The sequence below is a fragment of the Schistocerca piceifrons genome, chromosome 5, assembly GCF_021461385.2.
Source record: "Schistocerca piceifrons isolate TAMUIC-IGC-003096 chromosome 5, iqSchPice1.1, whole genome shotgun sequence".
In the NCBI taxonomy this organism is placed as follows: domain Eukaryota; kingdom Metazoa; phylum Arthropoda; class Insecta; order Orthoptera; family Acrididae; genus Schistocerca; species Schistocerca piceifrons.
This window is the reverse complement of record NC_060142.1, coordinates 381,861,953-382,006,131: the sequence shown is the minus strand read 5'-3', so window position 1 is coordinate 382,006,131 and position 144,179 is coordinate 381,861,953. Positions and strand designations below refer to the sequence as shown.

Genomic DNA, 144,179 nt, shown 5'->3' with positions numbered 1-144,179 from the left:
TGACACAGTGTTTGGTGTCTCTTTGTATCCAACAACAGATAAGGCCGGGAAAGGCCACTATCCAAAAATTAGATCCTATACTTTGGTCCTCAAAAATTAGTTGACATACGATTCACCAACTGCGACACAGTCGTGAATATAAACAGTGATCCAACACTGTCAAATGTTTTCCTTTGACAAATTTATATTGTGATCAAAGACTGGAATTAAAAAAAAAAAATTAAAAAAAAAAAAATTTGAAATGCGATTGTACAAATCCACCGTGGAACAATAAAAAGTTATGGAAGTGAGTGTTGAGAACTCATAGATGGAAATAAAAAGCGACTTAGAGCTTTAGAAATGGGCCACTTGATGAGAGTATGTAGACGTTCCCGACCTGGCCACATAAAGAATGGGGAAAAAAGAGAAAGGACGCGGACCCATTACAGTGTTACAGATAGAATAGAAGAAAGGCACCTAGGATGGTTAGGGCATATCAAGAGAATGAAAGGAGACAGAGGGTATCCTCCTCTAAGGAGAAGGGGAATACCACAAAATGGTCGACTAACAGGTGGCCAGAATACGATGGACAGTAGAGGGGTAGGAGAGGTTTAGGAAGAATGGCCAGATCGAGGCGCCTGGTGACAGAGATGCGGGAAGCGGCGGCAGCTGTAGGACCCCTGCGATAAGAAGGTACTTCTTAACTCAGATTATTTTCCTTCGATTCATACCTGAATAGGAGATAAAATCGCTAATATTATCGCGTAATAGCCACAAAAAGCCCACATCCAAAAGGAAGCTCATCAGTGGAGTAGAACGCCTTGCACTGAGAGTACAATTTTTATGCACATAAAAGTACAGACAGATAGAACCCCTCCTGGACCATATAATGGTTCCTTGCGCCGATGCCTAATTAATTAACTAATTAGGATGAGATATGGAATGTTCCTGCCGTGACATGTTACTGTGTCGGACACGCTGACATCGCAAGTTATTCTTTGCGAATTGCTGCATTCGGAGAATTACGTTGAGCAATTCGCAATGAAAGGGACTAGCAAGGTTTCTTCTTCTATGGCTGGACAGAAGAGAAGGTCTACTTATATCGTGTCTTCTAAAGTTGTCTCGACACCTCCCACTGGTTTCCTTCTCCACAGGCCAAATATTTTGGCATGCGATTAATGGGAAGAGAAATGGGAATATATCAACGCCACTACGTTGCAAGTTTCCAAATACAGGCGATACCAGCAGATTTTTATTTACCTCAATCTCAAATCAAGAAAATGAATCACAGAGGCAGTCTAATACCATTGTTGGCATCAAACAACACCGCTTCTAATCATCACTTATCGAGCAACATTAAATATCACAAAAATATCTCCACATCGTTTCGATGACAGTGCGAGGTAGTTCACAAACGTTTCCGTAGGCTAGCTCAACTTTAGTCCACTTTCCATAATACTTGTAATAACAACATATTTCCAGCTTGAAGACGCCAGCTAGACTGACTGATGAGCTAGCCGGTTTCATGGCTGTCCACTAGGAGCGCTCTCGTGGTAGGCTGGTTTTCTCCGCAAATGGTTTATAACGATCAAATATTTAACTCAGCTTGGAGTAAGAATTTAGTTATTGAAAGTAAAGTCGGAAAGGCGTGAGTGTGGATAACGTCATCAGCGTAGGTGAACCGCTCTCTCTATGCACTCCATCACGTACTGCTTCTACTCACACCGCCTTTCCCATGCTTCACAATCATGTGCCGCTTTGTTGGATGGATACGTCTGCCGATCTTAACTACTCAATAACTCACAGCAGTGTAGGCCTTCAGACACTGAATGATAAAACGTGATAAAATGTGGGCTGAATTATGGCATAAACGCCAAATGCTAAAGTGCTGTTATTTATACAGACATCGAATATTCCAGAATATCCTGATATTACAAACATAAGAAATTTCGAGAACCTTCTACAAATTATAAATAACAAATGGCAAGCATTTGGTGCCGATTGGATTTCAACGAACAACTCACAGCATGCCAGGCAACAACGCTAATCGCTAGTCTGTATTACATGCGGCACGGCTCCGGCCTTGGTCCTTCTCATGGGGAAACGGCGACCCACTATTTCAGAAGTTCTCCTTGGAGCCGACTACAGCATCCTACATCAGTGCTCCTCTGGATGGCAGTGCTGGAGGATCTCCGTGTTTGGAACATGTTGGCCCATTGTCTTCATTATGACACGCATCCTGTAAGACCGTCGCGATAATCGAGTGGGCCTTCAATTCCCTTGAACGAAAAGCTCAAACGTCGATCGGTACCTCAGGACTGCAGTGTGGCTCCACACAGAAGACACGGACGACATTTCTGCGCTTTTGTTTCCTTGATGATGTGTCGTAATCTTCGATTTCCTGTGTTATGTCTGACAAGTGACGTTCCCGAGTAGCGCTCTAGTAACTTTTCTCATAGCCCCACACTCTGCATAGGCCCAAAAATCCATAATAAGTCTCCTGGGCTGCATCTCACTAGCCAGTGCCTGGCGTTACAGCGTTCTCGGTCCCTCTCTTGGGCGTTTGGTCACCGCATAGGACCCATCTGTCTTGTTCCCTACGTCCTGGTGATGAAATGTTTCACATAGTCAGGTCAGTGTCGACCGACTAAATTGGGAACAGCGTAACCCATCATCGTTTCTGCCTCCCTCGTTTTCGAAGATATGTGAAGAACAGCTAAGCCACTTGTTAATGGCAATGGAGTCCGTCCCGATATAGAAAAAATAAGAGCAGTCATAGATGTTCTGACTCCTCGTCACATTCGTTACGTGAGTTTTTTTTTTTTTTTTAATGTGCTCGAACAGCTGCCAATGCTTTAAGTACTTTTATACCAAGGCACATCTCTTGCAGGGACTATTGCAGGGAGACTCCAAATTTTCCTGGAACCAGGGGCAAGAAACATACTTCCTTGTCCTTAAGGAGGCCTTAGCATCTTCTCAGGTATGACGAAAATGCTGAGATCGAATTTCACACCGACATTAGTGGCTGTGGGATAAATGCATTTCTAGTGCAAATTCAGTAACGGGTTGAAAACGTGATAGCTTATGCTTCCAGAGTGCTTCTCAAATAGAAGATGCTCCACAACTGAAAAAGAGTGCCTTGCAGTTGTCTGAGCCACTCTCATGCCCAAGCTATATTTATTTGGGAAATCATTCACCACTGTGAAAGACCAGCATTCTACATACTGGCTAACTAGTCTGCAGGATCCATCAGGTCGAATGGTCAGATGGACAGTGAAGTTTCAGGAGTGTGACATCACAGTGGTATACAAAAGTGAAGAAGGCAAACACAATGACGCCATCTGCCTTTAAAGAAGTCTTTTCGCAGAAGACGACTGTAATAAATGACATTGCTGCTGAACAGAGGGAAGTTCCAGCACTGCTGAAAGACATAAAGGCCTTGAAGGTGAAGGAAGTAACCAAAGGAGAATTTCAGTTAATAATTGGAACATGATCCAGTGGGGCGCAAAAGACTACTCGTCATCCCAGCTCATCCACAATCAGCTGCCCTGTAGTTTTTCCATAAGGCTCCAACATCTGCTCTCCTGCGATTTGCGAAGACTCTAGACAGTATCAGAAGCAGGTATCACTGGCCAGGTTTTTACCGATTCGCTAGACACTATTTGAGCCATTGTAAGCAAAATCAACGATGTAAATAAATGTCGCAGTTACCTTCAGTATATACGGTACCAGCGCCATTCCATCGAATTGGAATGAAGCTCTTGCTGAGGTTCCGATACTTGGTTAGCATCTCTATTGATGTTCAAGCATGCATTTCTCGCAATGTTTCCGTATCCCCCCGCCCCCTTACAACAAAGCTGACCTTGGGTTTCTAGAACTTAAGAGATTAAGCATAACCATACTTTATTCCCAAAGGCTCACGGCTGCTTCTACTTCGTTCCATTTGATTCTGCACCCGCTTGATTTGAGAAAAGTGGTCCCTCTTTTACTCCCTGGAAGTTTGATCTTGACCCAGTAATGCAGAAGGAGTCAAAATTTACGGTTTCTAAAGCCCCAAGAACCTAGTCAATAATTTATTGTGATCCTTTCAGCCACCTAACTGTTGTTGTCGTGGTCTTCAGTCCTGAGACTGGTTTGATGCAGCTCTCCATGCTACTCTATTCTGTGCAAGCTTCTTCATCTCCCAGTACCTACTGCAACCTACATCCTTCTGTTTCCACTTAGTGTATTCATCTCTTGGTCTCCCTCTACGACTTTTACCCTCCACGTTGCCCTCTAATACTAAATTGGTGATCCCTTGATGCCTCAGAACATGTCCTACCAACTGACTCCTTCTTCTAGTCAAGTTGTGCCACAAACTCCTCTTCTCCCCAGTTCTACTCAATAGCTCCTAATTATTTATGTGACTGCCCATCTAATCTTCAGCATTCTTCTGTAGCACCACATTTCGAAAGCTTCTATTCTCTTCTTGTCCAAACTATATGTCGCCCAAGTTTCACTTCCATACATGGCTACACTCCATGCAAATACTTTCAGAAACGACTTCCTGACACTTATATCTATACTCGATGTTAACAAATTTCCCATCTTCAGAAATGCTTTCCTTGCCATTGTCAGTCTACATTTTATATCCTCTTTACTTCGACCATCATCAGTAATTTTGCTCCCCCAATACCAAAACTCATTTACTACTCTAAGTGCCTCATTTCCTAATCTGATTCCCGCAGCATCATCCGACTTAATTCGACTACATTCCACAATACTCGTTTTGCTTTTGTTGACGTACATCTTATATCCTCATTTCAAGACACTTTCCATTCCGTTCAACTGCTCTTCCAAGTGCCGGCCACGGTGGCCGAGTGGTTCTAGGCGCTTCAGTCCAGAACCGCGCGACTGCTACGGTCGCACGTTCGAATCCTGCCTCGGGCATGGGTATGTGTGATGTCGTTAGGTTAGTTAGGTTTAAGTAGTTCTAAGTTCTAGGGGACTGATGACCTCAGATGTTAAGTCCCATAGTGCTCAGAGCCATTTGAACCATTTTTGCTCTTCCAAGTCCTTTCCTGTCTCTGACAGAATTACAATGTCATTGGCGAACCTCAAAGTTTTTATTTCTTCTCCATGGATTTCAATACTTACTCCGAATTTTTCTTTTGTTTCCTTTACTCCTTGTTCAGTATACAGATCGAATAACATCGGGGAGAGGCTACAACCCTGTCTCGCTCCCTTCCCAATCACTGCTTCCCTTTCATGTCCCTCGACTCTTATAACTGCCATCTGGTTTCTGCACAGATTGTAAATAGCCTTTCGCTCCTTGTATTTTACCCCTGCCACCTTCAGAATTTGAAAGAGTATTTCAGTCAACATTGTCAAAAGCTTTCTCTAAGTCTACAAATACTAGAAACGTAGGTTTGCCTTTCCTTAATCTATTTTCTAAGATAAGTCGTCAAACCCTACACTTTCCTCTTTCATTTCTTAGCCCCAATCCATATTAACCTACTATGTTTCCTTCTCTTCCTTTTCCTACTGTCGAATTCCAGTCACCCATGACTATTAAATTTTCATCTCCCTTCACTATCTGAATAATTTCTTTTATGTCATCATAGATTTCATCAACTTCATCATCTGCAGAGCTAGTTGGCGGCGTGGGCTTCGTGTGTATCTTGGCCACAATAATGCGTTCAGTATGCTGTTTGTAATAGCTTACCCGCACTCCTTTTTTTATTCATTATTAAACCTACTCCTGCATTACCCCTATTTGATTTTGTATTTATAACCCTGTATTCACCTGACCAAAAGTCTTGTTCCCTCTGCCTCCGAACTTCACTAATTCCCCCTGTATCTAACTTTAACCTATCCATTTCCCGTTTTAAATTTTCTAACGTACCTGCCCGATTAAGGGATCTGACATTCCACGCTCCGATCCGTAGAACGTCAGTTTTCTTTCTCCTGGTAACGATGTACTCCTGAGTAGTCCCCGCCCGGAGATCCGAATGGGGGACTATTTTACCTCCGGAATATTTTACCCAAGAGGATGCCATCACCACTTAATCATACTGTAAAGCTGCATGCCCTCGGGAAAAATTACGGCTGTAGTTTCCCCTTGCTTTCAGCCCTTCGCAGTACCAAAACAGCAAGGCCGTTTTGGTTAGTGTTACAGGGCCAGATCAGTCAATCATCCAGACTGTTGCCCCTGCAATTACTGAAAAAGCTGCTGCCCCTCTTCAGGAACCACACGTTTGTCTGGCCTCTCAACAGATACCCCTCCGTTATGGTTGCACCTACGGTAAGGCTATCTGTATCGTTGAGGCACGCAAGTCTTGGGTGCATAGATCCTGAGAAATCAGTACCCAGAACAACCACCTCTGGCCGTAATAACAGCCTTGACACGCCTGGGCATTGAGTCAAACAGAGCTTGGATGGCGTGTACAGGTACAGCTGCCCATGGATACCACAGTTCATCAAGAGTAGTAACTGGCGTATTGAGACGAGCCAGTTGCTCGGCCACCATTGACCAGACGTTTTCAGTTGGTGAGAGATCTGGAGGGACCGATGACCATAGCAGTCTGGTCCCTTTAACCCCACAAACCAACCAACCAAGAGATCTGGAGAATGTGCTGGCCAGGGCAGCAGTCGAACATTTTCTGTATCCAGAAAGGCCCGTACAGGACCTGCAACATGCGGTCGTGCATTATTCTGCTGAAATGTAGGATTTCGCAGGGATCGAATGAAGGGTAGAGCCATGGGTCGTAACACATCTGAAATGTAACGTCCACTGTTCAAAGTGCCGTCGATGCGAACAAGAGGTGATCGACACGTCTAACCAATGGCACCCCATACCATCACGCCGGGTGATACGCCAGTATGGCGATGACGAATACACGCTTCCAATGTGCGTTCACCGCGATCCCGCCAAACACGGATGTGACCATCATGATGCTGTAAACAGAACCTGGATTCATCTGAAAAAATGACGTTTTGCCATTCGTGCAACCAGGTTCGTCGTTGAGTACACCATCGCAGGCGCTACTGTCTGTAATGCAGCGTCAAGGGTAACCGTAGACATGGTGTCCGAGCTGATAGTCCATGCTGCTGCAAACGTCGTCGAACTGTTCGTGCAGATGCTTGTTGTCTTGCAAACGTCCCCATCTGTTGACTCAGGGATCGAGACGTAGCTGCACGATCCGCTACAGCCATGCAGATAAGATGCCTGTCATCTCGACTGCTAGTGATGCGAGGCCGTTGGGATCCAGCACGGCGTTCCGTATTACCCTCCTGAACCCACCGATTCCATATTCTGCTAACAGTCATTGGATCTCGACCAACGCTAGCAGCAATGTCGCGATACGATAAACCACAATCGCGATAGGCTACAATCCGACCTTTATCAAAGTCGGAAACGTTATGGTACGCATTTCTCCTCCTTACACGAGGCATCACAACAACGTTTCACCAGGCAACGCCGGTCAACTGCTGTCTGTGTATTAGAAATCGGCTGGAAACTTTCCTTACGTCAGCACGTTGTAGGCGTCGCCACCGGCGCCAACCTTGTGTGAATGCTCTGAAAAGCTATTCATTTGCATATCACAGCACCTTCTTCCTGTCAGTTAACTATCGCGTCTGTAGCACGTCATCTTCGTGGTGTAGCAATTTTAATGGCCAGTAGTGTATATGCAGACTGTGGGCACCGTCAATTCTAGGTAGATGCCGCGGTGCGCAATTCCTTTAACGGTTGTAAACAAACGAACTAACATATATCTTCTGAACAGGACTTGAACGTCTAACAATACCGACCGGTCGCCGTGTCATCCTCAGCTCTTAGGCGTCACCGGATGTTGATACGGAGGGGCATGTGGTCAGCACAACACTCTTCTGGCTGTTGTCAGTTTTCGTGACCGGTGTTGCTGCTTCTCAGTCAAGTAGCTCCTCAATTGGGTTCACTAGGGCTGAGAGCACCCTTCTTGTCAAGAGCACTCGGCAGTCTCGGACGGTGATCCATCCAAGTGCTAGCCCAGCCCAACAGCGCTAAACTCTGGTGATCTGACGGGAACCGATGTTACCGTTGCGGCAAGACCGTTGGGCCTCTGATGGTAGTACCTGCTGCATATTGGAACTGTGAGAGCAACCGATATAACTCATGCTCAAATGCGCGCCGCTTTGCATTTCATTTCCAATCACCCTTCCTCTCACGTCCCCAGCATAAGCCAACAATTCATTCTTCACCTTCGAAGTCTATGGACTTCCAAAAAATTCATCAGTCAACATCCTATTATTTCTTGCGTCTTCAGCAGCGTATTTATACTAGCATATTAGATCAATCGCCATATATTCCACATCATATCTCAAAGAAATTTCAATTGAATATCTCCCCAAAATCCTAAAACCCATCCTTAAATTTATCGTCCTACGAAATACATCACCCTTCACCCCTCCACATGAAAAACATTTTACCTTACAACCACACATAGCTATTCCCTCCTATCGTCTTTCACTTATTATCAAATCCCCATCCCAAGAAAAGGCCAATTCGATCCAACCACTACCACCAGTCATTCGACGACATAAAAAAAAAAAAAAAAAAAAAAAAGGATTTCTTGTACATGATTTCTTTTTCGTCTTTGAACTGCGTCTTCATTCTTTGACAGGTTTTCATTTGCTCTATCATCTTGGTAGCAGTGGATAAGAAAATTATGGGACGAGAACAACAATCAGTTGGAGCCTGTCGCAGCTATGAACTTCACTCCTAGTGGGTGAGAACCTCATATTGTACTGTTTGTAAGTAAAGATCGTGCTTTCTGTAATTTTATTGAATTCAAAAAGTAGTCCAGAATTGTATCTGTAAGTGGGTGAACTTAGAGCAGATCATTAAGAAACTCTCAAGCATTATACCTGTCCCCTTCATTGAAACGAAAGGACAGATAAAAAATAAAATTACGAAGAGATATGAAATGGGACGAACATCTGAAGTCAGTTGTAGAGAAGGCAAATGTTAGACAAACTTGCTGTCAGAAACCTGCAAAGCACGATGCATAATAAGCGAGCAAACCTCATACGAGAAGGTAGTGGGACCAATTGCAAAGTACTGATTCGGGGTTTAGAGTTATCATCAAGTAGATACGAAAGCAGATATTTAAGTAGCTTAATTTTGTGAACTGGTATTAGAGTGAGACTGTGCAACACCTCTACTATCTCCGTTGTATATCCCTCGTAGAGATCATAAGAATAAGATAAGAGAGAGAGGACGCATGCTTAGATATATGGATTTTTCCTCGCTCTGTATGCTATCGCTAGTACAATGCCAGAAAATAAATTAGTGCACCCCTTCAGAGATTTCTAGTTCACTCAAAATTTGTTGTTGCAGCAGTGCATAAGGAGCATTACATTTGCAGATCAATAACACTAGTGGTTCTCGGATACCAGATCTCGACCCATGCTGAAATACCCGTATTAGTACATAGTGTAGCCTCCGTGGGCGGCAGTGCAAGCACTGACATTGACATCCAGTCGATCGTACAGATGGCGAGTACGATACGTAGTTCTGTAAGAATTGTTGGCTGACGAGTCGCACAAGTCACTTCTCGTCCCACCACACCCCACATGTGCTCGACTGGAGATAAGTTCGGAGATCGGGTCGCCAGGTAAGGTGCTTCACTTCTTGCAGAGCACGTTGAGTTTCACAGGCAGTGTGTGGGAGAGCATTAGCCTGTCTGAACAACACATCATCTTCCTGTTGCAAGAACCAGAAAAGAATGGGCCTAACAACATTCTGCATGTACGGAGCGATGGTTATCCTCCTCTCCAGAAGCACAAAATACGTACGAGAGTTGTAGCTTATCGCACTCCAGATCATAAGGCGTGGGGTGGTTCCAGTGCGTCTCGGACGAATGCACTCTACGAGAGTTCGCTGGATCTACATCGTTCTCGCAAACGACCATTACTTGAATACATGCAGAATCTGCTTTCATCGCTGAAGACCACGCCGCACCATTCCGTCTTCCAAATGATCCTCTGACGGCACCAGTCGAGACATCCACGTTGATGCTGAGGTGCGAATGGAAGACGGGCTACAGGTGGGAGTGCCGATAGTCCCACTGCTAATAATCGGTTCTCAACAGTTCGTGTTAGCTCATAAGCACTCTCATCTGTGCTGTGGTAGGTGTACAATCTGCCACTGCTGCCGTTACAACACGACGATCCTGGCGGGCGTCTGAGCTGGATGGACGCCCAGTTCACGTGACCGCTGATAGCAGCATCGTTGCACAAGTGACGCAGCACGCCCAACTAGTGTGGCAATTCTCCGACAGTTCTATCCCACCACTCGGAAGGCGACGATTTGACCCCTTTCAAACTCTCATTTGAACTAACTTCACACGTTTGCACCACGCTGTGAGCATTCCTCATTAAAGGGTAGACACAGATGGCGCCCTGGTGGCTATACCACTACGCCATCTGTTGGCTGACGACGTTGAAACCATTATCAGTACATCTGCCATCCCCCAAGTGGCATATCCTTTCAGCATATCAAAATCGACGTCACCTTTCCAGGTCTACTAATTTTTTTCTGGTAGCGTATTAACGCAAGGTATTTGCAGTCAAACATAGATACACGTATACTGATTATTCCTCACTTTGGACTGACCTTCCACACGTAACACACTCCCAGATCTAGTCAAAATAGATGTTCATTTATTCTCACCAGCCGAAGTCACTGAAAAACCACTCTTCCGTTGCATCGAACCCCTTTACTTTTAATAATTCGAACACTTATTTCTTCGATACGATACTAGCTTTCTTAACACCGACTAAACATCTGACTTGTTTCGAAACACACAAACCGCAGAACAATGTGAAAGCCAATACGCAAGTTTAGTACAACTTAATAGATAGTACTGTTATTAGTTCTTTAGATCTGGAGACGGCCAGACATAAAACATAAGTGACCCGAACTCCTGTTGCAACTCTAGAGATCCTAATTATCTAGAAAAGTTCGACAAACTGTAGTAAAGAAAATCCCATTGAAAATTAATTCTTTGCAGTCATGTGTAATTTACTTAATATTACTCACCAATCAGTTTTACTGTTGCAACCAATAAAGTTTGTTATCTGCTGTACTGGGAAATTATCGTATTCAAAATACATGGAGAGGCGTGGGTTCAGCACTCTGCCTTCCCTGCCGCTGTCAGGCTTAATGAATTTGAAGCCCCCATTTCTCATTCAAGTACGGGTGAGTACATGCCTTTCCAGTCCTCCTACCAAAAAAAAATCTGGATCTGAACACAGTTGTATTGCTTAGCAGTCAACCACATTGTCCACTTTCTTTTTCATTCTTATCTATCTTCTTATTCGTTAACAGTTTTGCGTGGATGTCGCATGACACCTCTTTCATTGATGGAAACTTCACTCAGTTTTTTTTATTACAGGTGATGGTCAGTCTCCTGACTACCGTGTCGGCACAGCTCATCGCCAAGGTTACAAACAGAACAAAATATAAAGAATGAGTATACGGGTAATCCTAGATGCCGCGCGGGATTAGCCGAGCTGTCTAGGGCGCTGCAGTCATTAACAGTGCGGTTGGTCCCGGCAGAGGTTCGAGTCCTCCCTCGGGCATGGGTGTGTGTGTTTGTCCTTAGGATAATTTAGGTTAAGTAGTGTGTAAGCTTAGCGACTCATGACCTTAGCAGTTAAGTCCCATAAGATTACACACATTTAATCCTAGATGACGGGGAAGCTTCAGCATTTAGGTGAAGATAAGTCAGATTATCAGAAGTTAATAATTTTAAATGTAATAATTTTCAGTTGACTGTAAGGACCATAGTCCTCAATAAGCACAAAAGGCATTGGTACATTTGGATAAAACCAGCAAATAGCCCGCATCTCGTGGTCGTGCGGTAGCGTTCTCGCTTCCCACGCCCGGGTTCCCGGGTTCGATTCCCGGCGGGGTCAGGGATTTTCTCTGCCTCGTGATGGCTGGGTGTTGTGTGCTGTCCTTAGGTTAGTTAGGTTTAAGTAGTTCTAAGTTCTGGGGGACTGATGACCATAGATGTTAAGTCCCATAGTGCTCAGAGCCATTTGAACCAGAAGGTACTGACAATAATACTTAACTGTTGAACGATGTAGATGTGGGGAACACTTATGTCTTTCTGAACGAACAGTTACACTTCGGAACTCGCTTATATCACAGCAATGATGAGATATAGACTGAAATTAAGAAAACTAAGAAATTTATGATCACATACTGGAAAAATGAGACAGAAGAAATACAGAGAGCATCAGATTAAATTTGTCATATGCCATGACTACTAAAGATAAAAATGGTGTTTCGGTAGAAGAGATGTGAAGTTAATAAAAAAGTAAATAAATAATTCTGGAGAAAGGATTACAGATTTAGAAAGTTGGAAGGAACAAAACTGTGCCTCGAAACGTCAAGAAGGATGTATTTTTCGTTGTTTTCTCAACTTCTAATGCAGACATATGGAATATGGTACGAATATTATCTAGGGAAAATTCTGATTGTTAATGTAGACCATTTGACAATGATTTTAAGGCCTCTAGAGTATCTTCAAACAGGACTAAAGTCCGTGCCCATTAGAGCTGCAAGATCTACTTGATTTCTTTCCCCGCTGTAGTTCATCAGAAAGAGCCCGGAAAAACACATACTCCTAAACGGGAGGAGAACGTCAACAATGTAAGTCGCTTACAATGGAAATTAACGTCTTACACCTGAGGGCCTTCAAGACATCAGCTTGTTCTTGATGGTGGTGACAGTTGAGTCACGAGAAGGGGCGTCTTGCGGAAATTAGGCGGTACAAATGAGGGCCTTGTTCCCAGATCGGCGGTTCCCCTGGCTCCATCCCGCAGACAAATCGCTCGTTGCTGTGTGTGGTTTCCGGTAGCTCGGCAATCCCACCGCCGACATCTGCCTTTGCGTGACTACTACGCCTTTGTTCTGGAGGAAGAACTGCCAGTTGTTGACCTGGCGTGACTGCAATACAGGCGGCTGCTCCTCGTATCGCTTCCTCTGATGTGAATCAGAGACAAGGACGGAAATATTTCAATGGAATGTATCTCTAATTCCCTGCCAAAAATGACGCCGTTGTTTTGTCTGTTACAGACGTCCCCTCACTAGTAGTTTGGTAACGGTATTGTGCGTCACATTGTGTAAGGGTGCTGCACGTAGGGTACCGTAAACAAAAGGAGAAATTTAAACATGAAGTAACTTAACTCAAAATTGTCATCTAATCAGTAATAGAATTTTCCAGTGTGTTTTACTTTTAGACAAGTGCATCTAAAGTTGTACTGTATATGTCGCCAAAATCATCTTCATAATCATATTTATCAGGTGACCACGCATTAGACAATACTGTCTGTTCAGGTCCATCTGTTCATCTTCTCCTGGGTCTATGACCTTCATTCGTAGGGTGAACGCACCAGATAAAATATTAGTAGCCTGCATAGGATATCATGTGACCTCCGCCACAAGCCTTGGTAAAAGAGAAACAGAGTTAAAAAGTTTCTTCAGGTATGCTACATCCAGCTTAAGCCTCCCATTGATGATTACATCAGAGTCCAAGACAATGAGTCACCAAACTCCCACCATTTGTCGGTAACTTCACTACGCAGCGTCGGCAAGCGGCTGGCATTTATAAACATATTGCGAAACGATTGTGTATATAAACTGGAGAAGCACATTCAGAATGTAGATAACGTCATATTTTTGAGCTCGCTGTCGCGCTATGAATATGAAAAGACATTTATGATGTAGGCTGAAGTAAGATGTTTTTTGTTTTCTAGGCAGTGTGGTATCGATATCAGCCAGAGATTCAAACAAACTCTGTTTATTCAAAGCGTGTCAAAAGAGTCGAAGTCAAAACCAGATAAAGTGCAAGGCAAGTTCAGTGTCAACCCTGTTGCTCATTTGTTCACTGAAAAGAGAAGGAGGAAATTAAAAAACTTGTACTTTGTCATGTCAAGGACAGAAAATTAGGTCAAAACGATTCACTGACGAGGCAGCAGTGGTAGTCGGAACTGAAAAGGAACTGGGTTTTGTGGTAATTGTAATGGGACGTGTGCTAGGTGTATGTTAAGATAACTGCATGAAGAAGAAGAAAGCGTTACAGGGGGACAGGATGGAGGACTTGAGAGAATGTGGAGGGGACATATATATTTTCATGCCTGGGAAGCAGCACCAATAAACATAATAAGCCCACGTAAGGCACAGATGCGAAGACAAGCCCAAAAGGTCTTTTGTAAAAATAAACAACGGTTAGTGTCCAAGAAAGTAAAAAATTGTGCCTAGTTTCAAATGGGTTAAAATGAGTCCGGAATCCGAAAAGAAACTCACAAAACGAGCTACAATCAACTCAAAGCATTAGAACGCACGTGGCTAGCAACACGTGGCTGATACAGTAATCAGTTATTTTCTAACTTCGACACGTCAGGTCACAATCCATTTTTCTTGTTAAAGGGTGTATTACGTTGCACTCAGATTTTTTTACTGTGTGTTTACATAGGTAAGGAGTGGTATATTAGTTTAATTACATTTTCCTTTTCGTATACCGCCCCGTTTAGTGACTGAGAAATACTCAAGTAAATGCATTGGAAATAGCAGTTTCCTACTAGACATCATGGCATTCTTCTGTTACAACATGCTAGCTGCCAGAATCACTGCAGCTGTCAAAAGGTTGCATTTTTTTGCCCTGTAGAGTTCCACGACTGTTGCTCATGTGATTATATCCTATGGAATTACCAAATTGGGAGGCTGTTGACGGTTACGTTTCATCGGCTGTTCCGAATAATCCCAGGCATTTTATATGGGATTAAGATCAGGTGATATAACGGACCGTCCGTCTCCGAAGCTGAGTGGTAAGCACGGCTGTCTACATCTACATCTACGTAGATATGCCGCAAGCCACCGTTCGGTGCGTGGTGGAGGGTACCCTGTGTCACTACTAGTCGTTTCTTTTCCTGTTCTACTCGCAAACAGGGCGAGGAAGAAACGACTATCTACGGGCCCCCGTATGAGCCCTATTTCTCGCAGCTTATCTTCGCGGTCCTCAAGCGCACTGTATGTTGGGGGCAGGAGAAACGTTCGGCAGTCAACTTAAAATGCCGGTTCTCTAAATTTTCTCATTAGCGTTTCTCGAAAAGAACGTCGCCTTCGCTCCAGGGATTTCCATTTGAGTTCCCGAAGCAGCTCGGTAAAATTTCGTGTTGTTCGAACCGACCGATAGCAAATCTAGCAGCCCGCCTCTGAACTGCTTCGATTTCTTCCTTCAGTCCGACCTGGTACGGATCCCAAACACTCGAGCAGTACTCAAGAACAGGTCGCACCAGCGTCCTGTTTGCGATCTCCTTTACAGGTGAACTTCCCTTTCCTAAAATTCTCGCAATAAACCGAAGTCGACCATTCGCCTTCCCTATCACAATTCTCACATGCTCGTTCCATTTCATATCGGTTTGCAACGTTACGCCCAGATATTTAAGCGACTTGACTGTGTGAAGCAGGACATTAGTAATACTGCATCCCAACGTTACAAGTTTGTTCTTCCTACTCATCCGCATCAACTAACATTTTTCCACATTTAGAGCTAGATGCCATTCATCACACCAACTAGAAATTTGGTCTAAATCGTCTCGTATCTTCCTACAGTCACTCAGCTTTGACACCTTACCGTACACCACGGCATCATAACAAACAACCGCGGTTTGCTGCCCAGCCTGTCCGCCAAATAATTTATATATATAGAGAACGACATCGGTCCTACCACACTTCCCTGCGGCACTCCTCACGGTACCCTTGTCTTTGATTAACACTCGCAGTCGAGCACAACGTACTGGGTTTTGTACCTAAGAAGTTTTTGAACCACTCACATATCTGCGAACTTATTCCATATGCTCGAACCTTCGTTAACAGCCTGCAATGGGACAACGTGTCAAACGCCTTCCGGAAACCTAGAAATATGGAATCTGCCCGTGAGTCTTCCTCAATAGTTCGCAGTATATCACGTGAGAAAAGGGCAAGCTGAGTTTGTGCCAGGCAGAGGACCCAGGTTCGATTCGCAGTATTGCCAGGGATTTTTCCTTGGTGGGAGGACTGGAACGGCGTGCACTCAGCCTCGTGTGACCAACTGAGATGTGTTTGATTGCGAAACAGCAGCTCCAGGTCACGAAAATTGACCCCAGCCAGGAAAGCCCACTCCACTACATAACGCATCCAATGACGCCATTGGCTGAGTGTGACACGGAGGTTGGTCGGTAACAATGAATCCTCGCGTTTGGACGGAGTTTACGGAATAGCGAGTCAGTCCAGGTGTGACAGGGTGCGTGAGTGTTCGTTCAAACCAGCAGAGTATGTGTGCATCCCTGTGAACACGGCTGTTGTTGTCCATAAAGACAGATAACTCATCATGATGATAAAGAAAGGGCAGCCCTTGGTCACCGATAATGCTGAAATAAGCATCTCGGTTCACGTTCGTTGTAACTCATTGAGTGCACGCAAACCGTCTCACAAAAAATCCGTATTAATGCGAGTAGGCCTCGCGCACCGGACATTCCGTACAAACTTAATTATGCACGCAGATATTTCATCTGTCCCAGGACACTCACTTCGTCATGGGCGATTTTAACAACCACAGTAACGTATGGGGCTACAAGGATCATGATGTAAACGTGGAGGAGGTACTGGAGTAGACTGACTGTAGAAGATTAACTCTCTTACATGACAGCAGGCTACCACCTGAATCTAATAGCAACCGCTGGAAAAGGGGATATAATCCCGACCTGCTCTCCGTCAGCGACACAGTCTCCCACCACTGTGTGAAGTTTGTATCATTACCTGCTCCTGGCACCCAACATAGGCCAATCTGCTGTCAGATGTTTGCAGCCACAGGTGACCCGGTTCCATAGGCGGTTCAGTTTTAAGGACGCCAACTGAAGGAGTTATGCGAGAGGCTCTGGATGAGGCAATACTAAGTATCGAAGCCATGCCAGACTCGTACTACCGTTTTGTAGACGCTGTGAAGAGGTGCTCTCACGCTTCGATCCCCAGAGGCTGCCATACAACACAGGCTACATTAAGGGTATGAATAAATAATTAATGTCAAAACTGGAGGAATACTTTAGACTGTTTGATGAAGACCCGTTCAACGCGGATGCATTAAAAAATAAGACAGACACTATCCCAGAAATTCGCGAAAGCCAAACGAAATCGATGGATTGAAACGGTAGAATGTATTGATATGTCTAAGGGCAGCTTGGTAACTGCTCAAACGACTCAGTAATGACCCTACCGTCCCCAAAGTAAAACCTAAAGTTACTCTAAATGAAGTCGCCCACCAATTGCTGCTGAACGGGAAAACTGAAGGAACAAAGAAAAAAAAAAAGGGATTACCCGTCAACATGCAGAAACAAAATTGCTATCCGCTTAGCTTTCTTTGGAAGAACTGAAAGCTGCTATCAAAAAGTGTTAACCCGGCAAGGCGCCAGGACTTCACGAGGCAGATAAAGCATTTTGGGCCTACGACTATGAGATGGCTACTGAAGTTCTATAACAATTGTCTAACACGAAGGCATACGCCTAAAATCCAGAGAAGGACAAAGATCAAACAAGGCAAGCGAGCTTGCGATGCCAAGAACTTCCGCCCTGTATCTCTTTTGTGCTATCTTTATAAAATCCTCGAAAGAATGTTGCTCAGTCGTCTCAGCGCTGTCACCGAGTCACACCTGATTCCACAACAAGCTGGATGTAGACCAAATAAAAATTCTGCAGCACAAATACTGAATCTGACACAGAATATCGAGGATGGTTTAGAGCGGGTCTGGTCACAGCAGCAGTATTCGTCGATCCCTCCGCAGCTTATGATACTGTACAGCACAATATCATTTTGTACAAACTATGTCAACTAACGAGAGATTATGAATTTACCAGCTTCATGGGAGCCATCTTCAGAACCGTAGATTCTACGTCGAGCTAGACGGCAGGTAAGGAAGATGGAGAATACAGAAAAAACGGTCTGCCTCAAGATAGCGTCCTAGCACCAGCCTTGTTTAATATCTACACTAACGATCAGCCACAACCCCTTAACACGAAAGGCTTCATCTATGCTGACGATCTGGCGCTAATATCTCAAGCCAAAGACTTGGAAAGAGTAGAGAGACATCAAACAAATGGACTTCACACTCTCGCGGAGTATTACCAAAATAACTATCTGAAGCCGAATCCGGCTAAGACTCAAGTATGCGTATTTCATCTGCGAAACAAAGACGCCAACAGAAACTTAAAAGTCGTATGGATTGGCATGAGGCTGGAGCACTGTCACATTCCGAAATACCAATCTTTGTCCTTCTCTGGATTTTAGGCGTATGCCTTCGTGTTAGACAATTGTTACAGAACTTCAGTAGCCATCTCATAGTCGTAGGCCCAAAATGCTTTATCTGCCTCGTGAAGTCCTGGCGCCTTGCCGGGTTAACACTTTTTGATAGCAGCTTTCAGTTCTTCCAAAGTAAGCTGAGCGGATAGCAATTTTGTTTCTGCATGTTGACGGGTAATCCCTGTTTTTTCTTTGTTCCTTTAGTTTTCCCGTTCAGCAGCAATTGGTGGGTGACTTCATTTAGATTAACTTTAGGTTTTACTTTGGGGACAGTAGGGTCATTACTGAGTCGTTTGAGCAGTTACCAAGCTGCCCTTAGACATATCAATACATTCTACTGTTTCAATCCATCGATTTCGTTTGGCTTTCGCTTCTGCCTGGGGGTCGCGCTGGACTGTGCGCTGACGTTTAGGAAGAACCACCTAAACACAAAACAAAAAATATCCACCCGCAATAACATCTTCAGTAAGCTCACAAGTAGAGGATGAGGTGGTCAACCGCAAGTACTCAGAACATCGGCACTTGCATTATGTTATTGTGCCGCTGAATACGCCTACCCGGTTTGGTACAGTTCTGTATATCGAGGCATGTGGATGTTGCCCTCAATGAGGCATACAGAATAACATAGTATGCCTGAGAGCAACGCCTACCTACACTATGTGACCGAAAGTTTTCGAACATCTGGCTGAAAATGACTCACAAGTTCGTGGCGCCCTAAATCTGTAATGGTGGAATTCAGTATGGTGTTGGCCCAGCCTTAGCTTCGATGACAACTTCCACTCTCGCAGGCATACGTTCAATCAAGTGCTGGGAGGTTTCTTATGGAATGGCAGCCCATTCTTCGAGGAGTGCTGCACTGAGGAGAGGTATCGATGTCGGTCGGTGAGGCCTGGCACGAAGTCGGCATTCCAAAACATACCAAAGGTATTCTATTGGATTCAGGTCAGGACTCTGTGCAGGTCAGTCCATTACAGGGATGTTAAAGTCGTGTAACTACTCCGCCACAGACCGTGCATTATGAACAGGTGCTCGGCCGTGTTTAAAGATACAGTCGGCATCCCCAATTGCTCTTCAACAGTGGGAAGCAAGAAGGTGCTTAAAACATCATTGTAGGCCTGTGCTGTGATAGTGCCACGTAAAACAACAAGGGGTGCAAGCCCCCTCCATAAAAAAAACATGACCACGCCATAACACCATCGCCTCCGAATTTTACTGTTGGCATTACACACGCCGGCAGATGACGTTCACCGGGCATTCGCCATACCCACGCCATCCATCGGATCGCCATATTGTGTACCGTGATTCGTCACTCCACACAACGTTTTTCCACTGTTCAATCGTCCAATGTTTACGCTCCTTACACCATGTGAGGAGTCGTTTGGAATTTACCGGCGTGACGTGTAGCTTATGAGCATCCGCTCGACCATGAAATCCAAGTTTTCTCACCTCCCGCCTCACTGTCATTGTACTTGCAGTCGATCCTGATGCAGTTTGGAATTCCTGTGTGGCGGTCTGGATACATGTCTGCCTGTTATACATTACGACTCTCTTCAACTATCGGCGGTCTCTGTCAGTCAACAGACGAGGTCGGCCTGTGCGCTTTTGTGCTGTACGTGTCCCTTCACGTTTCCACTTCACTATCACATCGGAAACAGTGGACCTAAGGATGTATACGATGTGGAAATCTCGCGTACAGGCGCATGACACAAGTGACACCCAATCACCTGACCACGTTCGAAGTCCGTGAGTTCCGCGGAGCGCCCCATTCTGCTCTCTCACGATGTCTAATGACTACTGAGTCGCTGATATGGAGTACCAGGCAGTAAGTGGCAGCACAATGCATCTAATATGGAAAACGTATGTTTTTGGGGGTGTCTGGATACTTTTGATCACAGTGTACAAACTCTACAGCCTGGCCGGGATAGCTCTAACAGATATAAGACGGGAAGTTACCGCTAACAAAGAGAGAAACAGAGCAGAACTAAACGCTGCTGATCCGCTTCATGGACGCCAACCTCCACCAAGCAGGCTCAGATCTAGGAAGAGCTTTCTAAAAATTTCCGTCAAAGACGTTACATCACCTTCAATGGAACGACAAAAGCTGTGGACAACAGAAATGCAGATATCACATCATGGATCCCATCTTCGGAGGCCCTCACCTCAGACGAAAACCTGTAGTGGAAAACGTGGAAGTCTTTCAACAGTCCAAGAAGTGATGTGAGTACACAAATGATAACATCGCGAAATGGAACTATCTTGGGGACCTACCAACTGTATGGGAATGTGGAGCCCAACAAACCACCAAGCACCTGTACAATTGTCCTCAGTGCCCAGTTTCCTGCACACTGGAGGACCTGCTGTGGGCTAGGAACAACGCAGTAGAGGCCGCTAATCCTTGGTCTGATTATATTTAGTGTTTGTAATCAGTTTATATATAACTATTATTATATGGCTCTATTTGCCTCAGATTGCATCCATATTTCCTTTATATGTCTGCTTTTCTCCTTTTGTCTTTTTTTATGCAACGCTTTCGATACGAATAAATAAAACAAATAATCCGTCGCAGGAATCGAGAATCTCGACGACGTTTGCCTGTTATCGATATACGTCTTCCCACTCCTGAGAAAAAGAGGTCTTAACAGGACAGACAATTAGATAAATGACAAAACATTTTTTCATGTAATATAATTACGAATTAACAGCTTCGGATTTTTTCCCTTGTCTGTACTGTGAAACGTTGCTTCCTTCCAAATTCCCTCTAGAGCAAAGGGAAATACCCTGTAGGTTTTGATGAGTAAGTCTGCGAACATCAAAATATGTGACGTAAATGGCTGTATCTTTTGAGTCCACTGACTTACAGGCTTTAATTTCTTAAACCGACAAGGGACCGTAGACCTTAATAAGTGATGTAAATCTCTGCTTGATATGTCTACCGATTTTGAGAAAAGTTGCATCACTTGGAAAGAGACAAAATCGTGACTCGTCGAACTAGATCACACGCCCGCTATAAACTGCTGTCCAGAATCTGTGATGTTTCGCTCGCTGAACACGTGCAACTTTGTGAGCAGCTGAGAGTAAAGGGTCTTCTGGGAGGTACCCGACACCAAATACCCGCTGCATTCCGTTCCGTTTGCAATATTGGCTGGGGATCTGAGTGAGATAGACCTGTGTTCACTGACAGCAGCAGTCCCCGTCTGGTCTGAAACCGATTGTCACTGACAAGGTGTGACACTTGTCTTCAGTACCTGTCGGTTAGGACCTTCCTACGACCACTGTTCCTGCGTCGTGTTGTCAGGTTGCGAGCGGTGCACCACTTGATGTAGAATCGTTGGGCAGTCCGCATTGATGTACCAAAATATTGAGTAACTTTATTCACGGTGTGCCCACGGGTACATCCAAACACGATGGCTCCTTTCTGACCCCTCTACAACGTGTCCACCTTACTGCACTAAAAAATCTCGTGTGGCACTACGATCTGTTGCAAGTCTTCCAATTGGACACCACTTCGTCGACTTGCGACTGACTCCATACAACCAACTGATACACACACGTCACCTCACTGCCATGACTTGCGTCAGGTGTGGAGAGTCATATGACCGTCTGGTACCAGTTCTATACCATGTACCAGCGCTGCTAAGTGACCTTCGTACTCCTTTACGAGTGTGGCTTATATTTCGTCCAGCAGGCCTACAAAACGGCCGTTATCGGGCGTAAAAATGTTCAGTGGAAGAAGAAGACCAAGCCAAAGGCAAGATTAATATCACGAATCGAGTAAGACTGACTGGAAACATTTTGGACAAGTACAAACGAATAATCCTTTGATCTTTTGTTTCAATTCTTCGAGTCCTAACAATATGCAAAAATATGTAATTTTAAAAATTTATCATATAATTAATTTTTATTTCCGTGATAAGCAACGAACACAAGATGTTGGTAAAAAGTAAACAATCAATTGTTTTAATGGGGTGGTTGCACTTTGCAATATAAATTTAAAATTTTTCACAAAATTAATCGCTATTAGCATAGCGAACCAACGAATATATAAGAAGAAATTAGCAAAAGGTAAACAATCAGTTGTTTTAAGGAGGTGGTTCCACCTTGGAACCACTAGGACATACAGTTTTCAATCACCTGTAATTTCAGGTCATTTATCTGAAGGTAAATTTGCATTTTTCCTGGACAAAATCCTACATCTCGAAACTTCCACGAACTCATAACGCCTAAAACAAATTATAGTCCTAAATAACAAGCAAAAATTGGACTATTATGTAATAAATTTCCTATCAAAATTACATACTGCCTCAGTGGTTTCATTTCGATAACACTCGCATAAGCGGTAGTACGAACTCAGATCTACGTTACAATAAAACTAGGTATACTTACTCTCACAGTTGATGATCTCCTCAGTATTGCCACTATAAAAAAAACTCAGCGCAGACTGTTGCTTTGAACGCTATAAGTGACTCCTCCGAGTCACTACATTCGTAGAAGTGCATCAGTGTACCACTACAAACTCCCTGTTTCTTGCAAAAGGCGCTGATATTTAAATAAAATAGTGGAGTTCAAAAGGTTAAAACAGATCAAGTACATTAAAAGCTCGTAAGTTCCGTAGCTAGCACGAGATTAAATCACGGATAATTTCCCACTCAACATCGAATATACGTACGACATAATCATTAATGTGAACTTTATGCTGTAACAATGGTTGATAGACATCAAATTTTCTTCGCATCCGCGCGGTGTAGTCGCGCGGTCTAGGGCGCCTTGCACGGATAGCACGGCTCCCCTCCTCGGAGATTCGAGTCCTCCCTCGGGCTTAGGTGAGTGCGTTGTCCTTAGCGTAAGTTAGTTTAAGTAGTTTGTAAGCTTAGGGACCGATGACCTCAGCAGTTTGGTTCCATGGAACTTACCACAAATTTCCAAAAATTTTCTTCGCATGTGGGCTGCATGTAAACAAGTTAATGGAATTGTTAAAATAGATTACTGTAATTAAATTTTTCTCACTAATTATTCTCCCATTATAATTATATATTTATATTAAAACAACAATGACAGATTTAGAAACACGTAACGTTGGCCTGTACCGTACCAGAAAATCTCAGAAACGTTGGGAGCCCTAAGTCCTAAGGCTAGATTAAAAAATGTTCTCAGTGATACCTCTAAGCACTACCCGAAAGCACTGAAAATGGCGTCTATATATACTACACATCAGACCCTTTCTTTTACACCAAATGCATTGGCTAAATATGATCTACTATTCATTTATTTATACACATACTGTGTTCCGTCAATCGCATCACGAACAATAGCTTTCAGGGATGTTGAACGAACTATGGCAGAAGCAGCCACTGCAGACTACATGGTAGTAGTACTAACAGTAGTTTTATTTGTCCACAGATCTCTTTTACGAGGACACTGGACATATCTTAGTACTACAATTTAAGGACAACAAAAATAAAGTAATTCACATACATAGACATTTACGGACTTACACATATTGTGTGACAACGATGGGATTCGTAGTCGGCTGTGGCTTAATGGTAGGAACTATCCCGGCATTTGCCTGAAGTAATTCAGGGAAACTATGGAAAACCTAAATTAGGATGACTGGATGAAGACTGGAGTTTCAAACCTCCTGAATACAACGCCAATCTTTTTAAAACAGTGCTGCCTCTTTCTGTTTATTCCAAGTGTACAATACTGTTTTGCAAATAAGTTACTTAATAACGTTAAAGGGTAATGCTACAATGTCCATTCATTTCTCTCTCACAGTCACTACACACACACACACACACACACACACACACACACACACACACACACACTATACACATATTGTTTCATAACAGTGCACACGCTATCAGCTGACGCCAGGATCATTTTGTGAATTGCAGCCTCGCATTGATCGCCTGAAAAACTGAGTCAGCATCATTCTATAACGACTAAGATACTGAGCTCAGAAAGAGGGTGAGTTGTTAATAGTATACACTGTGTAGCTTCGGAAGTAAGTTTTCCATTGTAGAAAAAAGAAGAAATAATATCGTCTGTAAGTGGTGTGTCGAATTATAGGTGTTTTATTATTGTTATTGATTTGTGCAACATTTTTTACCAAACCCCTATCTAAGTCATCCTTTAGGGTATAGAACGTATCGCCTAACAAGTGTTTTTAACTGCCTTTTTAAATAAGTTTAAGCAATTGCTTTGATACTCTTTGGCAATTTATTGCATAGTTTTATTCCTTGGTAGAAATACTGTTTTGAGCTTTATAATAATTCCTTCTTGGCAAATGTAACTCAAATCTAGATCTTGTTCTATGGTCATGGACAGAGCCGTTTGTGCAATAACTATCAACGTTAATTTTGATGTGTACAACTGATTCGTAAACATGCACAGTGCAGTTAAAATCCCCAGTGTTTCGGATAGACCGTAACAATGAGCTCAACTACTGCTTTTTATTATTATTCTTATGGCTCTTTTCTGCTGTTTGAAAATTGGGTTCATATTTTGAGCATTTTTTCCCAGAAAAGAATGCCGTAGCTAAGACTTAAATGTGCATATGAATAGTACGTAATGAATAGTATGTAACTAAAGGACCCTGGCTGTTGCACACTGATGACAGGACTCCAAGGGTATAACACAATGCTGATATTCGGTTTGTAAATATCTTTGTGCCTTCAAACCACTTCAGCTCAGGATCAATATATATTCCTAGAAATTTTGCTTCGTTACACAGTCAGCAGAGGTGCCATCTATATTTAATTTAACAGCATCATTTTCCCTCTTCAAACTGAAATTCACGCCACTAGCTTTGTTTATGTTCAAGGTAACTTTACTGCTTATTGAACAATTATAAACTTCTTTGAGGGATGAATTTGCTTTCTCTATAAGGATTTCCCTTGTTTTCTCAGTGAAACTTCTGTCATCAGCAAACACTTTTTTCCCCTCATGACTAACAGTAGCGGGAAGGTCATCGACGTACTTCAGGAACAGGAACAGTATATGCTAACCTGACGCATGCCTAGAGTAAAGCGCCAAAGAAACTGGTATAGGCATGCATACTCAAACACGGAGATATGTAAACAAGCAGAACACGGCGCTGCGGTCGGCAACGCTTATATAAGAGAACAAGTGTCTGGCACAGTTCTTAGATCTGTTACTGCTGCTACAATGGTAGGTAACAAAGATTTAAGTGAGTTTGGACGTGGTGTATACGTCGCACGAGCGATGGGACACATCATCTCCGAAGTAGCGATGAAGCGGGGATTTTCCCACCTTGAATATTAGGAATCCGGTAAAATGTCAAATCTCCTACATCGCAGCGGCCGGAAACAGATGCTGCAAGAACGGTACCAACGACGACTGAAGAGAATTGTTCAACCTGACAAAAGTGCAACCCTTCCGCAAATTGCTGCAGATTTCAGTGCTATGCCATTAACAAGGGTCAGCGTTCGAACCATTCAACGAAACATAATCGATATGAGCTTTCGAAGCCGAATGCCCATTCGTGTACCCTCGATAACTACACGACTAAAAAGCCTGGCTTGGGCCCGTCACCACCGACATTGCACTGTTGATGACTGGATACATGTTGGCTGGTCGGACGAGTCTCGTTTCTAATTGTATCGAGCGGATGGACGTGTACAGGTATGGACACAACCTCATGTATCCATGGATCCTGCATGTCAGCAAGGGACTATTTAAGCTGGTGGAGGCTTTGTAATGGTGTGCGTGCGCGGTTGTAGTGAAATGGGACCCCTGATACGTCTAGATACGACTCTGACAGGTGACACGTACGTAAGCATTTTGTCTGATCACCTGCATCCATTCATCTCCATTGTGCATTCCGACGGACTTGGGCAATTCCAGCAGAACACGTGTAGAATTGCTACAGAGTGGCTCCAGGAACACTCTTCGGAGTTTAAACACTTCTTCTGACCACCAGACTCCCAGACATGAACATTATTCAGCATATCTGGGATGCCTTGCAACGTGCTGTTCAGGAGACATCTCCACCCCCTCGTACTCTTATGGATTTATGGAGAGCCCTGCAGAATTCATGGTGTCAGTTCCCTCAAGCACTATTTCAGACATTAGTTGAGTCCATGCCACGTCGTATTGCGGTACTTCTACTTGCTCGCGGGGGCCCTACACGATATTAGGTAGGTGTACCAGTTTCTTTGGCTCTTCGGTGTACGTTAATGTGTTTTGGTCCTGATAAATGTTTAAGTAAAAGTTTAGACTTATTTGAGGTATGTGTTATCTCCCCTCTTTGTATCCTATGTGCCAGGTATGATCGGAACCAGTCATAAGCTACCCCTGTTATTCCTAGTGCTTCTAGCTGATCTAATGCAATCTCATGGTCAGCAGTATCAGAGGCATTAGACATATCTAGAAACATGCCTGTGACACACCTGTCTTCGTCAAGAGCATGAAGTACCACATCTGTGAATTCTCCTTCTACTACTTTGGAAACCGAACTGTGATTCACTTAAAAGGTCATATTTATTCAAGTAATTCATTAATCTGTCTTGCATATGTCAATAAAGGTTGCTGACAACAAATTATGATTAACACTAATCTACTCAGACTGATGGTTTTGAGAACCATTTCACAATTACTTTATATTTGTGTCTGTTTGTTGGAAGAAAAAGAGCTAGTTTGAAAAAATCCATTGCTCCTCATCTTCTACTACTGAGCTAATGTTGTCATTTATTACTCCAAACCAAGAATTTATGAAACTTTACACAGCCTGCTATCAGTTATCTATACAGAGTAGTCAGAAACAATCTGAAAAGCTTGTAAGGGTTTTGCATGGTAAGTTATACCGAAAAAAAATCATTAGGAACGAGGTTACATATGTTGCGTGATTTCCAAGTTAATTACCATTAAAGTTACCCAGTCAGGACGTTGTGCACACAATTCCAAATGCCCACCAGTGATTGTGTCGCCAAAAGTGTTCTTCATGTGGTTTCCTAAAACCGAACAAGAGAGTGATACAAAAATTGGTCATGGGATGGTAGTAATCACTTCAATGCTAACTAACTCGGTAATGGCACCATGTATCAAATTTTTTCTTTAACAGTTATTTCTCAGCACAACCTACCCTGCAACACCCTGATTGTCAGTAACATGAATAAAATATTCTTGAGCTTCTAGTTGTCTCAAGTGGTTATAACACTATGAGCTTTTGTTCAAGTGCTCCTTGGACATTGTCAAGTAGAATGACTGCTACTGAATTTTTTCTTTATTCTTGTTCCAGTTCACAATGAGGAGGCGGACTGGCAGTGGATGAAACCAGTCTTTGACCAAAAAAAGGCTGAACAGCAAAGTTTACCCAGGGCACAGCTATAGCAAGCCATACTTGCCCAGCATTAACTTCTACATCAAGCAAGGCAAAATCACTATGACCACCACAAAACACATTTTGCCCATGAAGCAAATTAATGTAGAAGTACCAACATTCATATAATAGTCAACAATAACAACAGTCTTGTGTACAGCAGGGCGTCAGTGGTAAATATGATGAACACAACAGTAAGGCATCTCGGCGAATGAGAAAACCACAATTTGCAGTCACTTATTTAGCAACAAACCAACTAGATGACCCGAGAGCAGAGTAACAGACTTAAAAATTTCAGCCACCACAAAACATTGCTGTCCTGAGCGCCTGCTTAGCAATACTAGTGTGTACATGAGCGCAGCTGATCCTCATTATCTCAGCAGCATCACGGAGCATTGACACAGCTTACACAATCAAAACCAACTGTACATGCTCTATGACGAATGTGTTCCATGGCGGTCATATTGACTTTGTTTGAATAATGTAGAAGTCAGTGTTGGATAAGTATGACTTACTGTAACTATTGTTCATGGTTCAAATGGCTCTGAGCACTATGGGACTTAACATCTATGGTCATCAGTCCCCTAGAACTTAGAACTACTTAAACCTAACTAACCTAAGGACAGCACACAACACCCAGCCATCACGAGGCAGAGAAAATCCCTGACCCCGCCGGGAATCGAACCCGGGAACCCGGGCGTGGGAAGCGAGAACGCTACCGCACGACCACGAGATGCGGGTCACTATTGTTCATGTTGACTCTTCTTTACGTTCATTAGCTGTCAGTTTGGAGAGCTTCGCACCTCGTGATGTACTGGCATATAGGAAGTTATGGTTACACAACCCGAATTCGCAGCATGAACCGATACTCTGGTAATTTTTTTTTTTTTTTTTGTTGACAAACAGTGGGTGTCCACATCTGCTGTAGATGTAAACTTACTAAAGACAATATTGTTAACAAAATAAAATATATTAAAAAAAACAGATCAGAATGGGCTACTTATGAATGAACAAACTGTATGATTCTTAAAATTTGTTAGATGATTTTACACACAGTTAAAATATAATCAGTGATGATGTTGATGTTACTATGATATAATGGTGGTGCTCTCATGCATGAAAATGATCTCATTCATGATGGAGATGGAAAGATGCATACGACATTGTGACTCAGTGGAACTGCAGGAGGAAACTAACAGTTATTGAGCGAGAGGGTAGGGGAAGGAGGGAGAGAGAAGGATAGGAAGAGGTGGAACCTTCTTGACTCTGAGCAGGGCTAGATGGAAGGGGAATGGATTTCAAGTTATGGAGGGAGAGGATGGATAAGAAATGGAGGTGCATGGAATGTGGGAAGTGTTTGTTGTGGTGTAGCAGGGTACGTTGAATAATGGTTAGCATATTTAATACTGGAATTGGGTTTTCTGATTAGTGTATTGTATCCAAAGGCGTACCAAGAAGAGAAGGTGTGCTAAGTTGAAGTGGGATGCGATTTGGGGAAGATAGGCGACTGCAAAGGCGAGATTGAATGGATCTCCTTCTACACAGTCCCGTCACGTTAATGTGGCCATCCTGTACAATCAACGTCCATGTGCAATAAACACTCACAGACGGCAGGTGGCAGCACCAGTTGTGGGCGGTATATAATACATGTTAGCAGATGCAGAAAACAGCACAGTCGTTGTCCAGAGAAGGATAACAACATCCACGCATGGATTTTTTCAACTTCTGGAACAAGTCGAAGTCTAGAGGAATCATGTCTGGGCTGTAGGGAGGATGTGGCAACACTTTCCATCCGTATTCAAGCAGTTTTTGGGCTACAACATTGCCGACACGCGAGCGAACATTGTTGTAAAGAATTAGTGGCCCAGCCTCAAGCAACTGAGGACAGATTTTGTACATTTTTCTGCGCAGGTTTTGCATGAAGTTATCGTAGTACACTGTTCTTTAACAGTCACAGACGCGAGAACCCTGTAGGGTCCATTTTTATCTCTAGCCAATTTTGTGTTAGAGTACACAGCTAAAAAACAAAAACATGTGCTTCTTCCTCAAGCTTCCAACTATATCTGACGTGATTTTCATTGTTGTTGCATCAAATGATGCGCAGTAATACCAACCTGTACATTATTTAGGAAATGTCTCTCATAAAAGGGCATGATCATTGGCTTTTAGTCCAGGGCTGGAAGCGCTTCCAAAATGGTTCTGTTCACATGCTGCCATGGTCAACGTATACTGTGCATGACAAAATGGAGCTATCTCAAACTGGCGATGAGGCAACTGTGGTGCACCAATTGCTATAGATGACAGGGGTAAGTGACGGTTGCAGAGATGAGTATGGGTGAATCGATGTGCAACTGTTGAGCAACTGGAAGCCCACATGAACCAAGGAGCTGGCAACACTGTCTCCATAACGACCGTCAGTGAACATTTCTACATATGGGCCTCCGCTGCAGGTGTCTGGTTCATAAATCAATGCTGACTGCTGTTCATCGGTGACGAAGGCTGGAATTTGCACACCAGAACTGCAATAGGAGGTCCACTGGGAGGTGACAGATGGCTTTTGCAGATGAATCATGATTTATGCTCCATTGATCAGACAGCCATTAGTGTATACTGTGCGAAACGTCTGAAAACAAACACCTTGCAATGATAATCAGAAGGGTCCTGGCCAGAGGAGGGAGCATAATGGTATGGGGAAAGTTTTGGTTGTGGCATTCCTTGGGTGACCTCATCATTCCAAGCGGCAAAATGTTTCAACACAAGTATGAATCTGTCCTTGGGGACCATTTCCACCCCTACGCACAGTTTGTTTTTCCTTGGCGCAATGGCATCTACCAGCAGGACAATGCAATGTATCACATAGCTCACAGTGTGTGTGTGTATGTGTGTGTGTGTGTGTGTGTGTGTGTGAGTGTGTGACAAGCACCAGGATGAAACTTCCTGGCAGACGAAAATTGTATGGCGGACTGAGATGCGAACTTAGGACCTCTGCCTTCCATGGGCAAGTACTCTAGCAAATGAACTACCTAAGCACAAATCACGACCTGTTCTCACAGGTTGATTTCCACCAGTACCTCGTCCCCCATCTTCCAAACTTCACATAAGTTCTTCTCTGAAGTTTGGAAGGTAGGAGACTATGTACTGTCAGAAGTAAAGCTGTGAGGACAGGTTGTGAGTTGTGCTTGGGTAACTCAGTTGATAGAGCACTTACCCACAAAATGCAGAGGTTCCAAGTTTCTCAATCTGGCACACAGTTTTAATCTGCTGAGAAGTTTCCTATCAGCACACACTCCACTGCAGAGTGGAAATTTCATTCAGCACCAGAATAAGTTTACTATACTCCCCAGGTTACTAAACTGACCCAACTTCTGAGATTTAAATCCAACCAAGAATCTGTCAGACCACATCCGTTGGGCTGACTGTGCCATGCATCCTCAACTGAGAAACTAGCACAGCTGGCTATGGTACTCGAGCTGACATGGCTCCACATCCCTGTCAGTTATGTACCAGAACCTCATTGGCTCTCTTCCTGCATGCCTTGCAGTTGCATGCACTGCAAAGATGGCTACTCATGCTTTAGACATGCAGTCACATTAATGAGACTAGACAGTGTATAATGGCTGCTGTTAAAATTATTGGCGAAACGAACCACTTGTGACTGTGGTGTGTCCACAGTGGTACCCCATGCCATCATGCCAGGAACTGGGCCCATATGACGATGACAAATGCAATATGGCAGATTAAGTTCTCTTTCAGGCATCTACACATGGATTCGTCCTTCGTTACACTATACCCAGAACAGTGACTTGTTTTAATGGATGACTTGGTGCCATTTCGCATCCAGTGGTTTCATTAAACACGCTACTGCCAGCCTTTTCCTTAGTGATCCAAGGAAGATCATTTTTTACCGTGTCATACTCCTGATTCTCATCACCAAGTAAGGTGTTGCAGAAGTTAAGACACTGAATTCAAATTCAAAAGAATGGCAGTTCAAAACACCACACACTCATACCTATTTCAAATCTATATGTTCCCCTAAGTAGCTTAAAACAAATTCTGGGATGATTTCTTTACATAGAATGCAGCCAATAACTTTTTCATTCCTACCCAATTCGATCTTATGATCTGTCTCTCATGACCTCATTGACAAAGGAGAGTTAAACTGTAATGTTCTTTGAGTCTCAAAGAAATTTTTGGATGAAAATGGCGTGCTTTTAAGAGACGAATTCTAACAGCAGTTCAGGGAGCTTGATATCATTCATATGAATTACGTTCTTCTCTTCCTTTCAAATAAATCTCGTTTACTATGCACGCTGTTGTAATGCTTTGTAGTCGATTCTAGTTGCAGTCAACATTGTTTCTTTTTGGCCAATAGCCAGCGTGAAAGTCCAGTGAATCTGATCATTATGTCCAACATAATTAACATGCAGACAGACTCTAAATTGGAAAATGTTTATTGACACTATTATGTTGAATGTGCACAGTTCTGTGTCTTTAGCTAAATATTAACTACAACAAAAGAATTCTTCTTGTAGTGTCTTCCAAAACTAACCATCATCATCATCAACATCTTGGACAGTTTCCATCCTCTGGTCCGGTCTGTATAGAACATAGGCCTCTTCTTCAACTTCTGTCTTGCCACCATCTCTCTGTGTTCACCTTGGTCCAGTCTTCTCCTTTCTTCTGGATGTATTCCTCTACTCCTTTCAGCCATCTCTCTCTCAGTCTTCCTCTTGGTCTCTTTCCTTCCAGTTTCATCCCGTGTATCCTACTGGGTATCCTCTCCTCCTCCATTCTCTTAATGTGTACATACCATCTCAGCCTTGATTTCTCTATCTCCTCTTGTAATGGTTCCACCTTCATTAACTCCCTGATCCTCTCCTTTCTTAACCTATCTTTGTCACTCCAATACTGTTTCTCAAGAATTTCATTTCACTAGCTTGTACTTTGTTTTGCTTTTCTCTCTGCCTTTCATAAGCCAGGTTTCTGATGCATATGTCAGGATCAGGACATCGTATGAGTGGTACATAACTTTTTTTACTGATTTGGGGTACATCCTTGCTCCATATCAGGCTTCTGACACACTTCTGAAATGCTTCTACTTTTCTCCCCTCCCCCCCCCCCCCCTCTTTTATTTCTCTGTCGTTTTTCCATCTTCCTGTAAAAGGCTTCCTAGGTACTTGAAACTCTACACTCTCCTCAAACGTTCCCCACTAATTGTTATTCCCGTTGTTCCTCTCTCCTTCTTCCTTGTTGTGATAATCATCTCACTCTTACTTATACTAAATTCATCCCATATTCCTGTACTGTTCATTCTCATATGTCCAACTGCTCTTGTACTTCCTCCTCCTTATTTTCCCAAATCATCAGATCATCTGCAAACACCATAGCTTTCATCTTCCTTTCACCAATTACTTGTGCTACTGTACTCATTATATCATCCATCACTATAATGAAGAATAATGGTGAAAGTGCATTTCCCTGTCTCAAGCCATTCCCCTGTTCAATTCATACTGATCTCTCTCCTCCCACTTTCACGCAGCTCACACTTCCACAGTACATTTCCCTTATCCTCCAAATAATCTGTTTTGCTGCTCCTCTGTTCTCCAGGGCTTTCCACACTTTACTTCTACGTACACTATCACATGTTTTTTCAGTGTCCAGTAAGGTCTATTCCATATTCATAGTGCTGCTCCTGCAGTTGTCTTACAGCAAAAATTAGATCCACTGTGGACCTTCCTGTTCTGAAGCCATAGAATGGGCCTCCAAAACTAATCAATTAGCATTATAAAAGTTAAATACTTCTTCAGAAAATTCACTGTGGCAATAAGAGCCGTAGTAAGCAACACAGTCTTACAAATGACAATAATTGGAAAACAGATAATCATGTTCCTTGCTGGATGATGTAACTGGTAGACCAAAAGTTAAAATTCTGAGAAGTCTGTCACTGTAAACGCTATGTCTGTGTCAAATAGGGGTACTGAAAAACTAAATTTTCCTGACTACAACTACTGAAATGATGACAAAATCCAAACATGCCAAGCTGGCTGAGTTCAGTCCCCAGAGGCCTAACATCTTGCTCAAATAGCAGCAGTAGATGGCGAACTGGATAGTACAGCTGCGGTTGCTCTGGTGAAGTTCATTGGTTCCAGGCTGGCAATGTCACTGCCTTCTACTGCCCTATTGCGAGCTTCAGTCCTTGATATGTACAGTACTATATCTTTCTGTTTGGCTGGATCACAGAAGCAGAACATAGTCCTGATCATCACATGCCAATGCTAGCTGCAAGTGACGATTGAGTTTTTGATGCAGTGTCTGGTGTCGCCTTGTGATGGTCTACTTGCTAACTTGTTGGCCATGCTGCAGTTCAAGTGGAGCCAAGGTTATTTGAATTGTGCAGCCAGCAGACATTCAGCCACTAGCGCTTCACAGTAGATGCACCACAGCACTGAGCAGCTCTCATGAGCTCCTGGTGCTTCCTAAGTATTTTTGAGCCAAGAGAGAAACCCTCAGTCAGGGTTTAATGCTGTATCACATCCCATGAACGTTTCCGAAGCAAGACTGAAGGGACAAGCAGCCTATTAGTGGCACCAACCTTTCCGCTACATGTCAGCAAAACTCTTGAAACCATCCTAAGTCGTGAATGTATTAGGATCTTGGAGCACACCTGCCCAGCCACAGCACCCAATGTGACTTCTCTTCCAACTACTTCACTGATGACCGATTTCTTTACCTTATCTCTAATCCACCATATTTATCTCCCTCAGTACTAAAAAACACTTTTGACTGTGTATAGCATTCTGGACATCTTCAAACAAAAAATCTATCCACTTCCAGTGAACTATGTATGACTTAATGCATCTGTCCTCCAAATATGTTACAATAACCATATCTACACCAACAACTTCTCCTGCTACCAGTGTAGCTCTAGGTTCCGGCCCCTCCCCTTCTCCTCATTTACATCCCATACAATGCAGACATCCTCAAACCATCAACCTTTCCTACTAAAAATACTTACTACTTCTCAATACATGTTTTTGCTTGAGTGTTTCATTAGTAGAAATACTAAGTTACACAAAAGAAATAGTATCATACATAAAACACATGGAGGAAGTACAATTTCCACAGTGACTGCAAAAATCTGACAATGGTGGTGAAGGGTATGCAGTACACTTGCACAGGAATTTGATAACAAGTCCATATTAGTAGAGCCTCAGAGTCAACTTCTTCTGGAAGGGTCATTTTACAGTTTGGAACAGTTTCTTAGTCAGAAAAAGTCTCGTAGAACTATCAAATCTGTACATCTACATCCATACTCCGCAAGCCACCTGATGGTGTGTGGCGGTAATGAGGTAATGTAATATAAGATTTTACAATTGTGCAGATACTCGCATAAAAGACATAGTTCTTTTCTGTAGCTTCCTCTTTATTTTTTCACTTGTTATGTCTACTATATGGTGTCATCAGCCATCTTATAACTCATGTTCAATATAAACACAATCTATTACTACTTTTGTCTCATTTGTAACATTATTACCTATGCACCATTTGTTTAAAAGGATGACACATCCTCATATGAAATGTAAATAATTATTTAAATAAAAACCAATTTTTCGTACATCACATTTAGTAGAAAAAGCCCCTTATAGATTTTTAACACCATGAAGAAAGTCCTGAAATTTTGTGATTTTGAATTTTTAATAGCTATGAAAACATTTGTAAAATTCAAAATGAAAAACGTGGAGTCCATGCAGTAGATGACAGTAAGGAGTTAAATTACTAATGTATTAATTATGTATTGCATGAACCCCACATATTTCGCTTTAAATCCTACTACAAGTATTTTCAAAGCTATTAAAAGTTCAAAACAGCCAACTATCTGATGGAGTTAGGAATCTGTAAGGGCTGGTAGACCTTTTTTCTACTTTTTAGTCCAGCTTACAAAACACAGTATATACAAAATTTATTTTTATTCAAATGATTATTTTCTGATTTTATGTCTTGTGGGCATTAAATTTTTCACTCGATTTCAAACATTTTGATGAGATTCCAGCAGAATCATATGGTAAATTTCAGAGTTATTTGAATTTTTCTTTATGTGAATTAACTATTAGATTGCTTCTTCCGACATATATCTCGCAAAAAGACTGTGAAGGTCAAAATGAGCTACATTAAAGCTCATACAGAGGCTTACACGCAATATTTACACCATGAACAATTCACGACTAGAACAGGAAAAAGTGAAAATGGCAGTGGTACACAAAATAGACTCCTACAAGAAAGCATATTAATATTGCATTATCATACAGTTCGGAACTATTTTGAAAGTTTCCTGTCTCTAGCTAATCAGGAAACGACAGTGCTAAACAAAGTACAGTCTGCCATAAACCAGACAAGAAAGCAAATCAATACTGCATCCAGCTGCATACGTTGAAAGTTTCGAGTCTCTAGCTCATTGGGAAGATAGTTTAAAATCAACTGCAAAATTTGTGCCAAACAGGCAGACAGACAGACAAGAAAGCGACCTCATAAAAACGTGTTAAAGTGAACTGGCACAATCTCTATCCTTACGAGCTTACTACAGACGGATAGATGGATTAAGAAACAATAAATAACAAAAAAATTGGAGCCACTACACCTCAGCAAGGCCCATGGTTCATCGGAGTGGATTCACAAATATTATGTGTGCAAATATTTGTGCAACCAAATTGTACTGTGTGGACCAGTGTAAACCTTCGTAAATACCTACTAAATTTATACGTGAGCCCGAAAATTAGACGAATTTATTGGAAAGGAAGTGATATGGTATGGAACTAAGTTTGGACCTGTAAGTTACAGTTCCCAATTAAACAAAGCCCACAACTTACAGGCAGTTTATTTATAGAATTACAAAAATTACTGGTAACAACATTTTCCAGAGGTCTATAAAAGGCACAAACAGTTCTTTATATGCTGTAATTGGCAGCCAAATTATTTCTTTATTAATATGTATTATTGTAAATTTAAGTAATTTGGAGACACTAATCTAAAGCTCACTCTCCTTTAAAAAATAACAGGAAGTAATGAAATCACATAGTATTACTGAGTTAACAATGAGAAACCAATGTTGTGCACTTGTAGCTCTTAATGCTGACCGGCATGTGAGATAATTACTCATAGGTCACAAATAATTTCAGGCCCTTTAAAAAAACTTACAAGTACATAAAACTTAAGTGCAAGTACCGTTTCGTTACGACAAAGCAGCAGAATTATCATACAGAACATGGGAGTGATGGCAGCACTAACATATAGTACAAACTGAGTTTAATCTTTAGGCACTGCTGCAGAAGACCACACAGATTTTCACTAAACTCTGGGCAGTTAGTTACTGATAGTATTCTTCAAGTAATCCCACCTCAGTTTGTGCCTTAACACTTAAGCATTATAGTGACAAGAATTTAAACACTCGTAGACATATTAGTTCAACTTGAAGCAATCACTCACAGCTTCCCCAGTTAACCAGTCTTATATTTTTGTAGAAATTTTAATTTCTACAACCAAGAGTCGAATCTCAACAGCTACCCAAAGTCTAAATGAAGCCAACCAAAACCAGTGAAGCAGTTACTTTTATTATATATAGCGCAACCTTTCATGAACAATGGACAATAAAATGCTTCTGTCCTCTGCCTGTCTCACTCAAATTTGCAACAGCATCGACAAATCCAAAAAGTAACAGTAGCATTTACAGCACCCATGTCAGCTGGATCATAAACATTAATTCAGTAAACATATGTACCAGTACCTTACTGCACCATGGATGTTCTCATCCAGATACAAGCATTTAATGTTTGCAGTATATCAATAGTACCAAATGTGTTGCCATCTTTGTCGGTAAGCGTCAGGGCCAGAAAGAACCTCAATGCTCTCGTCAGTCATGTACACTGGTTTCAGACATAATGAGAAATTACTCCACAACTTAATTATTAAGAAAATCAAAACACACATCTATGATTCTGAAGCTACAAAAATGGACAAGCAGATGTGGGCTTTCTCACCCACAGGAAATTCTCAATTTTTAATTAAGTAGACACTGTCATGGTTAATCCACCCTAATCAGCCAATTCCTTAAATAAATGTCTGCAGGATGATCTTGGGTGGACTCCAGCTATTATTCTGATTACACGCTTTTGTGCAATAAATACTTTATTCCTCAGTGATGAATTACCCCAAAATATGATGCCATATGAAAGCAATGAGTGAAAATAGGAGTAGTAAGTTAATTTACTAAGATGTTTATCATCAAAATTTGCAATGACCCTTATTGCATAAGTAGCTGAACTCAAACGTTTCAGCAGATCATCAATGTGTTTCTTCCAATTTAATCTCTCATCAATGGACACACCTAAAAATTTGGAATATTCTACCTTAGCTATATGCTTCTGATTAAGGTCTATATTTATTAATGACGTCATACCATTCGCTGTACGGAACTGTGTGTACTGTGTCTTATCAAAATTCAGTGAGAGTTCGTTTACAAGGAACCACTTAGTAATTTTCTGAAAGACAGTATTGACAATTTCATCAGTTAATTCTTGTTTGTCAGGTGTGATCACTATACTTGTATCATCAGCAAAGAGAACTAACTTTGCCTCTTCATGAATATAGAATTGCAAGTCATTAATATATATTAAGACCAACAAAGGACCCAAGACTGACCCTTGTGGAACCCCATTCTTGATAGTTCCCCAGTTTGAGGAATGTGCTGATCTTTGCATATTATGAGAACTGCTTATTTCAACTTTCTGCACTCTTCCAGTTAGGTACGAATTAAACCATTTGTGCACTGTCCCACTCATGCCACAATACTTGAGCTTGTCTAGCAGAATGTCATGATTTACACAATCAAAAGCCTTTGAGAGATCACAAGAAATCCCAATGGGTGGTGTTCGGTTATTCAGATCATTCAAAATTTGATTGGTGAAAGCGTATATGGCATTTTCTGTTGAAAAACCTTTCTGGAAACCAAACTGACATTTTGTTAGTACTTCATTTTTACAGATATGTGAAGCTACTCTTGAATACATTACTTTCTCAAAATTTTTGGATAAAGCTGTTAGAAGGGAGATTGGACGGTAATTGTTGACATCAGATCCATCCCCCTTTTTATGCAAAGGTATAACAATAGCATATTTCAGTCTATCAGGGAAAATGCCCTGTTCCAGAGAGCTATTACACAGGTGGCTGAGAATCTTACTTATCTGTTGAGAACAAGCTTTAAGTATTTTGCTGGAAATGCCATCAATTCCATGTGAGTTTTTGCTTTTAAGCAAGTTTATTATTTTCCTAATTTCAGAGGAAGAAGTGGGTGAGATTTCAATTGTATCAAATTGCATAGGTATGGCCTCTTCCATTAACAGCCTAGCATCTTCTAACGAACACCTGGATCCTACTATATCCACAACATTTAGAAAATGATTATTAAAAATGTTATCAACTTCTGACTTTTTGTTCGTAAAGTTTTCATTCAATTTGATGGCAATACTGTCTTCCTGTGCTCTTGGTTGACCTGTTTCTCTTTTAATAATATTCCAAATTGTTTTAATTTTATTATCAGAGTTGCTGATTTCAGACATGATACACATACTTCTGGATTTTTTTAAAGACTTTTCTTAATATAACACAGTAGTTTTTATAATGTTTGATAGTTTCTGGGTCACTACTCTTTCTTGCTGTCAGATACATTTCCCTTTTCTGGTTACAAGATATTTTTATACCCTTAGTAAGCCATGGTTTGTTACACGGTTTCTTGTGAGTATATTTAACTATTTTCTTGGGGAAGCAGTTTTCAAATGCATTTACAAGAGTGTCATGAAATAAATTATATTTTAAATTGGCATCAGGTTCACGGTACGCTTCATCCCAGTCTAACTGCTGTAGGCTTTCCCTGAAATTTGCAATTGTTAAATCGTTGACTGAACGTACTACTTTTGAGGACTGTTTAGTATTGCTGAATGGAGCTATGTCATATATTGTAACTAGCTGTGCACCATGATCAGAAAGACCATTCTCAACAGGCTGAGCATTTATCTGGATAAACTTATCTTGGTCTATAAAGAAGTTATCTATCAGTGAGCTGCTATCCTTTACCACCCGAGTAGGAAAATCAATAACGGGTGTCAAATTGAAAGAACCGAGTAATACTTCAAGGTCATTTTTCCTATTACCCTCTTTCAGAGAATCTACATTGAAGTCCCCACAAATCATAATTTGCTTCCCCCTGTCTGACAGATAGCACAACAAGGAGTCCAAATTTTTCAGAAATAGATGAAAATTTCCTGATAGGGACCTATATACAGTTACAATTATAAATATGCCTTTATTTAATTTAAGCTCACAGGCACATGCTTCTATATGTTTTTCTACACAAAACTTTTTTGTTTCTATACTTTTTGCACAATGATAACTTTTGACATATATGGCAACTCCTCCTTTCTCCATATTTTCTCTCATTACATGTGCAGAGAGCTTATATCCACTTACATTTACCTTATCCATATCAGTAACAATGTGATGCTCAGACAGGCATAGTATATCTATTTCATCCTCAGCTTCTAAATCTTCTAAACAAACCAGAAGCTCATCTATTTTATTCTTTAAACTCCCAATATTTTGATGAAATATACTTACATTATTTTTAATTATACTTTTATGAGAACCTTTCCTTATTCAAACATTTGCAGTACTCTCCTGTCAGTTTCTCATTGTGCTTAGGCCTAGTTCCTATACCAGTGGTCACATGGTGTTCAGAGAGGCAGATTATGTCAACTGGGTTGGGTGACTTTAATTCATAAATGCAATTACCTAGGACTGAGATACAACTTGGTGGAGATAAAATTTCTGGTGATTGGCGAAAATTTATAATTGACAGCTGTGATTGGTGATCCAACGTGCTACAATTGTGCTGTTTACTTACTTTCCTAAACTCAAGATTTGATTCAGTCCTACCTCTCGTAGAACTTGACATCTTTCTGTCTTACCTATCCTAAAAAAGGTGCTGCTCCAACACCTGTAACCACTGGTATTTTACCATTCATGGCAGTGCCTCCCCCCTTTAAATTTCCAGCTATTATCCCAGCCAGTTTCCCCTTCCCTTTCCTGTTGAGATGTAGGCCGTGCCTGGTATAGTCCCACCTACTGAGAGAATCAACACGAACCACACCAATATGAGCCCCAGAACCCGACCCAAGCAGCCGTTCCAACTCCAAATTAACTCTCCCAACAGAAGAGTTCAAATGAGGCCAGTCATGGCGTCTCAGGACAGATACAAATTCAACATTAGTGTGTCTCGATGCCGACGCAATCTTTACCAGGTCACACTCTATACTGTACCCAGGATCTCTGTCAATGCTGTTCCCTGGCCCTCCCACAATAACCACAGTGTCTTCCCTGGTAAATTCTTTACAGAGTGAACCTAAATCCTCAGTCACCTGATCCAGACTAGCACTTGGTTTGGAAAAATTTGTGACCTGGTATTCTGGTCCTAATTCCTCCTACAGAAGTTGGCCTACACCTCTGGCATGGGAACTGCCTAACAACAAAACTTTCTTCCTTTTCGATTACTTTCCTACATTCTTTTTCAATTTCCTATTGAAAGTTTGTTGTGTCCTGTCTACACCTACCTCTGCTTGAGGCTCATCAGTTTCTAACTGAAGCAACAGGTCAAACTTATTTTGACATTCACCACAAAACTGTCAGACTTAGTTCTAGGCCTGTTCCTTCTGTTACCTGTTGCCACTTCCCACCTCTCTTTGCCCTTCTCCCTCCTTAACCTGTCCAGATCTTCCCTAGCCTGGTCTAGCTCAGCCTGAAGGGCAGCAATTTTCCCCTCCTATTCCACTATCTTCCTATATCTGCTGCAAATCCTACATAACCACTGATGAGCCTGATCCACTTTCCCGACACCCACGCCACTGCAGTCCCCCAGTGAAAAAAACTACTGCATCCATCACACCAAACTGTCACAACGACACAGCAGTAATAGAAAAACTATGAAGTACAGAACAGTAACTCATTAATTATTTACACAGGCTACCACTGCAACATACGCAGAACGGAACATTACCCCATAAGCCATGAAACACAAAACTTTTGGACCATACTGATCTAAATGCTCGAGAGAGTACAATGATTCCAAATGTGGGCTCGCTTTACCAGCCAATCAAGCCTCATGCGGAGACAAAAATATCACGCTTGTCCCTAACACAGTAAAAAAAATGTAAATCACAAGTCTGAAATGTCTTAGCTAATTATTAATAGTTGGTACTAGGTCAGGAAAGCACAATAGCCAAATTTTAGGACACGAAAGTTTGTGGCCATGAATGGGGGATATTCTCACCGAAGAAACAAGTTGATCGCCTTCCTCTGACCGGCTCAATCTTTCCACAATTACAACGGCTGCACACATCCCTTCCGTGTTGTATCTACAGTGCCCAACAGCTTCTTCTTCATGGAGCCCGCCCCTCAAGACTGTGTTCGGCTTTTAACTGCAGCCCGCCATCAGGCCCCACACAATGTACCTTCAGCAACTCACACTAGCAGAGTAAACAACCCTCTCGAGTACGGTGCTCGCTTCTCAACCGCCTGTCAATAGCCTTTTTTTACGGTCTAGCCTGACCTCTGGTGTCGCCTGTCAGTTTGCCTCTGCCGAAGTTGTAACCGGGAAGCCTAACAGACACATCATTGTGGTCCATAACCAGTCGGAAGTGACGTCAAAATTACGTATACGCAAACGCGCTGCACACTTGTCGAGTATCGAGATCCCTGGTCGAGTCGAGTTAGGTGTAAGTTTTCGGACCACTTGTGCAATTATGCACTGGAGCTGATACTGCAATTAGAAAGAACTACGTAAAATTCCTGGGAAAATGCAGGATACTTTTATGTGGAATGCAGAGCCCACGCTCTGGCTGCAAATATACTGCGGAGGAGGAGATTAGTGTTTAACGTCCCATCGACAACGAGGTCATTAGAGACGGAGCACAAGCTCGGGTTAGGGAAGGATGGGGAAGGAAATCGGCCGTGCCCTTTCAAAGGAACCATCCCGGCATTTGCCTGAAGTGATATAGGGAAATCACGGAAAACCTAAATCAGGATGGCCGGACGCGGGATTGAACCGTCGTCCTTCCGAACGCAAGTCCAGTGTGCTAACCACTGCGCCACCTCGCTCGGTGCAAATATACTGCTTTTTATTTTCCTTTTGCATGGCTGTTCCCAGGCCCTGAGTCCCATTTTCATGTGTGTGTCTTCTAAATTATGCCATCTACTCGAGACGACGTTTGCGCTTGGGCTGCTGCAATGTTCAGTTTCTCTTACTGTAATACATAGATGACGAACTCATAAACGGCGAATTTTGAAACAAAGTTGCCATTAACTTCCTAAACAGCGATCATTAATTACAATATTCCACGTGTATATGTTACAGTAAAGGTAATGTAACAATGCAGCACCTCACAACGAAAACAAAGGAAAAACTGCATAATACATAAAAAACTCACATAAAAATTGGAATCAGATCGCGGAAAGCGACATGTAAAATTAATTAAAATGAAATCTTAACTGGCAGCAGAAAGAAGTTATTTTCTAGAGTTCCTAATGTCTTTAAAGGCGCATATTTTTGCCAGCCAATTCTAACATAAAATTATTATCACCTCCTCCAACGAATTACAATAGCCTGAAATCAGGCCATCCTCTGAAATCTTTCAGAGCGTCACGAAAGATGTTTTCATACACCTGAGACATTTTGCTCGATAGCGAAAACACAACCACTCAAGATCACGGTCAGTAATTCAGTGTGACAGTGAAGAACAAAGCAGACGCTTTTCCCACTAACTCGATTCGACCACAGATTTCGATCAGTCGACAAGTGTGCAGCGCGTTTGTGTATACGTCATTTTGACGTCACTTCCGAGTGGTTTTGGACCACAATGATGTGTCTGTTAAGCCGCGTACACACTGCCACTGGAAACATGTTTCTGCCGGAAACATTGTTTTCTGCGATGTTTCGCAAATGTTTCCGACTTCGTTTCTGGTCTCTGTTTCCGTCCACACTGGCGGCAAACATTTCTCGTGTGTTCACGCCGTCTGCAGTGCCCCTTGTGTTATTGTGTTCGTATCGTCTGCTGCTGCGTTATGTCTGGTGTCGAAGAAACAATAATGATATGTGGAGCTGCATTATTAATGCTAGAAGGTTTACACAAACAAAATGAAAGGCGTCCTCGTCGTTGGTGAGAAAAACATTCTATAGAAGAACTGGCGGAAATAACCTGCTACGTGAGCTGAGTATGGAAGACGGCTCTGGCTTCCGCAACTTCACTCGGATCTCACCTACCGATTTTGAATATCTGGCAAATATGATATCACCATTTGTTTCAAAAAAAGACACGAATTTCAGGAAAGCTATTTCAGTCAACCAAAGGCTTGCAGTTACTCTTCGTTTCCTGGCAACAGGAGATTCATTTCAGAGCCTTGCGTATTTATTTCGCATTTCGAAACAAGCAATATCTAAAATAGTACCCGAAGTATGTGGAGCTCTGGTGGAAGTACTGAAGGATTATGTAAAGGTAAGTAAATGAAAAACATCGTTAAATAAGCACATTTTCGAAGTGTTATTATTTCTCAATTACGTTACATAATTCGTCAAACACAACTTCTTCAACTGCGTTGTCATTGTCTACATAGCTTGTAAATGTAACAGGGGAATTGCTGCTTAATGATGATGGCCCTGCTACATTCATACCCCTTTTCGACTGCTCACTTTCTAAATACGCTACATGTTGTTTCATTAGTACATTATTAAGCAAAGTCATTGTTTTTGCTCGTTGTAACTCGGGCAATTTCCTTAAAACTGAGGCCACATACTGCCCATAGCACTGCATTCATCGTCCTTGTCTTCTTGATTTTGCAGCACTTTAGTTAGCAATTGAGACGCAATCTTGAAGGGTTGCTGCATGTCTTTTTTCTCGCCCATCATCCTTCTCATTTTTGGTGGTGGAGGACTGGAAGGTCCAGCTGCAACCTCTTCATCTTCATTTGTGCCCTCTGGCGAATGTACGAAAACCTGAAAATCAAATTTCTTTCTTTCAGATACCTGCGACTGAAAACGACTGGAGTGAAACAGCATGTTTATTCTCACAGATTCTTCAGTTCCCCCATTGTGACGGAGCAATTGACCGGAAACATATCGTGCTACAGTGCCCTGTTGGTAGTGGAAGTGAATATTATAATTATAAAGGTTCATTCAGCATTGTGCTGCTTGCTGTCGTCGATGCCAGCTACAACTTTTTGTACGCAGATATCGGCTGCCAAGGCAGAATATCAGATGGTGGTGTGTTCAAAAACGCGAGCATAAATGAGTTAATTAACAAAAAGAAACTTAAACTTGCCACATGCCGAATGCTTACCAGGTGGCACCAAGGCCCTACCATATGTTTTTGTAGCAGACGATGCTTTTCCCTTACAGGAAAACATTATGAAACCCTACCCGGGAAAACATGTTAAAGGTTCAAAAGAGAGAGTTTTTAATTACAGACTTTCAAGGGCCAGAATGGTTGTTGAGAACACTTTCGGCATTATGGCTTCAGTTTTTCGTGTGTTTAGAAAACCTATGTTGCTACAACCGGAAAAGGCAAAAACTGTCACACTTACAGCTGTATGTCTCCACAATTTTTTAAGGCGAAATGCTGCGGCAAGGAACCAGTACACCCCACATGGAAGCTTCGATTCCTACGATTTACAAACAGGTGAAATGATTCCAGGCACATGGAGACGAGATGACACTGCATCAGTTTTCATTTCAGCACAGAACATACCAAGGAAAGCTGCTTCCACGAATAAACAAATTCGAGACGAATTTGCTAATTTTTTTTTAAGCCCACAAGGAAGTGTACCGTGGCAAAATAACTATGGGTGAATGTGACTGTGTACTATAAAATACAAATAAAGACAAACAAGCATAATTTTCGTACCTCATTTTCCACAGTATCTGTTGTCTCCTTTGGCTCATGTACATCGTCCAAGACTGCAGCAGCCGATAGCCGAACCAGTTCGAGTCATATGCAGTGTCTGCATCACTACCAGATGGTCTGCTGGCAATAATTTTTCTTTTCTCGCGCCTGTACGCAACCACGAGCGATCGAATTTTCTTCTCAACACTTCCCTTGTCCGTGCCAAAAGCTGCTGCAATTTTTGCAAGTGCATCGTGTTTTTTAACGGTATTTTTGTAATCCTTGCTCCGGACATTCCATAAACAATCCTCCCCCTGGTACATTGCAGTTAAATCGACAATTTGTTGCCTTGACCACTCCATTATTCTACAAAAATAAAGCGAAAACGAAAACGACAGTAAACAGAACACCGCTAAAAAGTTGACGACACACACACACATACGCTAGCGCCCTGCAGCGGTGACAAGTGGTAGCTAGCCGGAAACATTGTTTCCTTTGATCTGTACCGAGACTGCTACGGATAGATGTTTCTGTGTTTCCAAACATGTTTCGAAACATGTTTCCAAATGGTGTCCACATCAAGCTACCGGAAACATGTTTTGAAAACATGTTTCAGTCTCAGTGTGTACGCGGCTTTAGGCTTCCCAGTTGTAACCAGGGCGAGAGCAGAGTAGATAGCGTGCAGCACACCAGAAACACTGGCGCCCACAACACAGAAAAGTAGAGTGTTATCACGGAAAATAACTCGATAATACCTAAATTCCTCAGTATCCGTATCTTGCAATTGTTGTTGTTGAACGATATAATTTAATTGGAATCTCTAGTCGATATCTCGATCTGACAGCATCGAGCATCGGTGATAGTAGGCTGGAGGGAGTATGAAAATGTTTTCAAATGTAGATGTGTTATGTGCTGTAGTTTTCGAATGTATATTGTAACAAATGTGTAATGCTGGCGAAACCATGGAACGTGCTAATAATTATGCGTGTTATCTCGAGAATAGATTTGTATCTCTTGGAGAGTTTACGACAGCAGAGCTATAATGCATCTTCCGAGGGTTAACCACACACGGTGTTCTCACTGTAAATCAACAAAAACAGTGCTTTAGCTGGAGACAAGAGAAGAGATAAAATGAGATCATTCGTACAAGTATGTTAAGGTGCTGTGTCTCATTCTGTGTAATTTTAAGCATAAGTATTGTATGTATTTGAAGTTAAATTATATGGTTGTCATTTAAATGCCTTCAACACAAAGCGAAGCAGGGTTCCAGTCTTTTGTTAAAGATATAGCGATTAGTAATGATAGTCACTAACAAATGTAAAACTAGACCGTTATTTTCCATTACGTATATTGTTTTATTCAAAAATGCTTTTTCGACAGAAGAAAGTTCGGTAGCCGACTACCCGTTGCTAATGGATCAGAGGGAACTGTTAAGACTGAAGTCCCAAATATAAGTAGGCCCTACACGACATTGACGAAAGGTACAAGAGTTATAGGCAACAAACTGCCTACACTGAAGTTGAAGGTCCTGTTGATTCTGTATAGTATGCAGCGACCATCATATGCAATTTACTCGTGGAAAAGAGATGGGGAGGAGTTGAAATGTTGCAGAAAATTTAATTGGTTGTGTCTCATACATATACGCGCGCAAAATTGATGATTGTATGTGGACCACCCTATTCAGATTCAGTTTTCGTTCCATAGGCCCAAAAAAAGAGATGATGCTCGTGGATGTGGAACATGTCAGAAAGTATAATATAAAAAATTTCAATATAGTACTACCATGATCATTTGTTAGGAGATTGTTGAAATAGATAAATATGATGGGGTAAACTGGAACAGCTAATATTTACAGAATGAACACGCTGTCAGAATGAAACATTGTTATGCACTATTAATAAATTTGTCATACACAAAATACCTAATTTTGACTGTTGTGACCAAGTGCTGTCAAAACTGAAATCTAATGAACATTTTTACTTAAATTGGCGTAACAGTCTCTGTTGAGATATTCATCTAGAGAAGGAGTTGTCTATCAAAAAGTCTTTCAAACTCTGTTTAAACCATGCTTCATCTGAAACCAAGTTGAGGAATGGCCCTTGTTCTGTTCAGGTTCGTACCTGACATGCTCCTTATAAAAATATGGTAACAGCTTGAATGTCTTTCAATCTTAGCAACAGAAAAGTTAGTAGCGTGGTAAAGTGTAGGCCTACATGTTTTTATCCACATCCTATAATTTTCTTTTTCAGTTTTCCTAATGTCCCAATGCTTTTGTTCACATTGTTCCCATTGTCAAACAGGAATGTCAGTTTGAGGCTTCGAGCTAGATTGATTTGAACTCATATTTACTGTTAGACTATGCAGAATGTTATTTTATTGTAAGCCAAGTCCTCTCATTGAATGTACCAGCTATCTAATATCTGCATTTGTGTGCTGAAATTACCTGAATGTGTTCATAGAGCAGAAGATTTAACTTCATACATGCCTACAGTGAGCAAATGATAATATATTAGTTTTAGGACCCTTCCAGCAGTATCTGATCCCTAGTCTCCATGATTCTTTATAGTGCCATTGATCTCTTAAATTGGTGGAGACTTTTATATTGATTGGGCATGGCCACAGTATATTAATTGTTTAGATTCTATATCATGTTTGAAAGACCCTTCTGCATCCATCCATAACCGAACTCTTCATTACGTATTTTCTTGGTTCTGGATATTCCCAGTGATCGTACGAACACATCTATTTCAGTGGCCTCCGAATTAATCGCCACTTTCTAGATGTAACTCTTCATGTCTGTGCACCATGTAACAAGCAACTTTTAATTATAGTTCAGTGGATAATGTGTTTCTGTTTCTTTCCTGTTTTGCTACTCCAGAAGATTCTGTTTAAACAAGAAATCAGTGTTCTAGCTTGAGTTATTTGTTTTGTGATTTCATCATTTTTAAAGGTGGTATCAAATTCTGTTTCTAGATATGTGTAACTACTGTGAGCCGCATTTTCCTCCGTATCTTGTTTTCATGCTGGATAGTTCTGCCTCTGTTGGAAGATATTTTGTTCTCTTGATGTTAAGCTACAAGCTCCATTGTTTATACTCTACCTCTAGTTGTAGTTTTCATGCTATAATTCTTGATGACCTTTTTGTCAAGCATGACTTGATTGTCTGTGCATTTCAGTGTATACCAGCAGGTTTCACACATACCTGTAATGATTTCTCTGCATTACTTCATTGATTTTTACTGTTTATATTCTAAACAGGATATGTGGCACATGATAGCCTTGATACAAACCCTTAGTGACAGGAAACTTTAGAGATAGTTCTATGAATAGGTTTTATTCTTGATGTTGAACCATTATACAAATTTTGGAGAGCACATGTTAAAGTTTGATTGATATTTGAATCCTGTAGCCCTTTGGAAATACGGAAGCGTCTGATTCCACCCGTCTGCTTTGACCCATGATGTCACAGATATGGCGGAAACGACCATCCACTACGACTCCAATATGGCGCATATGACATCATCTACATCTACACGATTACTCGGCAATTCACATTTAAGTGCTTGGCAGAGGGTTCATCGAACCACAATCATACTATCTCTCTACCATTCCACTCCCGAATAGCACGCAGGAAAAACGAACACCTAAACCTTTCTGTTCGAGCTCTGATTTCTCTTATTTTATTTTGATGATCATTCCTACCTATGTAGGTTGGGCTCAACAAAATATTTTCGCATTCGGAAGAGAAAGTTGGTGATTGAAATTTCGTAAATAGATCTCGCCGCAACGAAAAATGTCTTTGCTTTAATGACTTCCATCTGCCACACTCTCTCCCCTATTATGTGATAATACAAAACGAGCTGCCCTTTTTTGCACCCTTTCGATGTCCTCCGTCAATCCCACCTGGTAAGGATCCCACACCGCGCAGCAATATTCTAACAGAGGACGAATGAGTGTAGTGTAAGTTGTCTCTTTAGTGAACATGTTGCATCTTCTAAGCGTCCTGCCAATGAAACACAACCTTTGGCTCCCCTTCCCCACAATATTATCTATGTGGTCTTTCCAACTGAAGTTGTTCGTAATTTTAACACCCAGGTACTTAGTTGAATTGACAGCCTTGAGAATTGTACTATTTATCGAGTAATCGAATTCCAACGGATTTCTTTTGGAACTCGTGGATCACCTCACACTTTTCGTTATTTAGCGTCAACTGCCACCTGCCACACCATACAGCAATCTTTTTCTAAATCACTTTGCAACTGATACTGGTCTCTGGATGACCTTACTAGACAGTAAATTACAGCATCATCTGTGAAAAACCTAAGAGAACTGCTCAGATTGTCACCTAGGTCATTTATATAGATCAGGAACAGCAGAAGTCCCAGGACGCTTCCCTGGGGAACACCTGATATCATTTCAGTTTTACTCGATGATTTGCCATCTATTACTATGAACTGCGACCTTCCTGACGAAATCACGAATCCAGTCGCATAAATGAGACTATATCCCATAGGCCCGCAGCTTGATTAGAAGTCGCTTGTGAGGAACGGTGTCAAAAGCTTTCCGGGAATCTAGAAATAGGCAATCAACTTGAGATCCCCTGTCGATAGCGGCCATTACTTCGTGCGAATAAAGAGCTAGCTGCGTTGCACAAGAGCGATGTTTTCTGAAACCATGCTGATTACATATCAATAGATCGTTCCCTTCGAGGTGATTCATAATGTTTGAATACAGTGTATGCTCCAAAACCCTACTGCAAACCGACGTCAATGATATAGGTCTGTAGTTCGATGGATTACTCCTACTACCCTTCTTAAACACTGGTGCGACCTGCGCAATTTTCCAATCTGTAGGTACAGATCTGTCGGTGAGCGAGCGGTTGTATATGATTGCTAAGTAGGGAGCTATTATATCAGCGTAATCTGAAAGGAACCTAATCGGTATACAATCTGGACCTGAAGACATGCCCATATCAAGCGATTTGAGTTGCTTCGCAACCCCTAAGGTATCTACTTCTAAGAAACTCATGCTAGCAGCTGTTCGTGTTTCAAATTCTGGAATATTCCATTCGTCTTCCCTGATGAAGGAATTTCGGAAAACTGCGTTCAATTACTCCGCTTTAGCGGCATAGTCGTCAGTAACGGCTTCATCGGCACTGCGCAGCAGAGGTATTGACTGCGTCTTGCCGCTTGTGTACTTTACATACGACCAGAATTTCTTCGGATTTTCTACCAAATTTCGAGACAATGTTTCATTGTGGAGCCTATTAAAGGCATCTCGCTTTGAAGTCCGTGCCTAATTTCGCACGTCTTTAAATTTTAGCCAATCTTCAGGATTTCGCGTTCTTCTGAACTTCACGTGCTTTTTCCGTTGCCTCTGCAACCGTGTTCGGGCCTGTTTTGTGTACCATGAGGGATCAGTTCCATCTCTTACCAATTTATGAGGTATGAATCTCACAATTGCTGTTGCTACTATATCTTTGAATTTGAGCCACATCTCGCCTACATTTGCATAGTCAGTTCGGAGGAATGGAGATTGTCTCTTAAGAAGGCTTCTATTGACACTTTATCCGCTTTTTTAAATAAAATTATTTTGTGTTTGTTTCTGGTGGATTTGGAAGAAACGGTATTGAGCCTAGTTTCAATGACCTTGTGATCACTAATCCCTGTATCAATCATTATGCTCTCTACTAGCTCTGGATTGTTTGTGGCTAAGAGGTCAAGTGTGTTTTCGCAACCATTTACAATTCGCGTGGGTTCTTGGACTAACTGCTCGAAATAATTTTCGGAGAAAGCATTTACGACAGTCTCGGAAGATGTTTTCTGCCTACCAGCGGTTTTGAACAAGTATTTTTGGCAACATAATGAGGGAAGGTTGAAGTTCCCACCAACTATAACCGTACGAGTGGGGTATTTATTTGTTACGAGACTCAAATTTTCTCTGAACTGTTCAGCAACTATATCATCGGGGTCTGGGGGTCGGTAGAAGGAGCCAATTATTAACTTAGTTCGGCTGTTAAGTATAACCTCCACCCATACCAATTCACGCGGAGTACCTACTTCGACTACACTACAAGATAAACCACTACTGACAGACACAAACACTCCACCACCAATTCTTCCTAATCTATCTTTCCTGAACACCGTCTGAGACTTCGTAAAAATTTCTGCAGAACTTATTTCAGGCTTAACCAGCTTTCTGTACCTATAACGATTTCAGCTTCTGTGCTTTCTATTAGCGCTTGAAGCTCAGGGACTTTCCTAGCACAACTACAACAATTTACAACTACAATTCCGACTGTTCCTTGATCCAAGCACGTCCTGTATTTGCCATGCACCCTTTGAGATTGCAGCCCACCCCGTACTTTCCTGAGTCCTTCTAACCTAAAAAAACTGCCCAGTCCATGCCACACAGCCTCCGCTACCCGTGTAGCTGCCAGCTGAGTGTAGTGAACTCCTGACCTATTCAGCGGAACCCGAAACCCCACCACCCTATGGCGCAAGTCAAGGAATCTGCAGTCAACACGGTCGCAAAACTGTCTGAGCCTCTGATTCAGACCCTCCAACTGGCTCTGCACCAAAGGTCCGCAGTCGGTTCTGTCAACGATGCTGCAGATGGTGAGCTCTGCCTTCATCTCGTAAGCAAGACCAGCAGCCTTCATCAAATCAGATAGCCGCTGGAATGCAGAGAGAATTTCCTCAGATCCAAAGTGACACACGTCATTAGTGCCTACATGTGCCACCACCTGCAGCTGGCTGCACCCTGTGCTCTTCATGGCATCCGGAAGGACCCTATCCACATCAGGAATGACTCCACCCGGAATCCACACGGAGTGCACACTGGATTTCTTCCCCTCCTTAGCCGCCATATCCCTAAGGGGCCCCATTACACGCATGACATTGGAGCTCCCAACTACCAATAAGCCCACCCTCTGCGATTGCCTGGACCTTGAAGGCTGAGAACCATCCTCTGAAACAGGGCAGGCAGCTGCATCTGGCTCACCAGAGACAGTACCTGAAACCTGTTTGTCAGACGCACTGGGGAGGCTTTCTGATCAGCCTCCGGGGATGTCTTTCGCTGCCTGCCACACCTTGGAACGACCTGCCAATCAACCACAGGCAAGGGCTCAGCCCCACTGCGGGCAGCAACCGGGGCAACCACAGCGGCAGACCGATCTGGGGACAGACGGGACGAGGTTGACATCCCCGTGATACCCAAGTCCGGCTCCCCACAGTGGTGCCCATTGGCAACAGCCTCAAGCTGCGTGACCGAAGTCAGCGCCGCCTGCAGCTGTGAGCGATGGGATACCAACTCAGCCCTCATCCGAACACAGCAATCACAGTTCCTGTCCATTCTAATTGATGTTGAACAACAGTTACTCAAACACGAGTCCGTGCCTAGATAACGCAAGGGAAACACGCAAAGAATGTATGAACTAACATGTACAAATGCCTAACAACTGCGCTACAATCTGCCTGAATTTACAATTTCAGTAACTAAAACTCGAAATTACACCTCCTATACGAAACTCACAAGCAATTTAAGTAAGAATCTACGAAGTAAACACAGAAAAGAAGCTATATACGTATCTTTCTGTGCTGTCTATGTGCACCAACTGGGAGCTCAGGCCACACTATACAGAAAATCCACTGGCATCGATCACTTCCCTTGACCTACATAGGTCAACAGCAACTATCGATACCACACTACTCAAAACTTTCACCACCACCACACTTAATCCCACTGGAGGGGGGGGGGGGGGGAGGAGACCATAGAAAATCAAAATTGCAATTGAACACTTCCGTTGACCTTCATTACGACATCTCCACATATAGCTGTCCCTGGTCAGAGACGCCAGAAGTTTAGTAAGCCTCATTTCTTCACGACACACTGAACACTTCACGTCTTCTGCCAACAGGACGAATAGCTGAAGAAATTTTTCTAGAGACAACGCACTGTCCCCCATCATCCCAGACAGCCAAAAACTGTTGCCCTTGTCAGTCATATCCATACCTACTAAAGGAATAAACAAAGCAATTTACCAAAATTCACTCACGTTGAACAGAAAAAAAACTACAATAACGTCGACATAACAAAACCGAAATCATTAACTCACTGAAAAATATTCCACTGAAAGCACAGTCACTACCAATACTACACATGTGCAATGCTACCACACAAGTGAACCCCATACGCCACATAACACACTGCCCATAAACACAGCACCAGAGAGAACCACCAACTGCAACAATACACCACCTATTAGACACGCCACACACGCAAACTAAACCAAAAACATCACACAGCACATAAACACACCACGAGAGAGCACCACCGATCACATCAAAACGGCACCCACAAACATGCCACTCTCACGAACTAAACTCCGCGCTGTCGTGACATCACACATCACAACAGCCTTACGTCATGGGTCAAAGCCAATGGGTGGAATCGGACGCTTCAGTTGACCTGCCCTTTGCAGAGTATTTGGTTAGGTACAGTATGAAGATCTACAAACAAAAGATGGCTTTCTTGGTTGGTGTTTGATCTTTCCTGTCTTGCTTGCTTCAATTGAAACACAGTATCTAAACCCTGATTGCTCTTCTTTCTCTTGATCTTTGTGTTCTGACTCCGCTATATCTCTAAGAATCGTTGAACAACGCAAATGACTCATTGCACTGATTGCTGAAATACCGAATACAAGTGTCCTGCTCATTACTCAGTAGGCTACCACCCTAAACTACAATACGTAATTACTTAGTGGGGTTAGCATGTGCTTTTATAACTCAGGTCTTAACGTAAGACTGACGCTATTCAAAATCTGTTTGTTATTTCGAAGATCAGCTCCTGCCTTCCACTGTACTGTATTGTCTCATGCGTTTCTTTAATAGATTGGTATGCTGCCATCCACCATTTCTTCTTGTCCTCTATCAGTGTTTCCATATTAGCATACCTGTCATAGTCACCATCTGGCAAAACTTAAAATAGTGAATACACATGTCTATTTTGACCCATGATGTCATCAGGATGGTGTCCGCCCCCGGTAGCTGAATGGTTAACATGACAGAATGTCAATCCTAAGGGCCCAGGTTCGATTCCTGGCTTGGTCGGAGATTTTCTCCACTCAGGGACTGTGTGTTGTGTTGTCCTAATCATCGTCTTTTCACCCTCATCTACGCGATCGATAGTCGCTGAAGAGGCGTCAAATCAAAAGACTTGCACCCGGCAAACGGTCTACCCAACGAGAGGCCCTACTCACACAACATTTACATCAGGATTGTGGACGCCCGTATTTCAAGCATAAATAATATGACAACCATGATGTCACTCATTACGATTGCGAACAATCATAAATAATGCGCACAATATTTAACTCCAGCAATAAAATGAAACTTTAATGAGAACCACACTAAGTAGGATCTTTTGGGCCAAGACAGGCTGAATATATGACAACATTCAGTAGCTCAAAAGAAACCCTCAGTAGTAATAATTCCAACACAACTCAAAAACCTGGTGCTACAAAATTCATTTGATCTATTTGGTAATGAGAAAGAAGCCTGCAGTACTAAAAAGCAACACACCCAAACCGTCAAATCTATTACACAAACGTTCACTTGCCCTAGCTGTCTAAGACAAGGCCCACAGTACAACAAACCAAAACTCACATAACGTGTACAAAAAAACTAACCAAACCAACAATGGTAAACTGTATCTGCAATACCTGTTAACCACAGTTCAACACAGTTACCAAACATCAACAAGAAAAACAGCGAAATTGGTGACAATGTGCATCAGCACCCAATTTCAAAGTACCTCACATTTGAACGACCACAAACTCTTCCAGTACAAACCTGACAGACACTATCCACAATATCAAATGACTCACAAGGGATCACCAACAAATTCTGCAGCATGCCATCACAAATACGATCTGCCACCATGACATCACACAACACAGTTAAGTCATGGATCAAAGCAGACTGTTTGAATCACACCCTTCAGTTGGCCTCAACATCCTCTGAAATGTCATTTGCACATTCTAATCTATGTCCAAGCCTGCAGTTTATCCCCTCTACTTCCCTTTTCAGTGCAAGCTATTCCTAGATACCTTGGCATATCTTCACTAATCAATCCTTATTACTATCAAATCTGAATTACTACTAAGTTGATCTATACAGAATTAGCAAAACTTTTATTTACCTTGGGTTAAATGTAGTTAAAACTGAGACTAATTATGGATTGTTCTGTAACATCTTTGTAGGACAGTTCCACATTTAAGGTTGAATAACAAAAACACTGTTTTTGTTTATCTCAAACTAGTTTACATATTACTTGGCCATCTTCAGGAAACAACTGACTAACATCTGGAAGGGGCACTAGTTCTTAGGTAACCAAACATTATAAGCAAACATACAATACACTTGCATAGGGTATTGTGCATGAACTTGATTCTTAACATTGACATTACACTTTAAAATAAATAAAAATAAATACCAAATGGACAATATTAAGTATAATAAATAATTACATATTAAGCATAAACAATAATTAAAGCACACAATTTTACAGCTTAAATGGTTGAAACACTTAAGTTTGTTAGGTGATGTCATTGACTGAGGAACTGTTAAAGTGAACACTTTTCATTTATGTTCTGCAACAAACACGTTTTTAACATTATAATTTAAACTTTAGGTAATGGACAATAGTATATATAATAATCACAATCTTACCGTATTACATGTTATATGGTTATGATGCCATAGTTTGTAAGGTCGTGACATTGGATGAGAACTGTCTAACTGAGGACTATTAACTTACGTTGTGCATCAAACATGTTTTATATCATAAATCGCATTTTATGGAATGGACAGTATATGCTGCTATGTTGTGCAGTGGAGTTCTTGTGTTGATGACAATATGACAATGAGATTCCTCGCTTGTTTCACACTCACTGGTGCCTAGAAACATGTTTCATTACTGAACCACAATTTGTATAGCAGTGTCAGCCTTGGCAATATAAATTGGCTGTACACAGCCATTAGAAAATGATTCAGGGGGAAATGAATGCCTGAAGCACCAGCAAGCTCTGAAACAATTTGGCCATAAATAAGGAGTCTCTTCCTCTTTAATAGGACTGAAATGTACTATCTCTTTTCTGCTGCATAATTACTGCAACCTATGTCCATTCGAACCTGCTCACTGTACTGAGCCTCGGTATCCCTCTACAATTTTAGCCTGGTACCCCCAAAAACCAAGCACGCACCTACACACACACACACACACACACACACACACACACACACACACACACACACACACACAAAAAAAAATCTCTCTCTCTCTCTTCCCCCCCCCCCCCCCTCTCCCTCCCGCTCCACCTCCCACTCCCCCTCTCCCTTCCACTACCATATTGATAGTTCCTGATGTTAAAGGATGTGCTTATCAACCATCAAGTTGTGCCACAAATTCCTTTTCTCCCCAATTTGATTCCATACTTCCTCATTAATGGCAGAGGCCAACAAAAAAATTTTTTTTAAAACCTTTTTTTACTTTGATAGCTGATCTTTATGGATTTTAATGAGCTGAATACAAATCTAGCCAATTTTCTTTTTGTATCACCCATAGCTTTCGAGCAATATGCTTTTTATTATATAGTATAAAAATCCTATGCTATATGGTAAATGGGGAAATTAATGAAACGCTTTGTTACAACATAAACATGGTTTGTATTTACAGTAAGCTATTTGAAACAAGGATGTGTTAATAGAGGTCTCACTTGTCAGCTGGAATTGGTTTGTATTTTCTTTCTCATTTTTCATTCAACTTCTTGTGTAACTTTTTCTACGATGAGTCGCTTGCTGCACTTCTCGGTGAAATGACCAACAGTAGTCCCCCATCATGTGGGTGTTCCAGCGGCCTTGGTAACGTTTTTCCATCACTTTGATGTCCTGGTGAAAATGCTCTCCTTGCTACTCACTAACATCTCCCATATTGTCCGGGTTGTAACCAGGGTGACCGTTAGAAAAGTGAACTTTCAGGGTCATTAAACATCTTAAAGTTGTAAACTTCTTTAACATTGTGGCTGTAATAGAAACAAATTCTGTTTTTTTTATGTCCTAAGAACTTTGTAACAACTTGCTTCAATGATACTAATGCTTCTTTCTCATTTAAGGTCATTGTGGATTCAAAGTTAACATCAAACATCAATTTTCTCTTGTCAGGTTATAACACTATACTACATCGCGTATTATATCAACAAACAATGTGTATCACCAAATGTGGTATTACGATGCAGTAAATGTTACCCTCTGGGAGGATTTAAGTAAAATTGATCGCGAGTTACCTAATGGATTTGGATTATTGAACCTGAATTTAATATAACAGTAGAAACCAGAAAGCTAAAGATTGAAATTTGGAAAAATGTTTTAAGCAACCAAGGTTACTTAAATGAAATAAAATATGGTCACTAGCCTGAGTAGGCATAGTAATATGAAACATTACTTTTAAAGAATATGTATTGAATTCTGGTAAAGGAAAGCTACCATTACTTCTTTCCCAGAGAAGTGCAATGAAACTCTACTATAATAAGATAGTGATACAGTGAATACTAGCAGTCATAAATAGTATGTGAAAGCTCTAACAGGAACAATTTATCTCTTCTCAACGGTAATACTTTGTCACATATAAATTATCTCATCATCAATTGTTGTGAAAGATAGTACTAAACCAAAAATGGGCATATACTTGGTCCTGTTTCAATAGTTACTTTTCATATAGTACAAATATAATTAAAAGTCACTGGCAACAAGATTTTTACACTCAATATAAAGCAATCTTATTTCTATTTTTATGAATAAAAGCAATTACTGTAACTTTGTCTTTTATAGGCAAAGACATAGGTGGGGCCCTCAAACTGTCTTTCCAATTTTTACTACACAAAGCACACAAAATTTACTTCAACTGCAATTAATATATTCATTATTCAAGTAGGTTTATTTATTTTAAGCCACTCTAAATTGGGAACTCTTGAACTGTTAACTATGGTAAAGCAAACTAAACACACTTTCTGAGACAATTTTTAATGTGCAAATTTTGGTATTATTCTTTTATTCAAATTTCACTCACCTCGAAGGACTTTTAAAACAGTTAAAGCCAGTGATATTTCATACAGGTTCTTAAGTATGACTTTAAATGCATTTTACTCTAAATAACCTCAAAATAACACGCTTCCTTTTGTTATTAGCACAACCAGTAATTTTCCTTGGCAGAATTAAATGCAGTTAATCTTTGAAGCACAAATACTTTGAATTAAGAAACATATCAAACATTATGGAGGTTTTCATAAATGCAATACTAACTACCTCCCTTGATTTCAATGAAACCCACAGTATTTCTATACATCTTGTTGCATTCAGAATTAAGCAACCCCAACAATCACTTATTTTCAATCGTTTTTCACATACAGGATACTTGGATGTTTGTAATTATGTGGAATGGATCCTAAGAGGTATGATGAGAGGAACCAATTCAAGGGTTGGACACACAGTTTAAAATAATTTGCCTTATCATTGCAAATTAAACAACACATAAATGTACTGGTTCATACTTTGACCAAAATCTGACCCCTTAGATTTTGCTGAAGTGATGGCGCAGTATTGGTGGCGAGTACATGGTTGCTACCTGGTCTCTCCTCTAGATGTAATTGGCTCTATTATCTTCTTCTTGGTGACGACATTTCCAACATTAGAGCCTTTTTCATTTATAGAGCACCATTTTATAGCCGTACACACAGCTCACTCTATTGTTGTTCAGACCAAAACTATCCAGTAGCTAGCTGCTGACTAACTGTGCCCTCTCACTGGGCGCCCAGACTGAGTGCCACATCAACCTTTTAGCCTGCACCAAGCACATTTTGGTGCGAGCCAACTCACTTCCGTTATAAATGGGAAATACTGTTGCTTTTCATTTTATACAATGCAAGTCCCTAGGTATGAACCAGCTCATACATAGTTGTAAACAAACATATTTTAAAAAATCCTAATATTTAAATACTTTAACATGCAGACACAAAAGCCACATAATTATATAAGATTTTCCTCCGATTAATACAAAGAATTTAAATGGCAAAGAGAAAACATTTTACACAGCTTTTCACTTTATTACAATAGGTCAGAGACATTACATAGTAAAAAAAAATACATACTTGACATTAAACAGAATTAATCATTACAAAATATTTACAGAATTAATTGTGGTGTTACACAAGCCCCATGTTTCATTGAGGTTTCCCATCAGGGATACATCAAGGAAACATCCATTAACACTTAAACGGTGTCAGCTGTAAAAAAAAAAAAAAAAAAAAAAAAAAAAAAAAATAAATATCCATCCAACTTTAGTTGGGTAAAAAAAGTAATACATATTATGAGCATACAATAAACACACTAATAATTCAAACACTTTATACACAACACTCTCAAAACTAGACACATACAGTATTATTCATTTCTACATGCACAGATGATAATCCAGTCTCATTCTATGAAACAATAAGTCCATCGTTAAACAAGACATTAGCAAACATATTCATTTCATGTATATGTAGTCCAATTCATCCTTACTCTACAGAACAGTACACAATATAACCTACATAACTTGGAAAAATGGTATAGCATTCTAGAGAGAAGCATATATGCACATACAAGAACATACATTAACAAAAGCACAGAACGATTTACACTATTCAGAGAACGTTCAAATACTCAAAAAAAATTATCTGCAAATATGCCAATATATACAAAAAGATTCACACAAAACCATCATCCACTGTACACTTCATTAACAATAAACCAAGTTTTTGTTAATCACATAGGTAAAGAAAATCATTTATCATGAACCTAGTATTGTTTTTCACTCTCATCGATTTAAAATAGACAGTCCATTTTTGTTAACTACACTGGAAAACTTAGTTATTTTTGGTCTCCATGCTAATTTTCTTAAGTTACTTCACTGCCTGTAGTAGTTTTTGGCAGCCTATGAATCTATTTATTTTGACGTAACACACTGCCCATCCTGGATGTATTTCAGTTGGGTGGTTGTTTTTTTTTTTTTTTTTACTGCCCAGTAATACATTTCCGGGCAGTCCTTATTTTGTTACATCTGGTAGTTTACACATTTTGTACAATATATTTCATTATTTTGAATGTGAAACTTACAAACAGGTATTAGCATTTGGTGACAAAAACAATTTCTTTTCAACATGACAACTTCAGGTAATGCAAACATTATAGATATTCAAATGAGGCATCATATTTGTGATAAATTAATTTTGTACAAGTTTACAAGAGAAGTCATTATCCATTAAGAGTCCCAAATTTGTAATTTTTCTCCCACATTCAGCAAAATTATTACACAACAGTTGCTATTCAAACTTTATTACTTTACACAAATTTAATTTGTCGCATTCATTAAGATTAGTACAACATTATTAAATACATTGCAAGTTATTTCTGCTAGCTTCTGTGGCACTAGAAAAACATCTCGCATTTATTTTACATACATTGAGCAGGCCCATTTCCCCTGCCTTTATACAAACTTTTTTTTTTCTTTCTTTCGACACCATATCTATCCCTTTCAAAAACTTCTAAAAACTAGTCATCTTATAGCATTGTTTTCATCTTACACTACTGGCCATTAAAATTGCTACACCACGAAAATGACATGCTACAGACGCAAAATTTAACCGACAGGAAGATGATGATGTGATATGCAAATGATTAGCTTTTCAGAGCATTCACACAAGGTTGGCGCCGGTGGCGACACCTACAACGTGCTGACATGAGGAAAGCTTCCAACAGATTTCTCATACACAAACAGCAGTTGACAGGCGTTGCCTGGTGAAACATTGTTGTAATGCCTTGTGTAAGGAGGAGAAATGCGTACCATCACGTTTCCGGCTTTGATAAAGGTCGGATTGTAGCCTATTGCAATTGTGGTTTATCGTATCGCGACATTGCTGCCCGCTTTGCTAGAGATACAATGACTGTTAGCAGAATATGGAATCGGTGGGTTCAAGAAGGTAATACGGAATGCCGTGCTGGATCCCAACGGCCTTGTACCACTAGGAGTCGAGATGACAGGCATCTTATCCGCATGGCTGTAACGGATCGTGCAGCCACGTCTCAATCCCTGAGTCAACAGATGGGGACGTTTGCAAGACAACCACCATCTGCACGAACAGTTCGACAACATTTGCAGCAGCATGGACTATCAGCTCGAAGGCCATGGCTGCGGTTACCCTTGACGCTGCATCACAGACGGGAGGGCCTGCGATGGTGTAATCAACGATGAACCTGGGTGCACGAATGGCAAAACGTCATTTTTTCGGATGAATCCAGGTTCTATTTACAGCATCATGATGGTTTCATCCATGTTCGGCGACATCGCGGTGAACGCACATTGGAAGCGTGTATTCGTCATCGCCATACTGGCATATCACCCTGCGTGATGGTATGAGGTGCCATTGGTTACACGTCTCGGTCACCTCTCGTTCTCAGTGACAGCACTTTGAACAGTGGACGTTACATTTCGGATATGTTACGACCCGTGGCTCTACCCTTCATTCGATCCCTGTGAAACGCTACATTTCAGCAGGATAATTGTCAACCGCATGTTGCAGGTCCTGTACAGGCCTTTCTGGATACAGAAAATGTTCAACTGGTGCCCTGGCCAACACATTCTCCAGATCTCTCACTAATTGAAAATGTCTGGTCAATGGTGGACGAGCAACTGGCTCATCACAATACGCCAGTTACTACTCTTGATAAACTGTGGTATCGTGTTGAAGCTGTGTGGGCAGCTGTACCTGTACACACCATCCAAGCTCTGTTTGACTCAATGCCCAGGCATATCAAGGCCATTATTATGGCCGGAGGTGGTTGTTCTGGGTACTGATTTCTCAGGATCTATGCACCCAAATTGCGTGAAAATGTAGTCACATGTCAGTTCTACTGTAATATATTTGTCCAATGAATACCCGTTTATCATCTGCATTTCTTCTTGGTGTAGCAATTTTAAAGGCCAGTAGTGTATTTTCATTACTCTTCCAAAGATATCATAGATTCTACTCATTTACGTTAAACATTTGTCCTGTTACCTCTTTTTTCTACTGTACCCACTTTTCTTACTCATGCCTCTCTATTCTAACAGGGAAGAAGGAAAGCTGCTAGATTCAGTTCATAGTGACAGAGGAGGAAGATTGGCAATACAAAAAGAAAATGAAGTGGTATTATCAATAACTCTAGCACCTGGTGTTCGTCAGACACCTAGCATTGCATAGAGTGCAATGCCCTCTGAGGCTTTTTCAGATCATTCACTTCTATAGACATATAGTTTTAAATCTACAATGTTGTGCATTCCTAACACTTTCTTCGACTTCGGGTACGCTAGGAAGTAAGCATTGGCATGTGGAGTTCCTTGCACTTCCAATGGGCCATTGTAAATATATTTAAATTTAGAAATTTCATTATTAATCTCGCTGGATATTTCATGAGTTTTCACTAAAACTAAGTTACCAATTTTGAATTTAGTTATCTTAAGTCCTTTATCATGTGTTTTAGATCTGATATCCATCTTTTCTTTCATTCTTTTTCTAACCAACTCTTTCTTTTTGTTTAGGTCAATCCCTACAATAGGTGGAAATTTCAAAGTTTCTTCAATAACACATTTCTTAGGTGTATTAGTGTGCCTTTTAAGCGTACCGTTAAAGGTTTCATTTTTCTTTACATAATATAGCAGAAAACGTGAAAAGATCGTACAGTCGTATTTTCTGTTTACGTTTTGCCACAGCAAATCTATAGAATTTCGTTCAGTTGTTATTTGCACTCTCCAGCAATTTAACTGTAGCATACCTCTTCATTGTTTAACTCACATTTCTGGAAAGTAGCGTAAAGTTTAAGTGGTTGTTTCAGAAACTTTGCACTGTTGTTTTTGTTTACACACAGTTGCATATAGGCCAGATTTGTGGAATCATATTTTTGTGTTTATCTGTAATTTAACTGACTTACTCTTAATAAACTATTACGTTTATCATGAGTGAAAAGTGCTTGACTTGGCGTAGAATTGTTATCTCGGGGCTTTGGTGTGACGGGTGCTGTAGTTTTTTCCATGTGAGTGACTGTAGGGGCGTGGGAATAGGGGAAGTAAATGAGACTCATCAGTGGTTTTTTAGGATATGTAGGAGATATGAAGATACTAGAACAGGAGGGGAAAATTGCTGCCCTTCAGGCTTAGTTAGACAAGGCCAGGGGAGATCTTGGCAGGTTAAGGAGGGAGAAGGGTAAAGAGATGTGGGAAGTGGCAACAGGCAACAGGAGGAACAGGCCTAGAACTTTGTCTGACAGCTTCGTGGTTAATGTGGAAAATAGATTTGACCTGTTGCTTCAATTAGAAGCTGGTGAGCCTCAAGCAGTTGCAGGTGTATACAGGCCACAAGAAACTTTCAGCAGCAAATTGAAAAGTAAGAATGTAGGGAAATCAATAAAGAGAAAGAAAGTGTTGTTGTTAGGTAGTTCCCATGGAAGAGGTGTTGGCCAACTTTTGCAGGATGAACTAGGATCAGAATACAAGGTCACCAATTTTTTTAAACTTAGTGCTGGTCTGGAGCAGGCGACAGAGGATTTAGGATCACTTTGCAAAGATTTCACTAAGGAAGACACTGTGGTTATAGTGGGTGTGCCAAGTAATAGTAATGACAGAGATCCTGACTACAGTATAGAATGTGACCTGGCAAAGACTGCATCAGCATCGAAGCATGTTAGTGTTGAGTTTATATTTGTTCTTGGGTGCCATGACTGACCTCATTTGAACTCTTCTGTCAAGAGAGTTAATTTGGAGTTGGAATGGCTGCTTATGTTGGATGCAGGGTCACACATTGGTGTGGTTCCTGTTGATTCTCTCAATAGGTGGGATTATACTAGGCATGGCCTTCACCTCAACAGGAAAGGGAAGGGTAAACTGGCAGGGAAAATACCAGGAAACTTGATGGGGGGAGGCACTGACATGAGTGATAAAATACCAGTGGTTATAGGATTCAGAAAAGACCCTTTTTTAGGGTAGGGAGGACAGAAAGAAACCAAAATTTAAGAGAGGTTAGGACTGAGACAAATCTTCAGTTTGAGAAAGAAACCAAAAAACATAATTCTAGCTTATTACATCAGCATAAACAGCTATTGGTTAAGAATTTTCAATAATCAGCAGATATTTCAACTCTACCCAATTTTAACTCAGTCAGTGTGAAATTTCAACTATCTTTATTGCATCAAAATATTCGAGGACTGAGAAATAAAATTATTGAATTAATTATCTTCATAGATGAATTAGAGTCCTCAAACCCAGCTGACATAATCTGCCTCTCTGAACATCATGTGACCACTGGTATAGAACTTTTTAAGTGTTTCGGGGTTTAGGTTAGCATCTCACTTTTGTAGAGCAGAAATGGAGAAAGGAGGAGTTGCCACATTCATCAGGAACTGTCATAAATTTAAGAACATAGACATTCATAAATTTTGCCTAGAACAGCATATGGAAGCATGTGCAACAGAAGTAGAATTTCACAAAAAATCCTTCATAATATTAAGTGTATATCGAGCACCTGCAGGTAACTTTAATCTGTTCATAAACTACCTTGAAGCTGTACTGCCCCATTTAACAACCAGAAACAAAGGAATAGTGGTTGCTGGTGATTTCAGTGTAGACTTCCTTAAAGACTCTCCCAATAAGAACTTATTTGACTCAGTAACACTATCATTCAACTTAATTCCCATTGTAAGTTTCCCCACTAGGGTAGCCAATTGCTCACAAACAGCCATTGATAATATCTTTATAGAAAAATCCAATGAACAAAATTATATTAAAAAACCAATAGTCAATGGCCTCTCAGACCATGACATGCAGTTCTTTCTGTTAAATGAACAGGATATAAAATCTCTTACATCTGAGCTCAAGAGGGTAATTAATAAGCCAAAAATTGATTATTTTAGGACACTCCTCAGAGACATTCTTGGACTGATGTTTACAGTGCTCATGGCATGACTGAAAAATATAACACTCTTGCTAATAAAGTGCGCACCTTACTTGAACACTGTTTTCCCTCAAAACTAACCAAGGTTAGAGCAAAGTCTACAAAGAAGCCATGGATTACTCAAGGAATAGGGGTATCTTGTGAAACAAAAAGAAAACTGTGTCTGTCAATCCGAAACAGTTCTGATGTTGATGCTATAGCACATTACAAGAAATACTGCAAAATATTAAATACTGTAATACGAACATCAAAGCACATATATTATAAGGAAAAGATAGTCTTATCAGATAACAAAATAAAGACAATATGGGATATAGTGAAGGAGGAGACCAGTAGAACCAGACATGAAGAGGGACAAATAGTATTAAGAGTAAATGATACATTGGTGACAGATGTATACAGTATAGTGGCGTTCCTCTGGCTCCCGGGACACGCTGGTATCTGTGGGAATGAAGCGGCCGATATAGCGGCCAAGGCTGCAGTCTCTCTTCCTCGGTGAGCTATTCAGTCTCTTCCGTTTACCGATCTACGGAGCGGTTTATGTCGCCAAGTTGCTCATTTATGGCATGCGCATTGGTCAACATTTCCCCATAATAAATTGCGGGAAGTGAAAGCCCTTCCTTGCGCTTGGACCTCTTCCTCCCGAACGCGTCGTCGGGAGGAGGTAATTTTAGCTAGACTCCGGATAGGGCACTGTCTTTTTAGCCATGGACATCTTTTAAGCGGTGATCCTCCCCCACTCTGTCCCCACTGCTCTCAGCTGTGGACGGTCAGACACCTTTTAATTGAATGCCCCTATTTTAATCCGTTACGCTCCCGTCTACAGCTATCGCCTGATCTATCGTTGATTTTAGCAGATGACACGCGCTCAGCTGACCGCGTTCTACAGTTTATTAGTGACAGTGAAATGACGTCAGTCGTTTGATTTTTTTTTTTTTTTTTTTTGGGACAACCAACCCCTTTCTATAGTGGATATTTAAGCATTCCTTCTGCCTTTAGTTTCTCAAATTTTATGACTTTGTTCCCCTTGCTGCTGATTTTAAATTTCGTTTTTTTCCTGTTTCCTACGTCACGGGCTGGGCGCTAATGACCATAGAAGTTTTGCGCCCTAAAACCACAAACAAAAAAAAAAAAGATGTATATAGTGGTGCAGAACTTTTTAACATACATTTTATAACTGTTACTGAAAAGATGGGGTTGTCAGGTTCTGTAGATGCTGCTATGGAATACCTCAGACCAGACATTTCAAGTAATTTCCATGATATGAATTTGACCCTCACTACCCCAGCAGAAATAATGTCCATCATAAAATCTAGTAGGTACAATGAAATATCAACAAAATTAGCTAAAGAATGTGATTATGAGTTAAGTAACATATTAAGCTATCTGTGTAATCAATCATTTATCAGTGGAATATTTTCTGAATGGTTGAAATATGCTGAAGTTAAGTCACTGTTTAAGAAGGGAGATAAAGAAATAGCATCAAATTTCCATCCAGTTTCACTTTTGCCAGCATTCTCAAAAAATTTTAGAAACAGTAATGTACAATCGGCTTTATAACCATCTTATCTCAAATAACATACTGTCAAAGTCGCAGTTCGGACTTCTAAAGGGTTCTGATATTGAGAAGGCTATCTACACTTACAGTGAAAATATACTTAATTAATTAGACAAAAAATTGCAGGCAACTGGTATATTTTGTGATCTGTTAAAGGCATTTGACTGTGTAAATCACAATATCCTGTTAAGTAAATTAGAATAGTCTGGTGTAACAGGAAATGCTGCAGAATGGTTCAAATCTTATATCTCTGACAGGAAACAAAGGGTGTTATTACGAAAAAGACATGTATTAAGCTAAAAGGCATCATCCAACTGGGAACTAATTACATGTGGGTCCCACAAGGTTCCATTTTAGGGCCCTTACTTTTTCTTGTGTATATCAATGACCTTTCATCAGTAACATTACCAAATGCCAAGTTCGTTTTGTTTTTGCCGATGATACAAACATTGCAATAAATAGAAAATCAAGAGTTGTCGTAGAAAGATTGACAAACAAAATATTTGTGGACATTAATCACTGGTTCCTAGCCAATTCTTTGTCACTAAACGTTGAAAAAACACACTACATGCAGTTCAGAACTTGTAAGGGGTGTTCCACGAGGATATGCATAACATACGATGACAAGCAGATAGAAGAAGTGGACAGTGTTAAATTCTTGGGATTACAGCTTGATAATAAATTCAACTGGGAGGAGCACACCATAGAACTGCTGAAACCCCTTAACAAATCTCTATTTACAATGTGAATTGTGTCAGGCATAGGGGATATAAAAATGAAAAAGCTGGCATACAATGCTTACTTTCATTCCGTAATGTCATATGGTATTATTATTATTATTATTATTATTATTATTATTATTATTATTATTATTTTAGTAATTAATCAAGCCAAGTTAAAGTTTTCCGGGCACAAAAACATGCAGTACGAGTTATATGTGGTGTGAACTGAAGAACATCCTGCAGAAGCCTGTTTAGGAAAGTAGGGAGTCTAACTACTGCTCCCAATATATTTATTCCTTAATGAAATTTTTCATTAAAAATATCACTTTTTCAAACCAACAACTCAATTCATGGGATCAATACTAGAAATAAGATTAATCATCACAAGGATTTAAATCCCTTTCTCTTGTACAAAAAGGTGTGCATTATTCAGGAACACACATTTTCAATAACTTGCCAGCAGCCATAAAAAGCCTAACAACCAATGAAATTCAGTTTAAGAGAAGCCTAAAGGATTTATTGGTGGCCAACTCCTTCTACTCCATTGATGAATTCTGTGCAGTAATGTGTTCATTGTAAATAAGTATTGTAGTAGTTCTATTACATGTTTGTTACCTTATAAGTAAATAAAACTTTTTTTATTTTAAATTCAGTGCATTGGTGTTTGTGAAATGATTCTTTCATAGAGTGTTCATTAAGAAAATGATGATCATTCCACTTGGGACATGTGGAAAGTAGCTTATTTGTTTCAGTTGTAAATATTTGTCATGTATTATTGTTTCTCTGACATGTTCTACATCCTGGAGGATTTAACAAAATTTCTTCAGGTGTAAAAGTTGTGCTTTCATGATAAAGTATTTTGATGGTGTTCTCAAAATCTGCGACAAACCTGCCCCAAGTCTTAAGATTAAAATGACAGTTGTTTGTTACTCACTAAACAGTCACCTAAATCAGATGGTTTCTTAGGCCTCCTACTCTCTACATCTTTCATTGTACTATTCAATTCTTGCCATCATTTTGTTTCGTCCAGTGGGTTTTTCGGTTTGTTGATCTCTGTGTTTTTAGAGATCCATAGTAGTTTTAGCCTTCCTATAATTTTATCAGGCAGTTCTTTCAGTTTTGGTAATTCAAAGCTTGCCCCAGTATTGTGTCATCTGGAGGCTCTTTAGATTCATGCCCCAGCATTGTTTTATCCGTTGGCTCTTTCGGCTTCAGTTCAGTCTCGCTTTCTGGATTATTTTTCGATAAAACTTGGTCTATTTTCCCATATTCATTTTTTGCAAAAGTGTAATCATTCCTGTCAGTTTCTATGTACTCTTCCTCACTTGAACTATCACTAAGTTCCTCTTCAGTATCAGATTCGAGTAAGAATGCAACCCTTAAGCAGTGAGGTAAATCATCACTAGATGTTTTAACTACGTCAGTTTTCTGATCACCTTTTATATTGCATTTGTTTTTAGTTCTCATGCACTTCTACAGTATCGTTTTGGATGACATTGACTTTTATTTCATATTTTGTATAATTGTCATATACTTCCGTAATTCGCATTTCCTCTTCCTCCCCAATATTATTTGCAAATTATTGTGCCAGATACCTATCCACTTCATCTGCACTGCTGAGGATCCCTTCCTCCGCACTAATTTTATTTGTACTAGTCGTGACATTATTTCCCTGTTATTCCCATTATTAATGATCGCTCGTCTACTTTCTGCAGTGCCTTTGCTTATTTCATTTTTCTCTTCTGCTATTACTGCACATGTACTTTGCGTGGCACTTCCTATCATTCCTGTTTGCAAAATTCTCCTCTACTCCCATGCCTTCCCCTTTTTTAACATCATTGGTTGCATAAATATTTCCATTTTTCAATCACATCTTCCTGCTCCATTTTATTCCCTAACAATGCCTTCTTGCACAATCCTGCTTTCTGATTACCTCTGTTACATGACATGTTCATATTATTCCCAGTTTCGTAGTCATTTACTCTCGAAACCGGTCTACTGAATTCTTTGATACCACTTGGGTCATTCGCTACAGCCATCTTGTCCGCATGGCGGCCATTTGTCTGCCTTTCCCAGTGCAATGTACGCTGCTTCCTGGAATGCCAGTGCCAGTCCTTTAACTTGTCACAGAACCCTGACCTGTGCATGCCACAGTCTGTGATTTTGCGTGCCCCGACTAACGCTGTGTTTTTACTTTCTGTAACTCATTGCTTGCATTAATTACTCTTATTATATCGGAATGATTTCTTTGCCTTGGGCCTGATATCACTATCCGCATGAATCTAGCCCTTAACACACATGGTTTTTAGTTTTCCGGTTCACTTCTGTCTTGAAAATTTCGCATCATAAATCCTCTACCGAGAGACGCGACATATCCTCTTCCCCTATCACGACCTCTCTGTACCATGTTTACTCGAAACCTTTCATTTCCTCTTTGTTCATTATGATCACGATTTTCTCTTCATTGGCTAGTATTGTTTGTATGGAATTCACGATTTCCTTTCCAATGGTCCTCGTCCTCAACCCTTTCTAAAAATGCTAAAAAGCTTGAGTGATTACTTCCTACATATCTTTTTGAATCCTCAGGGAGTTTTTTCCAAAGTTCCCATATAATTTCGGATTCAGTTGGTCTCTATTTCAAATGAATTAATTTCCGATAGCATGCTTCACAAAATTCTTTCAAGGAATTTCTTCCCCTGACATCACACATCCTAGCCATAATAAATTCTCTCCAGAGGTAATCCTGTTACATTTAAATTCTTCAGATGACATCTGATTTGTATCTAGATTTAACCCCATCTTTTAGCATTGCCTGCTAAAGCACTAATCATTGTATTACTATTTTTCATGGTCTGTCAAATAGTTAGGAAAATTTCTTTCACAGTTTTTTTTACAAAGGCAAGAGGGTGCACCCATTATGCTTTTTAGCAGGGTCAAACTTTTCTTCGTCCTCTAATAATTTACTGTGAACTACTTTCTCATTACCATGATTAGAATTTTCTCTTATTTTTGTTTCCAAGTCATGCACTTTACCGTGGATTTGAGAAGTGTTGTGTTCACACTTCTTTTCACAAGTAGCAGTTTGTTTGCGCAATTCCTTGCCTGTTTCTGCCACCGATTGTCTTATTTGAACAAACTCTGTGTTACATTCTGTTAATACTTTGGACTTAAAACCGAACATTTTTTTTGTCAACCTTCATTACAACTAGGGGTTCTACTTGGTCTGGAATTTTTGGTATCTCTGAATCAAATCTTTCATTGATGTTGTTAATCTGCCCTTGTATATTAACAACATTACTCTTGATAGCATCAACTTCAAATTTAAGGTCTCCAACAGAATTATTCACAATGCCTTCTTTTGCTTCCACTTTTTCGACTTGCTTACTAATTTTTGTTCCTTGTATTTCGATCTGTTTACTCTGTTTCTCTTCCAACATTTCAATTTGGGTATTGATGTCACTATTGTGAGCAGCAATTTTACTATTAATGTTCTGAGCCTGAGCTGCAATCTGTTTGTTAACGTTGTCACTATGTCCTGTAATCTGTGCAGATAACATTTCGAACAAATTCATCATATCTAGTGACGTTTCGCTTTTTGACTCTGCTACATCTTTGTATTCAAATGCTGCTTCTCATGGCTAATTTACTTCCCTTTTTGTCCTTTGGTGAGTCAAACATGTCCCTTGACTCATTTGCATAACCACTGTCTTCTATTGAATCATCTTTCTTGTCTTGTCTTACGTATGCTACATTTATGTTTCGAATTTGGTCATTTATATTTGTGTGTTATTCCACATAGGCTTGTTGTCGCGTGGCGGCATCTACGAGTGCACTTGTCGAACTACTACTAGCTAGCGCATTTCACACACTCCCATCCCGCTCGTCTTGGTTCATTTCCAGTTTTTTGTCCATCTTAGTTATTGTTATATTCTTATATCTTTAACTTTCAAACTTAGGTAACTTTCTGTTGTTTATTTTTTCTAATATGTTATGGGTTCATGCAACTGGGCATTTTGTGCTTCATCTACTTTTGTTTTTCACTTAATATTTGTTTTTACAGTCTCTAACAGTAGAACTCTACGTCCTGTCACACGGTGCCAAATATAACATTTACTACAACGTTTGTTATATCATTATGCAGTTTACCTAGTGATGATAAGATTTTAGTCCTGTCACAAAGGGAGCCAAATATAACGTTTACTGCAGCATAATACCATATTTGGTAATGCACACTGTATGTTGATATAATACACAATGCAGTATAGTGTAACAAGGTCCGACAAAGATGTGTTCTTTTAGTTTAGCTTCTGAAATGTGTGGAAACGTTAGGCAGAGATACATAAAACATGGTCCATCTCCAGGCAAAGGCTTTACAAACTGTTCCATTAGGCCCAATTTTATACGTAGAGGTGGTAGGAGTATATTTTTGGATCTACAAGGTTTTTGCGTAGAATGTTCTTCTCACCAGGTTTTAAAGACTCCCTCACAGTCCAGTTTTTTCTGCACCAGAGTTGATCCCTAGCCCTACTGTCCCATTCACGCAAGAAACATGGAAATTTGGTAAAGCCACCTTGTTGACCAAGGAGCATGCATGTTACTTTTAGATTGCCACATATCATCCAACCATGAGCAGAATAGCCTATTTTATTTAGCGTTATTTCTTGGTTTTCATAACTTTCTTTCCTATATACAGAATGTCCAACAGGTACAGATGGATACATGTTACCATTGTGTAATAAAACACCCTTTAAACTAGTTTTGGATGAATCAATAAACAGCCTCCAGTCTTCCTTTTTGTATTCAATACCAAACTCATTCATCAGACCGGGAATGTCTGAGCAGTACACTAAATCACCTTCTTGTTGAAAAAACTTGGAAAATTGCTGCTCTCTCTTTCTATACATGTGTATGCTGGTTCCAACTGCCAATAAGTTCTTCTCTTTTAATCTAGAGCCAAGCAATTCAGCTTTGTTAAGCCCAGATCCCTAACCAATTCGTTAAGCTCGGTCTGAGTAAACAATTTGGGCTCTAGATTTTTTGTATTACAATGGAATTCATCATCATCTGGTTTATGTAAATCAGATCGTACATCAGAAAGTACTTCTGTTGGAATAGAATTTAAATCATCTGCTGGTTCAGGAACTGGCAAATCTACACCATGCCCTACTGGTTGGATGGCAGATAGTAGTTTAGGGTAGCTTGTTACCTTCTTGTTTTTCGGATTATGACCAGTAATATCAACACTGCGAAAGTAGCAATCATCAGAATGATTTCTTGGCTTCCTCCATATCATAAGAACAACAAATCTAAAGGCTTTTTTTCTCATTTTAGACCATTTTCTCAGCTCCTCAACACACACACATAACATACCTTATGTGGCGCCCAAAATGTATCTTGATCACCAAGTTTAGATCCAATGTATGATAGGTAAACCTTTTTCACAAAGTCTGTAATGTTTCTTTGATGTTTTTTTAATCACTAATTCACCACAAATATAACAAAAACTGTCAGCAGAGTTTTTACAACCATGATTAGACATTGTACTGAGCACATCTACAGGAAATGGGAAAGTGAGGTTCGGTTGACAGTAAACAAAACACCATCTGTTAACACAAAAATAATTGACCTTTTTCTTTTGCCAGCAAATGTTTTTCAGCAGTGCTGCCAACATCATCTACATTCATTACACCACCTTTTTACATTATTTTAATTGCATAAAAGCTGTGAAATTCTTTAAAAAATCCCTTAATTTAATAAATTTAACTGTAAAATATGAAGAAATTGTGGGCAATAAATTTTTAAGTATTGGATTTGGATTTCCCACCCTAAAAAAAATAAGAATAAGGTATTTTCAGAAAAAAAGTTTTTCCATCATTGGTCTGTGTTATTGATCTCCCATTTTATCTTTGGTATTCTTCTAGATAACCCCATTTCAAAAGTTTCAATTCTCTTCTTGTCTGCACTGTTTTTTCACCATGTCTCACTTCTGTACAAGACTACACTCCTTATAAATGCATTCAGAACAGATTTCCTAACAGTTCAATTTATATTTCATGTTAACACATTTCTCTTTTTCAGAAACATTTTTGTGCTGTTGCCAGTCTGCATTTGATATCCTGTGATTCTATTAATATACTTCGACCATTGTTATCAGGTATTTTTGATACCCCATTACCTAATCTATTTCCCTCAGATTCATCTGATTTAATTCAACTACATTACTTATCTTCATTTTACCTATTTTCAAGACATTATCCATGACCCTCTACTGTTCTTCCAAATCCTTTCCTGTCTCTGGCAGAATCACAGTGTAACTGACAGACCTCCAGATTTATTTGTCTCCTCTTCAACTTTGATACACTTCCCAAATTTTTCCTCGATTTCCTTTACTGCTTGCTCAGTGTAAAAATTGAATAACATCGAGGAGAATCTACAACCATGCCTCATTCCTTTCTCAGCTGTTGCTTTCCTTTTGTTTTATCCTTGATACTTCCATAATTTCAAAGAGTGTAATCCAGTCCACATTGTCAAAAGATTTTTGTTTATCTCAAATTGCCTTTCGACAGACTATCTTCTAAAATAAGTAATGGGGTCAGTAATGCTTTGACTGTTCCTACATTTCTCAGGAAATCGAACAGATCTTCCTTGATGTAAGCCATTACCAGCTTTCACATTCTTTTGTAAATAATGCATGTCTTGTTTTACAACCAAGACTTATTAAGCTGATGGTTTTGAAATATTCACACGTGGCAGCACATGCCTTCTTTGAAAGAGGAATTATTACGTTCGTAAAGTCTGAGGACATTTCAACTGCATCATATATCTTGCATACCAGGTGGACTACTTTTGTCATGGTTGGCTCTCCCGAGGATCTCAGTACTTCTGATGGACTTTTGTCTATTCCAGGGGCCTTGTTTCAGTTTAGATCTTTCCACCTTTCCAGCCATTACCTCTCTGCTTAGTACGGGTTTGCTACCTGAACTGTTAATATTCATATAAGTGCTTCTGTTGCGTCCAAAGACCTCTTCAATTTTCCTATAATGACATCTATCTTCTTCTTAGTCACACATGCTTCTTCAGCCTTGGATTTTTCAAGTAGCCAATCCTGCTTTGACATTTTGTACTTCTTGTCTATCTCATTTTCATTTGATATGTTAAACAGTCAAGGGTGCCGACTTATAAAAAATGTTGGGGCCCCCCCATACTGGGGGTCTTGCCCTGGGAAATTTTCTAAATTGTAGATGAAAAATAGTGAGTTTTAATGTTTTTTTAGCATTTCAGAGTCATATGATCAACATTAGAATCCCGAAAACTGGACTCTTGATAACTGGACACTATGGGAAACTCGACAAGTCTGACACATTTTTTGGCTTTGAAAAAAGAAACAAAACATAAACACGCACAGTATTTTTGTAAAAAGCTAATTTAATTTACAGAAATAATCATGCTTATAGACTATTACAGAGCAGTGAGTAGCTCTGAAAAGACTGAAATTATATTTAAATAAATCCTAACCTATCATTAAATGAATAAAACATAAAATATTGCTGTCGCACAGTAATAGCAATTTGATTAATAAGTGAAATAGCTAATTTAAGCTTACTTTGAATAAGGCTCAGGGATCATTAAATAAAAACAATATCTCAAAGTTAATGCTTTAATACAGTTCATAAAGTTAATACAGTATGCCTAATACTGTCAGTCAAAAAGTATGTAAATAGTGGGTTTTAATTGGGTCTTGCATCCTAAAAATATCTACGTATTTGAAAATAACTAGTATAGTACAATAGTAATACAGCAATAAACCACTACTAATATTTTGGAACTGAAAATTTTACATTATGTATGTATTTAATTCTCTATTTTATAAAGATTTTTAATATTGCTCTAAATGCCAGTATTAGGGCTAGAGTGTCTTTAAAAAGGTACAAATGTCGAGCTGACTGGATGACTGAGTATGAAGTCGTTGATGACTGGTCGGATATCCAATTCATCCAAAACATTTCGGTGGGCGTGAAGAACAGCCAAGTTGTTCAATCGCTTCTGTCGCACTGTTGATCGGAGATATGACTTCAGACATCTAAAGGCACTAAATGACTGTTCTGTAGTTGCTGTCGTAATTGGAACTACGTGGAGAAGCTTAATGCACTTCACTACTTCACATAACATTTCTCCAACTGCAGGCTCTTGTGTAATGTACTTTCTTACTTCACGCATGTTTTTTTAAGACCAGTTGTTTTTTATTAGCAATATTGGCTAACATATTCAAGTGTAAGCACGGTCTCTCAGTGTCTGGGTCATTTTTAAAAAACTCGGTTGATTTTTCCAAATTTATTTCACCTCTGTTTACTAAAAGCAAGCACTCTTGTTCAACTGCAATGATCTGTGTGAGTCCAGTTGAAGCAAACCGCTCAGTAATGCAAGATTGCACCATTTCACAAACTTTAATGTAAATAACTTTTCAGTATTCCTTTGGGGTTTTGAAAGTGTTCTGACTTTGTTGTTTTCATACTTCTTTGGTATATTTCGATTCCATTGAAGTGAAAGATTGTCAACTTGTGAAGGTTTTTCTTTTAAACACAATTCCCAAAAGTGTTCAAAACTATCACGCCTTCTATTCAATGTGCAAATCAAGCCCTCATTTGTTTTTTTCCTTTGACAGTACGAATGAAACTTGCTTGTGAATCAAAGAATCACTAGTTTCATCAACCATAATAGAAAAATGTTCAGTCTTCTTGATTGAAGCCAATACCTTTCTCAACATAGACTTTCCTAGTAGATCAATGATCTCGTTTTGAATATCGTGAGACGTGCACTTATACCCTGAATGCCCTAAACAATCTTTAAACTCGGGTATGTCATTCTTTCGGAGTTTCAACAATTGATAAAAAATTGAGTTTACATCTTTGAGCCCTCTAATTGCTAGTCCTTGTCGGCATAGAAATTGCACGGTAGTAAAAATGGTCTCGAGAGCTAAATAGCCTTTCTTCATATCACTATCTAACTGTTCATTCAATTGGGCTGCCACACTTCGGTTAGTGATAGAATTTAGTTTCAGAACACTTTCTTTATGCGTAAATGTATTTTCATGAAGACAAAATTTTTCCAAAGCCTTTTTCCAGTTAGAAAACCCTACAAACGTAAATGCATCTTTTTTTGAAGAAAATTGTAATAGATTTTTAGCATCTGCCTCTTTGCAGGTTTTGCAAAAAAGTTTTTCGGTAGATGCTTCATATTCTAGCCGTGTATACTTGATAAACCAAGACTTCTGAAATGATATTCCCTTATCGGAATGTCGAGGTTTCGGCTGTGAACGGTTCTTACCGAAAGATGATGAACCAGTTGACAACACAATAATTGTTGGAGCTTGACATGCAGTGTCATCAACTTCTAAACGCACCTTTTTGGTAACAAATGTATCCATTGCAAACTTAATTCACAATGCACTAAGAGACTAAAGAAAACGAATAAAGTATAGTCATATAAAATAGGCACCGGGACAAATTCTAAGTATGCCCGGAGCACCGTAACACAGCCATGACTCACACCACTCGTTTTCAGTTAACCTACTCACTACTATAATAATTATTTGTTTTAACGCATTACTGAATGCATTTTGAAATTTAACTGTCATCAAACAAGGAAAATAAAAAATTCCAACATAATTTTGTGATTTTACAAATGATAATATAACTAATAATTTTCTTAAATTATTGGGGGGGGGGGGGATTTTTTGAGGGGTCTCAGGCCCCATAGAGTCGGTGCCTGTGTGAACAGCAGAATAATTGTAAACATGATTGTTTCTGGCTTGAGTGGTCTCTTTTAGATATGCTTAAGGCATATATCTTCCTAATCTTGCCATCAAGTACGAAAAATCACAATTTTTTCTGGCAGTTGTGAAGTATTGCAGAAGCAGGACATACATACACAAATTCAGTAATCTTATTATTATCACATTTTATGCAGATGATGAACATGCAGAAAGTATGTGCTTGTGAGTTGCTAGTTGAAAATGTCACTTGGAATTTACATGTCAAGTGGTTCAAGTCCATAATTTTGAGTGCTTATCATAGGTCTTTACAATGCAGTCTACTGTTCAGAAAATGAAATGTTTGAGTGTGCATATCTCATCTTTCTTTAAAGAAATGTGATTAACTTGTGTCATGTGGATTACCTTTACTCTTAACAACATCTTCTAACATAGTTTGATTCTTTTACGCCTAAAGCTAGTTACTGAACTGTGTTAACAATGCTTTGTCCTTCATCATTGATAGTACATTACATGTTACAGTTGATGATAATGTGTAAGGTTGCAATAACATCCAATTCATTACCCATATCACTTCAGGCAGGGGGGATTTACCTTCATAGTCTCAGATGTTATTGAATTTAGCATATGTTAAAATTCATGAGTAAGTAAGAAACACATTTTTGTTTTCTCCAAAAAAATTCCTGCCCTGAGATACAGGCCCCCAAAGATGACACTGCGAACACCATTTTGAAGACCTGAATTTCAGAGAATTTTTTAAAATATAACAGTTCTAGATATTTTGTTAAGAGTTTTTTTTATGAAAGATAATTGCTTTATGATTACAATGATATCCTCTGGTTGGACACATCTGTCAAAGTTCTTTTACTGTTGGCTTTTGAATTTTTTTTTTATAATTTACAGCATTTTTTTTTTTTCCCCAGAACTGCCAATCCAGAAAAATTAGAATTTTTTTCTGTTAATTATCATCATGTAATACTATATTCTCTGCAAAGGAGAGCTTCCACTTTTAACTTGGACAGGTTTTATTTTAATTTTTTTTTTAACTTTAAAAGGTAATGTATGTCTTCACTGAAGTTTTTCTCACTAATTTGTTTGTTACATTGTTTATTTCTATTGTTTTTGTTGCAGTTATTTCTTTTCACTTTCATTGTTGCATATATTTCGGAGTTTCTTTCTCGTGGTTGTCCGTTGTAGCTTTATGTACTGTAATTGTTCAATGTTAATTTATTTACTGAAGAGGCTTCTAAGAAATCTGAGACCATCTAGTGAGTTCTGTTTTCATTAGGAATTTGCCAGTTGACACAGCTGCAGTGTGTTTTGTGAAAACGACTGTGTGAAGTGTCTTCTGACTGGGGCCACAGGAGAGTGATGTATGCTGACTATTTTCATATCCATAAAAGAGTGATGTATAAGACAAACAAAAAAACAGACTTTGTTCAGGTTGGAAATAAGTGTTCTCATTTGAAGACTCTGTTTCACAGTGAAGATGTTTCCAGTGATTACTTTTTGTGTTCTAAATGTTTTGACAGAATAAGAACAATGATAGTATCTGAATAAGGTGAAGCCTCCCATGGTGCAGATGATGCAGATTTAAAGAATTAGATACCCTGAATCAGTCAACTACAGAGGTAGGTTTTAGTCCTGTTAAGAAACGTGGTCAGTGAGATCGATCCATAAGCTCTATGCATCAAGAAAGTGCAGATACATTGCTAAAGCTATGGATGAATACACTACAGCAAAACTGATCACACTCTTCAAAGTAGAAATTTCATCTTCAGAAGAAAATGAACCAAACCATTCCTGCACCTCTTGCCAGGAATTTTTCACAAATATCAGTTCAGCTGTTTTTGAACAGTGAAAAGGTGCAAGTTTTAACTATTATTCCAGTGAAGCTTTCAAAGAAAACAATTTTGAACCACGTTCCATCAGTATCAAAGTGCATGGTAGACAAATAAAGAAATGGGAGGTCTGTAAAAGGAGTCTTTGGAAGACCAGATCCCTATTATGGCCATCCTGTAGAAACAGCTCAAGTTCAAATAGTGCACCCATTTTATCTAGAAGGTAAATGGGACTGTTCTCGCCAGAGTGCCAACAAAAAAGACACTCTAACTGTAACAGTTGAAGGTCATAATGGTCAAAATTTTGTCAAAGTGAAGAGGTACATGACTAGCAGTATTAAAGAAACATTTGCAATTTGTAAGAGCAACTATACAACTTTCCATATTGGAAGATCAAAATTTTATGCCCTACGATGGGGAGGACTGTCTTTACAGACACTTGACCTGGAAGACGTAGCAGATAACTCTGCAGAAATTACATTTGCAGCATGGGAGGGAAATAAACTAATTAAGAAAACTGTTGCCTTTGAAAGTTTCATTGATGAACTTGGTAAATGGCCAATGAAAGCAGTAACACACCAGCATCTGAAGAAATTGCAACAACAACACATTGCAGAAGTGAAAGGGTGACTACAGGCTGAAGAACTATGTTTAGTGCTTCACTGTGATTTTGCTGAGAAGTGGTATGTAATTCTCCCACAAGAAGTACAAGGGTATGATTGGAGTAATGACCAGGTTTCAATTTTTACAGGAGTGACATATTTTCAAAACCAGACCACAAGTGTTGCAGTTATTAGTGATGACGCAGGACATGACTCAGCACATGCTTTGCTAGCACTGCGCAAAATTCTTCAACTGCAAACAGGGGCAGAGAAGACCATCATTATTTCTAATGGTGCTCATAGTCATTTTAGAAATTGTTACCAGCTGTTTGAACTGAGTAAATTGCTTGTGCCAACTGACTGAGTATATAGTGCTACTGGTCACGGAAAGAGGCCTTGTGATGGTGTAGGATGCTTGCTGAAGCACCATGCTACAAAACATAATCTTTCCAGACCAAATACAGCTGTGATTCAGAATGCTGAGAATTTTACAAGAGTCGTGAAATCTTGCACATCCACACCCCTCACTCTTTTGTCCAAAGAGGAAGTCGAAGAATTTCGTGAGCAGAAAAAAGAAGAATGGTCCAAACAAACTATTCCTGTGAAAGGAGTTCAAGAAGACACATTTTTGGACTCAAATTGATGGGCGAACTCATATTGAAGAGGAAGACAGAAGAAATTTCGTTTGTTTGGCCAGCACCTCAGAAACAGCAGGATAATATACATATTCACAACCTGAAAGGGGGGGGATGTTTGTGGCATGTATGTATGACTGTGACTCATGGATTGCAGAGATTATAGACGGCTGTTATGAGTTAAACGAAACTGTAGTGAACTTTATGCTACCACATGGACCAGCTGCTGGATATAGGTTTCCAGCTGAAGGACAGAATCAATGCCATCAGTGCTCACTTCCTGTTCATAATGTTTTGAAGGCTGTATGTGCTCTGGTCCATATTGGTTCAACAGGAAGGCATCTCACTAAATGAAAGGAAGATACTTGAAGCTGTGAACACAATTTTAGTTCATTGACCCGCTAATTTCTGTACAAAACACAGTGCACAGAAGTTGTATAAATTGAAACCTTTAAGTCTTTGGACCTTTCACATACATTTTAGAACCATTTAAAATGCTTGAAAAATGAGTCTCTTACTCATCTTTGAAAACTAAAATTATGTTAAATAAGTCGTGGTTTTCCTGGTATCGCGCGCCGCGGAATTTGAATCTGTGCCAGACGTCTTGGACGTCGAAGACCCATAGGGTCTCTGCACCATTGTGCCGTAAGCTGTGGCGGCGTGCGCCTCCTGGCCCGCTTTAAGTGTGAGACTGCGACAGTTGAACACGTGGTCCCAGCGGCCAATAGCGGTGCCTCCGATAGCGTACTTAAGCATCGGCCTCTTGCTCAGCCAGTCAGTCTAATCTCGCTTACATTGGTTTACACCTCACTTTGTGCCAGACTGCTTACTTGCTGGTTTGTGTACGATTGGACGTGTTTGTTTCCTTGTGATTCTGTTGTTCGGTCTTGTGTATTCATTCTGTCCTTTGTTGGTCGTGTCCGTCCTCTTCCGTTGTGTTGTTCGCGGGTCCCACCGCACTTTCCGTCATTGCTACCCCGCGACCGTCCTGGTCACAGTTACAACAGTTTTGATTTTTATGAGCCTGATATGTTATAATGTAATAAAACAGGTTATACATATGGCAAAAATTTCAATTGTTAATAAAACCTGTTCAGCCTAAAAGTGAAAGCTCTCCTTTTCAGGGAATGTAGAACTATAGGTACTAATCAACAGAAAAAATCACAGTTTTATGGATTGGCAGTTTTGAAAAAATAAATAAATAAATAAATAAATCCGTAAATTATAAAAAAAAGTTCAGAACGCTATAGTAAAAGAACTCTGACATAAAAGTCCAAATGGAGGATTTCTTAGTAATCATAAAGCAATTAGCTTTCAAATAAAAAAAAAGCTAACAAAATATCTAGAACTGTTAAAAATTTTTTCCAAAATTCACTTCAAAATGATATGCACAGTGTCATCTTTGGTGTGCTGTATCTCAGAGCAGAAATTTTTTTGGAGAAAACAAAAAAAAAATACGTGTTCCGTACTTTGTTCTTCATTTTAACATATACTAAATTCAATAACATCCAGGATTATGAAGGTAAGGTTTTTTCCTAGCCTGCCAGAATTGATATGGACTATGCCTGGAGCTAAAATTTCTGTCATAAGTGATGTTAAAGAGGAAGTGATTTAAATTGCAGTGTATCAGCTCAGAATTGAAGATGTAATAAAACATTGTTTTAAGATATCACTAATAAACCAACTGGATACCAGAATTGTGAAAAGATAGGGTGAAAGCTATGAACTCCACTAAAATAATACTTCCAAGATCTTCATGTGTGCAGTAGTTTTACACATTTGCTTTGAGAACAACAATTTCATTTTATTTTTATTTCTTATAATTTGTAAATGTATTGTTATTTATGTAATTAGCAAAACTGAATTGTATTTGAACCTGATTGCTGTCTCTTACAGTGCCGAGGCCAACTCTGATGTGGCAGTTAGTGATCCTTGGCCACTATGAAGAAGCGATCTGCAATTCATTTAATCTTATTTGCTGCATTAGTTTTGCTTGCAGCCCAGTTAAGCCTTCTTGCAATACTATTATATCCACACAGTAAAAGGAAGACAGACTACAGCAGAGACACTCAGATTATTTCTAATATTACAGCACAGTTGCAATTGCAGCTTATCATCATTGATAAAATAATTCTAGATAATATCAGTGGCAGTAAGAAGTCTTCAGATACTGGATGCACATGGTGTACTGAAGATAGGATTGTATCTTTTGCAACACTGTTTAGAGAACTGAAGAACATCGTGAGTATTCTTTTGCTGTTTTCATCCATAGTTAATCATTCTTGTAAACAAAGAAAATGTTATATTTGTGCAGATTACTATATTACTTTATTGTAGACATCCTACTGAATAATATCTACATGAATTAACAGAAATGAAAGTTGTTGTTGTTGTTGCCGCCTTCACTCCTGAGACTGGTTTGGTGCAGATCTCCATGCTACTCTATCCTGTGCAAGCTGCTTCATCTCCCAGTACTTACTGCAACCTACATCCTTCTGAATCTGCTTAGTGTATTCATCTCTTGGTCTCCCTCTACGATTTTTACCCTCCACACTGCCCTCCAATGCTAAATTTGTGATACCTTGATGCCTCAGAACATGTCCTATCAACCGGTCCCTTCTTCTTATCAAGTTGTGCCACAAGCTCCTCTTCTCCCCAATTCTATTCAATACCTCCTCATTAGTTATGTGGTCTACCCATCTAATCTTAAGCATTCTTCTGTAGCACCACATTTCGAAAGCTTCTATTCTCTTCTTGTGCAAACTATTTATCGTCCATGTTTCACTTCCATACATGACTACACTCCATACAAATACTTTCAGAAACGACTTCCTGACACTTAAATCTGTACTCGATGTTAACAAATGTACCTTCTTCAGAATGCTTTCCTTGCCATTGCCAGTCTACATTTTATATCCTCTCTACTTTGACCATCATCAGTTATTTTGCTCCCCAAATAGCAAAACTCCTTTACTACTGTAAGTGTCTCATTTCCTAATCTAATTCCCTCAGCATCAACCGACTTAATTCTACTACATTCCATTATCCTCGTTTTGCTTTTGTTGATGTTCATCTTATATCTCCTTTCAAGACACTGTCCATTCCATTCAACTGCTCTTCCAAGTCCTTTGGTGTCTCTGACAGAATTACAATGTCATCGGCGAACCTCAAAGTTTTTATTTCTTCTCCATGGACTTTAATACCTACTCTGAATTTTTCTTTTGTTTCCTTTACTACTTGCTCAATATATAGATTGAATAACATCGGGGAGAGGCTACAACCCTGTCTCACTCCCTTCCCAACCGCTGCTTCCCTTTCATGCCCCTCGACTCTTTTAACTGCCATCTGGTTTCTGTACAAATTGTAAATAGCCTTTCGCTCCCTGTATTTTACCCGTGCCACCTTTAGAATTTGAAAGAGAGTATTCCAGTCAACTTTATCAAAAGCTTTCTCTAAGTCTACAAATGCTAGAAATGTAGGTTTGCCTTTCCTTAATCTATTTTCTAAGATAAGTTGTAGGGTCAGTATTGCCTCACGTTTTCCAACATTTGTGCGGAATCCAAACTGATATTCGCCGAGGTCGGCTTCTACCAGTTTTTCCATTCGTCTGTAAAGAATTCGTGTTAGTATTTTACAGCTGTGACTTATTAAACTGATAGTTTCGTAATTTTCACATCTGTCAACACCTGCTTTCTTTGGGATTGGAATTATTATATTCTTCTTGAAGTCTGAGGGTATTTCGCCTGTTTCATACATCTTGCTCACCAGATGATAGAGTTTTCTCAGGACTGGCTCTCCCAAGGCCGTCAGTAGTTACAATGGAATGTTGTCTACTCCCGGGGCCTCATTTTGACTCAGGTCTTTCAGAGCTCTGTCAAACTTTTCACGTAGTATCGTATCTTCCATTTCATCTTGGTCTATATCCTCTTCCATTTCCATAACATTGTCCTCAAGTACATCGCCCTTGTATAGACCCTCTATATACTCCTTCCACTTTTCTGCTTTCCCTTCTTTGCTTAGAACTGGGTTTCCATCTGAGCTCTTGATATTCATACAAGTGGTCCTCTTTTCTCCAAGGGTCTCTGTAATTTTCCTGTAGGCAGTATCCATCTTACCCCTAGTGAGATAAGCCTCTACATCCTTACATTTGTCCTCTAACCATCCCTGCTTAGCCATTTTGCACTTCCTGTCGATCTCATTTTTGAGACGTTTGTATTCCCTTTTGCCTGCTTCATTTACTGCGTTTTTGTATTTTCTCCTTTCATCAATTAAATTCAATATTTCTTCTGTTACCCAAGGATTTCTAGCAGCCCTCGTCTTTTTACCTACTTTATCCTCTGCTGCCTTCACTACTTCACCCCCCAAAGCTACCCATTCGTCTTGTACTGTATTTCTTTCCCCCATTCCTGTAAATTGTCCCCTTATGCTCTCCCTGAAACTCTGTACAACCTCTGGTTTAGTCAGTTAACCAGGTCCCATCTCCTTAAATTCCCACCCCTTTGCAGTTTCTTCAGTTTTAATCTACAGTTCATAACAAATACACTCCTGGAAATGGAAAAAAGAACACGTTGACACCGGTGTGTCAGACCCACCATACTTGCTCCGGACACTGCGAGAGGGCTGTACAAGCAATGATCACACGCACGGCACAGCGGACACACCAGGAACCGCGGTGTTGGCCGTCGAATGGCGCTAGCTGCGCAGCATTTGTGCACCGCCGCCATCAGTGTCGGCCAGTTTGCCGTGGCATACGGAGCTCCATCGCAGTCTTTAACACTGGTAGCATGCCGCGACAGCGTGGACGTGAACCGTATGTGCAGTTGACGGACTTTGAGCGAGGGCGTATAGTGGGCATGCGAGAGGCCGGGTGGACGTACCGCCGAATTGCTCAACACGTGGGGTGTGAGGTCTCCACAGTACATCGATGTTGTCGCCAGCGGTCGGCGGAAGGTGCATGTGCCCGTCGACCTGGGACCGGACCGCAGCGACGCACGGATGCACGCCAAGACCGTAGGATCCTACGCAGTGCCGTAGGGGACTGCACCGCCACTTCCCAGCAAATTAGGGACACTGTTGCTCCTGGGGTATCGGCGAGGACCATTCGCAACCGTCTCCATGAAGCTGGGCTACGGTCCCGCACACCGTTAGGCCGTCTTCCGATCACGCCCCAACATCGCGCAGCCCGCCTCCAGTGGTGTCGCGACAGGCGTGAATGGAGGGACGAATGGAGACGTGTCGTCTTCAGCGATGAGAGTCGCTTCTGCCTTGGTGCCAATGATGGTCGTATGCGTGTTTGGCACCGTGCAGGTGAGCGCCACAATCAGGACTGCATACGACCGAGGCACACAGGGCCAACACCCGGCATCATGGTGTGGGGAGCGATCTCCTACACTGGCCGTACACCACTGGTGATCGTCGAGGGGACACTGAATAGTGCACGGTACATCCAAACCGTCATCGAACCCATCGTTCTACCATTCCTAGACCGGCAAGGGAACTTGTTGTTCCAACAGGACAATGCACGTCCGCATGTATCCCGTGCTACCCAACGTGCTCTAGAAGGTGTAAGTCAACTACCCTGGCCAGCAAGATCTCCGGATCTGTCCCCCATTGAGCATGTTTGGGACTGGATGAAGCGTCGTCTCACGCGGTCTGCACGTCCAGCACGAACGCTGGTCCAACTGAGGCGCCAGGTGGAAATGGCATGGCAAGCCGTTCCACAGGACTACATCCAGCATCTCTACGATCGTCTCCATGGGAGAATAGCAGCCTGCATTGCTGCGAAAGGTGGATATACACTGTACTAGTGCCGACATTGTGCATGCTCTGTTGCCTGTGTCTATGTGCCTGTGGTTCTGTCAGTGTGATCATGTGATGTATCTGACCCCAGGAATGTGTCAATAAAGTTTCCCCTTCCTGGGACAATGAATTCACGGTGTTCTTATTTCAATTTCCAGGAGTGTAGATTGTGGTCAGAGTCCACATCTGCCCCTGGAAATGTCTTACAATTTAAAACTTGGTTCCTAAATCTCTGTCTTGCCATTATATAATCTGATACCTTCTAGTATACAACCTTCTTGTATGATTCTTGAACCAAGTGCTAGCTATGATTAAGTTATGCTCTGTGCAAAATTCTACCAGACGGCTTCCTCTTTCTTTTCTCTCCCCCAATCCATATTCACCCACTATGTTGCCTTCTCTCCCTTTTCCTACTCTCGAATTCCAGTCACCCATGACTATTAAATTTTTGTACAAACAAATAGTGATGGGTAAACTCTAGCTAGTAACAATATATTGGTGCTTAAATGTGAATTCTTTGTACGAGTTTTTGTTACATCTCTTCCTTCTTTATCTTTAGTGTATTGTTTACCATTGCCATGCTTTTAACTTACCATATTTTCAAAACTTTCCTGATGATATTTCATTGCTGAATTATTTATTATGCTGTGCTGCAGTGCTATACACTGAGTGGGGATAGTGGTTGACTCTCTTGCCTAATCATCTGAAGCTCTTATGTTCTTTCATAATTTTTTCTGCGATGTGTTGCTGAAAGCTAATAAACACTTCAGCTTTTGATTTTTGTGTGTGTGTGTGTGTGTGTGTGTGTGTGTAGGGTTTTGTGATATCTGATAAGTGGACAACTTTTTCTTTCTGTGTTGCTCTGTTTGATCAAGGCATAACACAGTGCCTGAAGAAATTTCAGATTAGCAACCTACAGTATGTTCATAAAGTTTCCCAAGGTTTAATTTTTTGTGGCATTCATTATCTCTTTCAACAAGCACTGGGTTAGTCACTTCAGACGTGGTTTAACAAAATGAAACCATTAAGTATGGAAAGACACACCTCTCCATAGATTATATGCCACTAAACACCCATATTTCATGGATTGCAAATCCCATGAACTTCATCAAATAAGATTTTTAAGTGCTCACTCAATTGCGTAGGTGTGTTGTGTAGCAGTTTGCAACTAACAGTAAAGATGGACTGGTGTGTAACTATAAAGTAAAGTTGTGCAGCATGAATGGCTGGGAGACCGCGAATACAGGTCCAGCCGGCAAAATTGGAAGATTTTTCCCTATCCTTTGTGCCCTTGGTCACCTTTCCTTTGTGAAGTACGAGAGCTGTGTGTGGAAGTGTACATGCACATGCATTGCCTAATATAATACTTTATTTCTTGTATTCAAACATATTTATTCAGTTACTGTCTTGGGAGTGATTGTTTGTTTTATCTGTGTTCCAGGAAGTTTTGGTTAGGAGGGCTGAAGATGAAGGTTTCAAGACAGTTGTATTTCACAATGTGCATCCAATAGAGAAACTGCCGACTGGCGATTCTGACATCCCAGTGTGCGTTTTCTTGAAGCACAAGGCAGTGATCCAGTTAGTTTTATTCCACGACCGTGAAGCAAATTTTTGGTGGCACGGGAGTATTCACAGTGACCCAGATGCTCTTCATCAATTGTTTAGTCTTGGAGTCAACCAAGGCTTTAGTTTTATGAATCATGAAGGTGCTTATGACAAATTTGTGACAGAAAAACTTGACTTACATGGTACTGCATTCTACGTGCCAAAGAATATTCCAGACTTTCTACATGATTCATTAAACTCTCGGTTTCTTGAGTGCAGACATCAAAGTGCTCATCAGTTTTATCAGAAGTATGGAAAAGATAAATCACACGAGGCCTTGAGATTTTCACATAGAGCATGGAAGCTTTTATCGCGAACTAAAACAATACTTGATTCAATAGGAGTTAGATTTTGGCTGAGCAGTGGTACATGTCTTGGTGAGTCAAAAATAGATTGATTTACTAAATTAAAAGTTCAGTATGGATTGAAAGTGGAATACAGAAGAATAATACTTACATCCTAGCCATTGAATGCTGCAATAAATAATTTTATGTCTGTTGTCACCTGATACTCCTGTATATCTGTGTGTACTTGTTCTCATGGAAAACACTTTGTTATTTGTCCTGTCATTTCTGCACTTCATCTGAAGGAACATCTTGTTCCAAAAGCCCATGATTAAATATCTTCAAAAAGTCTTACATTTGTGCCAACTCTATTTCTGCTGTTTGAATTTGATAATGAATGAGTACTCTTCTTCTTTCTCTTTTTCCTTCTTGTTGCCAGTAATAGGACATTCAGATAAATGTTTTAAGAAATTCAGTGCTGTGGAAATACTATCAGTGAGCTGCCACCTCAGTGGAATCCAACAACTGTTAGTTAGTTTACTGTAACTGATCCATACTTTAAATTAATGATATGATATCATTAATTTAAACCCAACAATTACATTTGTTATTGTCACTGATCTATACTTTATTGTGAAAAGGAAAGTTGCTCATCATATAGCGGAGATGCTGAATTGCAGGTGGTCGCAACAAAAGACTGTCACAAATATAGCTTTTGGCCACTAGGGCCTTCATCAAAATTAGACGAGACACACACACACACACACACACACACACACACACACACACACACACACACACACACACGCACGCAAACACAGTTCACACACACTTGACTGCATTTGCACGAGTATGTATGTGTGTGTTTGTCGTATAATTTTGACGAAGGCCTTACTGGCCAAAAGCTATATTTGTGACAGTCTTTTTGTTGTGCCTATCTGTGACTTAGTATCTGCACTACATGGTGAGTGCAAGTTCCCTTTTCTCAATATTGTTACATTCCATCCTGGATTTGCTTGATCCATACGTTGTTTGTTTAGGTGACATAATTATGGCCAGTTGAAATACAAATACTTCATGTAAACCCATGAATGAATTTTCTTTCATCTCTTTAGACAGTGCTCCATTTATAATGATGCAGTTTGTTAGTAAATCTGGCCTTTTTAAGTTACACCTCACAGTAGTATCATGAATGTATCAATCGAAGTAATCATATTCAGTATTAACTTTTAGATATTCACACTGAAAATAGGAAAAGAATATATGGTAGAAGTCACTATTGGTCAAGCCTCACACATTGAGCACTAAAATTTGAGCTATGGTGTGTAAGTTGTATCAGTTCATTATACAGGGTGGTCCATTGATCATGACCGGGCCAAATATCTAATGAAATAAGCATCAAACAAAAAAACTACAAAGAACGAAACTTGTATAGCTTGAATGGGGAAACCAGATGGCGCTATGGTTGGCCCACTAGATGGTGCTGCCATAGGTCAAATGGGTATCAACTGCTTTTTTAAAAATAGGAACCCCCATTTTTCATTACATATTCGTGTAGTACGTAAAGAAATATGAATGTTTTAGTTGGACTACTTTTTTTGCTTTGTGGTAGATGGCGCTGTAATAGTCACAAACATATGGCTCACAATTTCAGGCGAAGAGTTGGTAACAGGTAGGTTTTTTAAATTAAAATACAGAACGTAGGTACGTTTGAACATTTTATTTCGGTTGTTCCAATGGGGTACATATATCTTCGTGAACTTATCATTTCTGAGAACGCATGCTGTTACAGCATGATTACCTGTAAATACCACATTAATGCAATAAATGCTCAAAATGATGTCTGTCAACATCAGTGCATTTGGCAATACGTGTAACGACATTCCTCTCAACAGCTTGTAGTTTGGCTTCCGTAATGTTCGCACATGCATTGATAATGCGCTGACGCATGTTGTCAGGCATTGTCGGTGGATCACGATAGCAAATATCCTTCAGCTTTCCCCACAGAAAGAAATCCGGGGACATCAGATCCGGTGAACGTGCGGGCCATGGTATACTGCTTCGACGACCAATCCACCTGTCATGAAATATGCTATTCAATACCGCTTCAACCGCACGCGAGCTATATGCCGGACATCCAGGTTGGAAGTACATCGCCATTCTGTCATGCAGTGAAACATCTTGTAGTAACATCAGTAGAACATTACATAGGAAATCAGCATACATTGCACCATTTAGATTGCCATCGATCTAATAGGGGCCAATTATCCTACCTCCCATAATGCCGCACCATACATTAACCCGCCAAGGTCGCTGATGTTCCACTTGTCACAGCCATCGTGGATTTTCCGATGCCCAATAGTGCATATTATGCCAGTTTATGTTACCGCTGTTGGTGAATGACACTTCGTCGCTAAATAGAATATGTGCAAAAAATCTGTCATCGTCCCGTAATTTCTCTTGTGCCCAGTGGCAGAACTGTACACAACGTTCAGAGTCGTTGCAATGCAATTTCTGGTGCATAGAAATATGGTACGGGTGGAATCGATGTTGATGCAGCATTCTCAACACCAACAGTTTTGAGATTCCCGATTCTCTCGCAGTTTGTCTGCTACTGATATGCAGATTAGTCGCGACAACAGCTAAAACATGTACTTGGGCATCATCATTTGTTGCAGGTCATGGTTGGTGTTTCAAATGTGGCTGAACACTTCCTGTTTCCTTAAATAATATAAACGGTCCATTTTAACATGGGTAATGTATCACTAAGTGAATACTGTCCGCAGTGGCGGAATGTTACGTGATACCATGTACTTATATGTTTGTGACTATTACAGTGCCATCTATCACAAAATGAAAAAAAATGGTCCAACTAAAACATTCATATTTCTTTACGTACTACACGAATATGTAATAAAAAATGGGGGTTCCTATTTAAGAAAACCCAGTTGATATCCGTTTGACCTATGGCAGCGCCATCTAGCGGGCCAACCATAGCGCCATCTGGTTTCCCCCTCCAAGCTAGGCAAGTTTCGTTCTTTGTAGTTTTTTTGTTTGATGCTTATTTCATTAGATATTTGGCCTGGTCACTATCAATGGACCACCCTGTATATTTTTTTTTTTTCTTTTATTTGGGTGATCAAGGGTCATCCTGTACATTGTTTCTCAAGTATGTGTGAATGTTTCTGTCTGATCTGCTTTCAGAAGACTTTAAAGAGATGATGATTAATTTTCTGTTGTTCTTCAGAATGTTAACCTGTTTGTAAATGACTAATCAGAACTGCATGATTATTTTGAGTAATTGTGTAAAATAAAGTTAATGGGTCAGTAGTAGTAATAATAGTGATGATGATGATGATGATGTTGTTGTTGTTGATTTTTCAGCAGAGTGAGATGCTGTTTCATAGCAGTTCATGTTGGCAATATTAATGCTGGAACTGAAATATTTATTTATAGATCCATTAATCTGCTGGTGGTGTAACAGCATTGTTACACCTAGATTAGAACTAGAAAACAAGGAAAATATAAAAATTTCCATTAAGGTTAAATATTCCTATGCCTCATTGGGTTTCCTTGCATCTAATCAAGAAATGAAGTATTTCAATTTCTGTGCTGTTGTTACACAAGATTTATTTAAACAGGACATGGTACACAGATGTAAGTAAAATACAATTGCACACACACACACACACACACACACCATATAAGCAGTAATTGCTAATACAAGATGCACGGTGTGTCCTGGATGCTTTCCTACTCCAGTCAGGCTGATGAGCTCTTTCGTCAGCCATTACAAAAGTGACATAGCTGAAGTGGACAATGGTACCAGCAACTGTGGAGCAATGGTGTTACCATCTTATAAACATGCCCCTGCATGGAACATGCCCATTAGAACTGTCATCATAGTGATGGTGCATTACTTATGTTATGAATTTCTCCAATTATTTTAAAATTATTATTATTATTATTTTCATGCTAATTAATGTTTTTTGTTTCTGGGTTTTAGGCCAACATCAGTTCATAAGATTTCCCAACATGTTAGTACAATAGTTACACTTAATTTTCAGAGATTTTTGAAGTTTACATATACTTTTTTTCTATTTTGCTGGTTATGTAGTTGTTGACAGAGACTATATGCACTTACAAGGGGAAGGTCAGGGGTTTGTAAAGCTGTCCTCAACATGAAGAATGCTATGAAGCATGGGTGTATTGAAGGTAGTGTGGCCTGCCATTCGTTCAGCCATTTGAACTGACCTAGTCAACATATTATTGAGGGACCTACAGTTCGAAGTGGGCTTCACACCATGCCACAACTAGACACTTTTTATGTTAACAATTCATTGTCAGAGGTGAAATATACACTGCCAGAAAAATGCCTTGGATCACCTGAGGTTTGAACTCTGGAACTAGTAATTAGTTTCGTACATACTTTATGGTCAACTTGTGTGTGTTGGCTGTTTCTAATTTTTGCTATAACATACAACAGAAATATGATTTATAGCAATATTAACACTGCCCGTATTGTAGAACCTCTGAGTCTCCCCATAAAAATGTTGTGATTATTGATAATTGTAGTATTAACCAGCACAATAAAAAAGTTTACCTTTACTTTAATGGTTCACAGGCATCGTGTCTGACAGTGTTGTGGAAGCTGCACAAAATTTCAATGAGACAGCTGCTCACTATCTTCCGCTGCCGACAGGCGTGTTTCTGCAGTGGCTCACCAGTGTATAAGTTGGCTCAATAGAAAATTACAGGCACCAAGGGGTGGGGCTATAACATCATCATAGACAAATGATAGAGCACAACGACATTCATTGCAGAGAAATGGGTGACAGTCTTTGTGTGCATGGTGTGGGAATAGGGTGGCCGCAAATCGCGGCCCAGCATGCGCGCGGGTAGTGTGTTGGTGCCCAGTTTGAGTGTGCAAACTCCGATTCCCCTTCTGGTTATGCGGTTTCGTTTATCTATAGCCAATGATACCTCAGTGTACCACAAATGGCGGTTCTCATACCATGCTGGGTTGAAATCCTTTCACAGTTAATCAGGTCATTACTTATATGTATTTCGACTACTGCTTTAATGATCGAGTACCAGTACGTGGAAGCAGATGAAAGGATTATTGTCTCTCTGTAGTTTATGCCATGTCCCATGTCAAGACAGTATTCAGCCATAGCAAACTTGTCTGGCTGATCTAATGTGGTGTGCTGTCAATGTTCGGCACTTCTATCCTTAACAGGACAACACACAGTCTCCTTAGACCTAGGTTGTCTTTAACAGAACACAGCATCACTTGCACTTGTGCTGGAGGGCAGAAGACATATTTTACTTGATGTTTCTTGAACAGCCTATTGATCTTAAAGTACACACCAGCAAAATAGGGTAGAAAACCATCCTCGTTGAGTTGTCCATTTTTTTCTTACTGTTCTTGAGGTTTAGTGTGTGAAGGTTGAATCTGTTTACCAGAGTACCTGTTTTGTACAAACACAAAGCAGAGATGGCTAAGCTCTGCTGATAAGCTTCCTGCATCTGAGATAACTAAAGCCCTACGATGGGTGATGGCAGCTTATAGTTCGTAGATAAAGGTCAGTGTGAGTTAGTTCATGAGACATGCTGTGACCAGCCCTTTGAACAGCTTACTCACGGAGGCTGGAGTCCCTCCATTGTGGATCAGGTGCCAACAACAGCTTGTCAGTATGCTGCAGGTGTTCACAGCTCCATTAAGTATCCAAACTACCATCTCCTCTTTCTAAACATGGAAACTCATCTCCTGCGATGACAGCCCAGATCAGGGATTATGATCACAGTCCACATCCAGTGCCTCCTCTCTGAATTCCCGTTGTTTCCTCTACCACTTTTCGCCCAGGCTCACTCACAAACACCTCCGTGGTGTGCCCCTCTGGGGTTCAGGAGTAGTTCATACTGATGGCTCGATGGTTGCTGGTCGCGTAGGCTTTGCTTGTACTTGTGCAAGACATACTGACGTGTGCTCCTTACCATATGGCTTTAGTGTTTTCAGTGCGGAGATGGTTGCCATCTCTCATACTCTTCTGCCAGTATTACCTTTGCCGTCCTTGGTCAGAGGTATCAAGGATTCTTTGTATGCCCTTAAACAATGTGGAAGCTCAGTGACCTTCATCTGGACCCTGGTCCACCTTGTATCCTAGGGAAGGAACTCACTGATAGCTTAGCCAAACTCTTTACCAGTAACCAGTAAGCTGACTCTTGAGATTGGTATTCCGGAAACGGACCTCCATTTGATATTATGCCATCAAGTTGTAGGTATCTGGAATATAAATGGCTCAGTGTTGCTTCACCGAACAAACTAGGGGTGATGAAGAGGATTACAAATGTGTGGTGGTCGTCCATGCCCATGCAGGCCTCTTGGAAGGACTGTACTATCCTTTGCCAGCTTTGCATCAGCCATACTCAGCTGACTCATGGTCACCTCCTGCGATGTGAGGCCCACCCCACTGTCATTGTGGTTCCCGTTTGACTGTGGTCAACATTTTGGTGGACTGTCCTGAACTAGCTACCCTGCTGTGGACTCTTTAATCTCCCTGATACGCTACCCATGGTGTTAGGAGACAAGGCATCAGTGGCTGCCTTAGTTGTATGTTTCATTCGTGAAGGGGTTTTTTGCCACTCTCCTTAAGGGAGGGCCACTTAAACTTATCGTCCCGTTCGGGGTTTGGCAGAACACTGTTGCCTCCTCTGCTGAGACCAGGCTGTGGCTGTCTGGGCTTGGTGGTCCATCCCGACCCGCACCCTACCTGGTCTCTTACTTTTCCTTTCCCCCCTCCTGCTTGGGCTGTCCAACTTGTTTGTCTTATGTCTATCTGTGTTTCTGTTGCCCTGCCCATGTTGCTAGTTTCTTCTAGGCAGTTTCTGAGTGGGGTTCTCTGGTAAGACCGAGTGAGGTGGCATAAATGGTTCAAACTGGCATCCGGCCATCTTGATTTAGGTTTTCCATGATTTCCCTAAATCACTTCAGGCAAATGCTGGAATGGTTCCTTTGAATGGGCACGGCCGACTTCCTTCCCTGTCCTTCCCTAATCCAATGGGACTGATGACCTCGCTGTTTGATCCCCTCCCCCAAATCAACCATCCAATCTCTGATAAGTGGTGGGCGTGAGGGCTGTATGTGACCCCATTGCATTCTTCTTTCGGGAACTTCCAGCTGCTCCCTAGACTGCGCACCTTACTTGCCTTTTTCCCTACATCCCCCCTTTCTTCTTCTTCTTCTTCTTCCTCTCTCTCTCTCTCTCTCTCTCTCTCTCTCTCTCTCTCTCTCTCTCTTTTTCACGTGTGGGTCCCTCCTACTGAAATGTTATCACAGATAGAAAAGAGATAGTTAGTATTTAGAGGATAATGTTGCTAACTTGATGAAAGTCATTTTTATTTCCATGTTTATACATGAGATTCTATCAAAACATTCAGATTTATGAAAGATTGTCTGCTACTAGTCGCTTCGCAATGGTTGGTCGTGTCCTGTACTACTAGTTTATGGTATGTGCACTCATCTTCACGCACACTACAGAAACTGTGGTTCACTTAAAACTTCAGGTTTTTGTACTAGCGTTTTGTGTTTTATTAATTTTAAATTATTATTTTTGCACACAACTAACTGAAAGCCAGAAACTAGTGGGACAACGTTAGGTTACTGTGGCAGTTTGGAAAGGAACTTCCAGACATTGAAGGCAGAAACCAGGATTCCAACAGTCTGCAAACTTTTCGTCAAAATTTAAAAATCACTAAAGGCTTAATTCAGTTTTTAAGCCATTGGCAGGTGATACTTGTGGGCATGTATGTAAATCAACATCATGTCTGCTCTAACCGCTTTTCAGTTTTGTGAACTTATGCATCAATAGACATATTAGAGCACTTAAAGTAGTGGACCTGTACATCTTGAGGCAATTTCTGCATTACAGTCTAAAACTTAGTCCACTGTGTGTGATATGAACAAGGTAATACATGAACTACATAAAATAACTCAAGAATTTACCAACACTTGTGGGAATGTAATCAACTGGTCACCAAGAAAATCCCCACTTGTTACTACATAAATATTAAAGCTACAACTTTACTTTGTAATGTAATTTCATGTGACTTTAAGGCACTCTAGCAATGGACTATCTTTTGTATTACAGCATTGTAGAACTCTACCTCCTTAACCATGATTCAAGGGCATTTTGAAGCTCCTCACTCGGTGCAAACTGCTGTGTAGATTGTCGTTTTTCCATGTTGGGGGAAGTGTGATGATCACTGGGAGCCAAATCAGCATTCTATGTAGGATATTCTAATGATTCCCATTTGTAACTTTTCAAGACTTCACAAATTTTTGTGTAACTGGTTAATGCCTCCCACAATGAACGGCGCATCACTCCTGGCTGTGCCAAATGGTGAACACTGACAGCCACATATAACTTTAAATTCTGAGTATGTTTTAGTAACCACTGTGTTGACAACACAGAATAGCTACATCAGTTGCTGGTTTTGCTGACCAGCAAAGGTATGCTGCTGGCAGTCTGACCCAGCAGCAGCTGGTGGCAGCACCTGGGGAATGAACTCTGGATCCCAATGTCTGGCTGACTACGTCTAACAATAGACACTACGTGGGTCAGTGGCTACAAGGGTCCTAGTTTGACCCATCAGAGGTGATGTGGGACCGTACTGCGGGTGGTCCTGTAGGATGAGGGGAATGGCTACATGAGCGGACAGCAGTAGAATGCCGATGCTTCTTGTGGCCACACAACAACTCACTTCATAGCAGTCACCGGCTTTGTACCTTTTGCCATCTGGGGATCTAGCACTTACACACTAGGGTCAAGTGTGTTGCCATACAGGTGGCACACATAGCTCCCCTGTTACAACACTACAGGAGTGTCCTGAATTACGAATTGCTGGTTGGTTACAGTTTAGTCACATTGACATACTAATGCCAACTGTTATGATAGAATGCTGCACTATATAATTGCAGCAGTCAGGGGCACTGACCTATAAAAAATATTGGTTGGGGGTGGGGGCATACTGGGGGACTTGCCCCGGGAAATTTTCTAAATTATTGATGAAAAATAGTGAGTTTTAAAGGTTTTTTAAGCATTTTAGAGTCATATGATCAGCATTAGAACCTCGAAAACTGGACTCTTGATAACTTAACACTACAGGAAACTCGACAAGCCTCACACATTTTTTGGCTTTGAAGAAAGAAACAAAGCATAAACACGCGCATTATTTTCGTAAAAAGATAATATAAGTTACAGTAATAATCATGCTTAACAGACTATTACAGAGCAGTGAATATATAGCTCTGAAAAGACTGAAATTATATTTAAATAAATCCTAACCTATCATTAAAAGAATAAAACATAAAATATTGCTGTTGCACAGTAAAAGCACTTTTGTTAATAAGTGAAATAGCTGATTTAAGCTTACTTTGAATAAGGCTCAGGGTTCATTAAATAAAAACAATAACTCAAAGTTAATGCTTTAATACAGTTCATAAAGTTGATACAGTACGCCTAATACTTTCAGACAAAAAATATGTAAATAGCAGGTTTTAATTGGGTTTTACACCCTAAAAAATATTTAAGTATTTGAAAACAACTAATACAGTACGATAGTAATACAGTACTAAACTAAGACTAATATTTCAAAACTGAAAATTTAACATTATGTATGTATTTAATTCTCTATTTTATAAAGATGTTTAATATTGCTCTAAATGCTTGTATTAGGGCTAGGGTGTCTTTAAAAAGGTGCAAATGTCGACCATCTGACTGGATTACTGAACATGAAGTCGTTGATGACTGGTCGGATATCCAATTCATCCTAAACATCTCAGTGGGAATGAAGAACAGCCCAGTTGTTCAATTGATTCTGTCGAATTGTTGATCGGAGATATGACTTCAGACATCTAAGGGCACTAAATGACTGTTCTGTAGTTGCTGTTGTGATTGGAACTACTTGGAGAAGCTTAATGCACTTCACTACTTCACAAAACATTTCTCCAACTGCAGACTCTTGCGTAATGTACTTTCTTACATCACGCATGTTTTTTAAGACTAGTTGTTTGTTATTAGCGATATCGGCTAACATATTCAAGTGTAAGCACAGTCTCCCAGTGTCTAGGTCATTTCTGAAAAACTCGGTTGATTTTTACAAATTTATTTCACCTCTGTTTACTAAAAGCAAGCACTCTTGTTCAACTGCAATGACCGGTGTGAGTCCAATTGAAGCAAACCGCTCAGTAATGGAAGATTGCACCATTTCACAAAATTCAGTGTAAATAGTTTTTTAGTATTCCTTTGGGGTTTTGAAAGTATTGTTGTTTTCATACTTCTTTGGTATACTTCAATTCCGATGAAGCGAAAGAGCATCAAATTGTGAAGGTTTTTCTTTTAAACACAATTCCCAAAAGTGTTCAAAACTATCACGCCTTCCATTCAGTATACAGATCAAGTCGTCATATATTTTTTTCAGATCAGCAACACTTAGATGAGGGCACATGCTCTGCTGTGTTCATTGCATGACAATAAAGACGTAAAAAGAAATAAATCTTGAATTGTAACATTGACTCAAGGTAGCCTGCACATTTGTAACCTGCCTCTGTTTTGTCCTCTTTAGGAAAGTTTCAAAAAACTCAAGAAGTTCGTCAAAGTTTTTCAATATTCTCAAGATACGAGAAGCTTGCATAGTCTATCGAGTTGGGAAAAGGGGTCGTAGACCATCTTGGTCGTTGGCGCTCCCACGGCATATGCTTCTGAAGAGTCCCATCCTTTTGTTGGATGCCCTTACGGTGTTTCATTAAGTCCTTGGCTAAAGCCATAATATCCCTCATAGACATAAGATGGCAGAGACTGTCTACAATTGCCAAGTCTTGACTGTGAGCAGTGTAGTGCACGTAACGTGCTTTTGGTTGTATATAAACAGCTAACTTTTTTAGTCCTTTGAACGTTTTTGGTAGATGCTTCATATTCTATCCGTGTATACTTGATCAACCAAGACTTCTGAAATGATATTCCCTTATTGGAATGTCGAGGTTTCGGCTGTGAACGGTTCTTACCTAAAGATGATGAACCAGTTGACAACACAATAATTGTTGGAGCTTGACATGCAGTGTCATCAACTTCTAAACGCACCTTTTTGGTAACAAATGTATCCATTGCAAACTTAATTCACAATGCACTAAGAGACTAAAGAAAACGAATAAAGTATAGTCATATAAAATAGGCCAATAGACACTAAAGTCGGAACGTTAAACACGTCTGCAGCATGCACTGAACAAAACTATCCACACTGAATGACCGCAACAGCAAGGTGGGCTTTATATAGCCACAGCTTCGTAATGTCTCGAAACATCAAGGCGAACTGAGGCGCAGGGTTCCAGGTGCTTCTGCTCCCGTCCTTTCGATGTCGTCGTGGCCGCAGTGGTGGCCCGCCAGCGCCAGACTTTACCGGAAGGTTTGCGCACTGGGACAAATTCTAAGTGTGCCTGGAGCACCATAACACTATCATGATTCACACCACTCATTTTCAGTTAACGTGCTTACTACCATAATAATTATTTGTTTTAACTCATTATAACTCATTACTGAATGTATTTTAAAAGGTAACTATCGTAAAACAAGGAAAATAAAAATAAAATACAACGTAATTTTGTGATTTTACAAAGCATAGAGTAATTATTAATTTTTGAGGGGGCTCAGGCCCCATGGAGTCAGCACCTGTGGCTGCAGTCAGTGCGGCTACAGCAGTGGAAGTTTGTGCTGGCCAGCCCACTACAAGGGGGGGATTAATGAAATTATTGGAAGACTGTTGAAATCTTCTGAAATATCATGGATAGAAATGCCAAAGAACTGCAGAATGACTGGTAAAGTCAACATGCCACCAAAGTAAAGAATTTCATGAAAAGACTGAGCAGTGAGCTCAAGAAGACACCATATCTTATTCTCAGGATCAGTTTATCCAAGTTTCCCAGGTAAAATCCATGGCTTTTGTCTAGCTTAAATTTACTTCCTACGTACCTAACCGTATGTGCTGCTTTAAATTTCAATCCTTTGGTCAGACCGCTATGGATTACAACCTTCTGGCTGTGTGCTGAATATGTGATTCAGCTGCCTACAGATCGGATACTCACTGCACTATCTGTCCATGTGTGTCAGTTTCTCCTAACACCATCTAGTTTGGGAGAGATAATTTCAAGTACTCACTGAAGAGAAGAAAATCACAGAGGTATAGATTACTGAACACATTTCATACTCTGAGACAAAGAAGGCATTTAAGGCCACATAGCCACTTACTTTTGTGACATCATTCACCTTGGAATTGAAAACAACCTGTACCAAAGACTTGTTTTAAGACCCAGACATTGACAGTTGAATAGAGGGCATCAACCTGCAGCTGCACCAGTGAATGTAGCTGCAGACTTGTGGCAATGGTTAAAGCAATAATTAAGTTTAAAGCTAAGACAATGATGACAGCAGAATCTACTGATGATGATAATACGTTCTCAAGGCAGGCAGAAAAAAAAGAACCACGAAAATATTGCTTTCAAAATAGTCTTTCTGGCATCTCCAGAATCCATATTCACAATGGTCTGAACATTGATGTCTGCCTGACAGAAACTGGAAGTCCCTCATGTACCCTCCTCCCTTCAGTGCAAACTCTTTGCTATGGAGGAATGACAGAGACAGACAGACAGGTGTTGCCACTAACATAGATCTCATACTATAGTAGTATATCAGTATGTTCAGTACACATGTAAAGAAAATCAAACTTTTAGCTCAGAGAAGACCAGTGTGTAAATGTCTGTAGGAGTCAAATTGTAAACTATCTGAGCCCCCTGCGATACTTGGCTACAGCTGCCACAAAAAGAATTCTGTAGTGGAGAGAGAGTTACAGGAGTAGTGTCTACCAGACCTAGCCTCTCCCCTCACCACCAGTGTGCAAGAACTCTGACTATATGTTCCCCCCTATCTGCCCCCACACGAAACTAGAAGAAGAGACTCTCACTAAATTCATTACGCAGCTTCCCCAAACCTTCCTCCTACATGGAGACCTTAATGCACATGATGCACTTTGTACCACAGCAGCCAACTGCTCACGGGGCAGAGCACGCACTTCAGCAGTACAACAGGATCATTCATTGCTACTGATCTCTCAACATGCTCTCCTGCCCCTGCACACATTGTTCAGTGGAAATTGATCGATGCTTAGACTCAAGTTATCACTTCTAGATGTGGATTCATCTGGCGGGCAAAGCATTGCGAGAAAGCAAGCAGCCACAATGGAGGCTCAGTAAGGCAAACTGGACACTGTACAGCCAACTTGCTGTGTTTGAACACTGTGACGGCGACAAGAAGTGGGTGGATCACATTAACAAAGCACTGAAGCATCCATTCCATTGTCCTCAGACCTCCTACATAGGCAGCCTGTCCCATATTGGAGCAACAATGTCAGTCTAGTCAGGGACAAATAGGCGACACTCTGTAGATTCATACATCCCTCAGGGAGGTTCACCCCTCTTTTGTGAGTATGTGCTTTGTGAGCACAGGCCCCAAAGCTATTGAAGCCCCTACTTCCTATCGTGTGCTGCAATCTCTCATCTTTGACTGTCCTTCCTTCTGTTACTCTTTCTCATGATGGCGGCTTTTAATGTCAACATGGTTCATAACCTAGGTTCTACTTCCCTCTCTCAGAACATTCATTTATTCATTCATTCACCAGCTTTTGCTGAAGTAATTTTTGGTCCTCTTTTGTGTTTGACCTTCATTTTCCAATTTTTTCTATAGTGTGGACCGACTAGGGAAGAGCATTTTAAATGGCTTCTACTGGATGCAGTGTTAATGATCTTCTGCACACAATATGTAGCTTCAGGGCAAACATGGTAACCAATCTGACATGGTAGGGTTGTTACATACTCTCTTGGTCTAGCCTCCTGACAACACAGAGATCACACTGGTGATACCTGAGCTGCTAGCTCCCTACGCATGTCAAATAGTCGATGCCCATCTTCCTGGGTGTCAGGACTCCCAACAAAGGCCATCATGCTACATGGCCTGTGTTGAAGCTGTGTGGCACCTGTCGGGAGAGTCCTTGATCAAAGTAGGTGGCATCACAGCAGACATTTTGCACATGAAATATGTTAAATTACAATAAAACAGTGGCAATTATGACCTGATTATCTAATCAGATAGGAATAGAAATTTCTGTGCAGACACTTGCAGACATACTTCTTTCCCTACTCTGTCAATGCCATGGGAAGAGAGACAAGCCCGATGTCCGGGAGTGAAACAGTTCTCCCAATACATAGAATGTGCTCAAATTGGTGGGTATAATTTTACTATTACAAAGCCACTATTTTTTGTGGAACATATTGAAGATAAATTTGGAGAAGCAAAGTCATTGGAAAAATGTGCTATGGGTTACTACTGATGAAAGCCTCCTGCTGCACAATCTACAGATCTTCAGGCATGTGAACATCTGGGTCACACAACAATTACCATGGTCCAAGGAATCATCTTTTCACTGAGACCTTACATTCCAGACAAGGAGCTACTGGATAATCTTGAGTGGCGAGACGTATATTTTGTCCAATGTGCCCAAAAATGCCCCAAGGATAGTAATTGAACAGATACAGTTGCCTTTAGCTTAGCCTTTGAAGGGAAAGTTCTTCCAGAAAAAGTCATGATGTCCAGGTGTTATGTGAAATCTTATGTCCCACTAACCATGTTGAGCTTCAGATACTTGCATTTTGTCATATGCCGCTGCACGGCGGACCCAAAATTCAGTAACACTGGATGTCACTCCACAAAGGAAGTAGTTGTGAACAACCACTTTTCTGTGTCAGTTGCACAGAACACCGTCCTCCATGTTCATAGGTTTGCTGAGTAATAAATGAAAAGCTCCAGTTTGCTTTTATTCTACTGTATTAATTTTATATGTAAAATTGGAAGAGAAGTAACACGCCCACACTGAAGCGGAAACATACAGTAAGTAACATCTTTCACAGTGTGGTGGTAATGCAATGAAAAAGTAAAAAAATGAACTGTAAATAAATAAAGTGTAGTAGACAGGAAAGCTTTAACACAAAATAGGAACAGCATGCCTACATAACAGTTTGTATTACTTAACAAAACTAATGTTGCGGGATTGGTGTGTCGAACCCGGGACTCCAGGTGGCAGAGTTGAAGCCGGGACCCAATGCACCATATTTTGTCAGGAGGCCGAGCAAGTTCAAGAGTGTCGACGGGCAGTGCAGAGTGATGCAGCGGTGTTCGGTAACATTGCTTTATTCAGCTAATTTACAGTACTCGATGGTGAAGCGTAGTGTCTGCGTGCCGCCCACCGATGTCCCGTGAGTCCAGCCGGCTCAGCAGACTCCTGGCATGGGACGGCCAGGATGGTTCTCTTTGTTTTTTTTTTTTTAGCAGGCTTAAAATCCCCAACCGAACGTATCTCAGCTCTGGTAGACCAGCACCTACAACCTATCACCCACAGACTCCCATCCTATATCAAAGACACAAACCACTTCCTAGAACGCCTCAAATCCATTCCCACTCCTCTCCCACCTGAAACCTTTCTTGTCACCATAGATGCTACATCCCTTTACACAAACATCCCACGTACCCATGGTCTCTCTGCCCTTGAGCACTACCTCTCCCAACGCCCACCCGAAGATCTTCCAAAAACCTCGTTCCTTATCACACTTACCAACTTAATCCTCACCCATAATTACTTCACTTTTGAAGGCCAGACCTACAAACAAATCAGGGGAACGGCCATGGGAACCAGGATGGCTCCCTCCTATGCCAACCTCTTCATGGGCCGCATGGAGGAGGCTTTCCTGAAGACCCAACAGCTGCTTCCCCTGGCCTGGTATAGGTTTATAGATGACATCTTTGTGGTCTGGACTCATGGTGAAGAAACACTCCTTAATTTCCTCCATAACCTCAACTCCTTTTCGAATCTGAATTTCACCTGGTCCTTCTCCAAAACCCAAGCCACCTTCCTGGATGTTGACCTTCATCTTGTTGAAGCTCACATCCACACCTCTGTCCATATCAAACCCACAAACAAACAACAGTACCTTCACTTTGATAGCTGCCATCCTTTCCACATCAAACGCTCCCTTCCCTACAGCCTAGGTATTCGTGGCAAACGTATCTGCTCCAGTGACGAATCCCTCAACAATTACACCAATAACCTGACCAGTGCTTTCCTCTCCCGCAACTATCCTGCAGACCTTGTCCACAAACAGATTTCCCGAGCAATACATTCCTCCCCATCCAACAACAATGTTCCTACCCCCAGACCACACAGAAGCATCCCCCTTGTCACCCAATATTATCCTGGCCTCGAAAACATCAACAAATTACTCCGCCAGGGATATGACTCTCTCAAGTCAACCCCTGAAATGAGATCATCCCTTGACAAAATTCTCCCCACACCACCCAGAGTTGCCTTTCGTCGCCCCCCTAACCTCCGTAACATCCTGGTTAAACCCTACAATATTCCCAGACTACCTTCTCTACCCAGCGGTTCCTACCCCTGTAACCGACCCCGCTTAAAACCTGCCCCATGCATCCCCCCACAACCACCTACTCCAGCCCCGCTACTGGTAAAACACACACAATTCAAGGCAGGGCTACGTGTGAAACTACACATGTCATTTATCAACTGACATGCCTGCACTGCACAGCCTTTTACATCGGCATGACAACAACTAAACTGGCTGAGCGCATGAACGGACACAGACGAACTGTCCGCCTAGGAGATGCCCAATACCCAGTAGCGGAGCATGCCCTCCAGCATAATTCTAGGGACCTAGGAACCTGCTACACCGTATGTGCAATTTGGCTTCTCCCACCCAACACCAGTCCCTCTGAACTGCGGAGATGGGAACTTGCACTCCAACACATCCTTTCATCCCGCCATCCCCCTGGACTGAACCTACGTTAAACAACCTCACTCCCATTCACTCTTCAGTCTTCTCCTCTTTCCCTTTCCTCTTTAGCCATTCACGCATCTTTTCATCCTACATAGTTGTGTTTATCTTTATACTATATACCTCTTTACTTCTGTATGCATCCTCTTTGGTTTGAAGCTGGCACAGTACTTACAGTAGAATATCTTTGGCTTCCCTCTGACAACCATGCCTCCATCCTTGCTACCCTCCCTGTTTACCTTTCCCTGTTGCTTCATAACCTGGGTTGTGAGTAACTGAATCCACTTTCCCTTCTTCCCTTTTTTCCCCTCTCTCCTCCCTGATGAAGGAACAAAGTTCCGAAAGCTAGGAATGTAAATTTTCAGTTCTGTTTTATGTGTATCTGTCGGCTGTACTGAGCTGAGGTAAGTACTGGCCAGCCCCTCTATCTCTTTGTTAGTACTAATTTCATTTTATTTTATTAGTTTTGTTTATTAATAGAAACTGATGTGTAGGCATGCTGTTGCTATTTTGTGTTAAAGTTTTCCTGTCAACTCCACTTTATTTATTTACAGTTCAATTTTTTACTTTTTCATTGCATTACCACCACACTGTCAAAGATGTTACTGATTGTATGTTTCTGCTTCAGTCTATATGTGTTACTTCTCTCCCAATGTTGTTTGTAAACATTGTAACTTCTTTGGTGACAATATTCAGTAAATGTCTGAAGATGGCCTTGTAAGCCGAAAACCGCTTAACACAATAAAATAATAATAATAATAATAATAATAATAATAATAATAATAATACTGTAGAACAAAACCAAACTGGTGCTTTTCATTTATTATAACGTTATTCTACCAAGAACCGACGGAAGATTCTGTTAACATGATGTGCTCAGTCTACAAGAAAGGAAATACATGACTATAAATCTGTTGACCACCTGTCTGATACTGAGTCATGGGAAAAATCGAACACTTATACCCTGTTAATTTGATGCCTAATAATGCAAAAGTCACAGACAGCACTCCCACTACCTCAGTTTTTTCCAAACTAGTTCTCCAGTCGCCCTCCTCTCTTGTAGTTCCCATGGCACCATCTTCATGAACCTCTTCCTCAACCAATCGGAGAAACAGCAGCTCCCTCCTCCAAAATCTGTTGGTGACAGGTCTTCCTCTCAGGACCCTATCCCAGGAAACCCACAGATCAAAGGCCACCTGCCAGCCAATGGCAGAAGGAACTGTGACTTGGGGGTCCAGGGGCTACCCACTCTTCTTCCATCCCGACACACATTACACATAGGCCCTCACAAGAAGCCAGCCACCCAAGGCTGTGGAGGAGGAGGAGGAAAAGAAGAAGAAAAAGAAGAAAAAGCAGAACCAGAAGCATTGATACAAGCCTAGGCAGTGATCCTGGGGCATGAACGGACCCTTCACACCTAACCTAGGTGCCCGAAATGTGACCATTCAGTGGAACTATAATGGTTATTACTGCCACTTACTGGAACTACACCACCTTTTCTCCACTTCTGCAATTCGTGGTACTCTGCCTAAAACACAATTCATTAACGATGATCCCCCCTCCGTTATTGTCATACATTCTGGGGGGACTGTGCTTGCCCATAGAGGGAACCCAGAGGGAGTCTGTATGTTGGCTTGCACAGATGTCCTCAGGGAGTTGATTCCCTTTCATACTACGTTGGAAGCAGTAGTGGTATGGGTGCAAATAGCCTCAGCAATCATTTTCAACATTTACTTAAGTCTAGACAGGCCACTTATGTATAATGAGTTGACCACATTCATCTAGTAACTCCCACCACCCTAATCATTTTCTCCTACTTAGTGATTTCAGTGCACGCCACTCACTGTGGGGGACTACTATTTCATCTAAATGACAGTCTGTATACTGACCATTATCTGTGTCTCGTGGTGCTACACCTACTCTCCTCAGGGCCCCCATGACATCTTTTCAGCTGTCGACCTAACAAATTCTTCCTCCAGTCTTGTGGCTTCAAAACATTGCTGACTACATGATGATCTTCATGACAGTGATAACTTTCCAGTGATTCTGTCACCCACTGATTAATATAACAGATGCTTCAAAGAGCACTCTAGCAGTTGTTTGCCCCTGCTATTACCTTTCATCGACAGATTGTACAAGACATGTGCTATCCACCTGCTCTGTAGGTCCCCTCCAAACCTCCATCACCTGCCAGTGCAATAGTGGATCAAAATCATTACAATAGCTATTCAGGATTGCTGAAGAGATCTGCAGTGTTTCAAGTGAAGTCTTTCACAGACTGACCAATCATTTGTCAGTGACTTCATGCTAAGGCTCACTATCTAATTAAATGCAATTTAATTGGTTAGATAAAAACTCTACTCACCAAATGGTGGCAGGAGAGCACACACATAAAAAAGGTTTTATGTATGCAAGCTTTTGGAGCCAGTGGCTCCTTTTTCTGGTGGAAGGGTTGAAGGGGAAGGGAAAAGGAGTGGAGAGGTTTAGGAAAAGGGGTAGAGCTCGGGAAAGTCACACGGAAGCCCAAGTCAGATGAGACTTACCAGACAGGATGAGAAGGAAAGACTGATTGTCGAAGACTCAATCAATCATGCTTTCCTTTTCATCCTGTTGGATGCAGGAGGTATTTCTCTGGACACGGCTGAGCCCTGGGACATCACTTGTCTGCTATAGCCTACATACCAATTCAGTCCATATATTTTTATGTATCCATAAACCGTTTTTTAGCTCTGGGCCATTATGATCTTCAGTGGACTGCATTCACCCCTTCTGGACTTTCCTCGTCTGATCACATTCTTGGTAGATGTCACTAACCCCAGATGACATAACCCTTGATGGGGGGGAGGGAGGCTGATGGCCTCACTGTTTAGTCCTTTACACCCAACCAACCATATGAGAGAAGCCCTTTCAATCCTACTTTGAAAACTTGACAAGGATGGCACATGCCCAAGTAGTTGTTGTAAGTGTTCCCCCCCCCCCCCCCCCCCCCACTAGCTACATGGGTAAGACCTTGGAGCAGATGTTCATCTGCCTTCTTACCTAGATCTTAGAACCAACAGCTCGTTTGTCACTTTCAGTGCAGTTTCAGGAGGTACCGTTCCACCTTAGATAACCTATCACTCCTGGAAGTAGCTGAACAACAGGCTTTTCTGCATAAGCCTCATTTAATAGATGCATTTTTAACATGAAGGAGGGCTACAACACTAATTGGAGGTATGATATCCTCTGACCTCATCATGAATGGGGCTTTCGATTATGTCTTCCTGCTTGTACATCTTCTTGTCTCTCTCCACATTATTTTAAATATTGAATTAGCAATGTCTTCTGGTCACTTTGAACAAGAGAATAGTGTAACCGAAGATAGTATTTCAAGCAGCCATACCATTAATAGTATGATGTCGACAGTAAAAAGCCCCATCAAATGTTCTTTGTTTGTAGACATCATCTCCATTTTTTGTTACTTCTTACTCCTCCAGTCTTGCAACAACAGTCGGCCAGTTTTAGCTGACAATTACAAGGTTGCAGGAAAAGGCAGAGAGAGAGATATTTTAGTTTTTCAACCAAGAATACATTAAAAACAGTCAGATTCTGTTTCTAAACATTCACGTTCTAACTTTCCTGAATTGATAAGGAATACTAGTCTTAATTTTAAAGAAATGATGAGGTTTATAGGCCTCACATTTGTTTTAAACTTACTTGGGTGCCACACTTTAGGGACCTGCAAGCTCAGTCTGTAAAAGCACTAAATATTTTAAAATGCATTAGCCATACTTCATGGTGAGAATACTGACCCTTTCTACTCCCTTTTCACAGAGTGTTCTTCTGGTCAATGGATGGACGTGAGTGTACGGTGTATGAGTCTGAAAATCATTTTATTTAAAAATGTTGGGTGTGATACACCGTGAAGAAATTAGACTGACTCCTGGGGCCCCATTCCAAATCTGTGAGCTGAGGCTGGTGAGAAGCTGCTTAAAATCAAGTGACAACCCTTCGAGGTCAGCAAGCCTATAACACAATATCAATTCCACAGACACCTACATACCATACCATGTTCGCCCACCAATGGAAAGATTCTTTTAATAATGGACAGTGAGCTTCGAGGACCTGTATGATCCACGTGAAAAAATACAACTTTGGTTCCTACAGAGGCTCAGAATTGTTGTAGATTTGAGACATTTTAAGACAGAATGCACTACATATTCAATTTATATATCTTTTTTTAATAACATTTGAGACAGGCATCATGGTCTCAATACTGTGTACACTGATGGTTCAAAGTAAGGGGACTCCTATGACTTTTTAGTCATGTTCCCTGACTGTGTCCTCAGAATTTGCTTTCCTAATGAATATGTCATATGTACTGCAGACATACATGAAATTCTGAAGGCAATGGAGCAGAGGAGGTATTTTTGTAGCAAAAAGTTTAGTAACTAATTTTCTTAATGCTGTACTGACATTGCAGAAAATGTATCCAGCAGCAAATATTACAGAGAATATATAAGATCCTCTTCTTTTTCTTCTTCAACAGGATGGGAAACGTGTATCATTCTGCTGGGTATCAAGGCATGTGGGAATATGGAGAAACAACTAAGTAACCAAGGAGTCCTGCAGGGAACGTGATGAAGGCACAATGTCCAGTTCTTCTGCAGGCTGTCATTTGATTGTTGAGTCAGATAGCCATGCAACTGTGGGAGGAAGAGTGGCTGGCATTGAGGGATGGAAAACTGTGCTCATTGAAGGCATCTATCCAGCAACACAAAGAAACTGTATGATCCATCTCTGTTCCTCAAAACATGGATTCATATTCTGCTTAGATGCCTGTGGCATGCATATCACTGTCTGTCAGTGCAGATGGATAGCTGGCGTTGTGGAGAACCTGTAGAAAATGGACTGTAGGTAATTGAAAGCTCAGGTGTTAGGATTGTGATACCTTGCAGCGAAATACTGAAGAGGCCACAGTTTTGTGATGAAATGTAGAGCCACAGAAGCATTTTCTGTTGTGATGACATGACAGTAGAAAATTTAAGTGGGGATCTGCTCTCTGTTTTAGCTGACAATGAGAAAAATCTGGTAAACCTTTTAAAATATTGTTTAGTGTATGGACTCAAACATAAGCTTTTAGGATGGAGAGTATAGTCTGTTGCACGATGGCTTGCACATTCTTTGTATTCCATTGTTGTATTACAGTGATCAGCCAGCCACAGCTATCTGCTGTATCTATTTTCTTTTCACTGAATTTCTCTTTTTTATCACAAGTTTTAAAACTGAGTAAATACATTATTATCTCTCTCCCTCTTCCCCCCCCTCCCTCTCTCCCCCTCTGTGACTGTGTGATATTGTAGGACATTTATTAATTATGATCATGAAATTATACCAGGTGCCTCTCCTAAGAGTTGTCAGTTGCATTTTGTTTTGTGTTTTGGCAGAGAATTGCAATTTCATGTTTTACATTGTGTAGCTGGAGTCATTCTCGAACAATCACTGTTCATCATGTCTTTCATGCAACATCCAGTATCAACAGAAAGTGGCAGTTTATTTCCCATTACAAACAAAATTATTTTTAGATCGGAATTTTACATGTCCATTTGATAGAGTGACCCCATATTAGACTAGTGCAATATCCATTTTATAAGTATGTATTATCAGGAACAGTAAAACATGAAGAATAAACAGCAATCCAGCAGCATCTCTGTAGCGCTGCATGCTTCGTGGGAGCAGTCAGCCCAGGCCAGGAGGCCAGGGCCGTGCTATCACTGCTTGAGTACTGGTTGCTCTTCATATTTTACTGCCCCTGTTAATATATATCTATAAAATGAGTATCTCACTAATCTAATCTGGGACTGCTCTGCCAGATAGGCATGTAAAATTCCATTTTAAAAATCGTTTTGTTTATAACAGGAGACAAGCCCATACTTCCCGTCAAAACTGGGCATCACGATAGACGTGATGAGCACTATTTTTTTGGCTTGCAAGCTAATATCCCCAAAGATGTTTGGGCTCACATGTAGCACCCAAATATACTAGACACAAATTCATAATACAGTAACATAAATATCCTAAGTGCCAGATCCATTGTGTAATTATTTGTAGTGGTGTTGATGCAGCATGCTTTAAATTTAAAGAAGCTTATACATAACATAAATTATCAATTGGAGCATTTTAATTAAATGCCAAATAAAACTATACGTTTATGAAAATTGACTGTCTATTGAGATGATGCAGAAATATCAGCACCACTGCGCTACTTTCACAGAACCTTTTTGCCATAATGAAGTCTCCAGTGGCGCTCCACAGATTCGGAGCTGAGTACCCTGCCGAAATTCTGTATGGCTGTGCATTCCATTGTCAACATTTTTCGGGAACAAATCTGTTGAAATTTGAATTGGGTGTAGATACCAGAAAACAAACACTTTCTGAAACCAACCTGGATCTGCAATGAACACTTCCCCCAGTGGAATCAATACAAACAGATCTAAACAACACAAAAATTGATTTATATATAAAAACAAAGATGAGGTGACTTACCGAACAAAAGTCTTTCCGCTCCCGGGATTGGAATGACTCCTTACCCTCTCCCTTAAAACCCACTTCCTTTCGTCTTCCCCTCTCCTTCCCTCTTTCCTGATGAGGCAACAGTTTGTTGCGAAAGCTTGAATTTTGTGTGTATGTTTGTGTTTGTTTGTGTGTCTATCGACCTGCCAGCGCTTTTGTTCGGTAAGTCACCTCATCTTTGTTTTTATATATAATTTTTCCCACGTGGAATGTTTCCTTCCATTATATTGATATCAAAAATTGATTTACTTCATTTGCAAGATGCTCGTAAATTCTTCAATGATTCTGACACATTATTCGAGTACCATTAGAGACATGCATCTCGTGACAAGAGTCCCAGTAGACATCATCGGCAAATTAATATTTTATTTTAATTTAAATAACTCCCATTAGACTCAAAACTCCGTGCAGTGAAGCTGCATACACAAAACGTTACTCCATACAACAATAAATTATTTCTACAAATATTCTCAGGTAAGTAGATAAACATAAATCTGTTGTCCTAGGTAAGCGTTATTAATTTTCATTTTTCCAAATTTCTCTGACCCCCATGAACCCAAATTGCCTTCCCCATAACTTATAATTTGGAAATTACAACAAACATAAAACCATCCAAAAACTTATGTATAACACATACAGACATACACATAAATAAATCCCTTATATACCCCCAAAACCTAATTTATATGCATACAGCGCATTGATTCTTGACTTGATACCATTCACCAAATAAATTAGTTTCCGACCTCCACGCACCCAAATGTGTGACTAAACTATCTCTTTATAATTGCATAGACCTTGTGCCCAGAAAAATCCTTACACGGCGAAACAACAAACAACCTACAATAAATCATGAAATAAAAATTGCAAATTACCCCTCCAAATAATCTTATAATCTGAACACAGATACACTTGTTTCTTAACCTACTTTCTCCTTCTCTTCTATCTCTAGAGTACACGTATTCTGTTCGATCCACCCCTCAATTTCGTACTTGTCTCAAAATAATTCATTAAATGCTTCTTTCGCCCCAATTTCATTTTTTCTCCCTTCTAGACCTGTTGCTATCTTAAACTTCTCTCGAGTCCACAAATGAGGCAGTAATGATCGTAATGTTCTACCACACCATCGCCAATTAGTTACAGTAAAATCACATTCCCCCTTAAGATACCATTCTGTCCAAATATCACTTTCTATATGAGAATAAAACTCACTGTATTCTCCCTTAAAATTATCGACATTAGTAGGTACATCATCATTATCATGAGATAAAGCATTACTTTTTACTTCCACGTCATTACAAACACCTTCACAAATAGCACTTTAAACAGCTGCTGATACATCATACAATTAATGACGTAAAACCTCTTTTACATCTGTCTACAAATCACCAATATAAGAATCGTTCATAGTTTTACCATCCTCTGCCATTACATCAGATAAATTGTACCTACGGCGTCATGCAATTTTAGAATCAACAGTACCATTAAATATTGCTGCATTTTAATTTAAACCTGAGCATAATACCTTTTTCTCTCCTACACGCTCCTGTGCCACATTAATTTCAGATCACACATCAAATTCAGATCCACATTCATTCTAAAACAAACATTCAAGATCCACAGATCCATCCAGACTTCTGCGTTCACCTCCATTAGTAGAAAGATACACACAGATTCCTTCCTTTGAAGTATCAATACCAGCAGCTTCAACTATTGTAACTTTAGCACATAAAACATCATTACTACCTTCCTTCAAAATTAATTCACCAATATCCGCCAATACACACACAAATTCATCAACGGCTGATGAGACTTGTGCTATGCTGCCCCTGTTAACCTCCTTAACAACTTTTGTCCTCACGATATCACCTGAAACATCATCACCTTCATCACTATAATCATTACCGCTGGTTAGTATCTCTTTAGAATTTTCTATACCATCTAACTCCACCAAATTCAGCTCCACCTCAGCCTCCTTTTGGCACATAGAATCTTTCATTGTATTAACATCCACACACTCCTTCATCTCACATTCATAAAGCAAATCATTTAGCCCTAAATCGTCATTATCGTCTTTATTATCATCTTAGGATTATGCCTTCTATGTACGATCTGATTTGAAAATGTACGTATTTGATGCACATCTCTTACTAATTTCATTTCAAAATTCTGACACCTTTCTGCCAATTTGTTAACACCTATCACATTTCTGTTTAATCACTTCCTATTCATCGCCGGTTTATATTGCCGTCTTCAGACCCGAGATGCAGCGAAACCTAGTTTCCCGATCTCCCTTTACTCTGGTTCATTTCACCAGGTGCCGGTCCCTCAAATCTAAGTTCTTGGTGTCGGTCCCTGTCACAAAAGTACCCGTTCCCATTACCCCTTTGCAATTTATCATTGGGTGTGTTCCTGTTGCTGTTTCCCACATCAAAACTGCTGTTGGCGTTCCGTTGATAACTTCCTGGATATCTTTCATAATAATTGTTCAGGCTGTAGTTATGATTTCCACTCTGAAAACTATTTGTCTGCTTACTTTGCAATTTAAATTTCAATGCCCTGTCTAATTTTTCTACAAAGTTCCAAAGTTCGTCTGTTGAATTGCTAGGACTGTGCACTCGATCCCACTGCAAATTTTCCAGTAACCGTCTTTACATCATCATAATTTCAGTGAGCATTCCCAATTGACATTTCACATACATTAATCCTGCAAGTTCACGTTTACAAAATTCTTGCATCGACCCATTCCCGTATTAAGATGTTGGCCCGTTCAGAAACTCATTTTGTCATTTTGGAGTCCTGCTTACGTCTCTTCACTCCAGAACTTGTTCAGGAAACTGCTTTCAAATATTTCGTAGGTAGTGAATGTATCACTGTGTATATTTGCCCATGATTGCAGCACACCTTCCAAATGTCTTTTCATGAATTTTATCTTCACCTCGTCGGACATTCCCCTTATGAAACCCTCCCTGCATGCTGCTAGAAAATTTACTCGGTAATACTTCCCGTCGTCTCCAAATCATTTTGACCGATCCTGAGTTCATCCACGGAACACTGATCACTGTAGAGATTTGATGTGCAGCTAAAGAATTTGGTTCACTTTTCATTTCATTGATTTGCTTTTTAACTTCACTATTTTCAATTTTAATGCTTTATTTTGTCTACTTCTTTCTCCCCTTTACCTATTCAAATGGGTAAGTTGCTAACAGCCTCTGTTGTCTCAACTATTGCAGCATCTTGCCTACTCATACAATTTCTTACATTGCCACCCAGATCTGCCTGCAACTTCTCCACCTTATCAATGAAATTTTTCTCCGCTTGATCTACCTTAAAGTCAAGTATCCCAACTTCATCAGAAATTTTGCCCATTTCTTGTGACCCTTTGGTTAAATTGTCTGGCTAATGGCAAGTTTGTGAAATACAAAGTTAACATAACATATAATAACAGCGATAATATTATCAGGAACTAAATTAATGACCCATAAGTGATGTAGGCCACACAGTTGCAATTTTGGGTAGAATAATGTTTATTCAGAAAGCAAACTAATACCAAAAGTGGTCATATTTAGAATTACTTTTACACTCGAGCGCATATCCATTTGACACATTTCTATCATTCACAATCTCATCGCGAAATACAAGTTATCTATGCAAAAAGTGAGAGATCACAGCAGGCACGCGGCTGCTCACCGCTCCGAGGCTAAGTCCCGCAATACCACACAATGCAAAATTTTCCAAGTCGTTTCACTTCGTAGCTGCTTAAGAACTGACCGTCTGCTTTCGCATCTGCATCCGAACTGTACCCTTTGGTGTCTCCTGTCGAATTGTCCGCTTTCGCGTCTGCACCAACATTCTCCTCTGTCCGTACCCAGTGTCGAACGTACTCACTCAACTGACTAGTGCAGTTCCTTTCCCTGAAGCCATCCATCTGATTGGCTACAGCTCATTGTACATTATTTTACATTTTAACATACTTAAATAATCAAAGCTTGACCACTTTCAAGTTCTAAATAAAGTAACAATAATATCCATTACATAATAAACGTTAAATTCTTTTATATAAAACCAATACAATTTCCTTCTTAACTTTGAATGTCATGGCCAGTAGTCTTGCACCAATTTGCTTTCTGATAAATAAATAACAAAAGTAAGTATTGTGCACTTAACTTTACAACAAGTATTCTATTACCTAATGATTCAATAAGTTGTCAAGATGTCATTGTTCAGTGTGTGTGGTTTGGTGGAAATGATGATCTGATGCTTAACTGAAAATACTGATAATTTAAATGTATTATATCTTTTAAACAAATGAAGTTACAGAGTTGATATTTACAACATTTGTCATTTTAATGATGCGCTTCTATATGAAATGCCGATCATACATATTTTAGCATTCAGGTCTTTCTTACAAAACTTGTTAGTTTCACTTTAACAGTAAATCCCAAACTTTCATAGATATGATCAATATTCAAGTTTTATTGGGATCACCATGAAAATTTATGGAGGATGGCAGATTAAAATTACTGTGGCTTGATTCCCTGCATTATAAATGTTTCCCTTTATGACCAACCTTAGGTCTGCCATATTTAACACTGCTACGTCTCCTCGGCCACAAACAGATTCTACTGGGTTTCCCTTCGACATAGATTCTCGCCTGTCTTACTCACACACTACAGTGCTTAGGCCTCAATACACAGTAGACACCTGTGAATTTCCCCATCTCATGGTAAATCTGCACCCTTAGCAGCACATGGTTCTCGATGACAGGGTTTGTTTCACAGTTCCTGTAGGCTGGCTCTTTTGGGCCATATATTTAAATAAGAGTGCCATGCTTGTTACCTCACAGGTTGACTGCAGCTACACAATGCGAAAATGAAACTGCAGAAATCTATGCAAAAATTGCAAATATATTTATAAAAAAGCCCACTGCTTGAGTTGTGGTTTTTTTTCTGATAGGCTTATTTTGGCTATGGCCAGAAATAATACATGAAATTGTACCATTTTTTGTAGTTACATATTATGGCTATATGGTATGTGTATCTATTGGCTCTTCTGTCTTGTTACTCTTGACTTCCATATCACATCGATGGGGTACTGTCGCTTATTAAATTGCTGTCTATGATTTTGTGACAGCTTGTTGGTCCTTATTAACATCAGGGCATATTGCCCAAAGTATTTTAGTTCATGTGTTAATGAAATTCTAACAACATATTTGACAGTTGCCCCAGAAGTGCTATATGGTTACGAAGTTGATTTATATTTTATGTCAAGTTAATTGATTAATCCTTTAATTTTTGTTGCTACATTTATCTTTGACTGTTTAATGTTTTTGTGATTCCTATGTTTCTCTTTTTTCATAATTTAGGATTTCAGTAATATTTTCAATATAGTTTTTATGTTTAAAGTCTGTGCATTTGTTTAGTATGTTCTGTAGTTGCTGAACTATGTGTGCATATGTATTTCCATTTCTTCAAGAAGCCCATTTCCATCCCTAAGGACATTACAATATGTAGAATTTGAGAATATGGGCAACAGAAAATGCACATTGTCCAGTACCACTTCATTCTGCAAAGGTGACTATGTGGTGCGAGTTGACGGCATCATTTATTGTAAGGCCGTATTTTTCCGACGAGATGAGTCCTGTGAGTTCTGTTACCTGTACAGTCACTGGTAAATGCTATGAGAGGCTATTGCACACCAACATCATTACAACCTTTAAACAGCATGGACGTGTGGGTAGGACAATTTTTTTGCCAGATGGCACTCCTTCACACATTGCACAGTCAGTGAAGCAGCTGCTGCAGAGGCATTTCAGAAATATTAGAATTATCAGCTGTCATTTTCCTACAGCCTGGCCCCTGCTAATCATCTGATCTTAATCCATGTGAATTTTGGCTGTGGGGTTTCCTGAATGATGTTGTGTATGAACATAGCAGAATTGAAGAAGGCACACATTGTGCAACACATTCTAATGTGATTCCCGGGACAGACTGATCTGTTGTAGAACATGCCGTTTCTCAATTTCAACTCGTGGCAGAAAAAAATGAACAGCATATTTAACATGTCTTACTCCAGATGTGCGTCAATTAGAAACTAATATCATTTTGCTTTATATGCGGTTTTTGGCACCAGTACAATTAAAAACCAATGTTTCCTATCCGAAGTGGTACAACCTTGCTGTGGTGCGACAACTGTTGACTGCTGAATTTGTGTGGTCATGCACATTGAACAAAAAGGATGGTGTAATTTGCAACTCAAACTTTAGCTGTTGTGTTTCGATTCATTTGCCATTTGTACCAACCCCATTTGTAACTCTCTCTCTCTCTCTCTCTCTCTCTCTCTCTCTCTCTCTCTCTCTCTCTCTCCCCCCCCCCCTCCCTCTCACTCCCCCCCTCCCTCTCCCTCTCACTCCCCCCTCCCCCTCCCTCTCACTCCCCCCTCCCCCTCCCTCCCTCTCTCTCTCTCTCTCTCTCTCTCTCTCTCTCTCTCTCTCTCCCCCCCCCCTCTCTCTCCCCCCCCTCCCCCTCCCTCCCTCCCCCCTCCCCGCCTCACACTCGCCCTCCCCGCCTCACACTCGCCCTCCCCGCCTCACACTCGCCCTCCCCGCCTCACACTCGCCCTCCCCGCCTCACACTCGCCCTCCCCGCCTCACACTCGCCCTCCCCGCCTCGCCGCCTCACACTCGCCCTCGCCGCCTCACACTCGCCCTCGCCGCCTCACACTCGCCCTCGCCGCCTCACACTCGCCCTCGCCCTCGCCCTCGCCCTCGCCCTCGCCCTCGCCCTCGCCCCCCCCCCCCCCCCCCCGCCCCCGCCCTCGCCCCCCCTACCTCTCACCCTCGCCCCCCACCCTGTACCATTACCCACTCTCTTCCTCAACCCCCCAAATTTCCCCCCACTGCACCCTATGCCCCTTCCCCCTCTGCCCCTCTAACCCTCTTCCCCTTCCCCCTCTGTCCCTCTTCCACCTCCCCCCTTGACATTTCACTCAGCAAAATTACCATACTATACAAATTAGATGTCATACTGAGCAGTGGTTAATTTCTAAGGATTTTTAAACTTGAATTTTAGTTATGTACGCCTCTTATGTGTACTATACATATATTACATATTAGAGATGTTGTGTCAGCTACTGTGAGAGTCAGTACTGACACAAACAAAGGAAGGAGAGAAGTTGCAGTGGCCAGTGGCAGTAATCCAAAATGTTCTGTACATTAAGCTTTATGTTTAGTAAAACATTTTATTTCTGCATAGAAAATAAACATAACTTTTCTTGATCCCTGTGTCTTCTACATACAAGTAATTTGATAGTCTATTACTGCTTACAGAACACAGGATAAGTATCATCTTCCTAATACTCAATACTAATGCTCATTTAAGTCTGTGACTGAACGGGGGTGACTAGTGGTGGGCAGCTGGCTAAATCCGCATTGAGAGCGGCAATGAACTCTGTCTTCCTGGAGGTGTAGCGCTGTCTGCTCTTTGTATTGGCATGAGGGCACTGCCTTCTTAATGCTATTTTGTGGTGATGTGCTTGTCGGTGTGAAGTAGATGCTTTATGACTGCACATTCCTCCTCCCAAAATGCCACACCATTGTTGTGTAGGAAGCTATCTTAGAACAACAGGGGGAAGGTAGGAAGCTAGATTGTGTGTGGAGCTTATAGCCACAACTGAGACTGGCACTGAGCCTTTGGCAACACCCCAACATTTGTCTTGCACTCAAAGGCGAACTTCGGTCTGAAAATCTGCGAAATGGTGCCCACCCTCTTCCGGAGCTGCTCCAACGAAAAACGGAGAGGGCAGCAGTAGCAACAGCACTGGGTTCTCGGTGGGCGCTGAGCCTAGCTCTGGGAAGTTGAGGTGCTACTGTTATGGAGGTGATGGATCCAGCTCCATTGGTTCCACAGGTGGTGCCTAGGAGGCACCAGGGGACGGTTGCTCCGGCCACCAGATCCCAGTAGAATGCGAATCTGGGGACAAAATCTAAGGAAGAATCTCTCAAGCAATAAGCTCGAATCTGGTTCTGATGGCAGTGCAGCAACCCAGCAGGACCTTGAATTAAATACATGCAAGCTCCCAAATTTCGAAGAATCGTTCCTCTCACTCAGCTCCTGGTGCCGCTAAAAACTCTGAAAAGAATTGAGTCATTAGGAGCGAATAATACTTGTGGAGTGTGGGAGGCGCCGTACACTGCGTTTGGTGCAGCAACTGGAGCAGCGTACAGTGGCAACAGTCGTGTAAAATCTCTGCTGGCAGTGGACCATTACAGGGCTGGGAGTGGTATGTTGTGAGGAGGAGCAGCAGGTTAGCTTCCGTGTGTGGGAGGCATATAGTTTGTTCATCTGTTGCTTGAACATATGCACAAATTGTTCGCCTTCTCCATTTGACTGAGGATGAAAGTGAACACTTGTAAGGTATCTGATACCATTGGTTGTACAAAGCCGTTCGAAGTCCTGAGCTGTAAACTATGGTCCATTGTCTGTAGCTTAGCGCAGCATTGTGACATTAACTGTTCATTGTGGTCATTGATTCCCAGCCAAGTACAGTGCCATTGTGCTAACTGTTTTGTGCGTACAATTCCCCATTGTCCTTGCCAGAGCAATTGTAACACATCTTTTTGCAACACTTTAGGAATGAGTACACATGATTGTCCAGAATCATTTTGCAAGAAAATCGCTTTGGTAAGATTACGAAGGGAGAAGCCCATTAACTAGCCGTGATAGGAGCAATAACACCATTGTCTTGCCATTCTTTAATTTGACTTGCAACTTTATCTGTTAAGTGCATAATGGATGGTATACACCAGAAAGAACCACGTTGTGCGTTGTACTTCATTGTAACGTATGCCACAAAATTGTTTGCTCTGCCAAGTCCTTCAGAAAATAAAATCAGGAAACTCTGCAATCAGTTGAGTAATACTTGTCTTTTGGGTTGAAAGTAGAAACAGAAAATACATTGTCCTGAATACAAAGACCAAACAAATCTAATGAATCTAACCCAAAAAAATTCAGTCTCTCAAATGCAAAATAGTAAATGTTACTGTTCTGGTGAGAGATTGGAATGTAGCAGGCAAACTACATGTATCAAGCACTGGAATATCATGACAGTTGTATGCGGTAAGTTATGTGCAAGATTTTATCAACTGTGGTGAGCCCAACAGTTCATAAATGGCACAATTAAGCAATGTAATGGAAATACCAGTGTCTTAACTGAAGTCACTCACAGGGTCCAGCAGTAACTAAATTCACAAACAGTTTGTTTGACTGTCATTGCAGAGCACTATCTGAATTTGGTCATTACTCGTACAGTAGCTGGGTTAGAAAAAACTGCATTCACTGAGTGAGAAGGTGCTCCACACTTACAAGAGCGAACGTGGGTAGAGTTCTATCTCTGTTGCAAGCATACAGAGTGTACATGACCTTTCCACATGCAAAGCATGTCGCATTCCGTGATGGGCAGTTTTGTATTTTATGTGTGGAAAAGCAGCGGAGACATGATTTCACAGCACACACACATGTTGACACTTGTTTACTCTCTCCACGGTGTGGTGGCACGTTCGCGTGCAGCGGTTGATCACCAGACCAGTGTTTGTCACTTAGCATTATGCTGCAGATGGGAGCTACCTCAAATTTTTCCATGGCACTATCACACGAGTCCTGGTATTCAATAATTTATAACCTTTGTTTCAAAGTAGGATCAGAATGTTTGAGAATTTGTTTATGACTCCTGCTGTCTGGCACATTGTATGTAATGGCATTATGAATCATTGCGTCACTGTAGGACTGTCCACAGCTTCATTGAAAATGACGCTGTTGTGTCAAACTCTGAAGTTCAGTGACCCAATGACCGTATGTCTGTTCTGGCTCTTCCGCAGTTGAAAGAACTTGCAATGAGCTGCAACAACCTGTACCTGATCCTCTTAATACTTAGTGAGGGCAGAAACTAAATCGTCAAAAACTAATAGTTCCGGCCTACTATTCGGGAATAACTTTGAATGAGATGGTAATCTCCTGTGCCATCCATTGACAAGAAATGAGAGAGTTTCACAGTATGTTGCACTTGACGTGTAGCACAATGAGTGTTGAAATGAGTTGAGCTTAGTACTCATTCCAGTCCTCTTGTTGCTCATTGTATGCTCGGAACAGTGGAACGTGGCTGGCTGCTGTGGCAGAGTTGATACAGCAGTAGCTTGTGCATGAATGAGCTGCTGGACTGCTGTCATCAACTGTGACTTTTTTTTTTTAAAGCAAAATAAACTTCATTAGATAAAAGCCATCAGCAACTGGAGGCATAGGCACAGTTGGTGTAGGGGGTGGGTTAGAGGTCATTTTAATGAGAGGAGCATGTAACAAAGTTATATAAACAATCATACACAGTTAGTAGCAGTGTGCCTCTGATAGAAAAGAAATATCGGTGACACGCCGTGACAGAGCGGTGAAGAGTGAAGGCAGCGTTGGTTCTGGAATCATCTTCGCCAGGTGTTGTGTTGGCTACTGTGAGAGGTAGCAATGACACAGACAAGACAGGAGAGAGATTGTGATAGTTGATGGCAGGAATCCAAAATGATCTGTACATTAAACTTTAAGATTAATATAACACTTTATTTCTACAGAGAAAATAAACTTAACTTCTCTTTATTCTTGTGCCTCCTACATACAAGTACTTTGACATTCTGTTACTACTTGCAAAACGCAGGCTGTGTATCGCCTTCCTTATACTCAGTACTGATGCTGTCGAACTGGGCCGACCATCAATGATGATGATGATGATGGATGATGATGATGATGATGATGATGATTGGATTATGGGGCACTCAACTGCACAGTCATCAGCACCCGTACAAAGTCCCAATTTTTTCTTTCCAACTTTTTATGCAGTCCAATCTATTCACTAGTACGGATGATGATGATGATGATGATGAGGAGGAGGAGGAGGAGGAGGAGGAGGAGGACACAAATAAATACACAGTACCTGGGCAGGGAAAAACCCCAACCCGCTGAACTCTGTCTTCCTGGAGGATCAGCGCTACCAACTCTTTCCATTGTCATGTGGGCCAGCGCCTTCTTGATGCCATTTCACGGTGCTGCACTGGTCGGTGTGCAGGCAATGCTTTAGGACTGCACAAGAACTAAATTTTATTACAGTCAATATCACAAGACACACGTAATAGAAATGTAAATTTATTACAATCATGGTTTCCTCTTGTGTGTCCTGCAGAAGATATCCAACACTTCTTCAGTGTTGTTTGTTGATGCAATATCTGGATGGATATGCATCCTTACAGATGATATCCAACACTTCCTCAACATTCATTGTTGATGCAATATGTTGATGGAGATGCATCAGTGCCAGTTGATATAAACAATCTTCTGTCATCCTGTTGTGAAATATGACTTCAGATGTTGCAGGGCAGAGAAAGGGCTTTCCATAGTGCTGGTAGTTAAAGAAAACGTGTGCAACAACTGGCACAGGACTTTTGGTAGCACCGTTGTTCATATGTAGGCCCCTGCTCGAGACTTTGGCTTATTTTTGTCCATTCTTTGCCAAAATTGTAGTTCTCCAGTCAAAACTACCAAACAAGGGAGATTGTCTTTGTACGCTACAGCACTTTACAAACCATGCCCCTTATCTTTATCACTGAAGTTCTACAACAGAGGACCGAGTGGGGTGGCGCAGTGGTTAGCACACTGGACTCGCATTCGGGAGGACGACAGTTCAATCCCATCTCCAGCCATCCTGATTTAGGTTTTCCGTGATTTCCCTGAATCCTTTCAGGCAAATGCCGGGATGGTTCCTTTGAAAGGGCACGGCCGATTTCCTTCCCCGTCCTTCCCTAACCCGAGCTTGCGCTCTGTGTCTAATGACCTCGTTGTCGACGGGTCGTTAAACACTAATCTCCTCCTCCTCCTCCTCCTCCTCCTCTACAACAGAGGTTTTTGTAGATGTCTGATTTTTTGTAGCTGAATTGTAGGAAATCTTAATGACATTTTATTTTACAGATGATTGAGAAAAGGTATGAACACTAACAGGCAGTAATACTCTTCTACAGGCTGGGTCTGTGGGTCTGTTCAAAGCATAGCTGCACATTGCTACGTAAACAGAATGTCACCTGTAAGCATTTCTGAAAGGGCTCCATTGATTAGTAATAATGTCTATTTATCTATATATTCAACTAGCTTTTACCCAGTGCATCGTTTTCATATCTGTAGAAGTGTTACGATGAGTGAGTATCGAAGAAGCACAGCTTGAGAAGTGTGCCGCCCCTGCGCTCCCCATCACATGACCCCTGCGCTCCCCATCACATGAAGTCATGTGTTAAAAGTTTAATGTCTTTCTGTGTCTCTCCAGAAATGCAGTTTCAATGCAATTTAAAAACAAAAGAACTAGTTTAATCATAATTGTTGCAACATATATTTGATGAAAGTTAGTTCAGCCATTTAAAGGTTTTCTGCTATACAGGGTGTTACAAAAAGGTACGGCCAAACTTTCAGGAAACATGCCTCACACACAAAGAAAGAAAATATGTTATGTGGACATGTGTCCAGAAATGCTTAATTTCCATGTTAGAGCTCATTTTATTACTTCTCTTCAAATCATATTAATCATGGAATGGAAACACACAGCAACAGAACGTACCAGTGTGACTTCGAACACTTTGTTACAGGAAATGTTCAAAATGTCCTCCGTTAGCGAGGATACATGCATCCACCCTCCGTCGCATGGAATCCCTATGCACTGATGCAGCCCTGGAGAATGGCGTATTGTATCACAGCCATCCACAATACGAGCACGTTCCGGGACTGCGTAGACAAGAGCTTTCAAATGCCGTCATAAATGAAAGTCAAGAGGGTTGAGGTCAGGAGAGCGTGGAGGCCATGGAATTGGTCTGCCTCTACCAATCCATCGGTCACCGAATCTACTGTTGAGAAGCGTACGAACACTTCGACTGAAATGTGCAGGAGCTCCATCGTGCATGAACCACATGTTGTGTCGTACTTGTAAAGGCACATGTTCTAGCAGAACAGGTAGAGTATCCTGTATGAAATCATGATAACGTGCTCCATTGAGCATAGGTGGAAGAACATGGGGCCCAATCAAGGCAACACCAACAAGCCTGCCCAAACGTTCACAGAAAATCTGTGTTGATGACGTGATGTGATTGCACAATTGCGTGCAGATTCTCGTCAGCCCACACATGTTGATTTTGAAAATTTACCATTTGATCACGTAGGAATGAAGCCTCATCCATAAAGAGAACATTTACACTGAAATGACGATTGACACATTGTTGGATAAACCATTCGCAGAAGTGTACGCGTGGACGCCAATCAGCTGCTGATAGTGCCTGCACACACTGTACATGGTACGGAAACAACTGGTTCTCCCGTAGCACTCTCCATACAGTGACGTGGTCAGCGTTACCTTGTACAGCAGCAACTTCTCTGATGCTGACATTAGGGTTATCATCAACTGCACGAAGAATTGCCTCGTCCATTGCAGGTGTCCTCGTCGTTCTAGGTCTTCCCCAGTCGCGTGTCATAGGCTGGAATGTTCCGTGCTCCCTAAGACGCCAATCAATTATTTCGAACGTCTTCCTGTCGGGACACCTTCGTTCTGGAAATCTGTCTCGATACAAACGTACCGCGCCACGGCTATTGCCCCGTGCTAATCCGTACATCAAATGGGCATCTGCCAACTCCGCATTTGTAAACATTGCACTGACTGCAACACCACGTTCGTGATGAACACTAACCTGTTGATGCTACGTACTGATGTGCTTGATGCTAGTACTGTAGAGCAATGAGTCGCATGTCAACACAAGCACCGAAGTCAACAGTGCCTTCCTTCAATTGGGCCAACTGGCGGTGAATCGAGGAAGTACAGTACATACTGACGAAACTAAAATGAGCTCTAACATGGAAATTAAGCATGGCACATGTCCACATAACATCTTTTCTTTGCTCTAACGTGGAAATTAAGCGTTTCTGGACACATGTCCACATAACATCTTTTCTTTATTTGTGTGTGAGGAATGTTTCCTGAAAGTTTGGCCGTAACTTTTTGTAGCACCCTGTATAAAGTAGAGGGTTTTCTGGCACAAATATGCTGACTAATCAGAGTGTGGTATGTAATTTGGTGTCGAATTGAAACTTAGATTTCAAAAATATCTACAAAAAGTGCATGATAACATTTATTTATCTTCTCCGACTATAAAAATTTTTGTCTTTTGTGTTCCATGTGAGAGGTGCAATCAAAAGACATAAATGGTGATTATGGGTAAAATGTAAAAGATAGGCATATGCTCTCGTGGACTTTTGTGTAGATCTTTTTGAGACCTACAATTTAGTACTTTCCAGTTTGATGTAGCTCTTATTGCCCGCACAAAGTATAGCAAAAGAGTGCTAACAAACTTTTTCTCCATTTATTATTATTATTATTATTATTATTTCTATTTTTCTCAGACCTTAGGTCTGGTTAAAAATGGAAAGTGACGCGGACTTTCATCAAGCGTGACTTCCTTTTAACTGTATGGTATATGTTACATTGTATTTAGGAACTTTCGGGTTATTGAACATGTATCAATAATTACGGATTTCTGTAGTTGTATATATACGTTTGGATGTAGCTGTATTGCATTGATGTACTGGTGGATATTGTGTGGTATGACTCCTGTAGTTGATAGTATAATCGGTATAACATCAACTTTATCCTGATGCCACATGTCCTTGACTTCCTCAGCCAGTTGGATGTATTTTTCAATTTTTTCTCCTGTTTTCTTCTGTATATTTGTTGTATTGGGTATGGATATTTCAATTAGTTGTGTTAATTTCTTCTTTTTATTGGTGAGTATGATGTCAGGTTTGTTATGTGGTGTTGTTTTATCTGTTATAATGGTTCTGTTCCAGTATAATTTGTATTCATCGTTCTCCAGTACATTTTGTGGTGCATACTTGTATGTGGGACGTGTTGTTTTATTAGTTTATGTTTTATGGCAAGTTGTTGATGTATTATTTTTGCTACATTGTCATGTCTTCTGGAGTATTCTGTATTTGCTAGTATTGTACATCTACTTGTGATGTGATCTACTGTTTCTATTTGTTGTTTGCAAAGTCTGCATTTATCTGTTGTGGTATTGGGATCTTTAATAATATGCTTGCTGTAATATCTGGTGTTTATTGTTTGATCCTGTATTGCAATCATGAATCCTTCCTTCTCACTGTATATATTGCCTTTTCTTAGCCGTGTGTTGGATGCGTCTTGATCGATGTGTGGCTGTGTTAGATGATATGGGTGCTTGCCATGTTGTGTTTTCTTTTTCCAATTTACTTTCTTCGTATCTGTTGATGTTGTGTGATCTAAAGGGTTGTAGAAGTGGTTATGAAATTGCAGTGGTGTAGCCGATGTATTTATATGAGTGATTGCTTTGTGTATTTTGCTAGTTTCTGCTCGTTCTAGAAAGAATTTTCGTAAATTGTCTACCTGTCCATAATATAGGTTTTTTATGTCGATGAATCCCCTTCCTCCTTCCTTTCTGCTTAATGTGAATCTTTCTGTTGCTGAATGTATGTGATGTATTCTATATTTGTGGCATTGTGAGCGTGTAAGTGTATTGAGTGCTTCTAGGTCTGTGTTACTCCATTTCACTACTCCAAATGAGTAGGTCAATATTGGTGTAGCATAAGTATTTATAGCCTTTGTCTTGTTTCTCGCTGTCAATTCTGTTTTCAGTATTTTTGTTAGTCTTTGTCTATATTTTTCTTTTAGTTCTTCTTTAATATTTGTATTATCTATTCCTATTTTTTGTCTGTATCCTAGATATTTATAGGCATCTGTTTTTTCCATCGCTTCTATGGAGTCACTGTGGTTATTCAATATGTAATCTTCTTGTTTAGTGTGTTTTCCCTTGACTATGCTATTTTTCTTACATTTGTCTGTTCCAAAAGCCATATTTATATCATTGCTGAATACTTCTGTTATCTTTAGTAATTGGTTGAGTTGTTGATTGGTTGCTGCCAGTAGTTTTAGATCATCCATATATAGTAAATGTGTGATTTTGTGTGGGTATGTTCCAGTAATATTATATCCATAATTTGTATTATTTAGCATGTTGGATAGTGGGTTCAGAGCAAGACAGAACCAGAAATGAGTCTCCTTGGTATATTCCACGCTTAATCTGTATTGGCTGTGATGTGATATTATCTGAATTTGTTTGGATATTAAGTGTGGTTTTCCAATTTTTCATTACTATGTTTAGGAACTGTATCAATTTAGGATCTACTTTGTCTATTTCCAATATTTGTAGTAACCATGAGTGGGGTACACTATCAAAAGCTTTACAGTAATCAATGTATTCGTAGCGTAGCGACCTTTGTTTAGTTTTAGCTTGATATGTCACATCTGCATCTATTATCAGTTGCTCTTTACATTCTCGTGCTCCTTTGCAACAGGCTTTTTGTTCTTCATTTATAATTTTGTTTTGTGTTGTATGTGTCATTAAATTCTGTGTAATGACTAAAGTTAATATTTTGTAGATTGTTGGTAGGCATGTTATGGGGCGATATTTAGCTGGGTTTCCTGTGTCTGCTTGATCTTTAGGTTTCAGATAAGTTATTCCATGTGTAAGTGTATCAGGGAATGTGTATGGGTCTGCAATGTAACTGTTAAATAATTTAGTTAGATGTGAATGTGTTGAGGTGAACTTCTTTAGCCAGAAATTTGCTATTTTATCATTTCCAGGGGCTTTCCAATTGTGCGTAGAATTAATTGCTCGGGTGACTTCATGTTGCAAAATTATCACTTCAGGCATTTGTGGTATCATCTTGTATGAGTCTGTTTCTGCTTGTATCCACCGTGCATGCCTGTTATGTTGTACCGGGTTTGACCATATGTTGCTCCAGAAGTGTTCCATATCTGTTATGTTTGGTGGATTGTCTATTTTAATGTGTGTGTTATCTATTGTTTGGTAAAATCTCTTTTGGTTTGTGTTGAATGTTTGGTTTTGTTTCCTTCTATTTTCACTTTTTTTGTGCCTTCTAAGTCGTTTGGCCAATGCTTGTAATTTCTGCTTCTTTTCATCTGATTGCTCTATTGCTTCTTGTTGTGAGATTTTACCTAACCTTTTTCGTTTTTTGTCTGATATTTCATTTCTTATAAATTGTGTTAGCTGTCTGATGTCTTTTCTCAGTTTTTCTATTCTGATCTGTAGCCTGTGTTGCCATGCTGGTTTTGTGGGTTTTGTTCTGTGTGTTGGTTGGTTCTGATCTCTACCTAGTGTGTATATTTAGTGTAGTGAGTGCTCCTACATAAACCAGTAGTTGTAACTCTTCCATAGTTGTATTTTCATTTATTTTGTTGTGTATGATTGTGTTGATAGTTGTTATTGTTGTTTCGACTTGTGGGTTATTTGGTTTGTCTATGCAAGATTGGTCTAATGTCTGTATTTGTGTCTTTGTATTCTATATATGTCAGCTGAAATTTCTCTTCTATATCTAATATGTGTGTCACTTCGTGTTCTATTTGTGCTTGTTCTGGTGGCTGTCGTAAGATTTCGTTTTCCTCTGATTGTGTAATTGACGCGTTTTGTTCTTTGTTTGTTTTCTCTGGGATGTTTGAGTCCATTACTGTATTTTCTTCTTCTTCTGATTGCACATTATTTTGTTCCAGTATTTGTTGTACTTGTTGTTTGATGTTTTCTAATTCTGACTGGGGTATCCTGTTATTTTTTATTATTACACTGATCTGATCAGCTAGTCGTTGTTCTGTTAAAAATTTTAATTCCGGGTATCTGGTAATAAATGTTGTGTATACTTGCGATCTGTATCCAGTTGTGTTGGTTCCTAGGTTTGTTGCTTGGTAATAACAGAACATGAGGTGTCGATTAACTTCATCTGACCATCTCATCCTCTGTCTTTGTTTTCCTTTTAGGGTGGTTGCAGGAAGCATATACTGCAAAACACCTCTATTTGGATTTAAATCATTTTCCAGTTGGCTAGCAGTGTCGTTACCATTGTGGGCGGGCATAGGGTTCAAGCGTCGTCCCTGACCACGACGGCGCTTGTCCGAGGCTTCTTTAGTTCTGTCCTGAACCAAGTAATCACACTAAAAGGGGGGTTAGCCCTATTAGTGGTTTGTTCTTTTCGTCGCCTTTTACGACTGGCAGAACGTACCGGAGGCCTATTCTTTTCCCGGGCCTCCACGGGATTTATTATTATTATTATTATTATTATTATTATTATTATTATTGTTGTTGTTGTTGTTATTATCATCACTAATGCAAGCTGATTTAATTTGTTTTTAAGTACAGTAGAGTCCCATTAATTCAAACTAATTGGGACTGGATCTTGTTCAGATTACCGATTTGTTTGTATTAGCCAGAATTACGATGATGAGTTTCTAGAATTAAGTATACCAAACAGATAAGTAGATACACCATGGTAACAAATGGAAACAAGTGTGGGAACAATGGCGTACTCCCACTTTGTGCCCTTGTTGTTGTGCATTGTTGAGACCTTTGTAGTGGCTGAGGTCAGTGCACTGCCAGTTGCCTTGCAAAGTGCTTGGTTATGTTAGTTATCGATTGCTGGCATGCGTAACAGTTGTATTCTATTCGTTCAGGTGTAGTGGTGTACGTATTTTCGTCATGAGTAAACGGAAACATACGACTTTAACTCTCAAAGAAAAACTGAATGCTTTGAAGCAAATAGACAGTGGTGAGAATGTATCTAAACTGGCAGTGGAACTGGGTGTTGGTAAAGCAACCATTTGTGATTGGAAGAAGAACTGAGAGAAGCTTGAACAGTCCTGTGCAACGTCTTCCGGAAAAACGCTCGAAATTTGGCAGTCTGTGAAACAGTCCCAGTACAATAAAATGGATGAAGCTCTTTTCCTTCAGTTTACACAAGAAAGAGAAAGGGGAACTCCTTTGAGTGGAGCACTGGTTCAGGAGAAGGCTGTTTACCTGAACAAGTTAATGAATGGTGATGAGTCTTTTAGTGCGAGTATGGGTTGGTTGGACAGATTCAAAAAATGTCATGGAATCCGTCAGCTAACAAATACTGGAGAAGTGAGTCTGAAAAAATGATAATAGAAGGAAGGTATTCTCCCCAACGAATTTATAATGCTGACGAGACTGGCCTTAATTTTGGGGCATTGCCAACAAAAAGCTTGGCATCAAAAGCAGAAGACCATGCTCCTGGTTGTAAAATGTGCAAAGATCGTGTGACTTTCTTAGCATGCAGCAAAGCTGCTGGTAATCACAAGCTGCCTTTAATGCTGATCGGCAAATCTGCTAGGCCCAGAGCTTTTAAACTGGAATGTGAAGTTCCTGCCCATATATTATTGCAACAAAAAAAGCATGGATGGATGGTAAGCTGTTCAAAGAATGGTTTCACGGCCAGTTTGTTCCCTCTGTTTGACAGTTTTCTAAGGAAAATCATTTGTCTCCCCATGCAATCCTTTTGATTGATAATGCGCCTTCTCACCCCAGCACTGAGGAAATATGTAATGGAGAAATTGTGGGGAAGTTTTTGCCACCGAATGTTACACCACTTTTACAGCCGATGGACAAGGCCGTACTACAAACATTAAAACTGATGTACAGAAAACAATTTTTAAGAATGCTGATCCATGATGGAAGCATTCCTTTAGTGGACAAAAAAAAGTGAAGGGTGTTGTTTATTGGGCCGCTGAGGCATTGCAGAATGTTTCAGAAAATACTCTGAGAAAATCGTGGAGAAAACTGTGGACATCCCTTGAATTTCAGGACAACCTAGTTGAAAATGAAGAGTAAAATCTATTACAAATGATACAGACAATCCCAGGATGTGAAGAAGCTAGTGAAGGAGACATAGACGAATGGATGGCAGGATGGGGCATGTGTGGAGAACCTTACTGACGCTGATTTAGTTGCTGCTGTGAGTCAAGACCAGGAAGAATGGACTGCTGTGACGGAAGTGACAATGAGCCTGAAAGAGACAGAGGAGAGCTGGTGCCACACAGTGATGCAGCAGAAGCCCTTGACCTCATGCTACGTTATTTGGAGCAACAGCCCACTGCTACACATGCTGATTTTATGTTTATGAGACAGTGGTGCAACTAAGCGTCATATAACAGACTGTCTTCATTACGCCAAAAAAAATGAGTTTTTGTCATCTAAAAAGTGGGGATAAAATATCCGCTGTATTTTAGTAAGTTTGACAGCTTTTCTTTCATTGTTATGCCTAACATTTTTCATGTTCAGATTAACCGAACATTCGGATTACCGGGGTTTGGATTAACGGGACTCTGCTGTAGTTTATATTCTTCGTCAAGGTTCAAGCTATCTCCATACCATGCTTCATCAAATTCGATTCAGTGTTTCTGCCATGAGGAGGTGGCAGACAGACAGAGTTACCTTCACATTTATGATATTGGTACCTTTTGGATTACTCACTGTGCCTTTCAGCAAGAAGTGGAGTGCTGTATCATCACTGAAATATGCTGATTCATGATAAAAATGCCAAACAGGATACAAGATACTATTTTCCAACTACAGAACTTTGGCCAAATGCCAAGATGCATAGAGAAACAAATGTACTGGCAGTAAGGAGCCTGAAGATGATGGAAAATCGAAACGTGTACCTCCAAATAAAGCTATGTATAGAAACTGGTGGCTGTACTGTTCATTACTAACTAGGAAAAGACTCCAGAGACATCAGATATTTACTGAAAATGCCTCACTGAATGTGGGAACCTGGAACAGCCCTAAAAATTTACAGATTTTTCACAAAGTAAAAGATTTAACTTTACTTGCGAGTAAAACCTACATAATAGTTCATTTTTCTGCTACTCAATCACGAAACAATAGGTTGTCATGTTTTGTTGAACTTTTATCATGAATTCTGACAAAAAAGAAACAAAAAACAATTAAATGAAGGTTTAAAACACAAGTCACACTTATGTTCCATTAATTCCAGGCTTTCTGCTTTTTTTTTTTAACTCACTGTTATATGTTGACCATAAGTAAAACCAAGAATAACTAGATGTAATACACACAGCATATAGCCATAACATGTAACTACAAAAAATTTAAGCAAATGATGATAAAATTCTGTGTACCTGAACAATATAATACCAATATGAGAAAAAGGATAGATCGCTACACACCATAAAGATGACATGTTGAGCTGCAGACAGGCACAATGAAAAGATTGTTACACATGTAGCTTTTGGCCAAAGCCTCCCTCAGAAAACACACACACACACACACACACACACACACACACACACATTCACAGAAGCAAGCACACCTCATGCACACATATCTGCCATCTCAGCTTGACAATGGCAGTTGTAGTGAAATATGCTTATTGCAGCAAAGAAATAAAAGTGAAGCAACCGACTTATGTATTATTACAAGACTTTTATATCATGCTGTGGGCCCAGATAAAGGTAAATTGTATATTAATTCTTGTTGCATTTTATAATTCTGTCATTTTTATCCACAATCCCTCATAAAATTTTAGTACTGGCACTATAGATCTTGCTATTGTACGACCAAACCAGTACTTCTTCACACTACTGTGTAATGCTCAAATTAGGAAGATCGTACATCGTTTATAAAAAACAAAAACCTCAGCCTCAAATTGTGATAAGCACTTTATGGATAGGGTAGTTGTTGAATAGAAACAGCCTTGAAAATGTCACACTCTGACACGCTAAAGGTCTTATGGTGGAAAAGCTGGTACATTAAAATCTGTGAAATGTTTAAGAAATGAGTCTTAACTGATATAAATAACCATTTCCCTGTAGGCTGCCAAACTCCAACCAGTAAAATAACTTGGAAAGTATCCTACAGGAAAAGCTTCATAATTCCCTCTACTATAGCATGGGTCTTATCTTGTAAGCCATCACGGATTACTAAAAGAAGAATTAAAAGGTGAATGGACAAAAGGACGGTTGGTTGATATCCAAAATCTTACGAATAGCATAAGTGATGAATTGGTTAAAACAGCAGCATTTATTTTTAAATTCACTGAAACAGTGCTGCTGGATCATATAACAATGGGATATATTAGCCTCAAAGTGAAGTCATAAATTCCAACTGGGATGTGCTGCTTCAGATGTGGCTCATCTTCCACATATACAACAGTTATGTAATAAGAGAGACCAATGCAGTGAAACTGCCCAATGTTGGTACTTGTTCATCTCCAGTGTACAAGATGCAAGATGTGAGCAAGATTAGTCGATGAAATTTGTGGGGTCATATACGTTCGACTGTGCAGACAGTGTACATGAGGAGTACAGTGATGACGATACTTGTGTAACAAGTGAAAGTGATATTGAAACAGGTGTCTAGCCATGTAATTCATCATCCTTGTCAAACAGGGAGCCACAAATCCTGTCTCCAGTGAAACGTAATAAAGGACAGTCATTGTCCAAGGAGCAGGTAGTAAACATATTTACGTGCATGGAAGATCATTCACAGCTTAGTAGAAAAAAAAAAAATTATGAACAGATTTTGTATATGTCTGCAGAAATATGGCCACTAGTGCATAAGAAAAACTACAGATATTCAAAGGTGGACAAGGCACACTTGTGTCAAAAACTAGATTCTTCACATCAAATCGAGTGCAACATTGATTACAGTGATTTCAAGGGAAGCAGTTGATGGTTGCTTAACTTCAAACAGTGCTGCAGAATGGGAAGACATAAGATACTGAAATTTCAAAGAAAGCATCAACTTGACGATGCACAACAATCTGCAGGTTTGGCCCGAAAATTTGTATATGAGATAAACAAACTTATCCAATGATTCAGTAAGGAATTTGCTTTCAACTCCGACCAATTGGGATTTAAGAGAAAATGCATATGAAAGGAACCTGGAAGTTAGAGATACCAAGAGAGTTGTCTGAAGATCAATGGCTTAACACATTATGTCAATTGTTGATTGGCCAGAAAGCTATTTATTGTGCTGCTAAAAGTTGGAGGTGCTCAACCCCTTACGATTTTTTTTCATGTTCAGTATACCTTAAAAAATTATACTTATACTAAAGCAAAAAAAAAAAAAAAAAAAAAAATTGAACCCATGCAAACATCACTATTTGTACCTCATTTACTGAGGATCTAAATTTGCAAGTCAGGAAGTGTGAAACGGTGATGTCTAACACAGTAGGTAAAAAGTGCCGATGCACACCCTGACTTTGGTAGTGAAATTTCAGATGTGTACTTTCCTCAAAACCTGCATTTCTCACCCCAGAAAACTTATAAAAGCTATATGCAGCAGTATGAACTCAAGAAGCTAACAAATACAGACCAAAACCACCTGACCATATGATGGCTATTTTTGTTAAAACTATGGGTTATGCAGTTTCCCTGAGGAAATCATCCTGTTGCTATTTTGCCCACAATAAGTTCTTCAGCTTGACAAAACTGAAAAGAAAGCAAAATAATACTTTTGAGTGAATGCAGCGTTTTTTCCTTCACTTAGACTGTTATTTATTTTCACTGGTTTTGGCTTATGGAACTGCTGTCTAGTGAATATTTTTAAATTTAGCAAATTTCTAAATTGACAGCACCTTCACAGTCGGTGTCTCAATTCATATCGGTTTACTACATTGTATCATAAAACATTACAATTTCCACCGAAAGAATGATCTCAATGGAGGTGAGAACTAAAGAATATATAGTCACCCTTCTTAGAGACACGTAAAGCACCTTTCTTCTCATCTTCACCACTGGCTTCCAAACAGTCACTATAATAGTGTACATACTATATAAACATTACCTGCACTTGCCCCTAATGACACATTACGTGAAGAGACTCTCACTAAACTCATTGTGCAGCTGTTCTGCCTATCCTGACTTTGTGCGGATGTAAATGTACGTTATGTGGTGTTTTATTCTCTTCAGCCTGCTCTCAGTTCAAAATTTTTCAGACGTTTTAAAACTTCTATACATGCTAGACGTACTTGAGAGCACAAACCTCAGTGCTGCCACTAATCATTCTGTGTCATAGATCCCTTAGTATGTTCTACCATCATAAATGTTGCACTCCAGGGATCTGGGTGCAACTAGTAGAATGACAAGTGCCTGAAAGTAATATAATTCACCATGCTGCTGATGCACCGGTACGAAAGTCTTCAGAATAGCTTGGAAACAAGCACACCACTCAGAAGAGGTTAAGGTGCAGTTTACAAAACTACCTAGGCCTTCCAGAAGGTTTACTGACTCTAAGTGAAAGGCAAGAATTTTAAAAACAAAGCAGAAGAGATTATTGTTACTGTTCGATTTTTGCTTGATTTGCTTTACTTTTATCCCGGTACCAATTACTACGCTTTGCATTATTTCTACCTGTGTTCCTTCTACTTTGGATTTCTGAGCACGTTATGGGGAAGCAAGGAAGGCTTTCTCCCAGCTGCCACCAGTTTTTAGTCAAATCATCAACTATTCTGCTCATAGTCCACACATATCAACTCATTGACTGTACTCAAAAAGATGGCTATGCAAAGTTTTCTTCAAAGTCAACCTATATATTTGAAAATATTTGTGTTTTTTCAGTGTATTGCAGCTAGGAAATGGTGTTAGAGAAGTGTCATTAAACAATAATGTGTGTTTCATATACAGCAAGCATTCAGTGTGTCCATTTAGTAACATATGTACGTTTTTTAATCTCACCCTCTTTTACACACACACACACACACACACACACACACACACACACACACACACACACACACACACACAGTGGTGGAGGGGGAGTAGGCATATGTTGGTGTATTAGAACTAACCTTGCAGTGAAGTTAACATATTAGATGTACCAAATTTCTCTTTTTTTAAAATTAAGACTGTTGAGTTCCTCCTTTTTGTTTTATTATTACAGCTGACTGTAATTTTTCAGGCTACCTACGACAATGTGACATAATACCTTATGGCAGGGATGTGGATATTGGAATATTTATCACAGATTACAATGAAAAGATTGTAACAGAGTTTCTGTCCCATGGTTTTACTCTCAAGCATTGGTTTGGAAAGATTAATGACAGTCTTGAAATATCATTTAAAACTGGAGATATCAAATTAGATATTTTCTTTTTCTACGAGGAAGAGTATTGGGTTTGGAATGGTGGGACACAAGCAAAAACTGGAAAGAAGTTCAAGTGAGTTAAGCAGTTAAAATAAATTTTCTGTTGGTGGCTATTTGTGAGTTTCATGCCTCCTTGCTTTTCCACCTGTTTAATTACTTTCTTACTTTTATTTTCTTGTTGGCAAATTGATGACAAATACTCATTGTTGTCCTCACTAATTTTTTAATTAATGACTAACAAGTCACCTATTGTGTTACACTAACTTTTAAAGCCTCTATTTACAGAGTATCATTTCATTGATATGGCTAAATGCATTACAGTGAATATCATGGTGGTTTCTTCAGTGAGAATATGGCAAAGTTCCTTTCACACCATTTTCCCCTGCACTTGCTCTCACAGACAACCCCTTGAGTGCGAGGCCCCACATATTGTCTACCATGCAACCGCACTGTTGGCTGCTACTGTCAACAGGAGGCAGAACTGGAGATATGCAATGCCGAGCACAGCATGAGGCTTGGAGCTTAGTTGATATTCTTAGTCAACGATTAACTCACAAGAGTGCTACAGTACTAGTGGAGATGATACAAAGCAGAGCAATGACAACAATAAACAAGGCAAACATTGTATTATATCTACAACAATAGTTGCCAAAATTGACATTTCAATAGAAAGGAACCCAAGGTATTTCGCAGAGTGAGAAAGAAGTAGCAGATGAAATATTAGTGTTTCTGCAAGGTGAGTTGGTGAAATGTTTGATGTCGTATACGCTCGACTGTGCGAACGATGTACATGAGGAGTTCAATGATGATGATGATACTTGCATAACAAGTGAAAGTGATATTGAAGCAGGTGTCTAGCTGTGTAATTCATAATCCTTGCCAGACAGAGAGCCACAAATTCTGTCTCCAGTGAAACATAGTAAAGGACAATCACTGTCCAAGAGGTGGGCACTAAATGTAATTACATACATTGAAGATTGTTCCCAGCATTGTAAAAAAGAAAAACAATTGTGAACAAATTTCGAATATGTCCACAGCAATGTGGCCACTAGTGCATAAGAAAAACTACAGATAGTCAAAGATGGTCAAGGCGCACTTGTGGCAAAAATGGTTTCTGCACATTTCAGGGATGCTCGATACGTTTTAGAGGATGTGCATGATAGTAACCTAATGCATTATGCACATCAAATTGAGTGCAACATAGATTACAGTGATTCCAAGGGAAGCAATGGATGGGTGCTTAACTTCAAAAAGCACTACAGAATTGGAAGACATAAAATACTGACATTTCAAACAATGCATCAATTTGACATACAGCAAACTGCAGGATTGGCCCCAAAATTTGTATATGAGATGAACAAACTTATCCCTTCATTCAGTAAGGAATTTGTTTTCAACTCCGACCAATTGGGATTTGAAGAGGAAATGCATATGAAAGGAACCTGGAAATTAGAGGTACCAAGAGAGTTGTATGAAGATCAACTAACATCAATACCTTAACACGTTAGTATACAATTATGCCGACTGTTAATCTCAATGGTAAATTGGCTGAAAAGCTTTTTATTGTGCTGTATAAAATTAGAGGTGCTCTATCCTCTACGATTTTTTTCTCGTGCAGTATCTTACAGGGGAAATAGGGCATGTGACAGCAAGCAAGAGTGGGAAATGGCCGTAAGAGGACTGCAGCTATGGTATGAGCACTGCTTTTGACCAATAGCTGGCAAAAATACTTGCTTTTGGCTGTTTCCTGATCTGTGTGTAAAAATCATACTCCTTTAGAACAAACTATCCCTCCTGAAAGTGTGTGACATTGCAGTTCATACCACCTGGAACCACTAGACAAATTCAGCCTCTGCATGTTATTTTTTTCATGCCTGTAAAACATATTATCACAGTATACGCACCATGCCTTAATAGATAGCTGGTTTCATGTTAAGCTCCACAGCAAACTGTTTCACATTTGGTTGAATCCCATCATACCAGTAAGCATTCTTTAAGGGTGGATACTTAGCTGAATGTCCTGTAAGGTTTGTAACTCCCATGTATTTCACTTTCAGTCTTTATGGTGTGAATATTTTTGATCACTCTGATGCATCATTTTTCATTTGGTGTTTGTGGTGCAAGTTAATTGTTAATTTTGAACATTTCTGGGTGGTCAGTGATATCTATTTTGTGAAGTGTAATACATACATCACATAGAATGTTGATATCTGCATCTCCCAGACACTCTTTTTCTGTCACTCTCTTGATGTGAATGGTGAGTCATTAGCAGCTAACATTTTTCCGGTTATAATTATTAACACAAGACTTACAAATGAGCTGTACTAAAGATTGAACTTCCGACCTCCCACTCAAGGGGTTTCTTGTCATTCTCTAATGACCTTAAAGTCAAAGGAATATTAAGTGTAACCCATTTCCCTTTTCTTCCAATTCATATGATGTCAGTGATGTGCTTTTCTAGATACGTAGATACTGCAATGGTCATGAAATTTTGGCCCATCACTCAGTAAAAGAATAAGTGAAATCTTGTTTTGTGTTTCAGATATATTTTTCCACGATTTACTCTCTGCTGGACAGAATTTCTGGAACTTAAAGTTCGTGTACCTTGTGAAACAGAAATATATATTGAAGCCAACTATGGTAAGAACTGGCGCATTCCTGTAGTTCATTGGGACTGGAAGAGCAGCCCTCCAAATGTTAGGGAGAATGGTATGTGGCCAGTACAGGAGTGGCAGCATGTGATTCAGGTGTATGATTAAACATCTCCAAGTAGGCCGAGTGGAACTAAATGTCTTAAAGGCAGTATTATTATTTTCTGAAGGTGCTTATTTGAGAAGTTATATCTATTCAATAAAAGCCTTTATGCTTTTCTGGAAAAAGAAAAAAAGGAACCACAAGAAATGTAAATTTGTAACTGAGGTATGTAACAATGGAAAGTGAAGGTTGAAATATCAACAGTATTATGAAAAGGTCAGACTGCTACTCACTCTAAATGTTACACATTGCGTTCCAGACAGGCACACCTTTTTATGGTCAGTAGCAGTCTATCCTTTGCATAATATTGTTAACCAAGGTATTCATATTACTTACCCCAGATGCAGCATTTTTACCAGACAGCAAATTTATCCCATGTTTTTCACTATATAATAAAAGTTCAAAAACCCTCACATCATAGCTGGTAGTGGTAATCCGCATCAAGAAGTGAATTCAGTCTGCTGATGATGGGCAGATTGATAGATTCTAATTCACATAGCTATTAGGTACTGCTTTTTCATCACCTTGACTTTTACTGAATAGATCTGCTGGACACCAGTTCTTTAAGATTATGTATATTTATACATGTAGAATGAAAATGAGTGCATGGGCTTTTTTTGCTTGGCATATTTGTGCTGAAAATTGTTCTGTCATTTGTTTCTAATTTAGTTTGTGTATTCAATTTTGTTAAAAACAGTTTGCTACCCCTCTCCGTCTGTGGTATGCGCATATGGGGTGGGGGGACTGTTTCATACAGGTATCTAAGTGCTGTTAAACTATGCACCATAACGAATTTTCCACTCTCAGCAGCACTGCAAATTCTCAAGCATTTGAGATAAAGAAAATATTACTTTGCCTTTGTTTCCCTTATCTGTTTTGATACGAGAGGTGTAAGTGACATCATTCCAAAATGATAATATCGTATGATGGGTATCTTTGTTCTGAACGTAATAAGAATTATTTGTTGTTGTTGTTGTTGTGGTCTTCAGTCCTGAGACTGGTTTGATGCAGCTCTCCATGCTACTCTATCCTGTGCAAGCTTTTTCATCTCCCAGTACCTACTGCAACCTACATCCTTCTGAATCTGCTTAGTGTATTCATCTCTTGGTCTCCCTTTACGATTTTTACCCTCCACGCTGCCCTCCAATACTAAATTGGTGATCCCGTGATGCCTCAGAACATGTCCTACCAACCGATCCCTTCTTCTGGTCAAGTTGTGCCACAAACTTCTCTTCTCCCCAATCCTATTCAATACTTCCTCATTAGTTATGTGATCTACCCATCTAATCTTCAGCATTCTTCTGTAGCACCACATTTCGAAAGCTTCTATTCTTTTCTTGTCCAAACTATTTATCGTCCACGTTTCACTTCCATACATGGCTACACTCCATACACTTAAATCAATACTGGATGTTAACAAATTTCTCTTCTTCAGAAACGCTTTCCTTGCCATTGCCAGCCTACATTTTATATCCTCTCTACTTCGACCATCATCAGTTATTTTGCTCCCCAAATAGCAAAACTCCTTTACTACGTTAAGTGCCTCATTTCCTAATCTAATTCCCTCAGCATCACCCGACTTAATTAGACTACATTCCATTATCCTTGTTTTGCTTTTGTTGATGTTCATCTTATATCCTCCTTTCCAAGACACTGTCCATTCCATTCAACTGCTCTTCCAAGTCCTTTGCCGTCTCTGACAGAATTACAATGTCATCGGCGAACCTCAAAGTTTTTATTTCTTCTCCATGAATTTTAATACCTACTCCGAATTTTTCTTTTGTTTCCTTTACTGCTTGCTCAATATACAGATTGAACAACATCGGGGAGAGGCTACAACCCTGTCTTACTCCCTTCCCAACCACTGCTTCCCTTTCATGTCCCTCGACTCTTATAACTGCCATCTGGTTTCTGTACAAATTGTAAATAGCCTTTCGCTCCCTGTATTTTACCCCTGCCACCTTTAGAATTTGAAAGAGAGTATTCCAGTCAACATTGTCAAAAGCTTTCTCTAAGTCTACAAATGCTAGAAACGTAGGTTTGCCTTTCCTTAATCTTTCTTCTAAGATAAGTCGTAATGTCAGTATTGCCTCACGTGTTCCAGTGTTTCTACGGAATCCAAACTGATCTTCCCCGAGGTTGGCTTCTACTAGTTTTTCCATTTGTCTGTAAAGAATTCGTGTTAGTATTTTGCAGCTGTGACTTATTAAGCTGATAGTTCGGTAATTTTCACATCTGTCAACACCTGCTTTCTTTGGGATTGGAATTATTATATTCTTCTTGAAGTCTGAGGGTATTTCGCCTGTTTCATACATCTTGCTCACCAGATGGTAGAGTTTTGTCATGACTGGCTCTCCCACGGCCGTCAGTAGTTCCAATGGAATATTGTCTACTCCGGGGGCCTTGTTTTGACTCAGGTCTTTCAGTGCTCTGTCAAACTCTTCACGCAGTATCGTATCTCCCATTTCATCTTCATCTACATCCTCTTCCATTTCCATAATATTGTCCTCAAGCACATCGCCCTTGTATAGACCCTCTATATACTCCTTCCACCTTTCTGCTTTCCCTTGTTTGCTTAGAAGTGGGTTTCCATCTGAGCTCTTGATATTCATACAAGTCGTTCTCTTATCTCCAAAGGTCTCTTTAATTTTCCTGTAGGCAGTATCTATCTTACCCCTAGTGAGATAGGCCTCTACATCCTTACATTTGTCCTCTAGCCATCCCTGCTTAGCCATTTTGCACTTCCTGTCGATCTCATTTTTGAGATGTTTGTATTCCTTTTTGCCTGTTTCACTTACTGCATTTTTATATTTTCTCCTTTCATCAATTAAATTCAATATTTCTTCTGTTACCCAAGGATTTCTACTATCCCTCGTCTTTTTACCTACTTGATCCTCTGCTGCCTTCACTACTTCATCCCTCAAAGCTACCCATTCTTCTTCTACTGTTTTTATTTCCCCCATTCCTGTCAATTGCTCCCTTATGCTCTCCCTGAATCTCTGTACAACCTCCGGTTCTTTTAGTTTATCCAGGTCCCATCTCCTTAAATTCCCACCTTTTTGCAGTTTCTTCAGTTTTAATCTACAGGTCACATAACCAATAGATTGTGGTCAGAGTCCACATCTGCCCCTAGAAATGTCTTACAATTTAAAACCTGGTTCCTAAATCTCTGTCTTACCATTATATAAACTATCTGATACCTTTTAGTATCTCCAGGGTTCTTCCATGTATACAACCTTCTTTCATGATTCTTAAACCAAGTGTTAGTTATGATTATGTTGTGCTCTGTGCAAAATTCTACCAGGCGGCTTCCTCTTTCATTTCTGTCCCCCAATCCATATTCACCTACTATGTTTCCTTCTCTCCCTTTTCCAACACTCGAATTCCAGTCACCCATGACTATTAAATTTTCGTCTCCCTTCACAATCTGAATAATTTCTTTTATTTCATCATACATTTCTTCAATTTCTTCGTCATCTGCAGAGCTAGTTGGCATATAAACTTGTACTACTGTAGTAGGCGTGGGCTTCGTATCTATCTTGGCCACAATAATGCGTTCACTATGCTGTTTGTAGTAGCTTACCCGCATTGCTATTTTCCTATTCATTATTAAACCTACTCCTGCATTACCCCTATTTGATTTTGTGTTTATAACCCTGTAGTCACCTGACCAGAAGTCTTGTTCCTCCTGCCACCGAACTTCACTAATTCCCACTATATCTAACTTCAACCTATCCATTTCCCTTTTTAAATTTTCTAACCTACCTGCCCGATTAAGGGATCTGACATTCCACGCTCCGATCCGTAGAACGCCAGTTTTCTTTCTCCTGATAACGACATCCTCTTGAGTAGTCCCCGCCCGGAGATCCGAATGGGGGACTATTTTACCTCCGGAATATTTTACCCAAGAGGACGCCATCATCATGTAATCATACAGTAAAGCTGCATGCCCTCAGGAAAAATTACGGCTGTAGTTTCCCCTTGCTTTCAGCCGTTCGCAGTACCAGCACAGCAAGGCCGTTTTGGTTATTGTTACAAGGCCAGATCAGTCAATCATCCAGACTGTTGCCCTTGCAACTACTGAAAAGGCTGCTGCCCCTCTTCAGGAACCACACGTTTGTCTGGCCTCTCAACAGATACCCCTCCGTTGTGGTTGCACCTACGGTACGGCTATCTGTATCGCTGAAGCACGCAAGCCTCCCCACCAACGCCAAGGTCCATGGTTCATGGGGGGGGAAGAATTATTTAAAAAACAAAAATACCCACCTTTAAAATAAGTATTGTGTTAGGCTACATCCTACTAAATCTGTC

At 40.4% G+C, this 144,179-nt stretch overlaps 1 protein-coding gene across 3 annotated transcripts; it reads left to right on the top strand.

Annotated features, from left to right (window-relative positions):
• The first annotated feature begins 46,346 nt into the window (after window positions 1-46,346).
• LOC124798478 (ribitol-5-phosphate transferase FKTN-like) lies at window positions 46,347-140,006 on the top strand. Of its 3 annotated transcripts, none has more exons than XM_047261914.1 (5): window positions 46,347-46,379; window positions 82,760-83,104; window positions 88,104-88,644; window positions 136,929-137,187; window positions 139,657-140,006. In XM_047261914.1, exons 2-5 carry the CDS (start codon window positions 82,805-82,807, stop codon window positions 139,871-139,873), a joined length of 1,317 nt encoding a protein of 438 aa, XP_047117870.1. In that variant the 5' UTR covers window positions 46,347-46,379; window positions 82,760-82,804; the 3' UTR covers window positions 139,874-140,006. The 3 variants fall into 3 exon arrangements, with proteins under 3 accessions (XP_047117870.1, XP_047117869.1, XP_047117868.1); XM_047261913.1 differs by lacking the exon at window positions 46,347-46,379 and adding an exon at window positions 46,389-46,808; XM_047261912.1 differs by lacking the exon at window positions 46,347-46,379 and adding an exon at window positions 46,389-46,818.
• Window positions 140,007-144,179: the final 4,173 nt, after the last annotated feature.

What these genes read in the sequence shown, in the direction of transcription:
- LOC124798478 (XM_047261914.1), top strand. Translation starts at nt 82,805, where the DNA reads ATGAAGAAGCGATCTGCAATTCATTTAATCTTATTTGCTGCATTAGTT. An exon ending in GAGCAGTGGTACATGTCTTG is followed by an intron (nt 88,645 to 136,928) that starts GTGAGTCAAAAA and finishes GTAATTTTTCAG; the next exon opens with GCTACCTACGACAATGTGAC. An exon ending in AAAACTGGAAAGAAGTTCAA is followed by an intron (nt 137,188 to 139,656) that starts GTGAGTTAAGCA and finishes TTTGTGTTTCAG; the next exon opens with ATATATTTTTCCACGATTTA.